At 39.1% G+C, this 144,179-nt stretch overlaps 1 pseudogene; it reads right to left on the bottom strand.

Moving 5' to 3' along the window:
- Positions 1-65,260: 65,260 nt before the first annotated feature.
- On the bottom strand, positions 65,261-125,608 carry LOC124975520 (solute carrier family 22 member 9-like; annotated as a pseudogene).
- Positions 125,609-144,179: the final 18,571 nt, after the last annotated feature.

Below are 144,179 nucleotides of genomic sequence, written 5' to 3'. Positions count from 1 at the left end.
CAACAATATATATTTATACTTCTGACCTATCCTCATGATATAGCTCCTAACACCTGGGCTGTGTTCACATTGCTTAGAAATATTACCTTAGTTCTCCATACCAGTGACTCAATATAGATCAGAATCATCAATTATGTTCATACTGCTACCAATGTTTTGTTCTCAATTGGAAATGTATTCTCACAATTGATAGAATCTTTCTCCATAATTCTAACATTTTCTTCCTGAACCTTCATGAGAATCATCTTTATCACTCATTTTTAGAAACAATATATTCAAGGCAATTTAGGCATTTAATAATCTGCACACCAAAACTCTTCCAGCCTGTACTCATCATGATTCCAAAGGTGCATCTACATTTTAAGGAAGGTTAATACATCACCCCAATTCCTGACACCAAAGTCTGTACTTGAGCCTTGTACAAGCGATAGCAGAAATTGAGACTCTGCATAGGACCAACAGCATTGGATCCCGCTCTTCAAGTCTGAATCAACCACTGCCTGTATGGAAAGTCAAGATGCAAGCAACAGGGACCAGTTCTGGTTTATCAATATAATACTATTTTTTTTAGGAAAGAAAAACTGCCAATTTTTTAATCTCAATGAAAAAGCACAAAACCATAAGTTGGAGCCTTGGAGGTAAAATACAGATTGAAGTGGAAAACTGTCTTTTTCATGATCTCCTACTTTCAAATGACATTTTATATGGAGGTTGTTTTACTGGGATGAACAGAAGATCAAACTCTTCTGTTCAAAGTGTCTTACTTCTGTAAAACAGGAAACCAAAAATTGCTAATCAATAAACAATACAGCAGCAAAAATTCCTGGTAAGCTCTACAGACATAATAATTATACACTCATATTTTACCAATAAAATAAAGGTAGAAAAAAAAGAGAAATAAAGATGGTTAGTAACTAGTGCCAAACCAAAGAGAAGCTCTGGTGCCCTTTCTAATCTCCTGTCCTAAAGTAGTGTTTTCAAAAGATTACTCTGAACTTGTCAGGGTTCCACCACCTCAATTCATCTCTCCCTTCCTTTGGCTCTTCTCACCCACAAGAAATCAAAGTGAGGCACAGTTTTGTCCCTCATCCCTTGGGAAGGAAAGGGGTTGGACCTAGAGAGTGGCAAGAGCTATCAACTTACAATAGCCTGGAAGGGAGATAATGACATAGTTTTTCCTGCTTTTAATGAACATAAAAATGAACAAGATCATTTGGAAGTTGTATTTTAGTAGATGTGCACCTTGACTTCATGAATAAACTCCTTGTGATAATGCAATTTAATCAGAATTTTAAAAAAAAATTTACTTGAATGAAAAATGGAAAAAGAAAACCTTCAAAACTAGAGTACTGCCCTGTTAAGAATGTCTAATATGCATTCGAATTATTGAAAAGCAGGCATTTTTCCCAAAGAGTAATGTCACTATAACATATAAATTACAATCGTTAACACACTTTGAAATGTAAGGATACTGTGCAAACCAGTGGAGAGAAGAAACGCTGGCAAAGACACAGGACAATGATCAGGTACTATGGGAGTAAGACTCTCAGAGATGAAGGACACTGGTTCCAAACTGGAGGTGGATGTCTGGTCAACTGTCTTGGCTCCAAGGGAGAATAAAACTGGCAGAATTCGAGGAGAGGGCACCAATCTAGCCCTCAAAGCAAGTCTCCAATTTTCACTCCCAAGTGGATGTGTTCCCCAGATTTCAACATGGTTTCTTCAGGAGGATTTGCTTTCTGCCATGTAGTAACGATACAGGAAACCTACGAGGATAGTGCCTAGGATGGTAAAATCCAATATGCCCAGCAACTTTTGCATGTATCATTTTTTGAAGGATCCTTGATCCACCTTCAGGTTTAAGGTCACTCGGATGGACGTCACCGATGTAGTACTGCTTTAGCATTTCTCTGGCATCAGAGGAATGGCCTACATGTTCAAAGCTTTCAATTGCATCTGTACCAGCTTGTTCTAGCAGAACTTCTCCACCAGGAAGCTCACTGAGGAAGCAGGTGATATTGTAGACTCGCCGTGGATCACCAGCCATAGCTCCTTCGAGGAGTTTTGCTTCATCACCTCCTCCAACCAATAGAATGTGAGGGAGGTCTGTATAGGAGGGACTGTATAGAGGGAAAAGAGAGGTGGGAGGGGTAGGGAGGAAGCAAAAAAATAACGGAATGAATCAGACATCATTACTCCATGTAAATGTATGATTATGCAAATAGAATGCTATTACTCCATGTACAAACAGAAACAACATGTATCCCATTTGTTTACAATAAAAATAAATTTAAAAAAAAAGATGCAGGGTCTCTGTTCTGATTCCGAGTTCCTTGATCCACTTTGAGTTGAGTTTTGTGCAGCGTGAGAGATAGGGGTTTAATTTCATTCTGTTGCATATGGTTTTCCAGTTTTCCCAGCACCATTTGTTGAAGAGGCTTTCCTTTCTCCATTGCATATCTTTGGCACCTTTGTCTAGTATGAGAAAATTGTATTTATTTGGATTTGTGTCCATGTCCTCTATTCTGTACCATTGATCTACCTGTCTATTTTGGTACCAACAACTTGTCGTTTTTGTTACTATTGCTTTGTAGTAGAGTTGAAGATCTGGTATTGCTATACCCCTGCTTTGCTCTTTCTACTAGGATTACTTTAGCTATTCTGGGTTTCTTATTCTTCCAGATGAATTTCATAATTGCTTGCTCTATTTCTGCAAGGTACATCATTGGGATTTTTATTGGAATTGCATTGAATCTCTATAAGCACTTTTGGTAGTCTGGCCATTTTGACAATATTAATTCTGCCTATTCAAGAACATGGGAGTTTTCTCCATCTTCTAAGGTTTCTTTAATATCTTTCTTTAGTGTTCTGTAGTTCTCAATGTAGAGGTCTTTCACTTCTTTTGTGAGATTGATTCCCAAGTATTTTATTTTTTTCGATGCTATTGTGAATGGGGTAGTTTTCCCAACATCTCTTTCTGAAGATTCATCACTTATGTATAAAAATGCATTGGATTTATGAGCATTGATCTTGTAACCTGCTACTTTACTGAATTCACTTATGAGTTCTAAAAGTTTTCTGGTGGAATTTCCAGGTTCCTCTAAATACATAATCATGTCATCAGCGAACAGGGATAGTTTGAGTTCTTCTTTTCCTAAACATATCCCTTTAATTTCTTTGGTCTGTCTAATTGCTCTGGCTAGAACTTCAAGGACGATGTTGAATAGAAGTGGTAAAAGAGGGCATTCCTCCATTGTTCCAGTTTTTAGGGGAAATGCTTTCAGTTTTTCACCATTTAAAATGATATTGGCCATGGGCTTAGCAGAGAAGACCTTTACAATGTTAAGGAATGTTCCCACTACCCCAAATTTTTCTAGTGTTTTGAGCATGAAGGGATGCTGTATTTTATTGAATGCTTTTTCCGCATCTATCGAAATAATCATGTGATTCTTAACTTTAAGTCTGTTGATATGGCAAATGACATTTATTGATTTCCGGATGTTGAACCAACCTCGCATCCCTGGGATAAAACCCACTTGATCATGGTGCACTGTCTTTTTAATATATTTTTGTATGTGAATTGCTAAAATTTTGTTGAGAATTTTTGCGTCAATGTTCATTAAGGATATTGGTCTGAAGTTTTCTTTCCTCAATGTGCCTCTGTCTGGTTTTGGTATCAGGGTGATATTGTCTTCATAGAATGAGTTTGGGAGGGTTCCCTCCTCTTCTTCAAAGTATTTCATGGAAGACATTGAGGAGTATTGGAATGAGCTCTTCTTTAAAGGTTTTGTAGAACTCGGCTGAGAACCCATCTGGTCCCGGACTTTTCTTTGTTGGTAGGCTTTTGATGACCTCTTCTATTTCATTGCTTGAAATTCATTTATTTAAGTTGTGTATATCCTCCTCGTTCAGTAGGTAATTCATATGTCTCTAGAAGTTTGTTGATGTCTTCAAGATTTTCTGTTTTGTTGTAATATAGATTTTCAAAATATCTTCTTATTATGTTTTGTATTTCACTTGTGTCTGTTGTGATATTTCCTTGTTCATTCTGAATTTTAGTAATTTGAGTTTTCTCCCTCTTTCTCTTTGTTAGTGTGGCTAAGGGTTTATCAATTTTGTTTATTTTTTCAAAGAACCAACTATTCATTTTGTTAATTTTTCCGATTGTTTCTTTTGTTTCAATTTCGTTGATTTCGGCTCTGATTTTAACTATTTCCTGTCTTCTACTACTTTTGGTGTTGGTCTGCTCTTCTTTTTCTAGGGCTTTGAGCTGTAGTGTTAAGTCGTTTATTTGTTGATTTCTACTTCTTTTGTTGAATGCACCCCATGAATAAATCTTCCTCTAAGTGCTGCTTTCATAGTCTCCCAGAGATTTTGATATGATGTGTCTTTGTTCTCATTTACTTCTAAGAATTTTTTTATATCCCTCCTGATGTCTTCTGTTATCCATTCATCATATAATAGTGTATTATTTAATCTCCAGGTATTGGAGAAGTTTCTGTTTTTTATTCTGTCATTATTTCTAATTTCAATCCATTATGATCTGATAGAATGCAAGGTAGTATCTGTATCTTCTTGTATTTGCTAACAGTAGCTTTGTGGCATAAAATATGGTCTATTTTAGAGCAGGATCCATGTGCTGCTGAGAAGAAAGTGTATTCGTTCTTTGTTGGATGGTATATTCTATATATGTCAGTTAAGTCTAAATTGTTGATTGTGTTATTGAGATGTATATTTAATTTATTCAATTTTTGTTTGGAAGATCTATCTAGTGGTGAGAGAGGTGTGTTAAAATCACCTAGTATTATTGTGTCGTGGTCTATTTGATTTCTGGAATGAGAAGGATTTGTTTGACATACATGGATGAGCCAATGTTTGGGGCATAGATATTTATGATTGTTATGTCTTGCTGATTTATGCTTCCCTTAAGCAGTATGTAAAATCCTTCTTTATCCTTTCTGACTAGTTTTTCTTGAAGTCTACATTATCTGAAATGAGGATGGATACTCCAGCTTTTTTGCTGTGTCTATGTGCATGGTATGTTTTTCCCCATCATTTCACCTTTAGTCTATGGGTATCTCTTTCTATGAGATGAGTGTTTTGCAGGCAGCATATTGTTGGATTTTTCTTTTTAATCCAATCTACCATTCTAGGTCTTTTTATTGATTAGTTCAGGCCATTAACTTTCAGGGTTATTATTGTGATGATTTGTATTCCCAGTCATTTGACTCATATTTGTTTTTTGACATGATTTGGTTTCTCCTTTATTTGGCTATTCCTTTAGGCTAGTTCCTTCCGTTGCTGATTTGCATCATTGTTTTTCATCTCTTCCTCATGGAATATTTTGCTGAGAATGTTCTGTAATGCTGGCTTTCTTTTTGTAAATTCCTTTAGCTTTTGTTTATCGTGGAAGGATCTTATTTTGTCATCAAATCTGAAAGGAAGTTTTGCTTGGTACAAGATTCTTGATTGGCATTCATTTTCTTTCAGGGCTTTGTAAATGTTGTTCCAGGCCCTTCTAGTTTTTAGGGTCTGGATTGAAAAATCTGCTGATATTCTTTTTTTTTTTTTTTTTTTTTCCTTTCCTCTTCCCTTCCCTTTCCTTTTTTTTTTTTTCTTTTTATTGTAAACAAATGGGATACATGTTGTTTCTCTATTTGTACATGGCGTAAAGGCATACCATTTGTGCAATCATAAATTTACATAGGGTAATGTTGTTTGATTCATTCTGCCATTTTTTCCCTTCCCCCCCTCCCCTCCCACCCTTCCCCTCCATCTATACAGTCCTTCCTTATTGTTTTCCCCTGAATGTAATTTGTTTCTTTTCTCTTGCAGCCTTTAATATTCTGTCTTTATTTTGTATGTTATGTGTTCTCATTATAATGTGCCTTGGTGTGGGTCTGTTGTATGTTTGTATATTTGGAGTCCTATAAGCCTCTTGTATCTGGTTTTCCTTTTCAATCTTCAGATTTGGGAAATTTTCTGATATTATTTCATTGAATAGATTGTTCATTCCTTTGGTTTGTTTCTCTAAGCCTTCCTCAATCCCAATAATTCTTAAATTTGGCCTTTTCATGATATCCCATAATTCTTGTAGATTCTGTTCATGTTTTCTTACCATCTTCTCTGTTTGGTCAACTTTGTTTTCAAGGTTAAATATTTTTCTTCAATGTCTGAGTTTTTGTCTTCCAGGTGTTCTATCCTATTGGTTATGGTTTCTATGGAGTTTTTAACTTGGTTTATTGTTTCCTTCATTTCAAGGATTTCTGTTTTTTTTTTTTTTCAGTATCTCTAACTCTTTATTGAAGTGATCTCTTTCTTCTCGTATTTGGTCTTTTAACTGTTGATTGGTGCGACCATTTAATGCCTGCATTTGCTCTTTCATCTCCTCCTTCAATGCCTGCATTTGCTCTTTCATCTCCTCCTTTGCTTCTCTGATTGTTTTAATTATGTACATTCTGAACTCCCTTTCTGACGTTTCTTCTGCTGTGCTGTCATAGGGTTTTATTGATACAGTATCTAGGTTTGTTTGGGACATTTTCTTCCCTTGTTTTTCCATATTGGTCAGATATCAGTGGGACTCTGAGATATTGCAGATTTCCTCTATTGGCTTATAGTGTCCCTGTAGATTTCCAGTATATTACCTCCCAGCCTTCAGTAGTCTGAAGACTTGGAGGAACTTGATAATGCAGTGTTTCTGAAGAAAGTTGAACCTAGCTTGCTACTGGTTCCAGGGCTTGCAGCTGGTTCTGTGCGGAAAGGCTCTCACTGGGCTGTCTGCTCTGAGAAGCTGGCCTTTGAAGGAGCCTGCCACCAGAGGCTGCCTGTGGGCCAGAGCTCGTTGCTGGCTCTGGGACTTGGAGCTGGCTCTGTGCAGAAAGGCTCTCACTGGGCGGCCTGCTCTAAGAAGCTGACCGTGGAAGGAGCCCACCGCTGGAGGGAGCCGGACTGCCTGGGGAAGACTCTAGGTTCCCTGCCCTGCTCTGAGAAGGCGTTCCTGTCTGGGCCTGCCACCCGGGCCAAGCTTCACCTGGTGGGGAGACTCACCCCGTGACTCTATGTTAGTCTGAGTCTCTCAATGCCTTCCCTTCTTGAATCCTGTGTTCTGGAGTGACAGGAGTTGCCGTCACCCTCTAGTCCGCCATCTTGGATCGCCCCATGGAAGGAGCCTGCCACTGGAGGGACAGGGCTGCTTGGAGAAGTCTCTGGCTGCCCTGCCCTGGTCCCAGAGGCTGCCTCCAAGTTATTTTGAATGAGGTGTGTGGATTGTGTTTTCGCAAGCAGGGAGCCAGATGATCGCTCGGAATGGTCGGGTGTTCCACATCCTTCCTCCTGAAGTTCAAATTCAAGGGGTTGTCTGGTTGCCACTGTGCTGTCCACTCCTCTGCCTCTTTCTGTTCCTCAGTGCTGGCCTGGTGTAGGTGTGAGTGATGCACCCAGGGTCTGATGCTGTCAACCTTAACAGCAGTGGGAGTAACCAAGACAACCACATAAAGCCCTTTCCAATGTCCCTCCAAGGTTCGGGCTCAGTGTCTCTTTACCCATACCTATGATCGCCCACCGCCCACGGGGACAATCACAATGCATATGCTCTTCTTGATCACAGGAACCAAAAGGAGTTTATTCTGCAAGTCTCAGACTTATATTGAGAACATCAGCCTATCAGAGAGTAGACTACCAGGAATGTCACCCTATCAAGGAACAGTCTTCAGGCAGATACCAGGATTGCCTCATGTACAACAGCCAATCAGAGTTACTTCCTAAAACTTGTATATGAGCGCAGCTATGTCTGTCAAGCTGCCAGGCACCATCTTAGAGATCAGGCCACGGTGTGGCTCTGGGGCCCTCAGAGCCCGCCGCTGACATCTCCCCCTTATTCTTTAAATAAAGAAAAGATGACTTTGGACCATGCCTGTCTTAGGTTGTCCATGGCAAATTACATCCTTACCCATCATTGGAATTCTGACCTCCAGGCGTCAGAACCCTGTCTTAGGTTGGTATGCATTTCCATGGATATTACCTGTCTTTGACTACTAGTCCAGCATGCTTAGCCATACTTGGGGGGATGTGCCTGTCTCAATGGCTGTCAAAGACTGTACTATAGCCCGTCGATAACGTCGGGCATCTTGGCGAGCTCTGATTTGGCTGCGTATAACATAGGGTATCCCTAAGCAGATAATAATCAGAACAGCTACTGTTCCAGCCCACTGTTTTGTCAATCCCAGAGCTTTAGATAACAAAGAGAACATCTGGGATACCGATGCAACTTGAACCCTGGTGGCATTGACTCTGAGTATTTTAGCTCGTAGCTGACTGGTTAAATTATCAAATGTAGATGACCAATTGCCATTAAGGTAGACAGAGAGATTTTTAGATAACATAGCCACAGAGCTAAGGTTATTATAAGCAATAGGGGTGACACACACTGCTCTTAAAGGATAAACACATCCCAGTCCCAAAAGTTCTTGCAAGATATCCACTTGTTCTTGTAGTAAGTCCACTCTTTGATTTACAAGGAGTATGCCTGCCTTAAAATGGTTGTTTAGAGCTTCTTGAGTGTGTAAGGCTGTACCTGTATTTTTGGCCAAGTGATTGACTGCTGTTGCTGTAGGTATGGCAGTTGCTAGTGATGCTGTTGCAGAAACCACTATTGCAGTGACCACAGCTGCTGTGATGCCAAAATCTCTCTTGTCTCTAGATAGTAGTACTGGCAGTTCTGTATCTGTAACAGAGACTGGAACAGGTAGGAAGGTAGGAATATGCATTTGCTTGAGGTGCAATTGAGAAGAGAAGAAGTTAAAAACATAAAAAAGGGGGGGACACACAAACTAGGGTAGGTGGAAAGGTAATATTTCTGGTACACGTAGATTGTGAGTCAGCACCAGTGAACCTAGAACTGTTTGTTCATGTAGAGGAGTTACAAGTACATAGCCGAAATGCCCCTCCTACGAGACTGAAAAAAGATTGTAAGTTAGTATATCCTGAAGCTGCAGTGAAAAGCATCCAATTGTCAAAGGGGTTGACACGTTTCATGCCTAATTGAACATTATTAGTGAAGTTATCATTAGCAGTGAAAGAAGTGAAATTGGGAGTGAAAAAAAAAATCCATTTTGTACAGGAGTTGCTGATCCTGCATGTTGACAACCTGTCCACATAGGAGGTGTACTGTGTTTAGGATTACAAGGAGGGAAGATTCTAGGGATTTTGAAAGTAGTTCCTGTAGCATTATGTCTGCGAGGTACCCATCCTGAAAGTAAAACAGCATCTCCTGTTAAGTTTTTTATGTATTCTTGAAATGTAGAACCATTTTCACCTGGGCAAAAAGAAAGCGTGGCTAAGGGGTGAAAGACTGTCAATAACATGATTGTCAGGAGTGTCTTTGGCGTCTTCATTTTGTTGATCTGAATTACTTGTTGGTAGCATTGCCACTGGTTGAATCAGCCATTCAGGAACCCAGATAGGTGACGTTTTATCCTGTGGAAACACACAACCGAGCCACGGCTCCAGTAAAGCACCAGGTCCGGGCCATTCCATTGTCTAGTAAGAACATCCTTCCATTTTACCATTGCTCTATCATGTTGTTTATGATTGCCATGTCTCTCAGTGGCAGAGCAACCCACATTATCCAGAGTTAAAAAATTTAAAATAAAGAGGCAAAGAGAAAGTTTATCTTTAGGGGACCTGAAGGTCTCCCCTATTCCCCCTTTTTGTTTATAAAAAGTATTTTTGAGGGTGAGATGTGCATGTTCAACAATACCTTGTCCTTGTGGGTTATAAGGTATACCTGTGGTTAGAGTTATTTCAAATTTAGTGAGAAATTGGTTAAAAGAGGTTGAAGTATAAGCAGGGCCGTTGTCCGTTTTAAGTTGTTTAAGGTTACCAAATTCAGGAATGTGAGTAACATCCATTTGCCATAGATGATTAGGTAACAGTCCTTTAGTATTAACTCCTATAGAAGGTGGATGATGGAGGACTGTACACTGGCCACAAGATTTAACAATAGCACGTGCAGTTTCTTTAGTAATGGAAAACTTCAGTTTTAATGTTGTAGAATTAACATGGAATTGTTGATGATAATTTTTTGCTGCCTCAAACGCAGAAAAAATGTGGAGATCCTTAGTTGCTATGTCTGCTACATTATTCCCTAGAGCTAAAGGTCCAGGTAAATTGGTATGAGCTCTGATATGTCCAATAAAGAAAGGATTATAACGATCCCAAATCATTTGTTGTAAAGTCCGTAAAGGATGAAAACTAGTAGAGTTTGAGGCAATAAGCCCTGCGCATTCTAAGTTACTGAGAACTTGAACTACATATAAACTATCTGAGTAGGGAAAAGGAATGTTTGGACTTTATCTAGATAACAAATAGCTCCAGTCCCTATTTTGGATTCATCAGTGAAAATCACAGGAGCCTTAGGAATAGGTTGTTGTCAGGTAACTCTTGGGAATATTACAGAATTATTACTACAAAATTGTATATAAGGATGTTTAGGATACATAACCAAAAGTTGATGCTTATCATAGGGAATAATGATAGTAGTTGGATAAATTCCAAACACTGTGATAGATGATTTAAGTGCCTTTAAGATTCTTTTATATCTATAATTATTGTAGGCCAATCTTTTGGTAAAGCAGTAAGGAGTGGAAGCCCTAACTGAGTTGACCCCATAGATTGCATAGTAGCATTAATAGCTCTTAATTCATGAAGGAGCCTCCATTTTCCTGATTTCTTTTTTATGACAAAAATAGGGGTATTCCAAGGAGAAGTTGAAGGTCTAATATGATTTGCTTCTAATTGTTGTTGTACCAGTTCTTGAGCCACTTTAAGTTTTTCTAATGTCAGGGGCCACTGAGAGACCCACACTGGTGCATTGGATTTCCAAGTTATTTTTACATACTTTTGTTCAGTGGCCCCAAGGAAAAACCCAAGCCTTGGCGACCTTGATTGCCCTTAACACTAATTGGCTGGGTATTTCCCTGGCCATAGCGGCCTATCCCCTTGTCCCATTTATGACCTCGTTTTACCATTAGATTTTGAGCCTTTTGGCTATAATGGCCTTCTGTAGTGAGTACTAAATCAATTTGCATGAGAATATCTCTGCCCCATAAATTAACAGATAAATGGTCTAAGACATAAGGTTGAAATGTTCCCTGTTGGCCCTCATCATTTTTCCATGACAATACAGAACTACTCCTTTGTGGGCTAGTAGCTACACCCAATCCCCTCAGGGTTTGTTCCACTACCTGTAGAGACCATTCTTTTGGCCAATCTTTTAGGGTAATAATGCTAGTATCAGCTCCTGTATCTAGGAGTCCCAAAAATTCTCTATTTTTAATCTTTATTTTAAGCATTGGCCTATTTTTTAAGTCCATGGTAAAACAGGCAAAATCAACCCCAGAAGATCCCAAACCTGCAGTTCCCCTGGTTGCTGTGGTTGATGGAAAATTATTATGAAGGCTGGGAATAATCAAAAGCTGAGCTATGCGGTCCCCAGGATATGGAGATAATTCCTTGAGGAGAATGTGCAAGAACCTTAATTCCTCCTGTAAAATCAGAGTCAATAACTCCAGGGATAACTAAGTCCCCTGAGTGCACTAGAGCTCCTACCTAATAAAATTCCAACAGTATCAGGAGGTAAGGGACCTTTTAGGTCTGTAGGGCAAATCCTTTAAGGGACCTTCCATGCGCATTTGTGACATTTCAGTGTCCATTAGCTACCGCTAAACAAACCAAAAGACAGACCACTTCAACTAATAAAACAAAAGCGAAAGCACACACAAACACTTAGTCTCCATTGCTTCTTCCACAAACTTTAACTCCGTCGCTTATCCCGCGAACTTTAACTCCATCGCTTATCCCGCGAACTTTAACTCCGTCACTTATTCCGCAAACTTAACCTGGCCAGACAGTACTTTACTTACCCTGTATTTACCTGATCAGTTCCTTCTTTGTAAGTCAAGTTCCCAGGTTTTGGCACCACTTATGATCGCCCACTGCCCATGGGGACAATCACAACGTGTACGCTCTTCTTGATCACAGGAACCAAAAGGAGTTTATTCCGCAACTCTCAGACTTATATTGAGAACATCAGCCTATCAGAGAGTAGCCTATCAAGGAACAGTCTTCAGGCAGATACCAGGATCACCTCATGTACAACAGCCAACCAGAGTTACTTCCTAAAACTTGTATATGAGTGTAGCTATGTCTGGCAAGCGGCCAGGTGCCATCTTAGAGATCAGGCCATGGTGCGGCTCTGGGGCCCTCAGAGCCCACCCCTGACACATATCCACTCTCCTGGGACAATGCCATGTTCTGGGCTCGGGGGTCGTGGGCCTCATAAAGTGAGCGTACCAGGGGCCAGATTTCATGCTGCACCTCATATAAAGCCTTCAAACTGGCTAAATAATTTGGAGCCACATCAGTACCTTGGTCAGATAATGTACAGACAACTATGGGGGGTGGAGCTCTGTACAGAATTTCAATCCATGCACATAGGGTGAGTTCTGAGCCCGGAAGATGGCACAAGGCAGGAGGGTCACCCAATCCCCTCCAGTCTCGATGGCCAATTTGGACAAAGTCTCCTTCAAGGTCTGATTCATCCTTTCTACCTGCCCTGAGCTCTGGGGATTGTATTCACAATACAACTTCCAATTGGTCCCACAGCCTGGGCTAGTCCCTGCAGGACTTTGCTGATGAAATCTGGTCTGTTATCCGACCCTAGCATCTCAGGAACCCCGTACCTGGGTATGATCTCTTCAAGTAAGGCCTTGGCTACCATTTGAGCTGTTTCCTTCTTAGTAGGGAAAGCCTCAACCCACACAGAGGTGTCCAGCATTACTAACAAGTATTTGTAGCCATAACTCCCGGGCTTGACTTCAGTGAAATTCACTTCCCAACTCCATCCCGGTGCCCTCCCCCATACCCTGGTACCTGTATGTAATGGTCCCTTCCTACTGGGTTTCATAGCTTAGCACCCAGCAGAGTGGCCCATGATTCACTGGATTTGGCCTGTCTGATGTGGGAAACTGAGGTGGGCCATTTCCAGGAAGGTCAGGAGCTTCCTTTTTCCCAGATGGCTGGCTTGATGCAGGTTGGTGAGGAGAAACCATCCCAATTCTGACGGCAGGATAAGTCGCCCTTTGGGGTTGCGATACCAGCCTTGTGGACCCGGTCCTGCCCTCTGGTGGTGGTGAATCCATTTTAGGTCTTCTGGGGTGTAATCAGGTTTTGGAGGTAGTCACGGGAGCTCAGGCACTGGCAGGGTTAGGGCCATAGTCACAGTAGCTCCGGTTGCCTGTCTAGCCGCTTCATTGGCTCGCCGATTCCCTTCAGCTTCTGGGGTGCGGGCAGACTGGTGACCAGGGACATGAACAACCACTACCTCCCAGGGCTTTTGCACCACTGCCAAAAGCCTCTGGATCTCATTCAAGTTGTGCAACCCTCCCCCTTCGGCAGTAATGAAACCTCGCTCCTGGTAAATGACCCCATGAACATGCACAGTGCCAAAGGCGTAGCGGCTATCAGTATAGACAGTCACCCGCTTCCCTTTGGCCCTTTCAAAGACTTCGGCTAGCATGACCAATTCAGCCCTTTGAGCCAAGGTTTCCAGTGGTAGGGAGGCACTCCAAATAACAGTTCCTTGCTGATCCACTACCGCCGATCCCACCTGGCGCACCCTATTCTGCACAAAGCTGCTTCCATCCATGTACCAGATCAACTTACTGTTGGGGAGAGCAGAGTCCCACAGGTCAGGGCGCACCTGGGACACTTTGGCCATGATCTCTTGGTAGTCATGTAGAGGGGCTTCCAGATTTGAGGTCGGCAGCAGGGTGGCTGGGTTCAAGGAGGCTGGCTCAGAAGAGGTGATCAGAGGGGAGTCTAGCAGGAGCCCCTGGTAGTAAGTCAGTCTGGCATTTGTCATCCACCTACCAGGGGTGTACCTCAAGACCCCATCAATGGTGTGAGGGGTTACTATCTTCAAGTGCTGACCGAAGGTGAGTTTGTCAGCATCCTTTACCATCAAGGCGACTGCTGCTATGATTCTCAAATATGGGGGTCAACCTGCCTCAATGGGGTTCAGCCTTTTGGACAATTAGGCCACGGGGCACTTCCATGGCCCTAAGCGCTGCATCAGGACTCCCTTTGCTATTCCTGTCCTCTCATCTATGAAGAGGTGGAAGGGCTTCAAAAGGTCTGGCAGCACCAATGCCAGGGCCTCTAGGAGGGCAGTCTTAAGCCCCTCGAATGCTTGCTGTTGTTCTGGTCCCCAGACCCAGGGGTTCCTGTCCTTAGTGACCTCATACAAGAATTTAGCCAACTCTACATACCCTAAGATCCACAAGCAGCAAAAGCCAGTGGTTCCCAGAAATTCTCAGACTTCTCGAGCTGAGGTGGGAACCGGGAACCTTAGGATGGTTTCCTTCAAGGCCTCTGTCAACCACCTGGTTCCTTCCTTTAGCTTGTACCCTAGGTAAGTAACAGTCTGCCTGCATCTCTGTGCTTTTTTGCACTGGCCTGATAGCCAAGGTTCCCATGTTCTCCGAGGAGGTCCTCCATTGCCCTTTGGCACTCAGTCTCAGAGGGGGCCACCAGGAGCTGATCATCAACATATTGCAGTAGGGTGACGGAGTTGTGGTTCTGCCGGAAGGTGCCCAAGTCCTCACTCAAAGCTTCATTGAAAAGGGTGGGGGATTCTTGAAGCCCTGTGGAAGTCTGGTCCAAGTAAGCTGCCCAGGGGTTCCCACATCTTCATCTTGCCACTCAAAAGCAAAGATGAGTTGGCTGCTGGGTGCCAGGGCTATGCTAAAAAAAGCATCCTTTAAATCTAGGGTGGTGTATCAAACATGTGTTGGAGGCAGGTGGCTCAGCAGAGTATAGGGGTTGGGGACAGTAGGGTGAATGTCCACAACATTTTCATTCACATTTCTCAGATCCTGAACTGTCCTATAATCTCTTCCTCCTGGCTTTCTGACAGGAAGGAGCAGGGTGTTCCAAGATGAGTGGCAGGGCTGCAATATTCCTGCCCCCTGGAGTCCGCAGATGTGTGGCACAATCCCTCTACATGCCTCGGCAGACATTGGGTACTGCCGAACCCGGACTGCCTGTGCAGTGGTCTTAAGTTGTACTATCCCTGGGGATAGGTGTGGTGCCAGTCCTACTCCCGCCACTTCTGCCCATGCCTGTGGGAAGGTCTCTACCCAATAGCTCATCTCAGGGGCCACTCAGTCTGAAGGGGGCATTCCCTGGGGGAGAACATCCCTGGGGGAAATTCATCTGCAACAGACATAGTCAAAACGTGGAAGGGCTGCCCTTGGCCATCTGTAACTTTAATGCCACCTGGCTCAAAGTGAATATGGGCCTGCACTTTGGTTAGCAGGTCCTGTCCGAAGAGAGGAGCTGGACACTACGGGATAACCAGGAATGAATGGGTTACCTGGTGTCAACCCAGATCTACCCGTCGCTTGCTAGTCCAATGGTAGGCTTTGGATCCAGTGGCTCCTTGAACCAGACTAATCCTCTGGGACAAGGGCCCCATGGGCTTGTTGAGAACCAAATACTGTGCTCCAGTATCCACCATAAGTCCCACTGGCTTCCCCTCCACAAATATGGTTATCCAAGTCTCGGAGAGGGGTTCCGAGCTCCATTCCCCCTAGTGGCTGTCCATTCCTGCCAGGAGGACTTGGGCATCACCACCTGTTTTATCTCCTGGCTTCTCCCGGTTCTGTAATTTGGGTCACTCCTGCCTCAAGCGCCCGTGCTCCTTGCAGTACCAGCACTGTTCGTGATCAACTCCGCCCGGTCTTGCCGAGGGTGGCTAGGACTACTCCTCCCAAAAACTCGTTTCCCATCCCCTCTCACCCCAGCCAACAGTATCTTTGCCATTTCCCTCTGTTGTCTCCTGTTCTCCTTACTCTGGTGCTCTCTATCTTCCTTTCTCATTCTTTCCTCTAATTCCTGGTTCTCTTTCCTAATTCTGTCCTCCCGCTCCTCAGGGGTCTCTGAAGTATTGAACACTCATTCTGCTACCTTCATAAGATCCTGAGTAGCCATTCCTCCTAGTACCTCTTGCTTATAGAGCTTTTTCCTAATATTTGGGGCAGCCTGATTTATAAAAGACATGATTATAGCAGATTGATTCTCCTCTGCCATAGGATCTAAGGGAGTATATTGTCTAAAGGCATCATACAATCGTTCAAGGAATATGGCCAGGCTTTCATTTCCCCCTTGCATTACAGCTATTACCTTAGCCAAATTGGTAGGTTAACAAGCTACTGCTTGGAGACCGGCCATAAGAGCCTGGCAGTAGACTCGGAGACACTCCCTACCTGCAGGCATCTCAAAATCCCACTCAGGTCTGTTCAAGGGAAAGTGATCATCAATCAGGTTCAGTAGGGTGGTTGGTCCCCCAAGGACATTCTTCCTTGCTTCTGTGAGGATTCTCTCATGCTCTTCTGTTGTGAATAGAGTTAGGAGGAGCTGCTGACAGTCATCCCAGGTGGGATTGTGGGTATGCAAAATGGACTCAATTCAGTTAAACAACTGGGGTCCTCAGAAAAGGGGGGGTTCTGGGCCTTCCAGTTATACAAATCATTGGAGGAGAAGGGCCAGTACTGATAGGTGCATTCCCCTCCCTCTCCTCTCCTGCCTAAGGTCCGGAGAGGTAAAATTGGGGCTCCCATTGAAGATGAGGAGGGTTCCTCATCATTGTTCTCCTCCCGGTGTCCACAGACGTAGTTTCCTTGAAGGCCGTACAACCCTAGGTTGGGGTGTTGGCGGGGAAGTGGAAGAATCAGCCCCCTGTGGTAGGACCTGGGGCTGCTGTTCGGTGTAAGGTGGAGGATTTTCCTCCAAATCCAGATCTAAAAGGGATGGGTAGGGACCAGATCCTTCTTGGAGGACTGGTTTCCCTGGTTTCTCAGGGAAAGGGGCAGGAATCTCAGGAGAGGCTGGGAGTGGTGATGGCATCTGGGTAGTCATTGCCAAAGCTTTGACTGGGGCTTTTAGTGACCTGTGGAAAAAAGAACTAAGCCACGATGGGAGGTCTTCCACCAGAGCCTGCCATACTAATATGTAGGAATACCGGTCTGGGTGCTCCTTCAAACCGGGCCTATTGATAACATCCTGGACTCTTTTGATGACTTCCAATGAGAAAGTGCCCTCAGGTGGCCAGCCAACATTGAAGGTTGGCCATTCATGGAGCAGAGTGTTGCAAACTTACCTTTCTTCAAGTGGTCCACTTTCGTACTTTGGTGCGGACCTCAGAGAAATGACTCAGGAGGAAAGTCTTAGGAGTCACCTGAGCCTGTCCCATAGTAAGGAGAAATAGACCAAGCAGACCAAAGAGAACAAGGGAGGCAATACACACAGTAAAACAAATTCTCACAGGACTCTCCAACATCCACCGGCCGGTCAGCCACACCATTCTCACAGGCGCTATGCCCTTCTCATTCACACTACCAGAATCAGACCAAGGATCCTTACCAAACAGCCACCCAATCGGCATCCACTGGAGATGTTGGTGTGACTCCTGATCATTAGGGACATCTCCCATGACTTTTGTTGGTGGAACCTCCAGGGTAACTCGCAACCCTTTCCTTCCACCACATGAGAATTCTCACCCAAACTCTAACCAGGACTTACATCCTACTAGGAGGTGGCCAATCCTCCTTCCATGGCAAATTTCCTTAGAAAACTCGGTACCATGGGCAATTTGACTCTCCTGGGTTGGAGTCAGATGAGTCTATCCTGGGTGAGGCCCCAAATGTTAGGGTCCCGTTCCGACTAATCCCTGGAAAGTCAAAGTGAACACACGGTAATGCAAATCACACAAACGAGGTTTTATTAAAGCAAACTCAAGCCTGGACCACAACCAGCCCCACAGACCGATACAATGGCTGAGGGGAAACCGGCCCCGAGTGGTGATAAAGCGCTCTACTTAAGAGCTTTTTCGAGCATTCATACACATGGACCTGTACATTATTGGTTAAAATTCAGACAGCTAATTATTTGTCCTCTTTTGGTTTTGTCTCTCCACTTTATTTGAATCCTATTGAGTCCTGCCAAAACTGAACGGTCCTGGAGGGAGCAGGGAGGAGGGAAGGTGTGAATTATGAGGGAGAGGGGTCAGGGCTAGTTTCCCCTGTCCTTGATAGATGGGGTCTCTGGACAGCTGCACATTCCTCAGATAGATATCTCTGAACAGCCTTGAAAAGCCCGGGGCCCAGCACATCCCATTTGACCTGTATTGGCCCTTGAAGTCACCTCTGTGGCTGTTGGCATCCTCAGTACTTGCACGCCCTTTTCCTGGGGGCCCGGTTCACAAAATAGCTTGTTTATACAAGAGGACAGCACAGACGGCACCCCGTTCTCAACAGTTATAGCAATGGAAAATAACTAATACCTTTTGGTGACCCAAGGCCCAAATTATACACCATCACGTTTAATAGGCAAGGTACTCTGAAGGGGTATATTTTCCACAAGACTGTAAGAGGACTGACCTTCATTTGGAATGGGAAGGATTACAGAATTCCAAAACACTGAGTTAACATTTTACTATTTAACATTAAAACCCAAATATTATTAATTCACTTGTCATTGAAACCGTATCAGTCAGAAAAGGCTATAAGTTTGATTCTGATTATATCATGGTGAAGAAGGTATATTTAATAGAGAGAACTAACTAATTTTGTTTGAGTGAATTTTGAGTGAAAAAAAGAAAGTTAAGGGTTAAACTCTAATGTTTTATTTGGGCAACTAGATAAATGGGTACAATTAACAAAGATATCAAGAAAATCAAGTAATAATAAATGACAGGGCTTCAAAAGAAAATAAAATTATTGATGATTCTCTTGAAGTGTTCTAGATATCTTTTTTTGTCAAACACACATGTGCACAAAAGTATATGTGTGCACACATTAAAATAATCAATAAGTATACATATTTATGTACCTCCCTCTTACTGAACTTGAGGTGTCTTCATATCTTCCAGAGTTGTCTTTGATTTCTTTATTCAGGTTTCTGTAATGTTCATTTTAGACATCTGTCACCACCTTCGGTAACTTTACTACTATGTATTTTTTTAATGTATTGTGAATGGAATTGTTTTCCTGATTTCTTTTTCAGTGAGTTTGGTATCGGAGTATAGAAAAATTATTTGTCTTGCTGCTTGGTAGAATTTGCTTATCAGATCTAACATCTTCTGTGGAGATTTTAGGATCTTTTAAATAAAGGAGAATATCATCTTCAAATAGGGACAAATCTGAATTCCTACTTTTGTATTTGTATCCATTTTAATTCTTTTTCTTGCCTGATTGCTCTGGTGAATGTTGCCAGTACTGTATTGAATATGAATATGAGAGTGAATACCCTTGTTTCATTTCTGATTTTAGGGAAAATTCTTTCAGTTTTTCCCCATTCATTAAAATATTGGCTGAGGGTTTATCATATATGGCCCTCAGTGATAAATTACATTTATCAATTTGCCTATGTTGAACCAACTGTGCATCAGTGGAATGAAGCCAACTTCTTTTTTTTTTTTTTTCTAATCATACGTTTACATAGGGCAATGATGTTTATTTTTTTCCCTTCCCCCCACCCCTCCCACCCCTCTTTTCCCTCTATACAGCCCTTCTTTCCTTCATTCTTACCGCTCTCCTTATCCCTAACCCTAAACCTAACCCTAAACCTAATACTAACCCCTCCCACCCCCCATTATATGTCCTTATCTGCTTATCAGCGAGATCATTCGTCCTTTAGTTTTTTGAGACTGGCTTATCTCACTTAGCATGATATTCTCCAATTTCGTCCATTTGCCTACAAATGCCATAATTTTATCATTCTTCATTGTGGAGTAATATTCCATTGTATAAATATGCCACAGTTTATTTATTCATCAACTGAAGGGCATCTAGGTTGGTTCCACAATCTGGATATGGTGAATTGAGCAGCAATGAACATTGATGTGGCTGTATCTCTGTAGTATGCTGATTTTAAGCCCTTTGGGTATAGGCCAAGGAGTGGGATAGCTGGGTCAAATGGTGTTTCCATTCCAAGCTTTCTGAGGAATCTCCACACTGCTTTCCAGAGTGGCTGCACTAATTTGCAACCCCACCAGCAATGTATGAGTGTTCCTTTTTCACCACATCCTCGCCAACACCTATTGTTGCTTGTATTCTTGATAATCGCCATTCTAATTGGGGTGAGATGAAATCTTAGGGTAGTTTTGATTTGCATTTCCCTTATTACTAGGGTTGTTGAACATTTCTTCATATATCTGTTGATTACTTGTACATCTTCTGTGAAGTGTCTGTTCATTTCCTTAGACCATTTGTTGATTGGATTATGTGTATTCTTCGTGTAGAGTTTTTTGAGTTCTTTATAGATTCTGGAAATTAGCGCTCTATCTGAGGTATGGTTGGCAAAGATATTCTCCCACTCCGTAGGCTCTCTCTTCACATTCCTGATAGTTTCCTTTGCTGAGAGAAAGCTTTTTAGTTTGAATCTATCCCAGTTGTTGATTCTTGCTTTTATTTCTTGTGCTATGGGAGTCCTGTTAAGGAAGTCTGATCCTAAGCCAACAAGTTGAAGATTTGGACCTACTTTTTCTTCTATAAGATGCAGGGTCTCTGGTCTGATTCCAAGGTCCTTGATCCATTTTGAGTTGACTTTTGTGTAGGGTGAGAGATAGGGGTTTGATTTCATTCTATTGCATATGGTTTTCCAGTTTTCCCAGCACCATTTGTTGAAGAGGCTATCTTTCCTCCATTGCATATTTTTGGAACCTTTGTCTAGTATGAGAAAATTGTATTTATTTGGGTTTGTGTCCATGTCCTCTATTCTGTACCATTGATCTACCTGTCTATTTTGGTACCAATACCATGCTGTTTTTGTTACTATTGCTTTGTAATAGTGTTGAAGATCTGGTATTGCAATACCCCCTGCTTCGCTCTTGCTACTGAGGATTGCTTTAGCTATTCTAGGTTTTTATTCTTGCAGATGAATTTCATAATTGCTTGCTCTAATTCTGCAAGGTACATCATTGGGATTTTAATTGGAATTGCATTGAATCTGTATAGCACTTTAGGTAGTATAGCCATTTTGACAATATTAATTCTGCCTATCCAGGAACATGGGAGATCTTTCCATCTTCTAAGGTTTTCTTTAATTTATTTCTTTAGTGTTCTCTAGTTCTCATTGTAGAGGTCTTTCACCTCTTTTGTGAGATTGATTCCCAAGTATTTTATATTTTTTTGAGGCTATTATGAATGGGGTAGTTTTCCTAATTTCTCTTTCTGAAGATTCATCACTTATGTATAAAAATGCATTGGATTTATGAGCATTGATCTTGTAACCTGCTACTTTACTGAATTCACTTATGAGTTCTAAAAGTTTTCTGGTGGAATTTCCAGGTTCCTCTAAATATATAATCATGTCATCAGCGAACAGGGATAGTTTGAGTTCTTCTTTTGCTATTCGTATCCCTTTAATTTCTTTGGTTTGTCTGATTGCTCTGGCTAGAGTCTCAAGGACGATGTTGAATAGAAGTGGTGAAAGAGGGCATCCCTGCCTTGTTCCAGTTTTTAGGGGGAATGCTTTCAGTTTTTCACCTTTTAGAATGATATTAGCCATGGGCTTAGAGTAGATTGCCTTTATAATGTTAAGGAATGTTCCCACTACCCCAATTTTTTCTAGTGTTTTCAGCATGAAGGGATGCTGTATTTTATCGAATGCTTTTTCTGCATCTATCGAAATAATCATGTGATTCTTAACTTTAAGTCTGTTGATATGGTGAATTACATTTATTGATTTCCGAATGTTGAACCAACCTTGCATCCCTGGGATAAAACCCACTTGATCGTGGTGCACTATCTTTTTAATATATATTTGTATGTGATTTGCTAAAATTTTGTTGAGAATTTTTGCGTCGATGTTCATGAAGGATATTGGTCTGAAATTTTCTTTTCTCGATGTGTCTCTGTCTGGTTTAGGTATCAGGGTGATATTGGCTTCATAGAACGAGTTTGGGAGGGTTCCCTCCTCTTCTATTTCATGGAATAGTTTGAGGAGTGTTGGAATGAGCTCTTCTTTAAAGGTTTTGTAGAACTCGGCTGAGAACCCATCTGGTTCTGGACTTTTCTTTGTTGGTAGGCTTTTAATGACCTCTTCTATTTCATTGCTTGAAATTGGTTTATTTAAGTTGTGTATGTCCTCCTCGTTCAGTTTAGGTAATTCATATGTCTCTAGAAATTTGTTGATGTCTTTGAGGTTTTCTGTTTTGTTGGAGTATAGATTTTCGAAATAGTTTCTAGTTATGTTTTGTATTTCACTCGTGTCTGTTGTGATGTTTCCTTGTTCATTCCGAATTTTAGTAATTTGAGTTTTCTCCCTCTTTCTCTTTGTTAGTGTGGCTAAGGGTTTATCAATTTTATTTATTTTTTCAAAGAACCAACTATTTATTTTGTTAATTTTTCCAATTGTTTCTTTTGTTTCAATTTCGTTGATTTCGGCTCTGATTTTAACTATTTCCTGTCTTCTACTACTTTTGGTATTGGTCTGCTCTTCTTTTTCTAGCGCATTGAGCTGTAGTGTTAAGTCGTTTATTTGATGATTACTACTTCTTTTTTTGAATGCACCCCATGAAATAAATCTTCCTCTAAGTACTGCTTTCATAGTGTCCCAGAGATTTTGATATGATGTGTCTTTGTTCTCATTTACTTCTAAGAATTTTTTTATTTCCCTCCTGATGTCTTCTGTTATCCATTCATCATATAATAGTGTATTATTTAATCTCCAGGTATTGGAGAAGTTTCTGTTTTTTATTCTGTCATTTATTTCTAATTTCAATCCATTATGATCTGATAGAGTACAAGGTAGTATCTCTATCTTCTTGTATTTGCTAACAGTAGCTTTGTGGCATAAAATATGGTCTATTTTAGAGAAGGATCCATGTGCTGCTGAGAAGAAAGTGTATTCGTTCTTTGTTGGATGGTATATTCTATATATGTCCGTTAAGTCTAAATTGTTGATTGTGTTGTTGAGATCTATAGTTTCTTTATTCAATTTTTGTTTGGATGATCTATCCAGTGGTGAGAGAGGTGTGTTAAAATCGCCTAGTATTATTGTGTTGCGGTCTATTTGATTTCTGGAATTGAGAAGGATTTGTTTGACGTACGTGGATGAGCCAATGTTCAGGGCATAGATATTTATGATTGTTAAGTCTTGCTGATTTATGCTTCCCTTAAGCAGCATGTAATGTCCTTCTTTATCCCTTCTGACTAGTTTTGGTTTGAAGTCCACATTATCTGAAATGAGGATGGATACTCCAGCTGTTTTGCTCTGTCCGTGTGCATGGTATGTTTTTCCCCATCCTTTTACCTTTAGTCTATGGGTGTCTCTTTCTATGAGATGAGTCTCTTGCAGGCAGCATATTGTTGGATTTTTCTTTTTATTCCAATCTGCCAGTCTGTGTCTTTTGATTGATGAATTCAGGCCATTGACATTCAGGGTTATTATTGTGATATGATTTGTATTCCCAGTCAATTTACTCATATTTGTTTTTGACATGATTTGGTTTCTCCTTTATTTGGCTATTCCTTTAAGCTAGTTCCTCCTGTTGCTGATTTGCATCGTTGTTTTTCATTTCTTCCTCATGGAATATTTTGCTGAGAATGTTCTGTAATGCTGGCTTTCTTTTTGTAAATTCCTTTATCTTTTGTTTATCATGGATGGACCTTATTTCATTGTCAAATTTGAAGGTAAGTTTTGCTGGGTATAAGATTGTTGGTTGGCATCCATTTTCTTTCAGGGCTTGGTATATGTTGTTCCAGGCCCTTCTAGCTTTTAGGGTCTGGATTGAAAAATCTGCTGATATTCTTATTGGTTTCCCTCTGAATGTAATTTGATTCTCTTCTCTTGCAGCCTTTAAAATTCTGTCTTTATTTTGTATGTTAGGTATTTTCATAATAATGTGCCTTGGTGTGGGTCTGTTGTAGTTTTGTATGTTTGGAGTTCTATAAGCCTCTTGTACTTGGTTTTCCATTTCATTCTTCAGATTTGGGAAATTTTCTGTTATTATTTCATTGAATAGATTGTTCATTCCTTTGGTTTGTTTCTCTAAGCCTTCCTCAATCCCAATAATTCTTAAATTTGGCCTTTTCATGATATCCCATAATTCTTGTAGATTCTGTTCATGATTTCTTACCATCTTTTCTGTTTGGCCAACTTTGCTTTCAAGATTAAATAATTTGTCTTCAATGTCTGACGTTCTGTCTTCCAGGTGTTCTACCCTATTGGTTATGCTTTCTATGGAGTTTTTAACATGGTTTATTGTTTCCTTCATTTCAAGTATTTCAGTTTGTTTTTTTTTTTCAGTATCTCTAACTCTTTATTGAAATGATCTCTTGCTTCCCGTATTTGGTCTTTTAACTGTTGATTGGTGCGATCATTTAATGCCTGCATTTGCTCTTTCATCTCCTCCTTCAATGCCTGCATTTGCTCTTTCATCTCCTCATTAGCTTCTCTGATCATTTTAATTACGTACATTCTGAACTCCCTTTCTGACATTTCTTCTGCTGTGCTGTCATTGGGTTTTATTGATGTAGTATCTCGGTTTGTTTGGGACATTTTCTTCCCTTGTTTTCTCATATTGGTCAGCTGTCAGTGGGACCCTGAGATATTGCAGTTTTCCGCTATTGGCTTACAGTGTCCGGGTAGATATCCAGTGTATCACCTCCCAGCCTTCAGTAGCCTGATGTCTTGGAGGAATCTGATAAAGCAGCGCATCCAAAGAAAACTGCCCCTAGCCCCCTACTGGTTCCACGGTTTGGAACTGGTTCTGTGCGGAAATGCTCTCACTGTGGGCCTGCACTGTGCAGCTGGCCGTGTGGGAGGAGCCCACTGCTGGAGTGTGGAAGGCTACCTTGGGAAGACTCTAGCTGCCCTGCCTGGCTCCGAGAAGCCACCTCTATCTGGGCCTGCCACCCGGGCCGAGCTTTACCCAGTGGGCAGACTCACCCATGGCTCTATTTCAGTCCAAGTCTCTCAATGCCTCCCCTTCTTAACTCCTGGGTTCTGGAGCAACTGGGGGTGCAGTCTCCCTCTAGGCCGCCATCTTGGATCGCCCCGTGAAGAGAGCCTGCAGCCGGAGTAGGCAGAGTCGCCTGAAGAGGTCTCTGGCTGCCCTGCCCTGATCCCAGATGCTGCTTGCAGATCGAAGCTCTCCATTGGTTCGGGGACTTGTGGCTGGTTCTATGTAGAAAACCTCTCACTGGGCGGTCTGGTCTGAGAAGCTAGACTTGAAAGGCACCTCCCACCGCAGGGGTCCAGGCTACTTGGGGAGGTCTCTGGCTGCCCTATCCTGGTCCCTGAAGCTGCTTGTGTGCTGGAGTACGTTGCGCTGCAGTGGCTCCGGGACTCAGAGCTTGTTCTGGTCAGAAAGGCTCTCACTAGCTGGCCAGTTCCATTCCGAGAACCTGGAGAAGCTGGCTGTGTGGGCGGGGCCCACTGCCGGAGTGCGCAGGGCTTCCTGTGGATGACTCTAGCTGCCCTGCCTGGCTCCGATAAGCCACCTCTATCTGGGCCTGCCACCCGGGCCGAGCTTTACCCAGTGGGCAGACTCACCTGTGACTCTATTTCAGTCTGAGTCTCTCAATGCCTCCCCTTCTTAACTCCTGGGTTCTGGAGCGACTGAGGGTACAGTCTCCCTCTAGGCCGCCATCTTGGATCACCTGAAGCCAACTTCTTCATGGTACATGGTGTGTGACACTTTTGATTTGAAGTTGTTTTATTTTCAAGTATTTTTTGAGGATTTTTACATGAATGTTCATCAAGAATACTAGTTTGTAATTTTCTTTCTGACTGTTGTGTCTTTATCATATTTTGGCTTCACATAATGAATTTGGAAGAGTTCCTTCCCTTTCTATTTTATGGACTATTTTGAGTAGCATTGGTACTACTTCTTTAAAAGTCTGTTCAAATTCAGCTGAATGCATCTGGTTTGGGGCTTTTCATTCTTGGGTGACTTTTTCATTACTGACTAATTTCTTTGCCTTTTATTGATCTTGCTAGCATTTTTATATCCAAGGCACAAATATCCAAGCCAACTGCTTCTGAGCAGAAAAAAAGAAAGTAATCAGCATGATCTGTGCTGGGGGAACCACAGGCACCAAGTGATCTTTCAGTTCAGCTTATAGCTATCAGGGACCTGCCCACATGGGAATGCACACATGCAAGCCTCAATTCCTGCCAGAGAGGCAAAAATTGTTCATTTGGAATGCAGTGTCTTCAACCTCCCTTCACATTGCACACTGGACATCCTATTCCATAGAGTTCACAGAAGATTTGGGTCAAACTAATCTCACTGGGTTGAAATGGGCATTTGGGAGCAGGGAGCCCACAGATCAGTGAAAAGAAGAACCCATTAGATCTTGAGATACAGAATGGTAGGGTGTAGGTGGGGTCTTTCAGCCCTGTTCTGCATGGAAGAGAAAAGAGTTAACTGTCAGAGAATGATATTGACTATAAATAAATCAATTACCCATAAGCTTATCTAATCAGTAAACACACAATAGCCCAAACTCTTTTTAAATGAGAGGGGTGTGATGGGTCTGGGCTTACCAGCCCTGGTCTTGAATAACATGGATTCCCCCAGCTCTCTCTTTTATTTATAAAGCACAGGTAAAGGGAGCCAAGACCAGGAGGAGCTTCTTCTGTGATGGAGAGGATAGGGTGGAGTTAAGGAAGCCATTCTCTTAGGGGGACTATTCCAGTAGTAGACAGGGAAGTACCACGTGCTTCCCAGCAGTTTCTAGAAGACAGACATCTGTGTCATATTGCTCGACCTAGTCTGATTCTGCTATATAAGGATGGTTTCCCACTTCAGGGACTTCTTTTTTTTTTTTTTAAATTGGCCTTAATTTTATTCATTAATTTTTTGACTGGATTTATTTTTTTCATTTAAAAAATTTTTGCAGACTGCATTTTGAGTAATTGTACACAAATGGTGTACAACTTTTCATTTATATGGTTGTACATGATGTAGATTCTCACAATTCATGTGATCATACATGTACATAGGGTAATGGTATCTGTCTCATTCCACTATCTTTCTGACCCCTGCCCCTCCCCCTCTCATTTCCATCTACACAATCCAATATTCCTCCATTTTTCTCTTACTCCTCCACCTCCTCACCCCCATTATGTATCATCATGCACTTATCATAGAAAACATTCTGCCTTTGGTTTTTTGGTCCTGGCTTATATCACTTAGCATGATATTCTCCAACTCCATCAATTTAACTTCTAATGACATAATTTTATTATTTTTTATGACTGGATAATATTCCATTGTGTATATATACCACAGGTCTTTACTCATTTATCTATTGAAGGGTATCTTGTTTGGTTCCACAATCTAGCTATTGTGAATTGAGCTGCTATAAACACTGATGTGACTGTGTTACTCTAGTATGCTGATTTTAAGCCCTTTGGGTATAAATGAAGTAGTAGGATAACTGGGTCAAAAAGTGGGTCAATTCCAAGTGTTGTGAGGAGTCTCCATACAGCTTTCCAGAGTGGTTGCACCAATTTGCAACACCAGCAATGTACAAGTGTGCCTTTTCTCCCACATCCACGCCAACACCTATTATTGCTTATGTTCTTGATTATAGCCATTGTAATTGGGGTGAGATGAAATCTTATGGTGGTTTTGATTTGTATTTCTCTAATTACTAGAGATGATGAGCACTTTTTTCATATATTTGTCGATCACATGCATATCTTCTTCTGTGAAGGGTCTGTCCAGTTCCTAAGCTCATTTATTGATTGGATCCTTTGAATTTTTAGTGTAAAGTTTTTTAAAGTTATTCATAAATTTTGGAGATTAGTGCTCTATCTGAAGTGTGTGGGGGTGATTATTTCCTCCCATTCTGTAGGATCTCCTTTCACATTGTTGATTGTTTCCTTTCCTTAGAAACACCTTTTTAGTTTGAATTCATCCCATTTATTGATCCTTGCTTTAATTTCTTGTGCTTTAGAGTCTTGTTAAGGAAGTCTGAACCTAAGTCAACATGATGAAAATTCAGGCCTACTCTTCTATTTGTTGCAGGGTCTCTGGTGTCATTCCTAGGTCCTTGATAACTTTTGGGTTGAGTTTTGTTCAGGGTAAGCAATAGAGGTTGAATTTCATTATACTGCATATGAATTTCCAATTTTTCCAGCAACATTTGTTGATGAAGCTGTCATTTATCAATTGTTTGTTTTTGGCACTTTTGTCTCCTATGAGGTAACTGTAATTATATGGGTTTGTCTTTCTGTATTCTATTATGTACCATTGGTCTATCCATTACTTTGGTGCCAATACCATGCCATTTTTGTTACTATTACTCTGTAGTGTAGTTGAGGGTTTGGTATTGTGATACCTCCTGCTTAATTCTTCCTGCTCAGGATTGCTTTGGCTATTCTGGGTCTCTTATTCTTCCAGATAAATTTCATGATTGCTTTCTCTATTTCCATGAGGTACATCTTTGGGATTTTAATTGGAATTGCATTGAATCTGTATAACATCTTAGAAAGGATGGTCATTTTGACAATATTAATTCTGACTATCCAAGAACATGGGAGATCATTCTATCTTCTAAGATTTTCTTTAATTTCTTCCTTTAGCATTGTGTAGTTTTCATTGTAGAGGTCTTTCACCTTTTTTTAAGACTTATTCCCAAGTATTTTATTTTTTTTTAATGAGCTACTTTGAGTGGAGTGATTTTCCTGATTTCTCTCTCAGAGGATTCATCCCTTATGAATAGAAATGCATTTGATTTATGTTTGTTGATTTGAAATCCTGCTACTTTGCTGAATTCACTTATCCTAGATGTTTTCTGGTGGAGTGTTTTTGATCCTCTCAATATAGAATCATGTTGTCAGCAAAAAGTGACAGCTTGAGTTCTTCTTTTCCTATTCATATCCCTTTAATTTCTTTGGTCTGCCTAATGGCTCTGGCTAGTGTTTCAAGGTTGATGTTGAATAGAAGTGGTGAAAGAGGGCATCCCGGTCTTGCTCCACTTTTTAGTGAGAATTCTTTCAGTTTTTCTCCTGTTAGAATGATGCTGACCATGGACTTTTAGTTTTTTGAGGAACCTCCAGACTGATTTTCATAGTGATTATACTAATTTATATTCATTCCAATAGCATAGAAGTGTTCCTTTTCCCTCACATCCTCACAAGCATTTATTGCTTTTGGTTTTCTTGATGGTAGTCATTCTGATGGGTCTTTGATCCATTTTTAGGTCTTTGATCCATTTTGGGTTGACTTTTGTACAGGGTGAAAAAGGAGATGGTTTTAGTAAGATTTCTCTAGAGAAACAGAATCAATAGGAAGTATGATTATAAAAAGATTAATTGGAGTGGCTTAAATGACCAGAAGTGAATAGTTCACAAAGGCAATCTGTAGGTTGGAGAACTGGAGGAACCAGTAAGTGCATAGACCAAGATGCTGAAACCTCAGAACAAGACCAAAGACTTTAAGATACTCTGTGGAGAATCACTGGAACAGACCACTTTGAAGAGTAAAGAAACAAGAATCTGATATCTTCAGGTGATGGCAGCAGCAATCAAGAACCTTTCTAGAAGAATGGAGCTCCCATCTGCTGCTGCTTCCTTGTTCTTCCAACTTTAATTCCATCAAAGCCACCATCTTATTGCCCACACTTAGGGAGGATCTCCACTTTAGTTTCCTATTCCACATGCCAATCCTAGACACACCCTCACTGACTCACCCAGAAGTCACTTAATCATCAGCATCTCTTGAGCCAATCGAGTTACCAATTCAAATTAAACATTACAGGGACCAATGTTCAGTCTTCTACAGGTGCAAGTCCAATTTTCCCAGTACCATTTGAAAAGAGATGATTTTTTTTTTCTCCAATGTGTGGTTTTTTTTTTTGCTGTTTTTTTTTTTTTTTTTTTTTTTTTTTTTTTTTTTTTTTTAGTTTAGTCTTTTTTTTTTGGTACAGTCTTTTTTTTATCGTAAACAAATGGGATACATGTTGTTTCTCTGTCTGTACATGGCGTAAAGGCATACCATTTGTGTAATCATAAATTTACATAGGGTAATGTTGTTTGATTCATTCTGCCATTTTTTCCCTTCCCCCCACCCCTCCCACCCCTCCCCTCCATCTATACAGTCCTTCCTTCCTCCATTCCTGCCCCCCTCCCTAAACCCAACTCCAACCCCAACACTAACCCTTCCCACCCCCCATTATGTGTCATCATCCACTTATTAGCGATATCATTCTTCCTTTGGTTTTTTGAGATTGGCTTATCTCACTTAGCATGATATTCTCCAGTTTCATCCATTTGCCTGCAAATGCCATAATTTTATACTTCTTTATGGCTGAGTAATATTCCATTGTATATATATACCACAGTTTCTTTATCCATTCATCAGTTGAAGGACATCTAGGTTGGTTCCACAGTCTAGCTATTGTGAACTGAGCAGCTATGTACATTGATGTGGCTGTATCTCTGTAGTATACTGATTTTAAATCCTTTGGGTATAGGCCAAGGAGTGGGATAGCTGGGTCAAATGGTGGTTCCATTCCAAGTTTTCTAAGGAATCTTCACACTGCTTTCCAGAGTGGCTGCACTAATTTGCAGCCCCACCAGCAATGTAAGAGTGTACCTTTCTCCCCACATCCTCTCCAACACCAATTGTGCTTGTATTCTTGATAATTGCCATTCTAATTGGGGTGAGATGAAATCTTAGGGTAGTTTTGATTTGCATTTTCCTTATTACTGGGGATGTTGAACATTTTTTCATATATCTGTTGATTACTTGTACATCTTCTTCTGTGAAGTGTCTGTTCATTTGCTTAGCCCATTTGTTGATTGGATTATTTGTACTCTTGTTGTAGAGTTTTTTGAGTTCTTTATATATTCTGGAAATTAATACTTTATCTGAAGTATGAGTGGCAAAGATATTCTTCCACTCTCTAGGTTCTCTCTTCACATTGCTGATAGTTTTCTTTGCTGAGAGAAAGCTATTTAGCTTGAATGTATCCCAGTTATTGATTTATTTCTTGTTCTATGTGAGTCCTGATAAGGAAGTCTGATCCTAAGCCAACATGTTGAATATTTGAACCCACTTTTTCTTCTATAAGATTCAGGGTCTCTGGTCTGATTCTGAAGTCCTTGATCCATTTTGAGTTGAATTTTGTGCAGGATGAGAGACAGCAGTTTAGTTCCAATCTGTTGCATATGGATTTCCAGTTTTCCCAGCACCATTTGTTGAAGAGGGTATCTTTTCTCCATTGCATATTTTTGGACCCTTTGTCTAGTATGAGAAACTTGTATTTATTTGGGTTTGTGTACATGTCCTCTATTCTGTACCATTGATCTACCTGTCTATTTTGGTACCAGTACCATGCCATTTTGGGTACTATTGCTTTGTAGTATACTATTACTTTGTAGTATTCAACTTTGTTGAAGTTCTGGTATTGCAATACCAACTGTTTCACTCTTCCTGTGAAGGATTGCTTTAGCTATTCTGGGTTTCTTATTCTTCCAGATGAATTTCATGATTGCTTGCTCTATTTCTTTAAGGTACATCATGGAATTTTAATTGGAATTGCATTGAATCTCTATATTACTTTTGGTAGCATGGCCATTTTGACAATATTAATTCTGCCTAACCAAGTACATGGGAGATCTTTCCATCTTCTAAGGTCTTCCTCAATATCTTTCTTCAATGTTTTGTAGTTTTCCTTGTAGAGATCTTTTACCTCTATGGTTTGATTGATTCCCAAGTATTTTATTTTTTTGAGACTATTGCAAATGGAGTTGTTTTTCTATTTTCCCTTTCAGATGTTTCATCACTTGCGTATAAAAATGCTTTAGATTTATGCATGTTGATTTTACAGTCTGCTATTTTGCTGAATTCATTGATGCCATCTAGAATTTTTCTGGTTGAGTTTTTGGATCCTCTAAATTTAGAATCATGTCATCAGCAAATAGTGACAGCTTAAGTTCCTCTTTTCCTATTCCTATCCCTTTAATTTCTTTAGTCTTCTAATTTCTCTGGCTTGAATTTCAAGGACAATGTTGAATAGAAGTGGTGAAAGAGGATATCCCTGTCTTGTTCTCATTTTTAAAGGGAATAGTTTCAGTTTTTCTCCATTAAGATTGATGTTGAAAGGAGGGACTGTATAGAGGGAAAAGAGAAGTGGGAGTGTGGGGTCATCTGGAATTTTATCCAGTGCTTGACAAAGATCCTCTGGAGGATGTTTGCAAAGGCTCATCCTAAAAGGAATTGCCCGATGTTTTGCTCCGGAGCATGGTGTTTTTTCTGCTGTGTTTTTCTGATAATATATTACTCATTTCAGTCTGAATGGATTGCTTAAGGGGATGAGGGGAATACAACAAAAAATCCAGGAAATATTACCTACAAACTGAAAAACAATGGGTCTTTACCACTAACAAAGTCAAAAATAATTTTGCAACCATGCAATGAGTCCCTGACAGCCTCTGGAGAAAATAGATATAGATCTGCCTTTGTCTCCAACAGGCTGGTCAAATTCTAATGACGGTTTTGTTTATGTGTTGTGGTGGGGTAAAAGAATAAGGTTTCACAACATTCCTTCCTTCCTACAAAGAATAGGTCACCCCTATAATAAACGTTGGTGCACAATGCCCTGTTCTGGAAAAAAGAGCTACATAAGCCAATGTAATCTATTCAGTAAAAAAAAAAAAAAAAAAACTTGGCCACGAGAACCACTGTGACCGCTGCCCTCCCTGTAGCCCTTAACTCAGCAATTTATATATTAACCAGATGGACCTAGTAGAGATGGTCACATGAGATTACTTGTCTATCGCTTAAACCACAAGAATAATAAGAATAGTCTTAGGTGACATAGAGTTTAGATATTAAGGAAATAAACATTGTATTAGCTCATTGACGTAGTTAGATATTCGTAAAACAATTGTGATTAGGTAAGGGTAATCTGTAAGGTTGCTGTTTTCTGCCTATGCTTTGGAAACTTCTTTAATTTCATTAACCACAAGACTGCCATTATAGCCTGAAGAAAAATGTATATAAAACCAGCCTTCCCCAGAATAAAGTGGGAGTGATTGCACCAGAACTAGAGTCTGTGTCTTTCATTCTCCATCCATTGCCGATGCTGTCTCCCCGCACCCCGTTTACCTGTGTGGAACCCATGAACTCCTGCTAGGGCTGGAACCTGGCATGGGAGAGGTGGGGGGGAAGGAAAAAAATAACGGATGAATCAAACATCATTACTCTATGTAAATGTATGAATATGCAAATTGTATGCTGTTACTCCATGTACAAACAGAAACAATATGTATCCCATTTATTTATAAAAAAATAAATTTTAAAAAATGTACTCCTAAGGGCTAGGGAGATAACTCACTTGGTAGAGTGCTTGTGTTGCAAACACAAGTCCCTGAGTTCGATCCCCAGTACTGCAAAAATAAAATAAAATAAACATGTAAAAAAAAAAAAGAAAAGAATGATGTTGGCCATGGGCTTAGCATAAATAGCCTTTACAATATTCAGGTATGATCCTACTATCCCTATTTTTTCTAGTGTTTTGAGCATGAAGGGGTGTTGTATTTTGTCGAACGCTTTTTCTGTGTCAATTGAAATACCATATGATTCCTATCCTTAAGTCTATTGACACAATGTATTACATTTATTGATATATGGATGTTAAACCATCCTTGCATTCCAGGGATGAACCCCACTTGATCATGGTGCACGATTTTCTTAATATGATTTGGATACGGTTTGCCAATATTTTGTTAAGGATCTTTGCATCTATATTGATCAAGGATATTGGTCTCAAATTTTCTTTCCTTGATGTGTCTTTGCCTGGTTTGGGTATGAGGGTGATAGTAGCTTCATAGAATGAGTTCAGTAGGGTACCCTCCTTTTCTATTTCCTGAAATACTTTGAGAAATATTGGAATGAGTTCTTCTTTGAAGATCTTGCAGAACTTGGCTGAGAATCCATCTGGTCCTGGGCTTTTCTTGGATGGTAGGTTTTTAATGGCTTCTTCTATTTCATAGCTTGATATTGCTCTGTTTAAATTGTGTATATCCTTCTGGTTTAGCTTGGGTTGAGCATATGTCTCTAGAAATTTGTCAATGTCTTCGGTCATTTCTAATTTTTGGAATACAGATTTTCAAAGTAGCTTCTCATGTTCTGTATCTCAGTGGTGTCTCTCGTGACATTTCCTTTTTCTTTACGAATTTTAGTAATTTGAGTTTTCTCTCTCCTTCTCTTTGTTAGTGTGGCTAAGGATTTGTCTATTTTGGTTACTTTTTCAAAGAACCAACTTTTGGTTTTGTCAATTGTTTGAATTGTTTCTTTTTTTTCCAATTTCATTGATTTCAGCTCTGATTTTAATTATTTCCTGTCTTCTACTACTTTTGCTGTTATTCTGTTCTTCTTTTTCTAGGGCTTTGATCTGTAATGTTAGGTCATTTATTTGTTGACTTTTCATTCTTTTCTTAAACGCGCTCCATGAAATGAATTTTCCTCTTAGTACTGCTTTCATAGTGTCCCAGAGATTTTGATATGTTGCATCGTCATTCTCATTGACCTCTGAGAATTTTTTTTTTTTATCTCCTCCCTGGTGTTTTCTGTTATCCATGTTTCTTTCAATAGCATATTATTTAGTCTCCAGGCGTGGAGTAATTTCTGTTTTTTATCTTGTCATTGATTTCTACTCTTAGTCCATTAAAATCTGATAGAACACAAGGTAGTATCTCTATTTTTTTGCATTTCCTAAGGGCTATTTTTTGGCATAACATATGGTCAATTTTTGAGAAGGTTCCATGTGCTGCTGAGAAGAAAGTGAATTGGAACTTTGATGGATGGAACATCCTATTCATGTCTATTAAGTCTAGGTTATTGATTGTGGTGTTGAGTTCTATGGTTTCTTTGGTTGGAAGATCAATCTAGTGGTGACAGAGGTGTTTTAAAGTCACCCAGAATTATTGTGTTGTGGTCTATTTGATTCTTGAGATTGAGAAAGATTTGTTTGATATGCAGGGATGAACTGTTGTTTGAGGCAAAAATATTAACTATCATTATGTCTTCCTGATTTATGGTTCCCTTAAGCAGTATGAAATGTCCTTCTTTATCCCTTCTGACTAACTTTGGCTTGAAGTCCACTTTATCTGATATAAGGATGGAAATCTCTGCTTTTTTACTGTGTCTGTGGATGTGGTAGGTTTTTCCCCATCCTTTCACATTTAGTCTGTGGATGTCTTTTTTTATGAGATGAGTCTCTTGCAGGCACCATATTGTTGCGTCTTTCTTTTTAAGCCATTTTGTCAGTCTGTGTCTTTTGATTGATGAGTTTAGGCCATTAACGCTTAGTGTTATTATTGAGATATGATTTGTATTCCCAGTCATTTGACTTATTTTTGTTTTTTTAACTTGGCTTGCTTTCACCTTTAAGTGGGTTTTCCTCTAAGGTAGTTCCTCCCTTTGCTGACCTACATTGTTGTTCTGCATTTTCTCCTCATGGAATATTTTGTTGAGAACACTCTGTAGCACAGGCTTTCTATTTGTAAATTCTTTTAACTTTTGTTTATCATGGAAGGATTTTATTTCATCTTCAAATCTGAAGGTTAGTTTTGCTGGGTATAGGATTCTTGGTTGGCAACCATGTTCTTTCAGAGCTTGAAATATGTTGTTCCAGGCCCTTCTAGCTTTTAGAGTCTGGGTTGAGAAGTCTGTTGCTATCCGTATTGGTTTCCTCCTATATGTAATCTGATGATTTTCTCTCGTGGCCTTCAAAATCCTATCTTTATTTTGAATGTTCAGCATTTTCATTATAATGTGCCTTGGTGTGGATCTGTTGTGATTTTGTACATTTGGTGTTCTGTAAGCCTCTTGTATTTGATTTTTCATTTCATTCTTCAGGTTTGGGAAATTTTCTGATATTATTTCATTGAATAGTTTGTTCACTCCTTTGGTTTGTATCTCTGTGCCTTCCTCAATCCCAATAATTCTTAAATTTGGTCTTTTCATGATGTCCCATAGTTCTTGGAGATTCTGTTCATGATTTCTTACCATCTTCTCTGTTTGGGCAACTTTATTTTCAAGACTAACTATTTTGTCTTCATTGTCTGAGGTTCTGTCTTCCAAGTGATCTAGTCTTTTGGTGATACTTTCCATTGAGTTTTTTATTTGGTTTATTGTTTCCTTCATTTCAAGGATTTCCATTTGGTTTATTTTGAGAATCTCTATATCTTTGTTGAAATGATCTTTTGCTTCCTGCAGTTGCTCTTTCAACTTCCTATTGGTATTATCATTCATTTCCAGCATTTTCTGTCTTATTTCATCCTTTGCTTTGCAAATCATCTTGATCATATATAAGCTGACGTCCTTTTCTGACATTTCTTCTACCATACTGTCATTGGATTCTATTAATATAGAATCTAGATTTACTTGGATCATTTTTATCTCTTGTTTTTTCATGTTGTTTATGTATCTTCCCCTCTAGCAGTGCAGATTAGGGGTATTGCAGATTCCCTCCTATAGGCTTATAGTGGCCCTATAGGTTTCCAAAACCTTTTTTTTAAGGGGAGATCAATATTATCAGTGCCCAATTCATACACTATGCAATCCTAGACCAAATAGCCCCTACGAGGACAATAACAAAATTGTCAAAATAAAAAGAATGAGTTCAAATATTATCTTCAAGTAACAAACAGATTTGCAATAAGTTCTGCAATTTCTAATGGAGGACAAAAAGGATGCTGAGGGATGTAGGATGTAGCTGTTAATGGGATAAGAAAAGAATATACAGAAGTTCTAGATAATAGAAAGGGTGAGAGTGTAATCAAAAGAAATTGGATGGTAGCATGCAAAAAAGGGAGAAAGAGACTCTGAGGGAACAGGTAAACAAAAGGAAAAGAGAGCCAAAAAAAGTAAAGAAATAAAAACTTAAAATTGTTCAAAAAGGAGAAGAAAGAAAATCTACACTATCAGTCATATAGTATTCAAATCTCCCAGTCTTCAGCAGCCAGATACATGAGAGGTATCTGACAATGAACTTCAAGTCTCCAGCAGGCATCTCAGGATGGGATTTGTCCCACTAAAGATTGGAGCTATGGCTTCCAAGATTATCGAAGGTAGCTGCTCTGGCTTCCAAATGTGTTGGCAAATGGGGAGTTGCAGTTCAGGGTGTGGGTGTGGTTGGCTGGAGGTTCCGGAGGTGGGGTGTGGTTGGTCAGGAAGGGATTCTTGAGGTTGGGTGCGTTTTGTGTGGTTGTGGGATTCTGGAGACTGGGTGCAATCAGTTGGTCTGGGGTCCCAGTGATAGGATGCAGTAAGTTGGTCTGGGGGTCCTGGTGGCAGGGAGCAGTCCGTTGATGTGAGGGCCCTGGAGGCAGGGAGTGATCGGTTGTGCTGAGGGATCTTGGAGATGGGGCTCAGTCAGTCTGGGAGGGGTCCTATGGGGCCTGACTGTTGTCTCAAAATGGCGTCAACCATATGAACCGTACCTGCAGGTACTGTAACGGTGAACTTCCAGGCAATAACAGGCAGCTGGCACTCCACTGGCAGTCTGCAGTCAGTCTGCTGGCAACTGTTGGATGATTGGGAGGTGAAACTCGGGTGGTGGGTGATCGGTAGGTGAAAGGCAGGTGATGGACAGGCAAGAGGCAGGCAAATGGCGGATGATAGGTTCCTGTCAGTGAGCAATCTGCACTCAAAAAAGGCAATGATATGCTGGCAGACTGCAGGTGATCACAGTAGACAAATGGGGTAAACAGCATGAGGTCGATAAGCAGCAAAAACTGCCTCACCAAGAAATAGATATCCTCTGCTTGAAACCGGAGTTACCAAGTGACAAGGAATGCAGCCTCCCTCTAGTCCACCATCTTGGATCTCCCCCGAGCCTTTTGTTCTTGTTGGAGTTTCCTTCTTTGAATCAGAATCCTCGTCATCCAGGGTCAAATGGAATATGGGAATTGGATTTTGAAATCCTTGATGCCAACTCGTGATAATTGATGGGTCCCACACACCTGGCAGGAATCCAGACAGAACCTGTAGGAGTAGGAACAGCAGCATATCCCAACCACCATGTAATCAAAGGTACAGAGTCCTGCCATATTGGATCTGGTGGAACTCAATATTTGACATAAATCTTTGATAGTGGTTCCTTAGGGGTAAAGTGTTGTAATGGCAGAGGACTAGTGATGTGTATTTTCTTCATCTTGTACATTAAGAGCATTAATTATGAATGAGACCAAATTGAGAGCATAATTAACATGAGCAAGGCTGAATCCCCTTTTTTGTTTTTGTTTTGAAAGACACGTTTTAAGCATGTGATGTGCATGTTTAACTAAGGCCTTTCCAGTAGGATTGTAGGGAATTCAAAGGGTTAGAATTATCAGTTTTGAAATGATGAGTTTACCCATGGTGGTAATGTAAAGAAGCACATGATAGGTAAAGGCTGAGACTGTCTCTGAACAATGTGCATATAAACCGTGAGGCTGTATCTATGGTAATGTGTAAAAAAGAATAGGGATGTAAAAGGAGGTAAATGAGTTACATTAATCTGCCAAAGGACATTGCAACTTAAAACCTCAAAGGTTTACAGTTTCCCAAGTAGGGGAATGAAAGGGAGTGCAATGAGAGAAATTATTAATGATGAAATGGGCCTGTTGAGAAAAATTAGAAAATGTGTTTATTAAAGAGTGAATATTTTGATGAAAAAAGAATTGTGTTATTCCATGGCATATGAAAAGACATGTTAAAGTGATTTTATAGCAGCATCAGCATAATCATTTCCTTAGTGAAGGGTCCAGGAATATTAATGTGGCTATATATGTGAGCAAGAAATATTGGAGTCATACTATTCTGAAAAATAGATTGAAGAGTCATAAATAAGGATAACAAATTAGAGTCCAAATGAAGTGACAAAATTGCAGAGGAAATATGAGGCATCAGTTTGGCTATATACTGAGAATTTGTAATGATGTTTAAGGCAGTGGAAAACATACAAAGAGCCAAAATAATTGCAACTAATTCTTGCTGAGGAGAAGTTTGAGGCAATGTGTAATAATCAGTTCATTTTTTGTCAGTGCATATAGATACCATAATTCTTTGTTTTCCCCCATTAGTATAGACAGTAATCCTGATTGGAAGTGGAATGGGGGAGATTGTAGAAGAAGGAGCATGAGAGAATTGACACAACAAGGAAAGGCATTCTTCTGGAGGTGCATGGAAAGCAATAGGAGTTAAAGAAATCAGTTAAGACAGCTTGATAATCCATAAGTAAGATAAAGCACATGAATATCTGCTCCTGTAAGAGATAAAATACAAATGTGACCATATGAGATCAATTGAGCATACATATCAGATATCAGAATGAGGGGAAACATTTCTTCCTGAGAAATGAGAAGAATATAACCACTCTATTATTTATATACAAGATTTGATTATAAATGGCAAAAACTGCAGCAAAAGCATAAGGCTTTCCTGTAAAGATTATTAGAGATAAAGGAACATTGAGTGTTGGGAGTCTATCATAAGAACTGTAGATAACTTCTCATTTTACACACTGAAGAGTTGCAGTTGGTGCAGGCATTAACTGGAAAAAACTAGTAGGATTCTATTGCTTTTACAGCTGGAAAAAGGCAACAGCATGTCAGAAGTTAAAGAAATACATGGTCAGGCCCGATTTAAATGTCCCAAAAATTTTTGCAAATGAAATAAGAAAAAATTGGGAGGAAGACTCAATTTTGGAACATGAGGAATGGAATAACATTGGAGTATTTTATGTCCTAAATAGCTAATAGTCATTAAATTTTTTCTGTAGCCAGATTGTAATAGAATGTACTGCAATTTAAAGTATCTTCTGTAAATATCAGTCCAGCAATCAAAATATCATCCATATAATGATAAACAAGAATATGTGGGAAAAATTGTCAGAAAGGTTGAAGTGCATTATCTATAAAATGTTGACATAACGTGGGGCTATATAACATACCTTGAGGAAGAACCTCCCACTGGTATCGATCAGCAGTCTCATGATTATTGGAAGCAGGAACTGTGAAGTCATATTTTTCTCAATCATCAGGAAAGAAGGAACAGTTAAAAAAAAAAAAACCTGTCTTTAGGTCTATTACATCTAAGAAAAATCTTGAGGAGTTAGATTAGGGTTAGGAAATTCACACTGAAGTGGACCAATCAGTTGTTCACATTTATTAATTTCTCTTAAATTTTGTAATTATCTCCACTTCCCTAATTTCTTCTTTAAGATAAAAATGAGCATATTCCTTAGACTGGTACAAGGTTCAATCTGTCCAAATTGTAACTGTTCTTGAATGAGGGCCTCTGTGGCTACCACCTTCTTCTTAGATAATGGCCATTGTTCTACCCAGACAGGAGTGCTAGTCTTCCATTTAATCGCAAGGCGGTCAAATCTGAAGAGCCCCCTCAAAAGAAAAGGTGATTCCGACAACTGGAGGCGGGCCAAGATGGCGGACTAGAGGGCGGCTGCATTTCGCGCTGCTCCAGGACGCAGGATTCGAGAGAGGAGATAGTCAGAGATTTGGGACCAACTCAAAGCTGCCGGGTGAGTCTCTCCTGTTGGGGAGGCGTCCCGGATGGGGCGGTAGCCCCGGAACGCAGGGAATTTGTGAGGTGGAGTTGCTCGGCGAGACGCCCCTCCCCCCACTGGAGCGGTAAACACGGACGACTGGGATCATCGTGGAGGAGGCGGCTCAGCATAGCGCTTGGACTCGAGCAGCTGCTGGGGCTCCGGGTGGCTGCCTGGGGAGGAGCTGCGTGGTGAGCTGTTTGGACCCAGAGTGACCGCTTCCGAACACCGGGGGGTTGCCCGGAGGAGGAGGAGAGGCCCGGCGGGTCGCTTGGGTCTAGGAGTGACTGCATCAGAGCCACGGGCGGTTGCCAGGGGAGGAGCTGCGTGGTGAGCTGTTTGAACTCAGAGTGGGCGCTCCTGAGCGCCGGGGGACTGCCCGGAGGAGGAGGAGGAGCACGGCGGGACGCTTGGTCTGGGAATGACTGCATCAGAACCACAGGCGGTTGCCAGAGGAGGAGTTGTGTGGTGAACTGTTTGAACTCAGAGTTAGCGCTCCTGAGTGCCGGGAGGTTGCCCGGAGGAGGAGGAGGAGCGTGGCTTGTTGTTTGACCTGGGAGTGACTGCATCAGAGCTGCGGGCGGTTGCCGAAGGGGGAGCTGCGTGACGAGCTGTTTGAACTCGGAGCAGCTGCTCCAGAACACTGGTGGCCTGCCTGGAGGAGGAGAGCGGTGGGACGCTTAGTCTGTGAGTGACTGCATCAGAACCACAGGCGGTTGCCAGAGGAGGAGGCGAGTGGTGAGCTGATTGGACTAAAAGAAACAGCTCCGGAACACCGGTGGCCTGCCTGGAGAAGGAGCGTGGTGAGTCACCTGGTCTCGGAGCCACCGCTCCTGAACACCCGGGCGGCTACCCCAAGGAGGAGGAACAGGGCGGGTCACTTGGACTTGGAGTGACTGCCTAGGGCTACGGGTGGTTGGTGGGAGGAGGAGACCCAAAGTGAGTTGTTTGAACTCCTAGTGACTGCGTCGGAAACCGGGCGGCTGTCCAGAGGAGGAGGTGTGTGGCGGGTCTCTGTGTCTCGGAGCTATTGTACGGGGCTCCAGGTGGTGGCTCAGGGGAGGGGCTGCATAGCCAGGCGATTGGTGCAGAGCAGGGTCCCAGGAGCTAGGTGGCTGCTTGCTGGAAGAGCCGCACAGAGACACGCCTAGGGGCGGAGCGAAGTTTCCAGGGCGGCGGGCAGACTCTCTGGGAGAGGCAGCCTAAGGAGACTCGCCTGCGAAGGGTGAGGCTCCCAGGCCCAGGACGTAGGTCCGGGCCCCTGGGATCGTTGCAGAAGAAGACAGCCCAGCCCAGGGGGTAGTTGTAGATTGAGGGGAACCTCTAGGAGGGCAACTGACTAGCGAGACGTCCACACCGAGTGACTCTTCCCGGCCAGGGGAGGTTTTCCCACAGGGACAGTAAAGTCAGAGACATAGGCACAAACAGGCCTTGCCTCAGCCCGCAGCCTACTTCCCCGTTGGATGACCATTGGTCAACAAGTGGAGACACCTCTGCCCACTAGCAGGGAATATACGCCACCAGAGGGTCACCACCCTAGAGAGGCAGCTTCTTCGTGGAGCTCTGCATTATCAACCTCCTCCAAGACTTCAGGCTACTGAAGGATAAGAGGGGATATACTAACAATCTTCAGGGACATTATAAGTTGATAGAGGAAATCTGCAATATCTTAATGACCCACTGATCCCTGAACAATATGAGAAAACAAGGGAAGAAAATGCCCCAAACAAATCTAGATGTTACATCAATAAAATCCAACGACAGCATGCCAGAAGAAATGACAGAAAGGGAGTTCAGAATGTACATAATTAAAATGATTAGGGAAGCAAACGATGAGATGAAAGAGCAAATGCAGGCATTGAACGATCGCACCAATCAACAGTTAACAGAGCAAATTCAGGAAGCAAAAGATCATTTCAATAAAGAGTTAGAGATATTGAAAAAAAAACCAAACAGAAATCCTTGAAATGAAGGAAACAATAAACCAAATTAAGAACTCCATAGAAAGCACAACCAATAGGATAGAACAGCTGGAAGACAGAACTTCAGATATTGAAGACAAAATATTTAACCTCGAAAACAAAGTTGAACAAACAGAGAAGATGGTGAGAAATCATGAACAGAATCTCCAAGAACTATGGGATATCATGAAAAGGCCAAATTTGAGAATTATTGGGATTGAGGAAGGCTTAGAGAAACAAACCAAAGGAATGAACAATCTATTTGAAGAAATAATATCAGAAAATTTCCCAAATCTGAAGAATGAAATGGAAAATCAAGTCCAAGAGGCTTATAGGACTCCAAATACACAAAATTACAACAGACCCACACCAAGGCACATTATAATGAAAATACCTAACATACAAAATAAAGACAGAATTTTAAAGGCTGTGAGAGAAAAGAACCAAATTACATTCAGGGGGAAGCCAATACGGATATCAGCAGATTTTTCAATCCAGACCTTAAAAGCTAGAAGGGCCTGGAACAACATTTTTCAAGCTCTGAAAGAAAATGGATGCCAACCAAGAATCTTATACCCAGCAAAACTTACCTTCAAATTTGACGATGAAATAAGATCATTCCATGATAAACAAAAGCTAAAAGAATTTACAAAAAGAAAGCCAGCATTACAGAACATTCTCAGCAAAATATTCCATGAGGAAGAGATAAAAAACAAAGAAGCAAATCAGCAAAGGGAGGAATTATCCTAAAGGAACTGTCAAATAAAGGAGGAACCAAGATGTGTCAAAAATTTTAAATATGAACCAAATGAATGGGAATACAAATCATATCTCAATAATAACCCTGAATGTTAATGGCCTGAATTCATCAATCAAAAGACATAGACTGGCAGATTGGATTAAAAAGAAAGATCCAACAATATGTTGCCTGCAAGAGACTCACCTCATAGAAAGAGATACCCATAGACTAAAGGTGAAAGGATGGGGAAAAACATACCATGCACATGGGCTCAGCAAAAAAGCTGGAGTATCCATCCTCATTTCAGATAAAGTGGACTTCAAGCCAATGTTAGTTAGAAGGGATAAAGAAGGACATTTCATACTGCTTAAGGGAACCATAAATCAGCAAGATATAACAATCATAAACATCTATGCCCCAAACAGTGGCTCATCCATATATGTTAAACAAATCCTTCTCAATTTTAGAAACCAAATAGACCATGACACAATAATACTAGGTGATTTTAACACGCCTCTTTCACCACTGGACAGATCTTCCAAACAAAAATTGAACAAAGAAATCATAGATCTCAATAACACAATCAATAATTTAGACTTAACAGACATTTATAGAATATACCATCCAACCAAGAGCGAATACACTTTCTTCTCAGCAGCACATGGATCCTTCTCTAAAATAGACCATATATTATGCCACAAAGCCAATGTCAGCAAATACAAGAAGATAGAGACACTACCTTGTATTCTATCAGATCATAATGGATTGAAGTTACAAATTAATGAAAGAGTAAAAAACAGAAACTACTCCAACACCTGGAGATTAAACAATATGCTACTATATGATGAATGGATAACAGAAGATATTAGGAAGGAAATTAAAAAATTCTTAGAGGTAAACGAGAACAAAGAAACAACATATCAAAATCTCTGGGACACTATGAAAGCGGTACTTAGAGGAAGATTTATTTCATGGAGCGCATTTAATAAAAGAAGTAAAACTCAAAAAATAAATGACCTAACACTACAGCTCAAAGCCCTAGAAAAAGAAGAACAGACCAACACCAAAAGTAGTAGAAGACAGGAAATAGTTAAACTGAGAGCTGAAATCAACGAAATTGAAACGAAAGAAACAATACAAAAAATTGACAAAATAAATAGTTGGTTCTTCGAAAAAATAAACAAAATTGATAAACCTTTAGCCACACTAACAAAGAGAAGACGAGAGAAAACCCAAATCACTAAAATTCGGAATGAACAAGGAAATATCACAACAGACACGACCGAAATACAAAACATAATTAGAAGCTATTTTGAAAATCTATACTCCAACAAAATAGAAAATTTCGAAGGCATCAACAGGTTTCTAGAGACATATGAATTGCCTAAACTGAACGAGGAGGACATACACAATTTAAATAGCCCAATTTCAAGTAATGAAATAGAAGAAGTCATCAAAAGCCTTCCAACAAAGAAAAGTCCAGGACCAGATGGGTTCTCAGCCGAGTTCTACAAAACTTTTAAAGAAGAACTCATTCCAATACTTCTCAAAGTATTCCAGAAAATAGAAGAGGAGGGAACTCTCCCAAACTCATTCTATGAAGCCAATATTACCCTGATTCCTAAACCAGACAGAGACACATCGAGGAAAGAAAATTTCAGACCAATATCCTTAATGAACATCGACGCAAAAATTCTCAACAAAATTTTAGCAAATCGCATACAAAAACATATTAAAAAGATAGTGCACCATGATCAAGTGGGTTTCATCCCAGGGATGCAAGGTTGGTTCAACATCAGGAAATCAATAAATGTCATTCACCATATCAATAGACTTAAAGTCAAGAATCACATGATTATTTCGATAGATGCAGAAAAAGCATTTGATAAAATACAGCACCCCTTCATGCTCAAAACACTAGAAAAAATAGGGATAGTGGGAACATTCCTTAACATTGTAAAGGCCATCTATGCTAAACCCATGGCTAATATCATTCTTAATGGTGAAAAACTGAAAGCATTCCCTCTAAAAACTGGAACAAGGCAGGGATGCCCTCTTTCACCACTTCTATTCAATATCGTCCTTGAAACTCTAGCCAGAGCAATTAGACAGACCAAAGAAATTAAAGGGATACGAATAGGAAAAGAAGAACTCAAACTATCCCTATTTGCTGATGATATGATTGTATACTTAGAGGAACCAGGAAATTCCACCAGAAAACTTTTAGATCTCATAAGTGAATTCAGTAAAGTAGCGGGATATAAGATCAATGCACATAAATCGAAGGCATTTTTATATATAAGCGATGAATCTTCAGAAAGAGAAATTAGGAAAACTACCCCATTCACAATAGCTTCGAAAAAAATAAAGTATTTGGGAATCAATCTCACAAAAGAGGTGAAAGACCTCTACAATGAGAACTACAGAACACTAAAGAAAGAAATTCAAGAAAACCTTAGAAGATGGAAAGATCTCCCATGTTCTTGGATAGGAAGAATTAATATTGTCAAAATGGCCATACTACCAAAAGTGCTATACAGATTCAATGCAATTCCAATTAAAATCCCAATGATGTACCTTACAGAAATAGAGCAAGCAATTATGAAATTCATCTGGAAGAATAAAAAACCCAGAATAGCTAAAGCAATCCTTGGCAGAAAGAGTGAAGCAGGGGGTATCGCAATACCAGATCTTCAACTCTACTACAAAGCAATAGTAACAAAAACGGCATGGTATTGGTACCAAAATAGAAAGGTGGATCAATGGTACAGAATAGAGGACACGGACACAAACCCAAATAAATACAATTTTCTCATACTAGACAAAGGAGCCAAAAATATGCAATGGAGAAAAGATAGCCTCTTCAACAAATGGTGCTGGGAGAATTGGAAATCCATATGCAACAGAATGAAACTAAACCCATATCTCTCACCATGCACAAAACTAAACTCAAAATGGATTAAGGATCTCGGAATCAGACCAGAGACCTTGCATCTTATAGAAGAAAAAGTAGGTCCAGAGCTTCAACATGTCGGCTTAGGACCAGACTTCCTCAACAGGACTCCCATAGCACAAGAAATAAAAGCAAGAATTAATAACTGGGATAGATTCAAACTAAAAAGCTTTCTCTCAGCAAAGGAAACTATCAGCAATGCGAAGAAAGAGCCTACAGAGTGGGAGAAAATCTTTGCCAATCATACTTCAGATAGAGCGCTAATCTCCAGAATCTATAAAGAACTCAAAAAACTCTACACCAAGAAAGTAAACAATCCAATTGACAAATGGGCTAAGGAAATGAATAGACACTTCACAGAAGAAGATGTACAAGCAATCAACAAACATATGGAAAAATGTTCAACATCTCTAGTAATAAGAGAAATGCAAATCAAAACCACCCTAAGATTCCATCTCACCCCAATTAGAATGGCAATTATCAAGAATACAAGCAACAGCAGGTGTTGGCGAGGATGTGGGGAGAAAGGTACACTCTTACATTGCTGGTGGGGCTGCAAATTAGTGCAGCCACTCTGGAAAGCAGTGTGGAGATTCCTTAGAAAACTTGCAATGGAAACACCATTTGACCCAGCTATCCCACTCCTTGGCCTATACCCAAAGGACTTAAAATCAGCATATTACAGAGATACAGCCACATCAATGTTCATAGCTGCTCAGTTCACAATAGCCAGATTGTGGAACCAACCTAGATGTCCTTCAATTGATGAATGGATAAAGAAAATGTGGTATATATATACAATGGAATATTACTCAGCCATAAAGAATGATAAAATTATGGCATTTGCAGGCAAATGGATGAAACTGGAGAATATCATGCTAAGTGAGATAAGCCAATCTCAAAAAACCAAAGGAAGAATGATATCGCTAATAAGTGGATGATGACACATAATGGGGGTGGGAAGGGTTAGTGTTGGGGTTGGAGTTGGGTTTAGGGAGGGGGGCAGGAATAAAGGAAGGAAGGACTGTATAGATGGAGGGGAAGGGTGGGAGGGGAGGGGGGGAAGGGAAAAAATGGCAGAATGAATCAAACAACATTACCCTATGTAAATTTATGATTACACAAATGGTATGCCTTTACGCCATGTACAAATAGAAAAACAACATGTATCCCATTTGTTTACAATAAAAAGAAAAAAAAAAAAAAAAAAAGAAAAGGTGATTCCACAGACATTTGTAACTTGTGCAAGATGTCTCTGCCCCATATAGGAAAGGGAATTGCCATAATGTAAGGCTGAATATGAGTAATAACTTACCATGAGTTGGAAGGGGTGAAGCATCACAACCATAGAGAGCTTTTAAACACCTTTTTGTTATTGTTTCTTTTGCCTCAAACTGGGGTGGTCCTTTGTAAGGGCAATGCATGAGGCCATATTGAGAGAGGTTTAACTGTAACATCAGCACCAAGGTCCAATAACCCTGAGATTGACTATTCATTTAAACAAGGATTAACTTTGCTTTATTTTTAGTAATAGATAAACATGTCCCAATAATAGTGGAACCGAATCCCTCTTTCATTTAAGGGTTTTTGGCAATAATATAAGAAATCACAATTAATTGAGCTATGGAGGATCCTTTGGGAAGGTTTGAGGGCCTATGAGACCAAACTTGAATGTGTATTACACAACTATAATCAGAGTCAATTACTCCAGGAATTTAAAATTTTCCTTCTTTAGCACTGTGGAAGTAGGGTAAAATTAAACCAAAGGTATCTTTGGGTAGAGGTCATTGAATTTGGGTAGCAATTTTACAAACTTCCCAGGGAGACATATTTGAGCATCCTCAGTAGTAATCAAATCTATCCCTGTGCTCGCTCTAGTAGCATGAAAGGATTTGTGGATGGAGCTTCTGTTTGAATTGGAAACATTTGTGGAGGAGACATCTGCATCTGCAGGTGAAAAGGGTTTCTCCTCCTTTGGCCCTGGGAGGGGACACCCATATTGGGTTTCCCGACATGTCTGCCTTAGATCTTCATTTATTAGCCCAGTGAAATCCTTTGTGACAGATTGGACACCTCTGATTGGGCAATTTTTGTGTCCCTTTTTTAAAATCTTACAATCCTTTTGAAGATGGCCAGGTTTTTTACAATTGTCACAAAGTTTATTCAAGGGTCTTAAAGCAACAGCCAGTAAAGCCACTTTATGAGCTTCAGTTCCAACATTCTGACATGCCTCTATTAAATCAGAAAGTATAGTAACCACTTTATGGTAAATATATTTCATTACTTCTTACAACCTTGGTTGGCATTTTCATAAGTCAATTGGCCAGAATATTGATAGCCTCCAAATTGTCAATTTGTCTTTCAATAACTTTAGTCAATTGAGTAACAAAATTATTGGAAGCTTCCCACAAAGCTTGTCAAATTACAGCAAAGGTATTGGAAGGATCCTAAGTGTCTGGGATCTTCCTCCATGCTTTACAAACTAAGGTTCTAATCTAGGCAATGGCAGCTGCAGGAAAATGAACTTGTTGTAATGTCACTCTTTGCCTCAGGCCAAACAAGTCATCATAATCAATATTAACATTTCCTTGAGTATTGTCCTCAGCTTGAACACAGGCTAAGTCAGAGTATTCTTATGAAAACACTATATTTTGGGCAGGAGAAGTAAGGATTTTCACCAATGCTTTCCAATCACTGGGAACCAAGGCATAACCCATTCCCAGCCCCTTTATCATATTGAGTGAAATTCCTATTAATTTCACTCTTCACATCTGTCCTTCTTAATTCTTTTATCATGGAAAAAGGCAAGTGTTCATATTATGGCTGATTAGCATTGTTTAATCTAAAGGGGCAGACAGTCAAGGTCTGAGTTTCTCCCTCTGCAGCTGCCTGCCTGAGACATTCAGATAAATGAGACTGGACTCAGAGAGGAAAAAAGGAGGGGAAGGAGTATGAACGCAAGGAGAGAGCTGAGAAAAAACTTCAGTCTTAGAGACTACTGGAGAAGTTTGTGGCTCTTTCAAGGCTATTTATGAGATAGCATCTCAACAAAAATACCAAGCAGTAACACAGGTATAGGAGCCCTAGACTTCTCATGCAATTTTTTCCCCTATATCTTCCTGGTCTTTGAGTCTTAAGGACCCACTCTCTGGATACCATGAACAACAAGAATGTATTTCAGACAGCAAAGCAGCAAGATCAGCATTACTTATAGTATGTTTAGCCTAATGAAGCAATAAGAAAGTTCAGTCTGATGATGACATTGAGCATCATACAGGGAATTCTTCATAACTTACCAATGAGATCACTACCAGCCTATGAGAGATGTGCATCAAAGCCTGTTTCAGGCATTAAGCTATCCCTTTCTCCCGTCAACACATCCAGAAGGGTCCCTACTCAGGCATCAGCTGTAAAGGTTAATCAGGGAGAGCTAATTAATAAAGAGGCAAGCACACAGGATGGCAAAGAGCAAGAAATAGTTTCCATGGGAAAGTCAGTTCAGTTTTATTATCTATTCCAGTGTCATATTAATGGACATTAGGTTACACAGTGCAGTTAACTTTGCACGTGTGCAGGTCATAAAACCTGATTTCCTGCCAGATTCCAGTAGTAACAAATGTTATTATTATAAGGTAATATCTCCAGACCTCAAGGACAGAGGAATTGCAGACCATTTCTAAGCCATTCAAACAGAGGGCCTACTGTCCTGAGGAGTTTGCTCAACTCCAAGGACTTTCACTCCTCTGTACATTGACTGGTCTGAAATTCCTACATAGTAGAAGATGGGACATAATTAAAATCAGAGCTGACATTAATGAAATTGAAATAAATAAAAATTGACAATACAAAATGTTGAATCTTTAAAAAGGAAACAGAATTGACAAATCTTTAGCCACAGTAATGAGGAGAGAGAAAATTCAAGTTACTAGAACTCATGATGAAAAGGAAATATCATGACAGACACCAGTGAAATACATAACTTAATTACAATTTACTTTGAAAATCTATACTCCAACAAAAGTGAAAATATCAAAGACATTGACAAATTTTTAGAGGCATTGATCCTTTCAAACTGAACGAGGAGTACATACACAATTTAAATAGATCAATTTCAAGCAGTGAAATTGTAGAAGTCACCAAAATCTACCAACCAAGAAAAGTCCAGGACCAGATGGGTTCTCAGCTAAGATCTACAAGACCTTCAAAGAAAAACTAATACCAATACTCCTCAGAGTTTTCCATGAAATAGAATAGGAGAGAAGACTTCCAAACTTATTCTGTGATGCTAGTATCACTCTGATACCCAAACCACACAAAGACACATCAAGGAAAGAAAACTTTGGACCAATATCCCTGATGAACATAGACACACAAATCTGTAACAAAATTCTAGCAAATCACATAAAAATCATTTTAAAAACATAATGCACCCTGATCAAGTGGAGTTTAACCTAGGGATGCAAGGTTGGTTCAGCATCCAGAAATCAAATACATAATTCATTACATAAATAGGCTTAAGATTCACATGATTATTTCAACAGATGCTGAAAAATAATTTGATAAAATATAGCACCCCTTCATGCTCAAGACACTAGAAAAAAATAGGGATAGTAGGAACATATCTGAACATTGTAAAGGCTATTTCTTCTAAGCTCAAAGTCAACATATTCTAAATGGAGAAAAACTGAAAGCATTCCCTCTAAAAACTGGAACAAGGCAGGGATGTCCACTTTTACTATTTCCATTCAAGATCATCCTTGAAACATTAGCCACTGCAATCAGACAGACCAAAACAATTAAAGCGATAAGAGTAGCAAAAAGCTCAAGATATCACTGTTTGCCAATGACATGGTTTTATATTTAGGGGATTCAAAAAACTTCACCAGAAGACTTCTAGAACTAATAAAATGGATTTGGCACAGTAGCAGGATATAAAATCAGCATACATAAGTCGAATGCATTTTTATTCATAACTGATGAATCATCTGAAAGAGAAATTAGGAAAACCACTCCATTCACAATAACCTCAAAAAAATAAAATAAAATACTTGGTAATAAATCTAACAAAAGAGGTGACAGACCTCTGCAATGAAACCTACACAACACTAAAAAAGAAATTAAAGACAACCTTAAAAGATGGAAAGATCTCCCATGTTCCTGGATAGGCAAAATTAATATTGTCAAAACGGTCATCCTACCAAAGGTGTTATACAGATTCAATGCAATTCCAATTAAAATCCCAAAGACATACCTCATGGAAATAGAGAAAGCAATCACAAAATTCATCTGAATGAATAAGAGAAAGCTATCCTGAGCAGGAAGGAATACCAAAGGCTATCCTGAGCAGGAAGACTGAAGTAGAAGGTATCACAATATCAGACCTTAAGCTATACTACAGAGGAACAATAACAAAAATGGCATGGCATGGCACCAAAATACATAGGTAGAGACCAATGGTACATAATAGAAGACACAGAGTCCAACCCACATAAATTCAGTTAACTCATACTAGACAAAGGTTCCAAAACATACAATGGAGAAAAGATAGCCTCTTAAACAAATGGTACTGGGAAAACTGGAAATCCATATGCAGCAAAATGAAACTAAACCCCTATTTCTCACCCTGCACAAAACTCAACTCAAAATGGATCAAGGACCTAGGTATTAGATCAGAGACCTTGTACCTAGCAGAAGAAAAAGTAGGCCTGAATCTTTATCATGTTGGCTTAGGTCTAGACTTCCTTAACATGACTGCCAAAGAACAAGAAATGAAAACAAGGATCAATGAATGGGATAAATTCAAAATAAAAAGTTTTTTTTCAGCAAAGTAAAAGTCAATAATGTTAAAAGAGAGCCTTCAGAGTGGGATAAAATCTTTTCTACCCAGGCTACAGATAGAACACTAATCTCTAAAATTTATAAGAACTTAAAAAAACCTTACAAAAAAAAAAAACCTTACACCCAAAATACAAAGAACCCTATCAATAAATGGGTTAAGGAACATGGCCATTATTTCACAGAAGAAAATATTCAGGCAATTAACAAATATATGAAAAAGTTTTCAACATTATAGTAATTAGAGAAATGCAAATTAAAATTATCTGAAGATTTAATCTCACTCCAATTTGAATGGCTATTATCAAGAACACCAGCAAAATAGGTGTTGACATGGATGTGGGGGAAGGGGCACACTTGTTCATTGCTGGTGGAGTGGCAAATTGGTGCAACCACTCTGGAAAGAAGTATGGAGATTCCTCACAACACTTGTAATTCACTGACCTTTTGATGCAGTTATCCCTTTCCTATGTTTATACCCAAAGAACGTAAAAGCAGCATATTACAGTAACACAGGCACATCAATGTTTATAGTAGCTAAATTCACAATAGCTAGATTGTTGAATCAATCTAGATGCCCTTCAGTTCATGAATAGTAAAGGAACTTCATACACACAATGAAATATTATTCAACCACAGAGAAGAATAAAATTATGGCATTTGCATGTAAATGGATGGAACTGTAGAATATCATGCTAAGTGAAATAACTCAATCCTAAAAAACCAAAGGTCAAACGTTTTCTCTGAAAAGTGGATGATGATACATAATGGGCATGGGGAGGTAGGGGGGTAAGAGAAGAATGAAGAAATTTTGGACTGTGTAGAGGGAAATAAGAGGGGGAGTGGGTGCGGGTAGGAATGATAGTGAAATGAGACAGACGACATTACCCTATGTACATGTATGATTACACAAACGGTGTGACCCTACATCATGTAACCATAGGAATGAAAATTTCTACCCATTTGTGTGCAATGAATCAAAATGCAGTCTGTAAAAATATAAAAAATAAAAATGTAGCCAATAAAAATTAATGAATAAATATTTAGCCAATTTAAAAAAAAACTCCCAAACATTCTGTATCTCAAAATCTAATGGCCTCTCCTTTTCACTGAGCAGTGGGCTTCCTGCTCCCAAGTGCCAGTTTCAGCCCAGTGAAGTGAGTGTGACGCAAATCTGCTGAGGAATCTATGCAATATAAAGTCCAGTATGCAATGTAAAGGGAGGCTGAAGACACTCCATTTATAATGCAAATTCTTGGCTATCTGGTGGGAATTGAACTAGCATTTGTGCATTCCCATGTGGGCCAGATCTGTGAACACCATACCCCGAACTGATGGCTCACTTGGTTCCTTTGGCTCCCGCAGCACAGATCGTGCTGGTCACTTTCTTCTTTCCTGCTCAGAAGCAGTTAAAGGAGATGCCACTTTGGCTTGGATATTTGTCCCTTGGATATGAAAAGGCTAACAATATCAAAAAATGGCAAAGAAAGGAGTCAGTAATAAAAAAGTCTCCCAAGAAATAAAAGCCCCAAACCAGATGCATTCAGCTGAATTTGAACAGACTTTTAAAGAAGGAGTACCAATGCTCCTCAAAATATTCCATAAGATAGAAAGGAAAGGGACTCTTCCAAATTCCTTATGTGAAGCCAAAATCTGATAAAGACACAACAGTCAGAAAGAAAATTACAGACTAGTATTCTTGATGAACATCCATGTAAAAGTTCTCAAAAAATACTTGCAAATAAAACTAAAATTCAAATCAAAATTATGACACACAATGCATCATGAAAAAGTTGACTTCATTCCACTGATGCATTGTTGGTCCAACACAGGCAAATCAATATGGCACTCAGGGCTATATATGAAAAACTCACAGTCAATATTTTAATGAATGGGGGAAAATCTGAAAGAATTTCCCCTAAAATCAGAAATGAAACAAGGGCATTCACTCTGATATTCATATTCAATACAGTGCTGGCAACATTCCCCAGAGCAATCAGACAAGAAAAAGAAATAAAATGGTTATGAATACAAAAGTAGGAAGTCAAATTTGTCCCTATTGGAAGATGATATTCTCCTTTACTTAAAAGATCCTAAATACTCCACAGAAGATTTGAAATCTGTTGAGCAAATTCTACCCAGCAGCAGGACACAAATGAAGATATTTAAAACCAATAGCTTTTCTATACTCCAACAGCACATCCACTGAAAAAGATATCAGGAAAACAATTCCATTCACAAGGGCTTAAAAAATACAGAGTGGTAAACTTAATCAAGGTGGTGACAGATATCTACAATGAACATTACAGAAACCTGAATGAAGAAATTGAAGACAACTCTGAAAGATGTGAAGATTTCTCAAGTTCATGGATTGGCAGAATTAATGTCAAAATGGCTCATACTGCCAAAAGCCATGAACGGAGTCAATGCAAGGTACATCAAATTACTAATGACATTCTTCAAAGAATTAAAAACATGATCCTAACATTCTTATAGAAGACCTGAATTGCCAAAGCAATCCTGAACATGAATAATGATGCTGAAAGCATCACAACAGCTGCCTTCAAAGTATATAACAAAGCTACGAGAACAAAAACAACATGATACTGGCATAAGAATAGTCATGCAGACCAACAGAATAGAATGGAGGTGCCAGAAATGTTCCCATGCATCTACAACTTTCTAATTCGTACCAAAGTTACCAAAAGCATATGCTGGAGAAATGTATCCTCTTCAACAAATGGTTCTGGGTAAAGTGGAATTCTGCCTGTAGAAGATGAAAACTAGATTCCTGTCTCTTGTCCTGTACAGAAATCAATGCAAAATGGATCAAAGATCTTAAAGGAAACCTGACACTTTGAAACTATTAGAAGAAAATATAGGGAAACTATTTAAGATATTGGTATAGGCATCGAATTCCTGAACAGAGCATAGGAGATAATGGCAAGAATTGACAAATGGGATTACATCACTTTAGAAGCCTTGTCCCCATCAAGGAAAGGAATCAATAGAGTGACGACATAGCCAAGAGAATGGGAGAAAATATTAGCCAGCACTTCATCTAAGAGAGGACTAATATTCAGAATATGTTTGAACTAAAAAATGATAATGCCATCCACCTACTATGTATAATTCATAAAGATCTATTAAAAATAAAATAAAATATAACACTTAAAGAACAAGCAACCCAGTTGATACGTGGGTAAATGAGCTGAACAGACACTTCTCAAAAGAAGAAGTACAAATGATCAATAAACAAGTGAACAAATGCTCAGTATCTTTAGCCATCAGAGAAATTCAGTCAAAACTGCAGTGAGACTGCATCTCACCCAATCAGAATAACTATTATGAAAACTATGGTGACAGCCACATCAATGTTTATAGCAGCTCAGTGAACAATAGTGATACTATGGAACTTACCTAGGTACCCTTCAACAGATGAATGGATAAAGAAAATGTGGTATGTATACACAATGAAATACTACTCAGCCATTAAGAGAAATGAAATTATGGCATTTGCCAGTAAATGGATGGAGCTGGAGATTATCATGCTAAGTGAAGTAAACCAATCTCCCCAAACTAAAGACCAGATGTTCTCTCTGATGTGCAGATGCTAACTCACCAAAAGGGAGGAAAGAGGGAAGAATAGAAGTACTTTGTATCAGAGTAAGGGGAATGAATGGAAGGGAGGGAGAATGGGAATAGGAAAGTTAGTAGAATGAATTGGATATTCCTTTCCTGTGTGCACATATGATTATATGTCCAATGTAATTCTACCTCATGTACAACCAGAAGAATGGGAAGTTATACTCCACAGATGTATAATATATCAAAATATTCTACCATCATGTATAACTAATAAGAACAAATATGGAAAGAAAACTAAAAACAACAAATATTGGTGAGGGTACCACAAAGAGGAACACTTAGACACTGTTGGTGGGAATGTAAATCAGTATAGCGACTATGGAGGTTCCTTCAAAAACTAAAAGTAGAATTACCATATGATCCAGTCATGTCACTCCTGGGTATATCTGAAGGAACTGAAGCCAGCACACAAGAGACACATGCATACCCATGTTATTGTAGTACTACTCAAAATAACAAAGATATGGAATCAGCCTAGATGCTCATCAATAGATGAATGGATAAAAAGTGTATTGTATCCACAAAATGGAGTATTACCCATAATGAAGAACAAAATCATGTCATTTGCAGGGAAATGGATGGTACTGAAAATCATGTTCAGCAAAAGAAGTCAGACTCAGACAATCATCAGATTTTCTCTCATGTGGATCCAAGGAACAGAAGATGGAATGATAGTAGAGGAACTTCTAGGGAATGGGAAGGAAGTCAGGGAGAGGATGTTTAAGGAAGGGTAATGGGGAGTGGGTATGATCAAAGTATGTTATGTGCATGTATGAAAGTAGCACAATGAAACCCATTATTTTTTTTATAAATAGACACTAATAATTATAATAAAATGGAAAGAAACACATTATCACTGACAGTAAATTACTCAGAGTGGTGGGAGGGTGAAGGTGATGGAGCACAGAGGGTTCAGCCAGTGGTAACCTCACCATTTTACTGGATTGATGACTCATTCAGGTAGTATTCATGAGCCTCTTTTCTGTTCTAATAGCAGAAACATGATAGGAATAAGGCAAGGTTTAAAGAAATTATGTTTAGTAAGAGGGAGATACATAAATAATTACACTTTGATATTATTAATGTGTGCACATATATACTTTTGTGTACATATATGGGTGACAAAAATAGATGTCTAGGACACTTCAAGAGACTCATCAATAATTTGATCTTCTTTTGATGGACTGCCATTTATAATTACTCGATTTTCCTGATATTTTATTAGTTGAACCCTCTTAACTAGTTGCCCAAATAAAAACTTAGAGTTGAGCCCTTAACTTTCTTTCATTCACTCAAAATTTAATCAAACAAAATTAGTTAGTTCTACCTATTAAATATATTTTCAACACCATGATAAAATCAGAATCAAGTGTATACCATTAACTGACCTGACATGGTATCAACGATAAATGAATAAATAATATTTGGGTTTTAATGTTGTATAGTAAAATGTTAACTCAGTGGTTTGGGATTCTGAAATCCTTCCCATTCCAAATGAAGGACAGCCCTGTTACAGCCTTATGGAAGATATACCCCTTCAGAGATCTTGCCTATTAAAAGTAATGGTGTATAATTTGGGCCTTGGGTCACCAAAGGGTGTTAGTTATTTTCCATTCCTATAACAAAATGCCTGATACTATATAACTTAAAAGGAAAGGGAGTTTAGTTGGTTCATGGTTTTGGAGGATGAGAATCCAAACTGAATGGTTCCAGCTCTGGTGAGTACCCCTCAGGGAGTGCCTCCTCATGCAGATGTCATCATAGTGAGACCACACACCAGAGGAAGAGGTCACATGGTGGGACAAGAAGGCAAAGAGCAGGGAGGGGTCATCCTTCCCTAAATGTTCGGGGAAAGAAGGTGGTTCTTCATCGGTCACCATATAGTTTATGCCTCATACCCAACACATGCATTTTCTTTATATAGAAAATTCAATTCAGTAGGGAATATCTCCTTTAGGAACAATTTCCATGAGGAATTTGTGGCATGAACTACTGACCTCATTACTGAGGTGGAACTGAAATCTGTATTGTTACTCATCATCATTCTGTGGGACAATCAGTTTGAGAAACTCCTCATAATCCTGGTCTAGGAGACTGTTAGTCAACTTTTTGTTACTCTGATGAAAACACCTGATACAAACAACCTCAAGGAGGAAAAACTAATCTGGGGTCAAAGTTTCCTATTATGGTCATCTGGTTCCAATGCAGAAATCTCATGGAATATGGGCAAGGCTTGGCACATGGAAGCCAGGTGAGAAGAGAGAGAGAGAGAGAGAGAGAGAGAGAGAGAGAGAGAGAGAGAGAGACTGAGTGAGCCAGGGACTAGATAGTGTCCACAAACACATGGCCCCAGTAATCTGCTTCCTCCAGTCATGTCTCACATGTCTACAGTTACCACCCAATAGTCCATTCAAATATTTAATCCCTGAACAGAAAAATAGCCATCAAAATTATCATTTCCATAATATTCTGCCTCTGACCCTTGCTACACTGGGGCCCATACTTTGATTATGTGACCTTTAAGGGACAAATTTCAGAACAAAACATAATAACCCCCAAGGGTACTTCCCCAGTGACCTATTTCCTCTGACTGTGCCACAGGCCTACTGGTTTCAACACTTACAGCAATCCATTAAGCAGTCAGTGAAGATATCAGAGCCCTCATAATCCAACCATTTCTCTAAAGTACCACCTCTGAACATTGCCACTTTGAAGATTCAGCACATGAGCCCTTAGGGGACATTTCAATCCAAACTGATAGGTGTCACACAGGCATGAGTCTATATGGACATTACTGAGAGTTGTCTTTAGATATTTAACTTGTCATTTTAACCTCAGAATTATAGTACCTGCCATGGGGTTTGTGTGTACATCTCAGTTGTAGTAGAAATGTCCCTAGGATTCCAATAGAAAATTAGGGTACAGAGAGGCATGCCCATCATCAACTTTCTCTTTGAGATGATCCACACTCTCCCTTGACTCTCATCTCTCCTTTTTCTTCCAATAAATTTTCTAAGCTTTTATCATATTTTGTTTCTTGCTTAAAATGTTCTCATGAGAGGATACAAGCATAGAAACACAACACAACCCCTCAGATTCCCTGGACCTATGCTAACACAAACCATAACTGAAGCATGCCAGGAGTGGTGGCCTATTCTCTGAGACATCAGAGGTTTCCACTCTGATTTCCTCAATTGTTTTCCTCCTGACAAAAACAATTTTAGAGGAGGAAAATTTCATCAGGGACTCATGATTTCAAAGGTCTTAGTCCACAGATGACTGACTATACTGGTCTGTTCCCAAGATGAGGAAGAACATCATTGGCCAAAGAGTGTTTTGGAATAAAGGGGCTCAGGATATGGCCACCAAGAAGAAGTGCTTACCAGGAAAGCATGAGACCCTGAGTTCATTCCCCAGCACCATAAAGAATAAGACTCAAAGAATAAAAAAGAAAAAAGGGCTCTCCAGAGAAAACATAAATTATAGCACCAAGCTTTAAGAGAACAATTTTACAAAAGAAAAATGGTTAAAATGGGCTACACATGAGGTTATGCAAATCAAACTCAAAACAGCAGATTTCCTCACTTCTCTTAGACTTACATTTAAAATGTGAATTGTGGAGGCCAGCAAGATTTGTAAGGCTTACAGAGAATCCATTAATAAAAAAAGATAAAAAGGACACTTTTAAATCCAAGGTACTTCAGCACTGGCAGCCTATCCTTTCACACTATGATGTTGTTTTCTTACCAAGTTCCTCCCTAAAGCTACTGTACAGGGGTAAAGTGGAAAGATTCAAAATATACAACTTTCTTTCTCCTACAAATTTTTCTGAGAACTTTACAGCCTCTCTTATTCTTTTAACATGTAAACTGACTCTAAACTAAGCTAAAAGTAAACTTTGTTGTGATAAAGATATTCTACATGCTCTTTTACTAAAGCATAGTGCCGTGTAATTTTAAAAAAACTGTTTTTTTAAAATTCTGAATTTTTGAGCTCATGATTTTCTGGTTAATATACATTTGATCTTGCACACCTAAATTAATGTATTTTTTGTATCAGTCTTATTTTACCTAACTATAGAGGGTGTTACACTCTGTCCTTGTTTGGAGGCTAATTTTTCAAGGATTGACTCAAAACTACTTTAAAAAACTTCCTCTTACTAAATCCTGAAAGGGACATGGACAAGGTGGTGTTGGGAATAAATCAGTAGGCATCAATGACAAGGAGCTGGCTACCTGAAACCTTTGATTTCAGTGTCCACCATGACTGCTGGATTTTATACCTGGCATTTCTAACTATATATGCATACCCTTATATTTATGTCTTAATGTAAAGACTGATAGAATCTATTTTAATTTCTAACAGATTACATCTAATAGAGGCTTAAATAAACATCTGTAATATGGCTTCCTACCTGTGGAGGTCCACTTGCAAAGGTGACAATATCCTTTGTTTTAGGTCTGTGTGCACACCTGTGTGCTGTGTAATTTTTGTCTATGTATGTGGTTGTGTCCATATATCATGTACATGGTGTCAAATTTGGTATATAGATAACAGAGTGATCATGAATTAAAAAGGCAAGGATCAGAAGACATAGATTTTGAAGCAAAAACAGAAGAATAGAGGATGAGATTTCCTCCTAAGAAATTTGTAGTTAATGTTGGCAATGAACATTAATTTTTTGACATTTTGTAAATTGACTTATAAATCATTTTTCTATTTAGGACATTTCTAAATGGCATTAATTTATCATACAACTATTTACAAGGTGGATGTGTTTATATTTCTTGATTTTGCACCTTTAAAACAATAAGGTGCATTTGCTCTCTAACTTAAGAGTTGTCATTTACTCGCTTACTTTATTTGGTAATTAATAGTTTTGAAAATATGAAAAAAGAATGAAATGGATCCAAATATCTTTTGGTTGATGTGACTTTAAAAAAAGACAATTCAATTCAAAAACATAAAAGTAAAGGTATCTTTAAAATTACTAACACAAGTTTTTCTAGGTGGTGAGACAACAAAGTGTTAGTTTCTATAAAATGTAATATCCATTGCTTCTAAGATTTTTCTTCAACAGGGAAGAGATGGAGAATACTGTAAACTCCACTTGTTTCATATCTTGGCTTTTACTGTTAATAAAAGTAAATTAGATTTACTATCAGCATCAATGGGATTAATCATAAACGTGTCTATTAAGGAGACATGTAATTAACATACAGTTAAATTGCAAAAACATCAACTACTGAACATAAGATCAAGTACTATTGATATCTTAAATTCCATAAGGTAATATATTTACATTAAATGTGTTTTCATAAGTTGGTATATGAAGTTTGTTATTACTTTGTTCCTGTGTCTCAAATTTACTAAGAGTTAAGATTCCTTCATGTGAAATTTTATATACAAAGAATACAAGAGGTTTTAATTGTTTTAATTAAAGTACTATAAAAATATAAATGTATTTCATCTTTTTAAAATGGAGTGATTTCTCTAAATTCAGAAATTTCATAAGGATTGTTTCAGAATATAAAATTTTATTACAATGAAGTAATTCATCTAAATGCAAAGCTTTCACAAGGATTATATCAGGATGTAAATTTAAAAAGGTACTAAGAAAAAAATGATACAGGGTTCTATGCATGAAAATATATTTTAATATGGAAAGTAGAAGTAAAAAGGAATTTTTTCTGAATGAGAAAGTGATTTTTGTGGTAACATAAAAAGTTTTGAAATGTCTAAGTACATTACAAAATATATGTGAAATTTAAATTTCAAATATTTTGTGTGTAATTAAATGGGTGATATGTATATAGTACACTCAGTTAAAGTTATTTAAGCCTTTTTCATCTTTCAAAAGAACAATTCCTAATCTATGAGACTGAATTGAGCTTTGCACAAGGTCTCTGGCATGGCGCATTGCTTACAGAATCAGGTAAAAGGAAATGGTTCTTTTTGCAGACATCTGTTACATTTCAGATGGGGATAGTCAAACTCCTAGGGCAGTTATACGCAATCTAAAAGGTAGGAAACCATGCTAATTAGAATTCCTGAAGAAAGGTTGGAGAAGAGAGTTAAACTGATCCTTTCTCCATATATCAAATAATAATGTACTGATATAAGCAAACATTTTATCCTCTGTGTGTTAAAGTAATGAGGATCTCTTAAAACATGAATCTCCTCGTATCTAATCAGGATAATGTTTATGTCTGTTAAGTTGTATTATTCAGAAAAACTAGTTTTAAGTAAATTAAAGTTTGTACAACTCTGCTTAAACAACTGTTATTTTAAAATATTACACTACATTACAGAGTCTAAATTTTTCATTAAAAGCTAAACTTGGTTAATAGAAAAAAAATAAATAAACAAATAAGGAAAGGAAAAAAAACATCAGTGTAATTGTGGTGCTGTTACTGGCTTCTGTGCATACTGGATGCATTCATCGCTTCCAAATATACGAGTCTTTAAAGTATAAGTTTTAAGAGAATATTTTACCAAGTTGGTGTTCCTTTAATTAAAGTTTAAAGTAAAGATTTGAGGTTATAAAAAATTACATATCCTGGTTCATAGCTATTATACAAACTCAAGAAGGTTTTATTCTTGTTAACCTCATTTTGCAGTTTCCTTGTAAAATTTATAACTGAAATCTGTTAGTGTCTTACAAAAGTACAACTTCTAATATAACAGCCTAAGTTACTTTGAGGTAATAGGCTATCACCTATAGGACAGACAAGGTGTAAGGCTGACTTGTAGTACTTATAGTGACCCCATTTCATGATCTCATTGCTCAGCATATTATTAGAGATAGAAGTCAGGTCATACAATTGGTGGGAGCTGAGCCTCCTTTATTGTGGTACCCTTTTCGGTTCCACAACAACTTGACTTTGACAATTCTCACCTGCTTGGCAGGTGGATTTTGTCAATTTTCATGGCCAATTAGAATGTACCCATCAAGTCATTTCTTACTCTTTAGCTACTTTTTACAGTGCTGGCCCATCCTCTACCAATTAAAGCTGATAATGTTCCAGCTTATCCCAGGTCTTCCCTTTGAGAGTTTTGTGATGAATATCATGTTGATCACTGAACTGATATTCCTTATTATCTCCACGACCAGGCCATTATAGGATGGGCTCACTTGTCCCTTAAGTTACAATTAAAAAATAAAAAGGGGGAGATAGATTCCCACAACATTGTTTGAATCTTGCTCTCTTTGTTTTAGATTGTTTGACCTGTGACCCTGAGGATCACACTGCTACAGAGTGACACATGTCTCCCACTGCAGTAGGCATGTCAGATTTGGTTTGATGGAGAGACTTACCAACAGGTCATGGAATGAATAAGATTCAGTGGTAATGTGGGGGAGAGGTCATGCTTGTGTCTTTTCAGAAGCTGCAACTCATCCTATCTGGATACGTGAGTGTGCTGTTCATCATCAACATGGAGTATCTCAAACAATAATTCAGACAAATGAAGAACCTTATGCAATAGACTGAGCACTTGGTCAAACATCAGGGAGGTATTAAAGTTCTAGCCGCCATGTTTGTAGCTATGGTGGTTGTACTGGGCTGTCAGGTAAGCAGGGATCATGATGAATCTTCTTGGGCTTATTTTCCAGATCCATCTTTATTTACTCATGTGGACTGGGGAATCTATTCCAGTATTTACAAATTATACACACATGATGGGAGGTTTTCAGATAAACACATTGCCCCTATTCATACAATTGGTTTAATTGTACTGGATAGAGTGGGAGTCTACCTATATGTTGGTTCCACAATGAAAATACTGACTGTTTAAAAGTGACCCCAGAAGAAAAGACGACATATGGGTAAGCCAGGATAGCCAGGACCACTGGCCTCTGTGATTTGAGATTTGTTGTCCCAACAGTTACAAAATGGGACTTCCCAATGACATAACCATGTTTCCCAAAAAGCATCCACCAGTACCTTCTTGCCCTAATCATACCACCAAACTATTAGGTGTCTTTCATAAATAGGTGGACTGTGCCAATATTTTGTGTGTGTGACTTAATGTTTTTGGCAATAGTGGACATTTTCTAAACTGGTCTCATTGATATGACAAGAGGCGCCCACATCAGGAATTATGACTTCTACTCTGACCTTCACTTGTGGTGGCATGCAAAGAGATCTATGGCTATTGATAGTCAATTGTATTTCATCAATTGTACCAGCAACTTCCTAACTGACCATGTCAACAAGAGCTGTAAAGTGGCTCTGTGTTATGGCCTCTGGGCCTGTGTACAAATGTCTTATGTTTTAATTTCTGGAAATATAAAAGAAAATAGAACCAGGGAAAAGTACGACATAACTTGTCAAATTCCCATCTGACTAACTGCATTGCTAGTTGCAATAGAGGATAAGGAGTGTTTGTGTTGCTCCAACCTTCCTCTGTTTTGATCCCAGCTAACATCCATTGTCCTGATATTCTCATGCTGGAGGTCATCTCTCCTTTCTAGGCACCTATTCCCAACTTTGGAATAGGAGTATATACCGTGTGTCTGTTGCACCATTGTATGTTGGAAGTTTAAAACTTTTTAAAATAGGGACTCACAGCTAAGGGTGTGTGCTGAGCCTAAGAGGAGATTATGGACTCAAAGAAATGTTGAACTGTTAAGAGTATGGGGACCTCAGAGATGGACTCAATAATTTTTCTACTGTGGGATGAATGTGAAGTTTTGGGAACTGGGGGCAGAAAGTTAGAATTTGGATCTGAAGTGTCCCCCAGAGAATTATGTGTTATAGGCTTGGTCACCAGCTGGTGGTGTGATTATGAGGTGGTAGAAACTTCAGGAAGTCATATGTAGTTGGAGTGATTTAAGTCACTAAGAGTGTGACTTGAAGGGTTATCGAGACCCTGGTACCTTCCCCTCTCTACTTCTTGTTTTCAGTGAGGTGAGCAGGTTTGTTCCACCATGAACTCCCCACCATAATATTTTCCCTTTCCATAGGACCTAGTGAAACAAGGCCAAGCAACCATTGAAAGAAACTTCTGAATCTGTTTGCCAATATAAATCTCTCCTTGACTTAAGTCATTTACCTCAAAGATTTTGTTGCCAAGCATAAAGCTGACTTATATACTAGTATCAATTATTAGATATGCTTGGAAATATGTTTCAAGTTGTTTCAAGCATATGGGATTCTTCATTGTAATCATCCCATAAAATACTGTTCCTGTCAATTCAGAAAAAAAAAAGGTTTTCAGCTAATTCTGTCCCCCTAACCAAAAACATTGTGGGTATCCAGAACTATGTAAATATTCTGTCATGAATTTTAAGGCATTATAGTATCTGTGAACTTCTTGTGATTCATAAAGAATCTTGTACACAAAAAATTAGTATCACAATTTTAAATGGGATTCAGTCTTCAATTGCACTTATTTATTTAAATATTTTTCTTCTAGTGTCCAAGAGTGATCTTGATATTTCTTTCTTTTTCTTCCTCTTTGATCAGTACTCAATTTCTGTAATTCTCTAGAACTGTGTCACTTTGATGGAGAGATCTTCCTGCTTCACTTCTCTGGAGACTTTCCCCCTAGAACAGATATGGTAAAACCACAATGAAATAAACACAAACATAAAAGGACATAGAGAAACAAGGTATCTCCAGCATTCTTTAGAGCAAGCTGATCCTTCCTCCACCAACCTTGGTAAAAAACAAAAAAACAAAAAACTTGATACCTGCCCAAAGATTTGAGTAATTCATGTAGTAAAAGAAAACAACTCCTGGGAGTATTTGGAAAGCAGCTTTGATCATTTTTACTGTCATCTTTGGGTATCATGTCATTCTCCAAAGGAGTCTGTGAAAGCACCAGAGAAGTACACAAAAGTTTAAAAACCTTCCTCAAACCTTCATCATTATAAAATTCCTTTATTTATCATTGCATTCTGCTCTTTTGTGAACACTTTCATTCTGAGTGTAAACTGAATGGTCTGAATCTCATGGCAACACATGAAGCCTCCTTCCCTTTCATATAATGTCACCTCTGGAAAGGGCCCTCATCCTGTCTTGATTTCCCCTGGGTTCTTGCATGACCAGGGAAAAGCTCCAGCCTATAAGAAGTTACAGTGATTAACATCTCTCAGCCCTCAGTAGGTTACAGGATAGTAGGAAAAGGAGGATGAGATTTGCATTAACATTGGGCTTGGGTGTGAAATATCCTCATAGGTCTGTGTCTCATTGTGATCAGGAAAACAGGGGAGACCAAATTTTGTATCATTTACCATGGAAACTACTGATGCAGGCTGGGTAGACATGGTTTGTATGCTCTGGAGATCTTCAGGGGGACTTCTGAGATTGCTGGTGAAATAATATTGCTTTTACTAAACCAAAGGCACTGAATCCCAGAAAGAGTGTAGGTCTCAGCTTGTCAAAGATACAGTGACTCCAGTGGAATCTGTCTTCCGTCTCAGACCCCTGGCACATATCACCTGTAAAAGACCCTGAGACAGTTCACTCACTCATTTTCTATATCATGGAGGGAATCAGGCAGAGGCTGATTCCTGGTTTCTGGAAGGAGCAAGATGATAAGGCCTGCAAGGATGGAGGAGGTTCCATAGACGACCTGGGGAAAGGGTCCTGCATGTTTCCAGGATCATCAACATGGGTGCCAGGGCTGCTCCCATGTAAGTGCAAACTCCAGTGATTCCTGAACCTTTTGCTCTGGAGCACAAGAAACAAAGAAAAAAAAATGCAAAATTAATCTGGGGATAATGCGCATGGGGTTTTTGTCAGCTTTTTGCATTGATAATGTAAGACAACAAGGGATACACTTAGGTATGTGAAGATTGATGACTTGCTCTTGCTTTTGAAATTTTGTTTGGTTGAATAACAATTATTCTCAAGTTTGCAGATTACTAAGACATATTTTATCATTTAGAAATATTATTACTCATTTATTTTATTTATTATACATTATTATCTGCATTCATACATTATAATTATAACAAATGAGGGGATTTCTTGTGATATATTTGTATATGAACATAATTTGGTCAAGTTCATTGTACAGTTCCTCCCCTCCAATCCCCATTCTCTACTCTAGAGGACTCCCTTCTCTTTTAATGAAAATTCATGCTATTTCTAACTTTCTACCTTCCACATAAATAAAACATTCAATCCTTAAGTTTCTTAGTCTGGCTTATTTCACTCATCATGGTCTTCTACAGTTCCATCCATTCACCTGCAAATGACATAATTTTGGTCTTCTATATGGCTGCATACACTCCAGTGTGTATATGTAACATATTTTCTTTATTCACTCATCTGTTGATGGACACCTGGGCTGGATCCATAACTTGGCTATTGTGACTTGCACAACAGCATCTCTAATTTAGGTGACTCCAAAGAATCCATGAGATGTACATTAGTGGTATATGAGCACACCTAAAATTCTCTGGCAAAAAGCTAATGTTGGGTAAATTCTGGCTATAATTGTTATCATTACCATCATTACTTTTGGTTTCTTCCCTTGATAAGTCATTGAGCTGTGAGGGGATGTTTTAACGGTGACAGGGAACCTAGGAGAATTTGTACTTGATGAAGTTGGGGAGCAGTTCATTTGCAAAGAGAAGAGGAAACAGAGGCAAAAGAAAGTCTCCTCCCAAAGATGTCAAAATTATACGCATGGTCTGCATTTCTGGAAAGAAGAAGACCCAGGAGACAGGAAATATGAGAATTACATCCCAAATTATGAATGGAAAACACCCTTATTGGAGATCTTCACAGTGTAAAAAAATACTGTGGACAAACTGCATAGAGGCAAAATTTGTGGCTGAGAGATTGGACTTACCTGCGCAGTTTAATTGATGGTGAATAAAAGGTTCTGAATAATTGTATTCATTCTCCTTGACTCTCTAAGATTTTTCAAGGAAGGAGAAAAATGCTGAATGCAGGAGGACTTCTCTTTCTTTTTCTGTCCAGTGTCTCCTCTACACTTCCTGTGGAAGGTGTGACTGTCATGTGGAAATTAGTGATGGGTATGAGACTTACCCTTGCACTCAAAGAATTTCAAAAAATGGTCCGTGCACAGTACTGGCATGAGTTAAAGATTGTAGAATAGCGTCACAAAAGGACAGGAATTACATAATAATGAATAATCTGGAATGTATCCTGATCTAGAGCAATGTTTCCAGACTCAAGAATAAGAACTTCTGAAATGGAAAATATGTCAGACTTTGGAAACCACTGAAGGAACCTTTCATAGTCAGTTTTCTAATAAATTCAAAGAAAATCTCATGAGAGCTTTAAGCCTTGGTGTGGGCTTTGTTGCAGGGTAAGAAACTGACATTACTGTTCACTTTCAAGTGCAGTGGATATAGCCAGGGTTATTGGTGCACACATGTAATCCCAGTATCTCAGGAGGTTAAGGCAGGAGGACCAAGAGTTCATATCTAGACTCAGCAACTTTGAGAAGCCCTAAGGAATTAGCAAGACCTGGTTCAAAAGTGAAACAAGTGTGTATGTGACTCAGTTGTAAAGTGTCACTGGGTTAAGTCCATGGAACCAAGGAGATATATAGAGAGGAATGCAGTCCACCAAAGTGGGATTTTGCAGAACACATTACAACACAAGGAGCTGAGTAAATCATGGTGATTGATATGTTGTTACTGCTATACATCTCTTCTCTACTGGACCACAAGGGGTTGTTTCCTGAAGTCAAGATGACCCCCAAAAGCAGGGTTGTTTTTCTGGTGACCTGAGATGAGACCTATGTGGGGACACACAGAGTTTAGGAATAAATTGTCAATGAAGGTGAAGTAATATGTCAGAACCAGGCTCAGGAAGTGACAGTACAGTGTGGGTGTATTAGCTCATAATTATGAGTCCAGACCTACATTTTTGCAAGGATATATCCTTGTCCAATAAGCAAATGATCTATTCTGACCTAGAGAAATCCAAGCCTCAGAGGCCCCAATTTCCAGGAACTTCTTGGCCACAGTGAAGACAATCACATCTCTCAACCAACTTTACTGACCTTTTACTGTTTTCCTACCAATTCAATGGCAGAATGCCCTAAATGCTCAACAGGTTTCAGGGAACATTTTGAACCCAATTCTTTGGATTGGATTCCTATATGTTCATCTGGAAAAATCCTCAGGAAAGTGGGGAAGATAGTTCCTTTTTTACACTGTGCTATTTCCTCACCTTCAGGCACAAATATGATGACCAGAAAATAGCCCATCATGGACATGAAAAAGAATGGATGTATTCCATGGCCCTTGTGATTCAGTGTCCAAATAGAAACATAATTTGTTGGGATGTTGACTGCACCAAGGAGAATCTGAACCAGGAAAACATTGGTTCCCAGGTGCTGCAGGTGCAGTAAAAGGCCAAAAGTGGGCAGCATTATTGCAAATCTGCAGTAAACAAACAGGAAAGACACATGTCATGAGGGTTAATTCTTAAAGCTTTTAGATGATGGTAATAGTGAATCAGTCTTGATGAGTCATTTGTTGGTGTTAAAATATACAGAGATATCTCTTTTTTTGGAATATTTGCTTACAGGTGATTATAATTATATTAAAACAAATGTACAATGATGGAGACCATCAGCAGTGTTTAGTTTGGGGAGTTGTGAGGCATATTGTGGAAATGCAGGATGGGTCTTCAGAATTTTCAAGTTTTTTCTGCTCTTGAAACTCACTCTTTCATTATACCTCCATAAAACAAAAGCAACAATGATGAAACGCACAGAAAAATAGTGTACAGGATTGAAGTGATCAGCACAATTCTCCAGTGTGAAACTGGCAATGTGATATGATAAACAGAACTTCTCACTGTGCAATGGTCCTGTGCCAGTCTTTCCATCACCCTTTGACTACCCCCAGCCACAGAAATGCTCTCTATATCCTCCTCACTTTTTGTCTCCAAAGCTGTGGTCACCACATATTGTACACATTGAAATAAGAAGTACACTACTTCTCCAGTACTTTCCTAGGCATGGTGTGAAGCCTACCTCACCAAGGACAGAAGACAGATCTATTTAATCAAGTCACACAGAGAAGTTTTCTTCTGTGCTGCCTGCAACTCATTCTTCATGGTGGATCTCACAGCCTTCAATAATAACAGAGACAACATCTTGTTCAGTTTTCAGAAAAAGAAGGGTATTGTGGAAGCACTGGGCACACACAGAGTGTTTGGTCAATGAATATGCTATCTGGTGGAAAATAAAGACATTGGAAAAAATGGCCAGCATAGAAGTGGTGTGATAGGTGAACTTGGAAGTTCTAGGAACCTCAGGACAATTGTGAAATGAAGATACATTAAGCAGGAACTGGAGAGGACTGTATATCATTGAACAGTGCATGTATGTTGGAGATTTATATGAGGAAGGAAACCAAAAGATGAGTTAGTAAGATTACAATTCAAAACCCCATTCATACCAGACGGCTATAGAAGTGTTGGTGATGGAATTTTTTTCTCAACTAGTTACCAATTGTAGGAATACAGATTTCTGGTCTCAGGAAGAAAACTTATTTCCTGGCATTTTATTTTTTATTTTTTATTTTATTTTTTGTGTCATCCAAGTTTGTAGTATACCTTGCATGCTATCTCCATGGAAGAGGAACCTGGAATTAACTTGAGTTTGGAATCAGGAGGATCTTGCTTTAATTTGATTTAAACTCAGGCTTGGTTTTATACTGAAGTGCTACATTGACCTTGCCACTTACCACTTGTATACCTTGGGCAAGGTGACTGATATTGCTATAACCAGGACCATGAGAAGTAGTAAATCCAACCAAATAATCATGTGTTTCTCCCAAACATTTTCTATGCCATTTACTAGGTCATAAATGTTCATGTCAAACAACTTCTAGCAGAACACTTCTACTTATTAATTCATTAGTTGTGGGCTGGCAGGGAGCCAAAGGGCATGCTTGGTATGCCTGGAGAAAAACAGGAAGCTCTCACAATTGGCTACATGTAAGCTTGAGCTGGTGATTGCTTGACCATTAACAGGATTGGGTGGACATATCTGATCAAAATTGCTTATGCATGAGACTGCTTAGATATAGAGGGTGTTATCCAAACTAAAAAAACAGCTCCTTCATGACAATCTGAGGTGTACATGTCTTTATGTCCCTCTGGATGGCGACATTTGGTGGCCCATATGGGGAATGGTGTGCACTCATGTAAGAAATAAAGGAGAAAATTTTTCACTAGCACAGTCAACTAGCAGTCAACCAGCAGGTTTCCCTATTTGAGGAAACAGTGGCCTTAAGGTACTAACAGAAGGCTCCCCTAGTGAGGGAACTTAACAGAAAGCTGTCCCAAGAGACAGCAAAGGACATCCTGTAGTAAATGAATGTGTGTAAGTTGTTAGTTGTGTTAATATTTTTGTTATTTTTTCTTGTTTGGTTTCTGTTTAAATTTCATGGATTCCCATGGAAGGCTCTCTTAACGCCTCTCCCTCTTGGTACTTTGCCTATATGGACATTAGTTTGTTTCTGTCTGACTTCCAGGGAACCCAAATTTCAAGAATAGCTAAGAGAAGGGGAAGAGATATTAGAAACTGTAAAAGAAGAACAATCAAGTCAAGCTTCTGAAAGAGAAAGTAGATGTTCAGACTCAGAACAGGGATATGACTCTGAAGAACAGGAACTATCTGAGACAGAGCTAGAAAAGAAGTTCTCTCAGTGGCATTTAGCCCCTACTGTGCCGCACCCTCCAGCATATAATCCAGGTCACCACTCTTTTCCAAGTTGTAGGGGTGCATGCACTTGGTGCACAGGGGTGTCCCCCAGACAGTGGGCTGATGTAGAATCTCAATCAGTGCTCCCAATATTCCCGGTATTTGAAGATCAAAACAATCAGAGATATCATCAAATATTAGATATAAAATTAGTGAAACAGTTAAAAGAGGCAGTTATGTCCTATGGAGTACAAGCTGCATTTACCATTTCTTTATTAGAGAATGTTGCAAGTCAAAATCTTACTCTAACTGATTGGGGTAATTTAGCAAAAGCATGTTTATCTGGGGGACAATATCTTATGTGGAAGGTGGCCAACCAGGAGTTATGTTCTGATACTGCCCGATGTGATGCAGTTGTGGGCAATTCTCAATGGAATCTAGACATGCTGACAGGCCAAGGACCATATGAAAGGCAAGGTAATCAGATTAATTTCCACCCTGGTGTGTATCAACAAATTAGTGCTGCTGCCACTAAAGCTTGGAAAACGCTTTCAGGTGCTGGCGATCTTCAGGGACAGTTATCTAAGGTTATTCAGGGCAACAATGAACACTATGCCGATTTTGTAGACAGATTGATTCAAACACAAGGACGTATATTTGGAGATGTAGACCAGGCTATGCCTTTAGTCAAACAACTTGCATATGAGCAAGCAAATAAATGGTGTAAAGAAGCAATAAGAGCTTGGAAAAACAAAGACCTTGGAGCCTATTTAAAGACTTGTAGGGATATTAATGAGACTTTTATTCAAGGTCTGGTGATAACTTCAGCACTTGCACAGGTTCTTAGAGGCAATGCCAACTCCTGCGCAGGCCAACAGTGTTATCGGTGTAAACAATATGGATGCATAAAAAAGGACTGCCCCCAGGGTCCTGTGCCAAAATTATGTCCCAATGTAAAAAAGGGAAACACTGGGCAAGTGATTTTAAATCAACTAGAGACAAAGTTGGTAACCCTTTACCTCCAAAAAATGGGAATCAGGGCCCCTGGCCTTGGGGCCCACAAATATATGTGGCTATCCAGTCCATACCTCAGACCCATTACCCCTTGACTCCCCAACTAGACAAACAAGAGGAAGCACAGTATTGGACCTCTGTGCCTCTGCCAGAGCAGCATTAACTCCAGAGATGGGAGTACAACCAATACCAACTTCGATTGTCGGCCCATTACCTAAAGGAACAGTGGGACTAATTCTGGGAAGGAGTTCTTCTGCTTTAAAAGGATTAAATATTGTCCCTGGAGTTATAGACCCTGATTTTACAGGAGAAATAAAAATCCTTGCTTATTCACCAAGAGGTGTTGCAATAATAGCTCAGGGTGATAGCATAGCACAATTGTTGGTCTTACCCAGCTGCCATGATCAATATCCATAAAAGAATATTATTAGGGGAAATAAAGGATTAGGTTCTACTGGCCAAAATATGGTCATGTTAACATTGGATTTAAAAGATAGACCTATGACAAAGTTAGTGATAGAAGGCAAAAGTTTTGAGGGCTTATTAGATACTGGGGCTGACAAAAGTATTATCAAAATTACAGAATGGCCCAAAGCCTGGCTGTTTCAACAGGCAGATCAGACTTTAAGGGGATTGGCTATAGCTTCCAATCCTAACAAAAGCACAGCCATATTAAAATGGAAGGATGAAGAAGGTCATAGTTGTACTGTCCAACCTTACATCCTTGAACATCTCCCGGTAAACTTGTGGGGGAGAGATATCATGGAACAGATGGATTTACATCTCATATCCGAGATCCCATACAGTAATCTAAAAACTAATCAAATGATGGGAACCCAAGGACACATATGGGGAAAAGGTCTTGGGAAAAATAGTCAAGGACCTACTTCACCCATTTTAGTTACTCTAAAACAAGATAGAAAGGGTTTGGATTTTTATTAGGGGCCACTGAAGCAATTAAAATAACATGGAAATCTGATAAACCTGTCTGGGTCCCTCAGTGGCCCCTCTCAAAAGACAAATTAGCAGCAGCCCAACAATTGGTTAAAGAACAACTAGAGGCTGGACACATCAAACCATCCACCTCTCCTTTCAACACACCAATATTCATAATAAAAAAGAAATTAGGAAAATGGAGGCTATTACATGACCTAAGAGCAGTAAATTCTATAATGGAGCCCATGGGACCTATTCAGTTAGGATTACCTACTTTATCAACTATTCCAGATAATTGGCCCTCCATTGTAATTGACATAAAAGATTGCTTCTTTTCCATTCCATTACATCCCTCGGACACCAAAAGGTTCACATTTCCTGTGCCCTCACTTAATAACAGTTTTCCTAATAAAAGATATGAATGGATAGTTCTCCCACAAGGCATGGCCAATAGCCCCACTGTATGTCAAATATATGTAAACAAGGCCATTGAATCCATATGCCTAGCAAACTCTCAACTTTTAATCTATCATTATATGGATGATATTTTGTTAGCTCATAAAGAAAAAAACTGTCTTGGAAAATTATTGTAGTTCCTTAATAAAGTCACTAAAAAGGTGGGGCTTACATATTGCCATTCATTGATAAGGCACAAATGACAGACACCAAAAACTTCCTTGGATCTATCATAAATGCAACTATGGTTAAACCCACAAAAATTAGTATTTGAGTAGACCAACTTAAGACTTTGAATGACTTTCAAAAGCTATTAGGTGACATTAACTGGATTAGACCTTACCTTCACTTACTCACCTCAAGTTTAGGCCCCCTGTTTGACATTCTTAAAGGTGATTCTGATCCCCTTTCTAAGCGGGTGCTTACCCCTAAGCTTGAACAGCTCTCAAGCTTGTTGAAACACCTATGGAAAAGGTTCATCTTGATCGTATTGACCTAGTTAAGCTTTTATCATTCATTGCCTTGGCCACAAATAAGTTACCCACAGGAGTGTTTTGGCAAAAGGGTCCTATTCTATGGGTTCACATGAATTATGCCCCTAACAAGGTCTTATCCTTGTTTACTGAATCTGTGGCAGAATTAATCCTTAGGGCATTAAGAGTATCCCTTTCCACCTTTGGGTCACATCCCTTGTCAATAACTACTCCTTATGCTACTGATCAGATACAATATCTTATTAATAATTCAAATGCATGGGCTATAGTCTTCACTAGTACTTCTGCTGTGTTTGACAATCATTTGCCATCTGTTCCTCTTCTCCAATTTTGGAGTCAACATCCTATAATTTTCCCCAAAATCACCCGAAAAGAACCTATTATAGGAGCTACCCTTATATTTACTGATGGATCAAAAAATGGTATGGGTGCTATTACCGTAAATAGTGTTACAGAAACATTGCTGTTTAATACTCTATCTGCACAACAAACAGAACTATTAGTAGCTATAGAAGTATTCAGAACCCACCATGAGCCCTTTAACCTATTCTCTGATAGCAAATACGTTGTTAATGCTATTCAAAATTTAGAATTAAGTGGTCTGCTCTCCCTCACTTCCACCATCACTAAGTATTTACAATCTTTACAAAAACTTATTTGGGATAGAAAAAGTCCTTTTTTTATTGGGCATGTTTGGGTTCATACTGGCCTTCCAGGTCCTCTAAGTTTACATGGCCCCCAGAGACCCACATATCTTTGATGCACTTGAAAATGCAAAAAAATTTCATTCCAAATTTCACATAAATGCTTCTAATCTACATTTATGCTATCAGATTACTAAGGCAACAGCTCAGGACATAGTCGAGTCTTGTGCTAAATGTGCTACACTTATTCCTAACCCCTTGTTAGGAGTAAATCCAAAAGGGCCTCAGCCCAATCATATTTGGCAAATGGATGTAACTCATTATTCAGAATTTGGAAAACTACAATTTATCCATGTGTCAATAGATACCTTTTCAGGATTTATTATGGCCTCTGCTCACATTGTAGAAAAAACCAAAGATGTAATAACACACTGTTTACAGTCTTTCTCCATCCTAGGGGTCCCCAAACAAATTAAAACAGATAATGGTCCTGGATATACGTCCCAGGCCTTTAAACAATTTTGTTCCACCTTTGGGTATTCAACATGTCACAGGAATTCCCTTATAATCCTACTTGACAAAGCATTGTTGAGCGTGCCCATTTAACACTTAAAAACATGCTTTATAAACAAAAAGGGGGAATAGGGGAATCATATAGATACCCAGAAGACAAATTATCTGTTGCCTTGTTCATTTTAAATTTTTTAAATTTCAATTCTGAGGGCCGATCGGCTGCTGACTGTCATTCAGAGCCTAATAAAAAACATCTACCTCAAGTGCTCTGGAAGGACATTCTATCAGGACAATGGAAAGGCCTGGATCTGGTATTAATCTGGACCCGAGGATCCGTTTGTGTTTTCCCACAGGACGCACAATCGCCAATTTGTGTGCCTGAAAGATTGGTCAAGGCTTCCTCAATATAAAATCAAGAACAACAAGAAGATGTGGAAATTCCTCCAACTGCTGTTGTTGATGATCCCTTACCATGTTAATGGAGGAGCCATGCGTTACCAATGGGGGATAGTAAAGGCATGGCCTTGCCCTTTGCCCCTTACTAACTCTTCCAATCTATATCCTCCTATTCTTACCACTAATTCCACATTAGGGTTACCTACTGTACCCTTTTCTCCTGACTTAGCACCCTTCCCAAATGGCTCCTATGACTTAGCAGGTTATGTGGGAACCTCCCCCCAAGTTTGGCTATGCTAGACCGGTAGTCAGAGATGGGTAAGATTCGTGAAGAGCTCATACCAACCTAAAACAGGGAATGAAGATATAAGCTTCATTTTCCAATGACGGGTAAGGATGTTGCTCTGTCATGGACAACCTAAGACAGGCAAGGTCTTTTTATAAACAAACAGGGGGAGATGTGGGCTGGCAGGGAGCTAAAGGGCATGCTTGGTATGCCTGGAGAAAAACAGGAAGCTGTTACAATTGGCTACATGTATATTTGAGCTCATGATTGCTTGACCTTTAACAGGATTGGGTGGACATATCTGATCGAAATTGTTTATGCATGAGACTGCTTATATATTGAGGGGGAGACTGTTCTTTGGGGGTTGTTGTTGTTGTTGTTGGGATCTGAATAAAGAAAAAGCTCCTTCATGGCAATCTGAGGTGTACGTGTCTTTATGTCCTGCTGGACGGCGACAAAGGACAGTAGCATGAAACAGATACTATTACCTCATGTGTATATATGACCACCTGACGGATGTGATCCTATAATCTGTTCAATCAGAAAAATAAGAAATTATACTCCATTTATCTATGATATATCAAAATGCAAAAATGCATTGAATTGTCATGTAAAATTCATTAGAACAAATAAAAACTTTTAAAAATGAAAACACACAGAAAACTGGAAATAAAATGGAACTTCTGAAAATTATGAAGGAAAACTACAAGACCTCTATTTAGTTAATGTCATACTTCAGAGGAAAGCCACAGTATATTCACCGAGGATCATCAAGAGAATCAGAATGTCAGCTCTCACAAGTTTCACTTAGCTTTGAACTGTAGATCGTAGCTACTGTTGAGAAAAGAGCCAAAGGAGAAGATGTAAAAACTACAAGTTAACCTGCCCTTATCAGCAGATGATGTAATCATGTTATAGAAAATTTTAGGGATCTAAAAAAAAAATCTAGAAATACTGTTTGTATACTGCAGGACTTTTTCAACTAATCTCTCAGCACATTACTCTCTTCTCCTTTGAAGACTCCCATAGGTCATATGTGGATGAAATGCTTGGTGCTCTGAGATTACCTTGCAAGTTGTGACTGTTTTCAATCTAGTTTTATTTTAATTTATCGTTTAGCTCCTCAAGCTTGATAATTCCTAGTAGTCTTTATTCATGAATTTATTCTTCATTTATTAAGTAATACTTCATTTATGATTTTATCAGAAAGGCAGTTCATGAAGTCAGTATGTAAGTAAATTGAAATTCTATTAACAGTATATATTATTCTAATGCAAGGAAAAAATTGGACAAAAATACAGACAACGGATGCCTGGGATTCCTAAGAAATGGCTCTAGTCACAGAAGTGCTGGTTTATATGCTATAACATGTCATTGTTAAAAACATTTTATTTTGAAGATTGCAACCTTATTTATTATACATGCAAAGAAACTGCCCTCAGTCAAATTTCATTTGTGAGATTAAAAGCATAAGAAGCGTATAACCTCAGGATATGATATAGATCTAATAAGATACATGAAAGAGTGACTATTGAAATGTCAAGTATACTCTTCATATTCAATAACTGTTTATTTCTAATTCGTTAAAAAAAGAAATTCTACATAGCAGTGATTAGTACAAGGCAATTAAAGTTACAAAAGACTATGTCATAGCTTCAAAGAGAAAGTAATTGACAATAAAAAATGAGGGCAATGGTTTCCTCAACCTCATACTTAAAGACTTGTATACTTGGAAGTTTTGAAAGCATCCAGTACACAATGAAGCCAGTAACAACACCACAATTACACTGATGTTTTTATATTAATCACATTTAACTTTTAAGAACCTTTTTGACTCTGTAACGTAGTGTAATATTTTAAAATAACAGTTGTTGCTTAACCAGAGTTGTACAAACCCCAATTTATTTAACTACTTTCTCTAAATAACAAAACTTAACAGACATAAGAAATTATCCTGATAAATAAAGGCAAATTATTATTCTAAGAAGTCCTATAACTAACCCACAGAGGATCAAACTTTGGTTTATAGCAGTACATTAAGAGTTGACTTATGTCTTCGGAAAGGGTCAGTTCCCCTCTCCTATCCCAACTTTTCTCCAGGAAAACTAATTAATTGAGGGTCCCTACCTTTTGAATTGTAAATAACTGCCCTCAGAGTCTGTCTAGTCCCTCTTGAAATGTAACAGATGTTTGCAAAAAGAATTGGCATTTTTTTAACCTGTTTCCATAAACAATGCTCCATGCCAGAGATTCTGTACAGGCTCAATTGAGACTCACAGATTAGGAATTTTCCTGTTCAAAGAGGAAAAAGCCTTAAATAGTTTGAACTGATCATACTAATTATATATAACCAATTTAGTTACACACAAAATTTTTCAAAATTAACTTTCACTGAAAATTTTGTATCTTACTTGTTTTACACCTTTTTACTTTCCCACACAAAAGACTTTCTCATTCAGAGTCATTATTTTTTTTCTTGTGCCCTCCATATTAAAATATATTTCCATGCCTAAAATCTTTTTACCTCTTTATTAGCTGTTAGTCCCTTTATATATATACATTTGAAGTAATCCCTATGAAATTTTTGCATTTAAATAAATTACTTCTTTTTAATAAGAAATTTACATTCTGAAACAATACCCATAAAATTTCTGAATAGACAAATCACTGCATTTTAATATGGTGAAATACTTTTGTATTTCCATAGCACTTGAATTAAAACTGATTAAAACTTTTTGTACTCTTTGTACATAAAATTACATCTGTTAGAATCTTAAATCTTAGTATATTTGTTTTTAGTGAGGACACAGAAATGAAGTAATCTCAAACTTTTTCACGTACAAATTCATGAAAACCTGCTTTTCACTTAACTATATTATCTTATGGATTTTCAGAACTTAAGATTATTTGATTTTATATTTTAAAGTTGATGTTTTAGTAATTTATCCTTGTGAATTAATCAGATATCTCCTAAACACATTTTTTATTAATCCCATTGATGTTGATGATTGATGTTGATGCTAAATCTAACTTACTCGTATTTAACTATAAAAACAAAGATATCAAACTAGTGTAGTTAATCGTTTGCTCCATCTCTTCCTTGTTGAAGAAAAATTCTACAAGCAATGGACATTATGTTGTATACATTTTACAGAAACCAACACATGCTCTGCTGTTTGACCATCTAGAAAAACGTGTGCATTGGTAATTTTAAAGGCACCTTTATATTTTAAATCAAACCACCTTTTTTATGTCAATGAACCAAAAGATATTTGGATCCATTTCTAATTTAAATTTTTAATTTATGAGCACTCATTTATCTATATGCCATTTTGATACCATGTATAGGATATATGAACATAAACACATTTGTAGACAAATAATACAGTACACAGGTTATCATACATACATAAAACAAGCAGGAAACAAGCATCTTATACCTTTTTGTAAGTGTAACTCCACAGGTAGGAGGGAATTTTGCAAATGTTACAAATAACCCTAAACTTTACAACTACAGAACATTAAAGAAAGAAATTAAAGAAAACTTTAGAAGATGGAAAGTAGTCTTATGTTCTCAGATAGGCAGAAATAATATTGGCAAAATGACCATACTACTAAATGTGTTATACAGATTCAATACAATTCCATTTAGAATCCCAATGATGTACCTCATAGAAATAGAGGATGCAAACATGAAATTCAATCAGAAGAATAAGAGACCCAGAATAGCCAAAGCAAACCTTAGTAGGAAGACCAAAGTACGTGGTATCACAATACTAGACCTTCAACTATACTACAGAGCAATAATAATAAAAATGGCATGATACTAGCACCAAAATAGACAGGTAGACCAATGTAAGAGAATAGAGGACACAGAGACAAACCCACATAAATACAGTTTTCTCATACTAGACAAAGGTGCTGAAAACATGCAATGGAGAAAAATTACCTGTTCAACAAATGGTGCTGAGAAAACTGAAATCCATATGCAGCAAAAATGAAAGTAAACCCCTATCTCTCACCCTGCACAAAACTCAATTCAAAGTGGATCAAGGACCAAGGAATTAGACCAGAGACCCTGCAAAAAATAGAAGAAAATGTTGGCCCAAATGTTCATCATATCAACTTAGGTCAAGAGTTCCTTAACAGGACTCCCAAAGCACAAGAAAAAAAAGAAGGAATCAAAAAATGGAATATATTCAAACTGAAAAGCCTTTTCTCAGCAAAGGAAATAATCAACACTGTGAAGAATACAAACAAACCAATCAATACATGAGCTAAGGAAATGATCAGACATTTCACAGAAGATTTACAAGCAATCAACAGATATATGGGAAAATGTTCAACATCTGTGGTAATCAGAGAAATACAAATCAAAACTACCTTGAGATTTAATCTCACCCCAATTAGAATCACTATTATCAAGAATAGAAGAAACAATACGTGATTTTGATAATGTGGGGGAAAAGTTACACTCATACATTGCTCATGGAGTTGAAAATTGGTGCAGTCACTCTGGAAAGCAGTATGCAGATTCCTTAGAAAACATGGATCGGAACCACCATTTAACTAAGCTATCCCACTCCTTGGCCTCTATCCAAAGGACTTAAAATCTGCATGCTACAGTGATGCAGTCACATCAATGTTTATATTAGCCCAATTCACAATAGCTAGATTGTGGAACCAACCTAGATGCCCTTCAATAGGTGAATGGATAAAGCAACTGTGGAATATATACACAATGCAATATTATTCATCCATAAAGAAGAATAAAATTGGGGCATTTGCAGGTAATTGAATGGAGTTGGAGAATATCATGCTAAGTGAGATAAACCAATCCCAAAATCCAAGTTTCTGTCCAGGAACTCCTGCCTGCTGCTTAGTGATATATTTCTAATTTGAAAGTGAACCTAAAGTCTTGATCATATAAAGAAGTATTCCCACAAGACCTTGAGAATTTTGCATGATCTAAGGAATTTAGAGTAACACAGAAATGATTAAAAGGTGAGGTTTTGTAGCATATTCTTGCTCACCTAGTAGTCAATACCTAGTGTCTAAATGAAATAACTTACATTTGGGCTACGCACACAATACTTATGGACTGAGTACTGTTGGAATGCAAGATATTTCCCACAATTTTGAGTTTTGTTCACCATTAAGTTTTTCTCAGGGACTGTATTGCAAAAGAATTCTTCTTTGGAATTCCAACTAGTGCTGTAAATTAAAGCAACATTTATTTTTAGTCAACATGGATATACTTATCTCCAATGTGAAGTTTTTTTATGGAATTATAAAACCTATATTTAACAAGCAGTACAAATATGTATAGAACAAGTAGTTTTGTAATTGTTATATCCTTGTATAATAGTAGTTTCCTGCTGCAGCTGAACATGTTGTCCCAATAATTGTTTATCGTGATATAATATTCTTCATCTGTGCTTTGTGATAAACAAAAGAACCAGTGCTCTTGGGTTTTGCTCCAGTGCTCTGGAGCAAAACGACTCTAGTGGACAAGGCTGAACTAAACTCTTCTTGATTTTTCTGAAAATGAGAAGGATGCATTCTTGTCATGATAAAAGACACACACACACACACACAGAACTTTAATCAATTCTATAACTGACTCAATGGACTACATGTCTAGTCTTCACATAATTACTATTCCTCATCAGACAACACCTCAAATTCCAGAGAGATGCCAAAGGGTTATAGACTTAAAAGACCATGAAGACATGTGATGCATTCTCTACTATGGAATGACAGGTTTTATGGACTGCCAATAAACTCATATTTTGATGTACAACAATTGGTGCCATCTGTTTCATCTTCTAATGGATAATTAAGCAAGTCTTTAGGAAGTAGAAGCAGGATAAGTCAACTGTACACATGATGGATAATTCTCTAGGATTCCCCCTTGTCTCTCATTTCACATTTCTGTGCCTTTTGAATTCTTGGAAGGCACATCACAGGAAAAATTAAAAGTCTTCAAGATTGGTCAAATATATTTCAAAAGCTAAAGGATCTGGGATAACTAGAGGGCATGTGGAAGAGACAACAGAAGAGTTTGTAGAAAGTTAAGGGAAGGGCGAGGATGGCGGAGTCTCTGTGTGTTCTCAGTGAACCAGGATCAAGTATTCACACTGGCAGAAGTAGAGGCACTATAGCAGTGTGGGTGCAAAGGGAGCCAAGCAGACAGACTGAAACTCAGGTAAGCATCCTGGAATCTCTGACCAGAGAACTGATACCCAGTGCAACCCTGCCTTGTTTCCACCTCATCCCTTGTAACAGCATGTGCTCCTGAAGTCGAGATGTCTCTTGGATACAGCTTGTGGAAATAATCTCTTGAAATAACTGAACCACAATTTTTCACCAATCTGGAGGGAATGAGGAGTTCAAAATAAAATTTCATTGCTGGTAAAGAAATAAAGGTGTGATGTCACACAGCTGCACACATAGACAATATCTGTTATATCTGTTATTATTCCCCATTGTTGATTTGCACTCCTCATGTACCACAAATGGTTGTTCAATTAATGAAACATTTTTAAATTTTATCCACAATGTTTCAGAAGCTTTATAGCATGTATTCTTTTATAATTCCAACATTAATTAATGAGTTTCCATTTTACTGCCCTCTCAGCAAACTTCAGAATCAAGCCATTAAGAATCCTTGGTCTTTAGGAAGAAGCAACAGGATTTTATCCTTCCCCATGAATGAGTAGATTTCCACCACATGTGAAATGACCCTCCTTTGTATGATCTGCAGTTCTAACAGCTTTTTGATGGAGTCATTAGCATTTTCTCTCTATAAGCAGGGTAGCTGAATTCCTTTTACCTAATGTATGCCTTCTATTTCTTTCTCTCTCCTGATCACTCTGAGTACTTCCAGTGCTATGAAGAATAGAAGTGGTGGAATGGCATCCCTGTCTTATTCTCTGTTGGGGGCCATCTTGGACACGATGGTGCCTGGCAGTGAGCCAATGGGCACTGGTTGCAAAATAAGGAAGTACCTAAAAAATCTAGTTTGCTGTTACTAGTTCCTTGGAGACTTATGACCTGTTAACGCCAGGCTCAGGAATGGCTATCTAATATTGTGCCAAGCGTGGACAGCTCATGATTTATATAGTGTTATGCTGGCATTCCTCTGCATGCTCTCCTGTGTGAGAGAAAGCTTTGCTATAATTGGCTGGTAAGCTAGGAGCCTGGAGAAGGAGAGAGGGAGGGAGATGAAGAAGGAAGATAGTGAGAGAACAAAGGAGACAGGGAAACAGGGAGTGTTGGGGGCTATGCTGTGCAGATGGTGCCGGGTTGGCACCTGGCAGCCAGCCAGATGCTGCTTTGATCACATCGGCGATGAGGAGGTTGATTAACATAAGCACACCCAGGTGATTTGTCATTGGCTGTATCCAATTAAGTCCACGCACACAACACATGCACATGTGTTCCTGAGTGCTCCTGATCATGCTTACTCATTTTGATCTTTACCATGCTTGGGCAGCTAGCTCCTCGCCTAATCTTTGCATAATTGGCATCACCCTACCCTTCACCTCCTGGAGGGGATATAAGTTGGCTCTCCTCCATTGCCGGAGTTCAAAGTTCGAGGCCCCAGGTTTGAGGTTGGAGGTTCCGGGTTCGAGGCTCCAGTCCCTGGGTTTCCTGAATCTACAATAAACCATTCCAAATTCAGAAGCCTTGCTATTCACTTGTCTCCCGCACCAAATTGACTCTGCTGGATGGCGTCAAGTGGTGGCCTGTACGGGGAATTCTGAGTTTGTCTCCCCTCCCTGAGAATTCAAATGGTGAGTATCGAGGTAAGCTGCATCCCCTGTTTCTAAGGCAGTGAGATGCTCAAGATAGCTGGCCAGGTAGTGAAGTGCAAAAGTGCATGCATTTTGTGTAGTTTGTGTGTATGTCAAATTCAAAAGTCTTGCTCTAAGTAGCGAGGTAAGCTTAGGCCCTATCTCTCTGAGGCAGTTAGGTGCTCAGGATAGCTGGTCAGGAAAGCTGAGCCCCTGTCTCTCTCTGCGGCAGTTAGGTGCTCAGGTAAGCTGAGACCCTGTCTCTAGGGCAGTTAATCCCTGTCCCTAGGGCAGTTAGGTACTCAGGTAAGCTGAGACCCTGTCTCTAGGGCAGTTAACCCCTGTCCCTAGGGCAGTTAGGTACTCAGGCAAACTGAGGCCCTGTCTTTCTAAGGCAGTTAGGCACTCAGGATAGCTGGCCAGGTGATGAAATATAAAGGAGCTCCGGAGTGCGTGTATTTAGTGTTGTTTGTGTGTTTGTACTACTGTTAGTGTGGTCTTTGTTTGTCCTGTATCAAATTTATTTATTAGTAAAAGATGGGTTCAGAAATATCACAAAATCAGTCTGAAGGGATAATTCAAAAAGGAGGCATGGGAAATATATTACAAGAAGGAGAAGAAGTTCTAGAAGAGATTGAGGAGGAAGGAGATACTGGGGAGGAACTAGAAGATAGGCGAGTTAATGTTGCAGAGCTGCTAAAAGGCAGGAAAGACCATGACATAACTACCCCCTCAGCTCCCCCTTATGATAAAAGATGGGAGGAACAGACATTTTGTGGGCACTCTTGTCAGCCTTGTGGTGGTTGAGTCCCAAGTGATACCGTGGATCGCTGGGACCCTGTGAAAGGCCCATTAAGATTGTCCTGCCCAGTCTTGGCAGATGGCCAGGGACAGGGATTTAATCAGGCCCTCGAAATTTAAAACAGTAAAACATCTTAAAGAGGCAGTCACTGCTTATGGGACCCAAGTTCCATTTACTGTGAGTATGGTGGAATCCATGGCAACACTTAATCTGACTCCTAGTGATTGGGTGAGTATGCTTCAAGCAGTTTTGCATGGTGGACAATATTTAATGTGGAAAGTAACCAATCAAGAGCTCTGTGCAAAGACGACTCGTAGAAATGCAGCCACAGGCTTCCATCAACAAAACCTGGATATGTTGCTGGGACAAGGACCATACGCTGAACAACAGCAACAAATTATGTATGATCCAGCAGTCTAGCTTCAGATAGCTGCCACCATTGTTAGAGCATGGAAAACGTTACAAGGTCATGGGGACTTGCAAGGGCAATTATCCCAGGTTATACAGGGCTCAAATGAACCATATGCAGAATTTGCTGTTACAAACAGCAGGCAGAGTGTTTGGGGATTCAGAACAAGCAATGCCTTTAATAAAACAATTAGCCTAGGAACAAGCTAACAAATGGTACAGGGAAGCAATTAGGCCATGGAAAAATAAGGATCTCAATACCTATTTAAAAATATGCAGAGATATAAATGAGTCAGCTATACAGGGTCAAGTACTGGCAACTGCTGTCACTCAAGGAGTAGCTCAAGCTATGAGGGCCAAACCCAAAAGCTGTTTTTAATGTGGACAGCCAGGACATTTTAAAAGGGACTGTCCCAACCCAAGTCATAGTACATACAAAAAATACCCGGAGTATGTCCAAAATGTAAAAAATGAAAACATTGGGCAAGTGAATGTAAATTTGTAATTGAAATTAAAGGAAAACCACTTCCAAAAAACAAGATGAGGGGCCCTCGGGCTCGGGCCCCACAAATATATGGACCCCTGAAGGAAGGACACCAGCGGCGGATCCCATCAGAATGATCCCTCGAACCCATTATCCATTAATTCCCTCATCAGACATACAACAGGAAGTGCAGGATTGGACCTCTGTGCTGCTGCCAGAGTAGTACTAACTCCAGAAATGGGGGTTCAATTAACACCTATGGGTATCTATGGACCTCTTAAATTGGGGACAGTAGGTTTACTATTAGGGTGCAGTTCTGCTGCCCTAAGAGGACTCCATATAACACCAGGAGTAATTGATCCAGATTATGAGGGGGAGATAAAAATAATGGTCAGTTCCCCAAAGATACAGTATAGCACAAATACTGATGATACCCAGTGAACATGACAAATATTTAGTAAAAAAGAATAAAAGAAAGATATCAGGGTTTGGATTCATGGGGGAACCTATGACCATGCTTGCCTTAGATCTAAACACTTGCCTCATGTATACTATAAGAATAAATGACAAGGAATTTAGTGGGTTATTAGACACTGGAGCTGATCTTAGTATCATAACATTGACCCAATGGCCAAAAGATTGGCCTCTTCAAAAGGCTGACCAGACCTTACGAGGTTTGGGGGTTGCCTCAAACCAACCCTGGAGTTCACAGTTGTTGAAATGGACAGATACAGAAGGAAATTACGGTACTTTCCAACCCTATGTCTTAAGAGATTTACCTGGTAATTTATGGGGGAGAGACATATTAAGACAATTACAGATCAAGTTGACTAATGAACATATGCATATTAACCCGATAGCTTGTAATATCATGGTGAACCAGGGCTACATACCTGGAAGGGGACTGGGAGCACATTCACAGGGAATAACTGAACCCATTCAAGTTATGAGAAGAAGTAATAAAGAGGGACTGGGTTTTCAGAGGGGCCACTGAGCCAATAAAAATTACATGGAAATCACAAAAGGCTGTTTGGATACCTCAGTGGCCTCTCAATGCTCAAAAGTTACAAGCAGCCCTGGAGTTAGTAAGACAACAACTGGCCTTAGGCCATCTCCAACCTTCTATGTCTACTTTCAATACACCTATCTTTATAATTAAAAAGAAATCAGGAAAGTGGCGACTCCTCCAAGATGTTAGAGCAATTAATAGTCAAATGGTAATAATGGGAACAGCTCAATCCGGCCTCCCTCATTTGTCTGCTATTCCAAAGGATTGGAGAATTATAGTTTTAGACATAAAAGATTGCTTCTTCTATACCACTTCATAAGGAAGATACCTGTAGATTTGCTTTTACTGTACCAGCTACTAACCCTGAAGGACCTGATCAAAGATATGAATGGACAGTATTGCCACAAGGCATGGCCAATAGCCCCACTATGTGTCAGGTCTATATAGACAAAGCTTTACAGCCTATTAGAAAATTTGTTAAAGACCTAAAGATCTATCATTATATGGATGATGTCTTACTAAATAAGAATCAGAAGTATGGGCTACCACTATATGTAATTATAATCCAAATTTTAATAACCACTACCCCGGGGACCCAATGATCTAAATGATCATCAGACACCCATTCATATTTCCTAAGGCCACCAGAAAAGATCCCATACCAAATGTTATAACTTGCTTTTCTGATGGGTCCAGTAATGGAACAGCTGCTATAGTCACGCCAACACAGACATTTACTTTTAATTATCCTTCACAGTCTGCCCAGAAGATAGAGCTCCTAGCCATTTGTCAAATTTTCCAAATGTTCCCAAATCAGCCATTGAATCTGTTCTCTGACAGCAAATATATAGTCAATGCTCTAAATATTATAGAAATTATACCAAAAATATCCTCGGTGTATACCATTCATCCCTCATTATCTACAATTCAAAAGTTAATTTGGGACCGTAAGGAACCATTTTTTGTTGGACATATTAGGGCTCATACCGGGTTACCAGGACCTCTCAGTATGGGTAACACTTTAGCAGACTTAGCTACTAGAGATGCATGTATTTTTTCCACGTTCTTAGAAGCAGAAAATTTTCATAAAAAATTCCATGTTAACACTAACACTCTTCAAAAACATTTTAGATTAACTAAGGAACAAGCTAGAACTATTGCCAAAAATTGTCAACATTGTGTCACTTATCTTCCAGTACCTCAAAATGGTGTTAACCCTAGAGGATTACAAGTCAACCATATATGGCAAATGGATGTTACTCATATCCCAGAATTTGGAAAGATTAGATACATCTATGTGTCCATAGATACTTATTCAGGATTTATTATGGCCTCCTTACAGTCAGGTGAAAAAACAAAAGATATCTTAAATCACTGCCTATATACCTTTTCTATTCTGGGCATTCCAAAAACAATAAAAACAGACAATGGTCCAGGCTATACATCCTTAACCTTTAAACAGTTTTGTTCTACATTTAGTATATATCATGTCACAGGTATTCCTTATTACCCCCAGGGACAAGGAATTATAGAAAGAGCTCATCTAACTATTAAGACCTTATTAATAAAAAAAAAAAGGAGGAATAGGGGAGTCATATCCACCTAAGAACACATTATCCATAGCTCTTTTTACCTTAAATTTTTTGAATCTGGATGGATCAGGATAATCAGCAGCGGATCGACATGCTGCAGTTGACACTGACATAAAACTACAAGCTTTATGGAAAGATGTTGTAACAAGAGAATGGAAAGGACCTTCCTTGTCTTGATTTGGGGAAGGGGGCATGTGTGTGTATTTCCACAGGAAGAAAAGACGCCAATTTGGATTCCAGAAAGGTTAGTCCAAGCAGTTAAGATGGTTCGTCAAGATGCAGCCGAGTCTTCTGGTATCCTGCTGCTACTGATGATGGTGGTGAATTTCGTCCAGGGTGAACAGTTCTGGACAGTAGTCAGCGTATTGCCTTGACTGGTTCCAGTCTCTCAAGGTAGTGCGTCTTTCCTCAGTTCTTTTCCACTAATGAATCTACTGGGCAAGTTACCCTTAGGTACACACCACCATTGGACTCCAAGTTTACCCTGAATTTATTGCTAGAGAATGCATTATGCCTCACCTTTGGCAGTGGCACACCTTGGGTACAGTTGATTGATCGTACTTTGGCAGATATTACCTTAAATAAAGAAAACAACTCTAATACAGATGTCACCGGTTACATGCCCAAAGCTATTAATAATATCCATTTGGTCCTTATGCGGGCCTAAGGCATGTATGGATATAAGCCCCCTGACTTTTTTAAAAGGAGGGTCTATAAGTAAAGGAAAGTGCACTATCAAAAGGTTAATGGAGTTAATACTGAAATATCTAGAGAGAGTGAAATAATTACTTTTTCATATACTCCTGTGTGCCTAACTCTCTTTCCTTTTTGTGACTTCTAATGAGAACTTTTCTAGACAGTTATTTTTGCAGATCACACAACAATGGGCAGATGGATTCGATGAGCTGGTAACAAGGCTTCAACGGCAGATCCTCACCATGAATGCCACTAAGGTGGAGGTCAAATCGGAAGGGCTTATCATGGGAGCATTAGATAAACTATCACAATTTGGCACCAAATTTGGGGGACTCTTAAGTCCCACACTAATAAGCTTGGGTATGCTTGTGTTGATTCTATTCTACATCTACAAACACCTTAAAGCCAGTCAACAGGCTCATAATGTGATCATAAAATAGGCCATGGCTGCCCTTGAAGCAGAACAATCTCCCAGTATATGGCTTAGTATGCTGGATTGGTAGTCAAAGATGGGTAACCATGGGAAAACACTGTACCAACCTAAGACAGAAGGGCCAACCCTGCTTTGGTGTCCTTTGATGACCGGTAAGGACAGGATGTTGACTCCCGGGACCAAAGACAGGCATGATCCCTGCCAGCTTCATTTTTATTTCATATAAGGAGAGAGGAGATGCCATGGGGATGGTGCTGGGATGGCGCCTGGCAGCCATCCAGAGGTTGCTTTGATCACATCTGCAGTAAGGAGGTTGATTAACATAAGCACACCCAGGTGATTTGTCATTGGCCGTATCCAATTAAGTCCATGCACACAATGCGTGCACAGGTGTTCCCGAGTGCTCCTGATTGTGCCTGCTATTTTGACCTTTACCATGATTGGGCAGCTAGCTCCTCGCCTAATCTTTGCATAATTGGCATCAGCCCTACCCTTCACCTCCTGGAGGGGATATAGGCCAGTTCTCCTCCAGCGCCGGAGTTCAAAGTTCAAGGCCCCAGGTTTGAGGTTGGAGGTTCCAGGTTCGAAGTTCCAATCCCCGGGTTTCCTGAAATTACAATAAACCATTCCAAATTCAGAAGCCTCGCTATTCCTTTGTCTCCTGTGCCATATTGACTCCGCTGGATGGCATCAAGGGAGGATGAAATAAATCTATTCAAACTAAAGATTAGAGGTGTCTCCTTTCTCTGCACCGGTTCCACTGAACGGAACAGTTCTCAACATTACCGAGAAAGCTGTCTGGTCCCCCGACATCCATCACTGCAATGTTAGTTGTGGGTTTATCACATTCGGTTTTTGTTGTGTTGAGGTATGAACCTTACATACCTAATTGGTTGAGAGTTTTTCTGATGACAGGATGTTGAAAACATTGTGCAGCTTTTCTGTGTCAATCATACATACATCAGTGACATAATTTGAAGAATAAAAAGTAGTTATCAGTGTCCTATCTCTATGACCATGTTCACAAACATCTTCCCAAAGTTCAGTTGAGTTGTTTTATTACTCTACTGGTTCTTTAATGTCAGCTCTCTCAACTTCCACATACATTTTGCCTTGGGTCTGTGCCTTTGTTCTCCTTTCCATATCTTTCTTCCTTCCTTGAACTTCCTTCGTGAGCATGGTCCATGATTCCCTGTGACAAATCCATTGACAGATAGAAGCCAGAAACTTTTGCAGCTCCTATCTTCAGAAAGATCACTCACCTTCACCAGGACAGTGGGCTTGATAAAACCCCTGAGCAGTCAGTAAAGTGCATCCAAAGGCCAGAAACAACCTCAGTGTAGGTATGGATGCTCTGAATGCATTTTGAGAGTTGTAGTGTCTGAAATGTGTCATTGATGTTAGAGTAGAACGAGCCAGGTTTAAACACTCTGGAATATGCTTCCTTGCAGTTGAGTGCAGTCCACATGACTTCACAAATGCAAGGTCAGTGGTGCTCTGGTAAATGTTTAACTTCAACATTCCAAGGTTTCAAAAAAATTCTAGAGTTCAGAATTGTTGCAATTATTAATTTCTGTGGTTTGGTAAATTCCACCAGAGTCTATTTAAAGCTAACCTTGAATTGAAAATCAAAACTACTTTAAGATTTCATCTCAATACAATCACAATGAAAATTATCAAGAATACAACCAACAATAAGTGTTGGCCAATATGTGGGGGAAAAGGTTCATTCATACATTGTTGGTGGGAACACAAATTGATGCAACCACTCTGGAAGGCAGTAGAGAGATTCCTTAAAAATCTTGGCATGGAATGACAATTTGACCCAGCTATCCAACTGCTTGGATTATACCCGCAGACTTAAAATCAGAATCCCACAGTAACACAGCCACATCAATGTTTACAGAAGTTCAATTCACAATAGCTAGGTTGTGGAACCAACCTAGATACCTTTTAACAGGTGAATGGGTAAAGTAACTGTGGTATATATACACAATGGAATATTATTCAGTTATAAAGAAGAATAAAGTTATGGCATGTGCAAGTAAATTGATGAAGTTGGAGAATACAAGATACTTTATGAATCACAAGATGTTCAAAGGAAGTACAATATTTTGAAATACATGACAGAATACTTCTATAGTTGTAGGTACATAAAATGTTTCTAGTTAAGGAGATAGAATTAGATTTAATTTTTTTTCATTCTGAAGTGATAGGAAGAGTATTATGGGAAAATTACAATGAAGAAACACACACTCTTGAAACATAATTCCAAATATGTCTAAAAATTAATACTAGTATGTGAGTCAGCTTTCTGTCTTGACAAGAAAATACTTGAGGTAAATGACTTAAATCAAGGAGAGACGTATATTGGCAAACAGATTCGAAAGTTTCTTTCCATGGTTGCTTGGCCCTGTTACCCTTGGGCCTAGGGAAAGGGGAAATATTTTGGTGGGGAGTCCATGATGCAACAAACCGGCTCACCTCATGGAAGACAAGAAGCAGAGAGGGGAAGGTACCAGGGTCTAGATATCCCTTTTACTCACATTCCCAATGATTTAGTCCCTCCAACTAGGTAAAACCTCCTGAAGCTTCAAGCACCTCCCAATGGCACCACCAGCTGTAATTCTTTGTGGGAATGCTTCAGATCCAAACTCTAACATTCTGGCTCCAGTCCCCAAAAGTTTATGTCCATCCCACATTGCAAAATGTATCGAGTTTATCTCTGAAATTCTCCATATTCTGAACAGTTCTAGCATATCTCCAAGTCCAAAATCTCCTCCAAGACTCAGGGCACACTTTTCACTGTGAGCCCCTATATAAAAAAGTGTTATACTTCTAGCACGCAATGGTTCAAGAGATGCATGATGCACACTCCCATTCCAAAGGAGAGAATAGGTGCCTAGAAAGGACAGATGGACCCAAGATTCATCAGGGAATAGATTAAATCCTTTAATTTCCTGTCCCATATCTCAGACACACAGTGTGTTGAAAGTTCAAAAGGTTGGATTAGACCCACCCTTATGACGTGGCTGCCTGAAGCCCAAAGGCCACTCTCATGGGCTGGATCAGGTCATTGACTGCAGCTTCCCATGGCAGGTGTGCTGCACTTCTGGACACTCACTTTGAATCTCCACAGCAGCTTCACCTTCACTCTCACAGTTTCAAATGGCATTGTGTTAAGGGAAGTTTTCAGGGCCCACAACCCTGCCACCCATTGCCTGGCCTCCAAGGCCTTCCTGTGAAAGCTCAGTGGAACCCTCCATGAACCACAACTCTTGCATTCTGCAAGCCTGCAAAACTAGCATCAACTGGAGAATCCCACATTCTGCTGCTACTGGGAGTTGCACCTGAATTGACTTGACCCGTGGCTGCAGCAGTGTCTGACTGCCTGGACAGCTGAATATCCAGAAACAAATATCAGGAAAACAATTCCCTTGGTGGTCCTGCTGAGGACATCATTTGACATGGAATGAACCAGAAATAGGAAAATGAATGCCAAATAATCTCACTTATATGTGCCATCTAAGAACATTGATCTCACAGAAAAAGAAATTATAATGACAGTGTCCAGACACTGAGATGACTGGTGGTGGGGAGGAAGAAGTGGATGAGATGTTGGTCAAAGTTCCCATAACTATTTTAGGGTCAATGACAAAATATTGTACTCTTTTAAATATGTGAAATGGATGTTATTTACTCTGTTTGCAAAAATATTTTAGGTATTAAATCTATTAATTGACTAGATTTAAACATCCCAGACTGTATATGTACTTCAAAATATCAGGTTGTAAAAATAAAAACACACATGCTATCCATCAATTTAAATAGTAAACAAATATAAGGAATAAAACCCTGTGGATGGAGATGTCTGCATTGAATTTGAGGAGTAAAACTTTAAAAATCATGGCTCTTTGCCTCATCTGAATAAATATCCGTTTCTAGCCTTTTCAGCAACAGCATATTACCTCTTTGGATACCAATTAAGATTATGTAAACCTATGTCTTCCCTGTCTCATAAGCACCTCCCATCCTGCTCACCTCCATGGTTAGGGTGTCTACAGAAGTCTATATTCTATTCACCATGCAGTTTTTTAAAGTTTCTGCAAGCCCTCCTCAGGTTTGATGTTGATAATCAACCACTGAGCTGACTCTGACATCCACCTGATCAAAGATGATGGAAGTGTTGTCAACTCTCACATGGTATTTTTCATATCGCCTTCATTCTCCTTCAGTTGAATACATACCACTTACTCAGTTAAGTGAAGAAAAATACTGTAATGTTGCCAGGTATTATAATTGGGCAAACAGGAAATGATGCCTACAGGTGTACACCTGCAAGCTGGGAATGCAGACATGGAGCCCTATCAGCTCCCCTCTTGGTTGGATACACATTGACTATGGTGCTCAGATCACTAGACCACAAAGTACACCTAGCTGTTCAGATAGTTCTTCTTTTTTCTGACAGGATGGAGTTTCTCAGACTCACACTGCACCCAACAGGAACATTCCCATCCTTCCTTATACTCGAGGCTGACACCAAGCCCTCTTGCTCATTAGCCAACAATGACCAAACTGAGAAAGATATTAAGAAGTAATGAACAGAATTTCAAGAATTAAGGAATAACATGAAGAGAGGAAATTTTAAAATTATTGGGACTGAGGAAGGCATAGAGGTAAAATAAAAGGATTGAACAACCTGTTCAATGAAATAATATCCGAAAATTTCCCCAACCTGAAGAATGAAATGGAATCAAACGTGAGAGGCTTACAGAACACCAAATGCACAAAATTACAACTGATCCACATCAAGGCACATTATAATGAAAATACTTAACATATTAAATAAAGAGGATTGTAAAGGCTGTGAGAGAAAAGTGTCAGATTACATTTAAGGGAAAACCCATACAGATATCAGCAGATTTCTCAGTCAAACCATAAAAGTAGAAGGGCACGGAACGACATATTTCAGGCTCTGAAATAACATGAATGCCAACCAAGAATCTTATACTTAGTGAAATTAATCTTCAGATTTGATGACAAAGTAAAATTCTTCCATGATAAACAAAAGTGTAAAGAATTTTACACTTCAGAACTTTCTCACTTCAGAAAATGTTCAGAATGTGCACTTCAGAACATTCTCAGCAAAATATCCCATGAGGAGGAAGTGAAAACCAGTGATGCAAGTCACCAAAGGGTTGAACTACCCTAAAGGAAAAGTCAAAGAAGTAACCAAGTAAACTTAAAAGACAAAATAAACCCAAATGACCAGTAATACAAATAATATCTCAATAATAACTCTGAATGTTAATGACCTAAACTCATTAATCAAAAGACATAGACTGGCAATTGGATTAAAAAGAAAGACCCAACAATATGCCACCTCAAAGGCACTCAGCTCATAGACAAAGTCATTCACAGACCAAAGGAGAAAGGATGGGAAAAACATACCAGGCATACAGACTCAGTAAAAATGCACGGTCTCCATCCTCATATCAGATAAAGTGGACTTCAAGCATAAGCTAGTCAGAAGGGATTAAGAAGGGCATTTCATACTGCTTAAGGGCACCATAAACTAGAAAGACATAACAATTATAAATACTTATGCCCCAAACAATGGTGCACCCATTGACATCAAACAAATCCTTCTCAATTCTAGGAAACAAATAGACAACAACACAATAATACTTGGTGATTTTAATATGCCACTCTCACCATTGGATAGGTCTTCCAAACAAAAACTGAATGAAGAAACTTTATAGTTAAAAGATACAATCAATTATTTAGACTTAATGAGCATATATAGGGTATTCCATCCATCATTGAGTGAATACACTTTCTTTCCAGCAGCTCATAGATCCTTCTCTAACATAGCCCATATGTTATGCCACAAAGCAGCCCTTCATACATGGAAAAACTTAGAGATACTACCTTGTATTCTATCAGATCATAATGGAATGAAATTAGAAAGCAATGATAAAATAAAAAAACAGAAATAACTCTGACACCTGGAGATGAAAAAATATGCTATACAATGATGCAATGATAACAGAAGACATCAGGGAAGAGATAAAATAATTCTGAAAGGTAAATGAGAACAATGATACAACATATCAAATTCCCTGGGAAACTATGAAAGTAGTACTAAGAGGAACATTCATTGCATTGAACTTATACATTAAAAGAATAAAAAGTCACCAACTAAACTACCTAAAATCCCATCACAAATCCCAGGAAGAATTGGAACAGATTATCACCAAAAGTAGTAGTGTAAAGGTTAACTGGGGTCCAGCTATAAAGGTTAAGGGGAGAGCTAGTAAAATGGCAAACACACAAAATGGTGAAGAGCAAGAAGTGGATTCTGTGTGAAAGCCAGTTCAGTTTTACTATCTATTCCAGGGTCATATCAGTTATATTAGTTTACATAGTGCAGTTCAATTTGTGCATGTGCAGATCATATAACTTGATTGCCTCTCAGAGTCTACTAGAACCAAATGTTATTATAATAATGTAATGTCTCCAGGCATCAAAGACAGGAGTTGCAGAGCATTTCTAAGCCATTCAAAAAGGCCTACTGTTCTGAGAAGTTTGCTTGACTCAAAGGACTTTCACACCTCTGTACGTTGACTGGCCTGAAATCCCTACAGTTCCCCTTTTTTTGTTTTGTATGACCTTTTGAATAGACATGCCATCTTCTTCTAAAGGAAGGTGGAGGAATAAAGCAAGGAAAACATGGGCAAAAACAAGCACAGCATAATGTGGCAAGTATCAGTAAACATCATCAAATGAAAAGCTGTTTGTTCCATATAAAACTTAGTAGCCCTGTGGTTAATGAACCTAACAAATTCCAACATTCATCATTTTGTTGTACCTTATTTACAATATCTTTCAGATGATCCAATTTCTTTTGTAGGAGGTTACTATTATCTGTTAATTTAAAACAACACCTATAATTAAATTTCTGTCATCCTTTATGATTCAACAACAGCAAATAATCCATAGTATCAAACATAGATTGATTATGTTGTTAAACTCTTTATATCCCCCAAGTAACTAGATGATCAGAAGACTGGGGGGGGGGGTCCCTTGAGCCTTTTGTTGTTGTTGGAGGTTCCTTCTTTGAATCAGGGTCCTCTTCATCCAGGGTCAAATGGAATTTGGGAATTGGATTTTGAAATTCTTGTTACCAACTTGTGATGGTTGATGGGTCCCACATACTTGGCAGGAATCCAGACAGGACCTGTAAGAGTAGGACCAGCAGCATATACCAACCACCATGTTATCAAAGGTACAGGGTCCTGCCATATTGGATCTGGTGGAACTCAGTATTTGACATAAATCTTTGATAGTGGTTCCTTAGGGGTAAATTGTCTCCATGGCAGAGGACCAGTGATGTGCACTATCTTCATATTGTACATTAAGATCATTAATTAAAATGAGACCAAATTGAGAGCATAATTAACATGAGCAAGACTAAATCCCCCTTTTTGTTTCTGTTTTAAAAGACACGTTTTAAGCATGTGATGTGCATGTTTAACTAAGGCCTGTCCAGTAGGATTGTGGGGAATCCCAAGGGTTAGAATTATATTTCATTGATTACAAAACTGAGCAAAGGCACTATGAGTATAAGCAGGGGAATTTTTAGTTTTGAAATGATGAGGTTTACCCATGGTGGCAATGTAAAGGAACACATGAGAGGTACAAGTTGAGACCTTCTCCGAACAATGTGCTCTGGCTCATATAAGCCCTGAGGCTGTATCTCTGGTAATGTGTAAAAAAGAATAGGGATGGAAAGGAGGTAAATGAGTTACATTCATCTGCCAAAGGACCTTGGAATTTAAACCTCAAAGGTTTACAGTTTCCCAAGTAGGGGAATGAAAGGGAGTGCAATGAGAGCAATTATTAATGATGAAATGGGCCTGTTGAGAAAAATAAAAAATGTGTTTATTAAAGAATGAATATTTTGATGAAAAAAATGTTTTATTCCATGGCATATGAAAAGAGAGGTTAAAGTGATTTCATAGCATCATCAGCATGAGCATTTCCTTAGTGAAGGGTCCAGGAATCTTAGTGTGGCTATGTATGTGAGCAAGAAATATTGGAGTCTTACTATTCTGTAAAAGAGATTGAAGAGTCATAAATAAGGATAACAAATTAGAGTCCAAATGAGGTGAAAAAATTGCAGAGGAAATATGAGGCATCAGTTTGGCTATATGCTGAGAATCTAATGATGTTTAAGGCAGCGGGAATTATACAAAGAGCCAAAATAATTGCAACTAACTCTTCTTGCTGAGGAGAAGTTTGAGACAATGTGTAATAAACTGTTCATATTTTATCAGGGTATATAGATACCATAATTATTTGTTTTCCTTCATCAGTATAGACAGTAATCCTGATAAGAAGTGGAATGGAAGAGATTGTAGAAGAAGAAGCATGAGAGACGTGACACAACAAGTAAAGGCATTCATCTGGAGATACATGGAAAGCAATAGGAGCTAAAAAAATCAGTAAAGACAGCTTGATAATATGAAGAAAATTGTAAATACGGCAAATGTAAAGTCTTGCCATAAGTAAGATAAAGTACAATGAATATCTGTTCCTGTAAGAGATAAAATACAATTGTGACCATCTGAGATCAATTGCCCACACATACCAGCATAAAGGGAAGGATTTCTTCCTGAGAAACAAGAAGAATATAACCACTCTATTATGTATATACAAGTTTTGATAATAAATGGCAAAAACTGCAGCAAAAGTATAAGGTTTTCCTGTAAAGATTATTAGAGATAAAGGAACATTGAGTGTTGTGAGTCTATCATAAAAACTGTAGATAACTTCTCATTTACACACTGAATAGCTGCAGTTGGTGCAGGCATTAACTGGAAAAAAAAACTGGTGGGATTATGTTGCTTTTACAGCTGGAAAAAGGCAACAGCATATCAGAAGTTAAAGAAATACATGGTCAGGCCCAATTTAAAGGTCCTAAAAATTTTTGCAAATGAAATAAGAAAAAGTTGGGATGAAGACTCAATTTTGGAACATGAGGAATGGAATAACATTGGAGTATTTTATGTCCTAAATAGCTAATAGGGAGTTGTCATTAATTTTTTTCTGTGGCCAGATTTAATAGAATGTGCTGCAATTTAAAGTATCTTCTGTAAATATCAGTCCAGCAATCAAAATATCATCCATATAATGATAAACAAGAATATGTGGGAAAAATTATCAGAAAGGTTGAAATGCATTATCTATAAATTTTGACATAATGTGGGGCTATGTAACATACCTTGAGGAAGAACTTCCAACTGATATCTAGCAGCAATCTCATGATGATTGAAAGCAGGAACTGAAGGCAAATTTTCTCGATCATCAGGAAAGAAAGAAGAGTTTAAAAATAAAAAGACCTTTAGTTCTATTACATCTAAGGAAAAATCTTGAGGAGTTAGATTAGGCTTAGGAAATTCACATTGAAGTGGACCAATCAGTTGTACACATTTATTAATTTCTCTTAAACTTTTTAATTATCTGCACTTCCCTAATTTCTTCTGTAGGATAAAAATGAGCAGATTCCATAGACTGGTAGAAGGTTCAATTTGTCCAAATTGTAACTGTTCTTGAATGAGGGTCTCTGTGGCTACCACCTTCTTCTTAGACAATGGCCATTGTTCTACCCAGACAGGAGGGCTAATCTTCCATTTAATTGCAAGGCAGTCAAATCCACAGAGGCCCCTACAAAAAGAGGTTATTCCACAGACATTTATAACATGTGCAAGATTTCTCTGCCCCATATAGGAAAGGGAATTGCCATAATGTAAGGCTGAATATGAGTAATAACTTGCTGTGGGTTGGAAGGGGTGAAGCATCACAACCATAGAGAGCTTTTAAACATCTTTTTGTTATCGCTTCCTTTGCCCCAAACTGGGGTGGTTCTTTGTAAGGGTCATGCATGAGGCCACACTGAGAGAGGCTTAACTGTGACATCAGCACCAATGTCCAATAACCCTGAGATTGACTATTCTTTTAAACAAGGATTAACTTTGCTTTATTTTTAGTAATAGATAAACATGTCCCAATAATAGTGGAACCGAATCCCTCTTTGATTTAAGGGTTTTTGGCAGTAATATAAGAAATCACAATTAGTTGAGCTATGCAGGATCCTTAGGGAAGGTTTGAGGGCCTATGAGACCAAACTTGAATGTGTATTACACAAGTATAATCAGAAACATTTGTGGAGGAGACAATCTGCATCTGCAGGTGAAAAGGGTTCCTCCTCCTTTTGCCCTGGGAGGGAACACCCATAATTGGGTTTCCCGACATGTCTGCATTAGATCTTCATTTATTAGCCCAGTGAAATCCTTTGTGACAGATTGGACACCTCTGATTGGGCAATTTTTGTGTCCCTTTTTTAAAATCTTACAATCCTTTTGAAGATGGCCAGGTTTTTTACAATTGTAACAAAGTTTATTCAAGGGTTTTAAAGCAACAGCCAGTAAAGCCACTATATGAGTTTCAGTTCCAACATTCTGACATGCCTCTTTTAAATCAGAAAGTATAGTAACCACTTTATGATAAATAGATTTCATTACTTCTTACAATCTTGGTTGGCATTTTTATAAATCAATTAATTGTTTGGACAGAATATTGGGGGCCTCCAAATTGTCTACTTGTCTTTCAATAACTTTAGTCAATCAGGTAAAAAAATTATTGAAAGGCTCCCCCAAAGCTTGTCAAATTACAGAAAAGGCTTTGGAAGGATCCTGAGTGTCTGGAATCTTCCTCCACGCTTTACAAACTAAGGTTCTAATCTGGGCAATGGCAGCTGCAGGCAAATGAACTTGTTGTAATTTCACTCTTTGCCCCAGGCCAAACAAGTCATCATAATCAATATTAACATTTCCTTGAGCATTGTTCTCACCTTGAACAAAGGCTAAATCAGAGTATTCTAAAACAACACTGTATTTTGGGCAGGAGAAGTAACGATGTTCACCAATGCTTTCCAATGGGAGTAGGGAGAAGATTTTTAAGAAAGGGTAATGGGATGTGGTATGATCAAAGTATGTTGTGGGCATGTATGAAAGTAACACAATGAAACCCATTATTTTCATTGAATAGACACTAATAATTATAATAAAATGGAAAGAAATTGACTTTTAAAACCACACCACACATTACCACTGACAGTAAATTACTCAGAGTGGTGGGAGGATAAAGGTGATGGAGCACAGAGGGTTCAGCCAGTGGTAACCTCACCATTTTACTGGATTGATGATTCATTCAGGTAGTGTTCATGAGCATCTTTTCTGTTCTAATAGCAGAAATATGGTAAGAATAAGGCAAGTTTTAAGGAAATTATGTTCGATATGAGGAAGGTACATAAATAATTACACTTTGATATTATTAATGTGTGCACACATATACTTTTGTAAACATATGTGCATGACAAAAATAGATATCTAGGACACTTCAAGAAAATCATCAAGATTTTATATTCTTTTGATGGCCTGTCCTTTATTATTACTTGATTTTCTTGATATCTTTATTAATTGAACCCATTTACCTAGTTGCCCACATAAAAACTTAGAGCTGAGCCCTTAACTTTCTTTTATTCACTAAAATTTACTCAAACAAAATTAGTTAGTTCCACCTATTAAATATATCTTCATTGCCATGATAAAATAAGAATCAAACTTATAACATTTTCTGACTTGATATGGTTTTAATGATAAATGAATAAATAATATTTGGGTTTTAATGTTGTATAGTAAAATGTTAACTCAGTGGTTTGGGATTCTGAAATCCTTCCCCTTCCAAATGAAGGACCCCCTCTTACAGTCTTCTGGAAAATATACCCCTTCAGAGTGTCTTACCTATTAAAAGTGATGGTGTATAATTTGGGCTTTGGGTCACAAAAGGGTATTAGTTATTTTCCATTGTTATATCAAAATGCCTGAGGCTATATAAGCTATAAAAGGGGTTTATTTGGTTCATGGTTTTGGAGAATGAGAATCCAAACCGAATGGTTCCAGCTCTGGTGAGTATCCCTCACGGAGTGCCTCTTCATGCAGATGTCATCATAGTGAGACCACACACCAGAGGAAGAGGTCACATGGTGGGACAAGTAGGCAAAGAGCAGGGATGGGCCATCCTTCCCTAGAAGTGCGGGGAATGAAGGTGGTTCTTCTTCGGTCTCCATATAGTTTATGCCTCATACCAAACACATGCATTTTCTTTGTATAGAAACTTCAATTCAGTAGGGAATGTCTCCTTTAGGAACAATTTCCATGAGGAATTTGTAGCATGAACTACTGACCTCAGTACTGAGGTGAAACTGAAGTCTGTAATGGTTACTCATCATCAATCTCTGCTACAATCAGTTTGAGAAACTCCTCATCATCCTGGTCTAGGAGACACTGTTAGTCAACTTTTTGTTACTCTGATGAAAATACCTGATACAAACAAACTCAAAGAGGAAAACTAATCTGGGGTCAAAGTTTCCTACTATGGTCATCTGGTTCCAATGCAGAAATCTCATGGAATATGGGGAAGGCTTGGCACATGGAAGCCATGAGAGAGAGGGAGAAAGAGAGAGAGAGAGAGAGAGAGAGAGAGAGAGAGAGAGAGAGAGAGAGAGAGAGAGAGATTGAATGAGCCAGGGACTAGACAGTGTCCCCAAACACATGCCCCCAGTGATCTACTTCCTCCAGTCATGTCCCACATGTCTACAGTTACCACCCAATAATCCATTCAAATATTTAATACATGAACAAAAAAATAGTGATCATAATTACCATTTCCAAAATGTCCTCCCTCTGATCCCTGCTACACTGGGGACCATACTTTGAACATGTGGACTTCAAGGGATACATTTCAGATCCAAACTATAATAACCCCCAAGGGTACTTCCCCAGTGACCTGTTCCTCTGACCGTGCCACTGGCCTACAGGTTTCAACACTTACAGCAAATCATTAAGCAGTCAGTGAAGATATCAGAGCCCTCATGATCCAACCATTTCTCTGAAGCACCACCTCTGAACTTTGCCACTTTGACGATCAAGACTTCAGCACATGAGCCCTTAGGGGACATTTTAATACAAACCAAAAAGTGTCAGATAGGCATGAGTCTATCTGGACATTACTGAAAATTGTCTTTAGATATTTAACTTGTCATATTAATCTCAGAATAATAGTACCTGCCATGGGTTTTGTGTGTACCTCTCAGTTCTAGTAGAAATGTCCCTAGGATTACAATATAAAACTAGGGAACAGAGGGGCACATCATCAGCTTTCTCTTTGAGATGATCCACACTCTCCCTTGACTCTCATCTCTCCTTTTTCTTCCAATAAATTTTCTAAGCTTTTATCATATTTTGTTTCTTGCTTGAAATGTTCTCATGAGAGGATACAAGCAATGAAACACAACACAACCCCTCAGATTCCCTGGACCTATGCTAACACAAACCATAACTGAAGCATGCCAGGAGTGGTGGCCTATTCTCTGAGACATCAGAGGTTTCCACTCTGATTTCCTCAATATTTTTCCTCCTGACAATAACAATTTTAGAGGAGGAAAATTTCATCAGGAACTCATGATTTCAAAGGTCTTAGTCCACAGACCATTGACTATATTGGTCTGTTCCCAAGACGAGGAAGAACATCATTGGCCAAAGAGTGTGTTGGAATAAAGGGGCTCAGGATATGGCCACCAAGAAGAAGTGCTTACCAGGAAAGCATGAGACCCTGAGTTCATTCCCCAGACCACAAAGAATAAGACTCAAAGAATAAAAACAAAAAAGGGACTCTCCAGAGAAAACAAACTATAGCACCAAGCTTTAAGAGAACAATTTTAAAAAAGGAAAATGGTTAAAATGCACTCTGCATGAGTTTATGCAAATCAAATTCAAAACAGCAGATTTCCTCACTTCTCTTAGACTTACATTTAAAATGTGAATTGTGGGGCTGGGGATATAGCTCAGTTGGTAGAGTGCTCACCTTGCAAGCGCAAGGCCCTGGGTTCAATCCCCAGCACCTCAAAAAAAAAAAAAAGTGAATTGTGGAGGCCTCCAAGATTTGCAAGGCTTACATAGAATCCATTAAGACAAAAGGATAAAAGGACCACTTTTAAATCCAAGGTGCTTCGGCATTGGTAGCCTATCCTTTCACACTACCGTGTTATTTTCTTACCAAGTTCCTCCCTAATACTACTGCACAGGGGTAAAAGTGGAAAGATTCAAAATGTACAACTTTCTTTTTCCTACAAATTTTTCTGAGAACTTTACAGGCTCTCTCATTCTTTTAACATGTAAACTGACTCTAAACTAAGCTAAAAGTAAACTTTGTTGTGATAAAGTTATTCTACATGCCCTTTTTCTAAAGCATTACTGCCATGTAATTAAAAAAAAAAAAAAACTGGTTTTTTAAAATTCTGAATTTTTGAGCTCATGATTTCCTGGTAAATTTACATTTGTTCTTGCACACCTAAATTAATGTATTTTTTGTATCAGTCTTATTTTACCTAACTATAGAGGGTGTTGTATTCTGTCCTTGTTTGGAGGCTAATTTTTCAAGGATTGACTCAGAACTACATTAAAAATCTTCCTCTTACTAAATCCTGAAAGGGACATGGACATAGTGGTGTTGGGAATAAATCAATAGGCATCAATGACAAGGAGCTGGCTACCTGAAACCTTTGATTTCAGTGTCCACCATGACTGCTGGATTTTACACCTGGCATTTCTAACTGTGTATGAATACCCTTATGTTTATGTCATAGTGTAAAAGACTGATAGAATCTATTTTAATTTCTAACAGATTACATCTAATAGAGGCTTAAATAAACATCTGTAATATGGCTTCCTACCTGTGGAGGTCCACTTGCAAAGGTGACAAGATCCTTTGTTTTATGTCTGTGTGCACACCTGTGCACTGTGTAATTTTGTGTATGTATGTGGTTGTGCCCATATGTCATGTACATGGTGTCAAATTTGGCATATAGATAACTGACTGATCATGAATTAAAAAGGCAAGGAGCAGAAGACATAGATTTTGAAGCAAAAACAAAAGAATAGAGGATGGGTTTTCCTCCTTAGTAATTTATAGTTAATGTTGACAATAAACATTAATTTTTTGACATTTTGTAAATTGATTTATAAATCATTATTCTATTAAGAATGTTTCTAAATGGCATTAAGTTACTCTACAACTATTTACAAGGTGGATTTGTCTATACCTCTTGATTTTCCACCTTTAAAACAATAAAGTGCATTTACTCTCTAACTTAAGAGTTGTCATTTACTCACTTACTTTATTTGGTAATTAATAGTTTTGAAAATATGAAAAAAGAATGAAATGGATCCAAATATCTTTTGGTTCATGTGACTTCAAAAGAAGATGATTCAAATTCAAAAACATAGAAGTAAAGATACCTTTAAAATTACTAACACAAGTTTTTCTAGGTGGTGAGACAACAAAGTGTTGGTTTCAATAAAATGTAATATGCATTGCTTCTAGGATTTTTCTTCAACAGGGAAGAGATGGAGAATACTATAAACTCCACTTGTTTCATATCTTGGCTTTTACTGTTAAAAAGACTAAATTAGATTTACTATCAACATCTTGGGATTAATCATAAATGTGTCTATTAAGGAGACATCTGGTTAATATACAGTTAAATTGTAAAAACATCAACTACTGAACATAAGATCAAGTATTCTTGATTTCCTAAATTCCATAATGTAACATATTTACATTAAATGTGTTTTCATAAGTTGGTATATGAAAAAGTTTGAGATTACTTTGTTTCTGTGTCTCTCTTAAAAACAAAGTTACTAAGAGTTAAGATTCCTTCACGTGAAATTTTATGTACAAAGAGTACAAGAGGTTTTAATTGTTTTAATTAAAGTACTATAAAAATATAAAAGTATTTCATCATTTTAAAATGGAGTGATTTCTCTAAATTCAGAAATTTCATAAGGATTGTTTCAGAATGTAAATTTTTATTAAAATAAAGTAATTTGTTTAAATGCAAAGTTTTCACAAGGATTATATCAGAATGTAAATTTTAAAAAGTACTAAGAGAAAAAATGATAAAGGGGTTTTATGCATGGAAATATATTTTAATATGAATAGTAGAAGGAAAAATAATTTTTTTCTGAATGAGAAAGTGATTTTTGTGGTAATATAAAAAGTTGTGAAATGTCTAAGTAAGTTACAAAATATATGTGAAATTTAAATTTCAAATAGCTTGTGTGTAACTAAATGGGTTGTATGTATGTAGTATAACCAGTTAAAGTTATTTAAGCCTTTTTTCTCTTTCAAAAGAACAATTCCTAATCTATGAGACTGAATTGAGCTTTGCACAGGGTCTCTGCATGGAGCATTGTTTACAGAATCAGGTAAAAGGAAATGACTCTTTTGCAGACATCTGTTACATTTCAGGTGGGGATAGTCAAACTCCTAGGGCAGTTATACACCATCTAAAAGGTAGGAAACCATGCTAATTAGAATTCCTGAAGAAAGTTTTGGAGAGGAGAGTTAAACTGATCCTTTCCCCAAATAGCAAATAATAATGTACTGATATAAGCAAACATTTTATCCTGTATGTGTTAAGGTAATGAGGAGCTCTTAAAACATGAATCTCCTTGTATCTAATCAGGATAAAGTTTATGTTCATTAAACTTTATTATTCAGAGAAACTAGTCTTTAATAAATTAAGGTTTATACAACACTACTTACACAACTGTTATTTAAAATATTACACTAAATTACAGAGTCTAAATTTTTCATTAAAAGCTAAACTTGGTGAATAGAAAATGAATAAATACACCAATAAGGAAAGAACAAAAAGTGTAATTGTGGTACTGATACTGGCTTCTGTGCATAATGGGTGCATTCATAGCTTCCAATTATATGAGTCTTTAAAGTATAAGTTTTAAGAGAATATTTTACCAAGTTAGTGTTCCTCTAATTAAAGTTTAAAGTAAAGATTTGGAATTATGAAAAACTATGTATCCTGGTTCATAGCTATTATACAAACTCAAGAAGATTTTATTCTTGTTAATCTCATTTTGCAGTTTCTTTGTAAAATTTATAACTGAAGCTGGGAGAATTGGAAATCCATATGCAACAGAATGAAACAAAACCCGTATCTCTCACCATGCACGAAACTAAACTCAAAATGGATTAAGGACCTCAGAATCAGACCAGAGACCTTGCATCTTATAGAAGAAAAAGTAGGTCCAGAGCTTCAACATGTCGGCTTAGGACCAGACTTCCTCAACAGGACTCCCACAGCACAAGAAATAAAAGCAAGAATCAATAACTGGGATAGATTCAAACTAAAAAGCTTTCTCTCAGCAAAGGAAACTATCAGAAATGCAAAGAAAGAGACTACAGAGTGGGAGAAAATCTTTGCCAATCATACTTCAGATAGAGCACAATCTCCAAAATCAATAAAGAACTCAAAAAAGTCTACACCAAGAATGCAAATAATCCAATTGACAAATGGGCTAAGGAAATGAATAGACGCTTCACAGAAGAAGATCTACAAGCAATCAACAAACATATGGAAAAATGTTCAACATCTCTAGTAATAAGAGAAATGCAAATCAAAACCACCTTAAGATTCCATCTCACCCCAATTAGAATGGCGATTATCAAGAATACAAGCAACAACAGGTGTTGGCGAGAATGTGGGGTGAAAGGTACACTCATACATTGTTGGTGGGGCTGGAAATTAGTGCAGCCACTTTGGAAAGCAGTGTTGGAGACTCCTTAGAAAACTTGGAAGGGAACCACCATTTGACCCAGCTATCCCACTCCTTGGACTATACCCAAAGGACTTAAAATCAGCATATTACAGAGATACAACCACATCAATGTTCATAGTTGCTCAGTTCACAATAGCCAGATTGTGGAACCAACCTAGATGTCCTTCAATTGATGAGTGGATAAAGAAACTGTGGTGTATATATACAATGAAATATTACTCAGCCATAAAGAATGATAAAATTATGGCATTTGCAGGCAAATGGATGAAATTGGAGAATATCATGCTAAGTGAGATAAGCCAATCTCAAAAAACCAAATGACGAATGATATCACTAATAAGTGGATGATGACACATAATGGGGGGTGGGAGGGGTTAGTGTTAGGGTTAGAGTTAGGGTTAGGGAGGGTGGCAAGAATGGAGGAAGGAAGGACTGTATAGAGGGAAAAGAGGGGTGGGAGGGGTGGGGGGGAAGGGAAAAAATAACAGAATGAATAGACAACATTACCCTATGTAAATTTATGATTACACAAATGGTATGCCTTTACGCCATGTACAAACAGAGAAACAACATGTATCCCATTTGTTTACAATAAAAAAATTTATAACTGTTATAACTAAAATCTGTTAGTACCTTACAAAAGTACAACTTCTAATGTAACAGCCAAGTTACTTTGAGGTAATAGGCTATCACCTATATGAAAGATAAGGTGTAAGCCTGACTTGTAGTACTTATACTGACCCCATTTCATGATCTCATTGCTCAGCATATTATTAGAGATAGAAGTCAAGTAATACAATTGGTGCGAGCTGAGCCCCCTTCAATGTGGCACCCCTTTCAGTTCCACAACAACCTGACTTTCACAATTCTCACATGCTTGGCAGGTGGATTTTGCCAATTTTCATGGCCAATTGGAATGTACTCATCAAGTCATTTCTCACTATTTAGCTACTTTTTACAGTGCTGGGCCATCCTCTTTAAACTAAAGCTGATAATGTTCCAGCTTATCCCAGGTCTTCTCTTTGAGAGTTTTGTGATGAATATCATGTTGATCACTGAACTGATGTTCCTTATTATCACCAAGACCAGGACATTATACAATGGGCTCACTTATCCTTTAAGTTACAATTAAAAAGTAAAAAGGGGGAGATAGAATCCCACAACATTGTTTAAATCCTGCTCTCTTTGTTTTAAATTGTTTGAATTTTGACCCTAAGGATTGCACTGCTACAAAGTGACACATGTCTCCCACCACAGTAGGCATGTCAGGATTAGTTTGAAAGAGAGATTTACAAATAGGCCATGGAATGGACCAGATCCAGTGGTAATGTGGGGTAGAGGCCATGCCTGTGTCTTTTCCGAAGCTGCAACTCATCCTATCTGGATACCTGAGTGTGCTGTTCATCATCACCAGGGAGGATCTAAACCATACTTCAGACAAATGAAGAACCTCATGCAATAGGCTGTGCACATGGTCAAACAGCAGGGAGGTATTAAAGTTCTAGCCACCATGTTTGTGCCTACGCTGGTTTTACTGGGTTGTTAGGTAAGCAGGGATCATGGTGAAACTTCTTGAGCTTATTTCCCATATCCACCTTTAGTGCACCCATGTAGGCTGGGGAATCCATTCTAGTATTTACTAATAATACACACATGATGGGAGGTTTTCAGATAAACATTTTTCCCCTATTCAAACAATTGGTTTTAATTGTACTGGATATAGTGGGAGCCTACATATATGTTGGTTCCACAATGAAAATACTGGCTGTATATAAGTGACCCCAAAAGAAAAGACAACATATGGGTAAACCAGGATAGCCGGTATCACTGGCCTCTGGGATTTGAGATTTTTTTGTCCAGAGAGTTAAAAATGGGACTCCCCAATGACATAACCATGCTTCCCACAGAGCATCCACGAATACCTTATTGCCCTAATCATTCTACCAAAATATTGGGTGTCTTTCTTAAATAGGTGGGCTATGCCAATATTTTGTGTGAGTGACTTAATGTTTTGGCAATAGTGGACGTATTCTAGGTTGGTCTCATAGATTTGACAAGAGGCACCCACATCAGAATTATGACTTCTGCAGGATTTGTTAGTAATACTCTGACCTTCACTTGTGGTGGCATGCAAAGAGATCTATAGCATTTGATAGCCAATTGTATTTCATCAATTGTACCGGCAATTTCCTAACTGACCATGTCAACGAGAGCTGTAAAGTGGCTCTGTGTTATGGTCTGCAGGCGTGTGTACAATTGTCTTATGTTTTAATTTCTGAAAATATAAAATTAAATAGAACCAGGGAAAAGTACCACATAACTTGTCAAATTCCCATCTGACTAATTGCATTGCTAGTTGCAATAGAGGACAAGGAGTGCTTGTGTTGCTCCAACCTTCCTCTGTTTTGATGCCAGCTAACATTCATAGTCCTGATGCAGGAGGCTCCATAGATGACCCAGGGAAGGGGTGCTGCATATGTCTCCAGGATCGTCAAAAGAGGTGCCACGGCTGCCCCCACGTAATTGCAAACTCCAATGATTCCTAAACCTGTTGCTCTGGAGCACAAAAAAAACAAACAAAAAAATGCAAAATTAATCCGGGGATAATGCACATGGGGTTTTTGTCAGCTTTTTGCATTGATTATTAGAGACAACAAGGGGTACACTTAGGCATGTGAAGATTGATGACTTGCTCAAATTTTGTTTGGTTGGATAACAATTACTAACAAGTTCACAGATTACTAAGACATGTTTTATCATTTAAAAATATTGTTGCTCCTTTATTTTATTTATTATGCATTATTTTCTGCATTGGTGCATTATAATTATACCAAATGAGGGGATTTGTTGTGATATATTTCTATATGAACATAGTTTGTTCAAGTTCATTGTACAGTTCCTCCCCTCCAATCCCCATTCTCTACTCCAGAGGACTCCCTTCTCTTTTAATGAAAATTCATGCTATTTCTAACTTTCTAGCCTCCAAATAGATAAAACAATCAACCTTTGAGTTTCTGAGTCTGGCTTATTTCATTCAGCATGGTCTTCTACAATTCCATTGATTCACCTGCAAATGACATAATTTTGGTCTTCTATATGGCTGCATACACTCCATTGTGTATATGTAGCATATTTTCTTTATTCACTCATCTGTTGATGGACACCTGGGCTGGATCCATAACTTGGCTATTGTGACTTGCACAATAGCATCTCTAATTTAGGTGACTCCAAAGAATCCATGAGATGCACATTAGTGGTACATGAGCACACCTAAAATTCTCTGGCAAAAAGCTAATGTTGGGTAAATTCTGACTATAATTGTTATCATTACCATCATTACTTTTGGTTTCTTCCTTTCATAAGTCATTGAGCTGGGAAGGGATGTTATAACCCTGACAGGGAACCTAGGAAAATTTGTACCAGATGACGGTGGGGAGCAGTTCATTTGACAAAGAAAGAGAAGAGGAAACAGAGGCAAAAGAAAGTCCTCCTCCCAAAGTTGTCAAAATTATACGCATGGTCTGCATTTCTGGAAAGAAGAAGACCCAGGAGACAGGAAATATGAGAATTACAACCCAAATTATGAATGGAAAACACCCTTATTGGAGATCTTCACAGTGTAAAAATATACTCTGGAAAAACTGCATAGAGGCAAAATGTGTGACTGAGAGATGGGACTTTTCTGCACAGTTTAATTGAAGGTGAATAAAAGGTTCTGAATAATTGTATTCATTCTCCTTGACTCTCTAAGATTTTTCAAGGAAGGAGAAAAGATGCTGAATGCAGGAGGACTTCTCTTTCTTTTTCTGTCCAGTGTCTCCTCTACACTTCCTGTGGAAAGTGTGACTGTCATGTGGAAATTAGTGATGGGTATCAGACTCACCCTGGCACTCAAAGAATTTCAAAAAATGGTCCGTGCACAGTATTGGTATGGGGTAAAGATTGTGGAAGAGAGTCACAAAAGGACAGGAATTACATATTAATGAACAAGCTAGAAAGTATCCTGATCTAGAGCACTGTTTCAAAACTCAAGATTAAAACTTCTAGAATGTAAAATATATCAGACATTGGAAACCACTGAAGGAACTTTTCATAGAGTCAGTTTTCTACTCAATTAAAAGAAAATCTCATGAGAGCTTTAAGCCTTGGATTGGGCTTTCTTCCAGGGTAAGAAATTAACATGACTGTTCACTTTCAAGAGGATTGCAGCATATAGCCAGGGGTAATGGTGCATGCCTGTAATCCCAGCATCTCAGGAGTTAAGGCAGGAGAACCAAGAGTTCAAATCTAGACTCAGCAACTTTGAGAAGCCCTAAGGAATTAGCAAGACCCAGTCCAAAAGTGAAGCAACTGGGTATGTGACTCAGTTGTAAGGTGTCACTGGGTTAAGTCCATGGAACCAAAGAGATATAGAGATAAGAATGCAGCCCACCAATGTGGGATTGTGTAAAACACATTACAACACAAGGAGCTGAGCAAATCGTGGAATTGATATGTTGTCACTGCTATATGCCTCTTCTCTACTTGACCACCAGGGATTGTTTCCTTATGTCGAGATGACTCCCAAAACTAGGGTTGCTTTTCAGGTGACTTAAGATGAGACTCATGTGGGGACACATAGAGTTTAGGATAAATTGTCACTGAAGGTTGAGTAGTAAGTCAGAGCCAGGTACAGGAATTTGCAGACAGTGTGCATGTATTAGCTCATAATGATGAGTCTAGACTTACATGTTTGCAAGGAAATGCCATTCTCCAATGAGGAAATGATGTATTTTGACGTAGACAAATCCAAGCCTCAGAGGCCCCAATTTCCATGTACTTCTTGACCATAATAAAGACAACCCATCTCTCAGCCAACTTTACTGACCTTTGGCTGTTTTCCTACCAATTCAATGGCAGAATATCCTAAATGCTCAATAGGTTTCAGGGAACATTTTGAACCCAATTCTTTGGATTCCTATGTGTTCATCTGGAAAAATCCTTAGGAAAGTGGGGAAGATATTTCCTTTTTTACACTGTGCTATTTCCTCACCTTCAGGCGGAAATATGATGACCAGAAAATAGATTCCCATGATGGACGTGAAAAAGAATAGACTTATTCGACGGTCCTTGTGATTCAGTGTCCAAATAGAAACATAATTGGTTGGGTTGCTGACTGAAGCAAGGAGAATCTGAACCAGGAAAACATTGGTTCCCAGGTGCTGCAGGTGCAGGAAAAGGCCAAAAGTGGGCAGCATTATTGCAAATCTGCAGGAAACAAACAGGAAAGACACATGTCATGAGTGTTAATCCTTACATGATGGTAATAGTGAGTCAGTCTTGATGAGTCATTTATTGGTGTTAAAATATACAGAGATATCTCTTTTTTTGGAATATTTGCTTACCGGTGATTATTTTACAATTTTATTAAAACAAATGTAGACCATCAACAATGTTTAGTTTGGGGAGATGTGAGGCATATTGTGGAAATACAGGATAGATCTTTAGCATTTTCAAGTTTTTTCTGCTCTTGCAACTCATTCTTTCATTATACCTCCATTACAACAAAAGCAAACAATGATGAAAAGCTGAGAAAAATACTGTACAGGATTGAAGTGTGCAGCACAATTCTCCACTATGAACCTAGCAGTGTGATATGATGAATAGAACTTCTCACTGTGCAATGATTCTGTGCCAGTCTTTCCATCACCCTTTGACTACCCACAGCCATAAAAATGGTCTCTATATACTCCTCACCTTCTGTCTCCAAAGCTGTAATCACTGCATATTGTACACATTGAAATAAGAAATTCACTCCTTCTCCACTATTTTCCTAGGCATGGTGTGAAGCCTACCTCACCAAGGACAGAAGACAGATTCATTTAATCAGGTTGGTTGTGTGAAACAAGTCACACAGAGAAGTTTTTTTCTGTGCTGCCTGCAGCTCCTCCTTCATGGTGGATCTCACAGCCATCAATAGTAACAGAGACCACATCTTGTTCAGTTTTAAGAAAAGGAAGGGTATTGTGGAAGCACTGGGCACACACATTGTTTGGTCAATGACTATACTATCTAGTGGAAAATACAGACATTGAAAACATGGCAGGCATAGAAGGGGTGTGATAAGTGAACTTGGAAGTTCTAGGAACCTCAGGACAATTGTGAAATGAGGATATATTAAGCAGGAACTGGAGAGGACTGTCTATCATTGAACAGAGTGTGTATGTTAGAGATATATATGAGGAAGGAAACCAAAAGATGAGTTAGTAAGATTACAATTCAAAGTCCCATTCACACCAGAGGGCTATAGAAGTACTCGCAGTAGAATTTTTTTCTCAACCATTTACCAATAGTAGGAATAGAGATTTCCTGTCTCCGGAAGAAAATTTATTTCCTCACAATTTATTTTTTATATTTATTTTAGTTTTTGAATCTTCTTAGATTGGAGAATACCTTGCATGTTATGTCTCCATGAAAGAGAAACCGGGAATTAACTTCAGTTTGGAAACAGGGGGATCTTGCTTTAATTTGATTTAAACTCAGACTTGGTTTTATACTGAAGTACTACATTGGCCTTGCCAATTACCAGTTGTATACCCTGGGCAAGGTGACTGATATTGCTATAACTCCATTTCCTTGTCATTGAAAGAAGAAGAAGAAATGAAAGAACCAGGACCATGAGAAGTAGGAAATCCAACAAATTAATCATGTGTGTCTCCCAAACATTTTCTAGGCCATTTACTAGGTGATAAACATGCATGTCGAACTACTTCTAGCAGAACACTTCTACTTATTAATTCATTATTTATTCAAAATACTAACTCCATTTCTTGCCTTCTCCACAAATGCAATAATACTGTAATGGTCACTTCTAAAACTTCCATACAAAGGGAATTCTGAAAATGGGACTTCCTCCCATGAATGAGGAATTCTACACCATCAGGAATGGACTTACATTTACTAGCCCTAACTTCAGCAGCAGAATACAGGATTTATGCTTGTGTTAGAGAGGCAATCATGGGGAGGTTCTCCGCATCCCAAACATAAACCCATGATCACTGACCATTTTTACTGTGGTATTATAAGAATTGGCTTCAAGAAGACCTTAAATCCATGTCAGATGAAGGCTGCCATGCCTGAGTGTGGCCTTCAAGTCCTTCCAATATCAGAGCAAAACATCAGGGCATGATGACTTAATTTGGTACCAGATACTCACTTTTGATGAGCTAACAGAAATGAGTGGAGCTTCCAGAGATATTTAGGTGGGCAATGCTAGCTGTCATTGGGACCTTTCCAAGTGTGTTATTCCTGGTAACCCTTACATGGGGAGGAAGTGGCACATATTCAAGTGGGGTTTGCTGGTTCTTCTTGTTTTACAAAAGCATCTTTCTCTGTAACTGCTATTCTATGCCAATGATCACACCATGCTTTGAATAAAAGCCTAAAGCAGTCTAAGCTCTTCAGTCTTGCCCACAAAGGTGTCCCAGGTATAGTCAGCTCCTACAGGTTTTCAGAGCTCTTTGTTAAATTTTTAAATGATTTATGAGTCTGTTGATACCATCATGTTAAGTGTAAATAGAATCTGGTGGAGTTTAACAAACCACAGAAAGTAATGATTCCCACAATTCTGGAGTCGAGGATTTTTCCAAATCTTTGAATGTTGGAGTTAAACATTTACCAGGACATCACCTACCTTGCCCTTCTGAAGTCATTTGACTGGACTCAACTGCAAAGAAACATACCCTGAATGTTTAAATATGGCTAGTTCTACCCTAACTTTGAAGAAGTATTCCCACCTGGAAATTCACTTTGCTCCCTTACTTGACTAGTCAGGGGCTTTATAAAGTCCACTGACCTGGTGAGGGTGGGTGATCATTTTGAAGACAGAAGCTGTAAACATTACTGTCTTCTATCTATCAAACTATTGTCATGGGAAGTCATGGAACATACTCACAAAGAAATTACAAGTAAGAAAGGAAGATAGGGGAAGGAGGGCAAAAGGCACAGACCCATGCATTTGCAAGCCAAGAAAGGTGACATTCAGGAGCCCGTAGAGGAATAAAACAAATCAACTGAGCTTTGGGAAGATGTTTGTGAACATGATATAGACAGAGGACACTGATAACTATTTTTTACTTCTCAAACTATTTCATTGATGTGTGTTTACCTAGAAAAGCTTTCCTTGGTTCTCAACATCCTGCCATCAGAAAAACTCTCAACTAATTAGCAGTGCAAGGCTCAACCTCAACACAACAAAAACCGAATGTGATAACCTACAGCTAACATTGCAGTGATGGGTGTCGGGGGACTAGATAGATTTCTGGGTGATGTCTAGAACAAGACAGGGATGCCGCTCCACCACTTCTATGTTTCATAGCTCTGGAAGATCTCAAAGTAACCAGGAGAGAGAAAGAAGTAAAAGCATAAAAGAAAATAAGCTACCCTACCTGTAGTTTACAAAGAGAAAATTCTAATGACTCTGTCAAAAATTGTTATAACTCCTGATAGAGGAGGGTCTATCTACATGAGGTGGACTACTATTCATTCATGGGAAAGGATGAAATCCTGGTGCTTGTGACAACAGCATGGCCCTGGAGGACATTATTTGATGTGAAATAATTCAGAAACAGGAAGATGAATGCCACATAATCACACTTATATGTGGCATCTATGAAACTTGGTCTGATAGAAGAAGAAACTATAATGATGGTTACCAGAGACTGTGGTTGTTCGTGGTGGGGAGGAAGAAAACGATGAGATATTGGTCAAAGTTCCAAGAACTATTGTAGGATCAATGACACTATATTGTAGTCTTTTAAAAATGTAAATTATATGTTATTTGTTCTCTCTGCAAAATTATGTTAAGTAATGTGTCTATTAATTGGATAGATTTAATCATTCAATCCTGTACATGTACTTGAAAACATCACATTGTAAAGATAAAAATATACAATGTTATCTGTCAATTTAAATAATAATCAAATATAAAGAATAAAATCCTGAGGCAGGAGATATATGCATTAAGTTTGAAGAGCAAAAGGAAGAATAAATTGGGGATCCTTGGCTCCTCTGAATAAAATGTCTGTTTCCATGCTTTTCAGTGACAGCATATTGCCTCTTTGGAAACCATTTAATAGCATGTCAGGCTATGTTTTCTCCATCTCATTATCACCTCCCATCCTGCTCACCTCCATGGTTAGGGTGTCTGCAGAAGTCTCCATTCCATTCACCTGTGCAGCTTTTTTAAGTTTCTGTAAGCCCTCCTCAAGTTTGTTGTTGATAATCAGCCACCGAGTTGACTCTGACACACACCTGATCAAAGGTGATGGAAGTGTAGTCAACTCTCACTTGATATTTTCCATATTGCCTTCATTCTACTTCAATTGAATACCTACCACTTACTCAGTTAAGTCGAGAAACATACTCTCATGTTGCCTGGTACCATAACTGGGCCAATGGGAAATGATACCTACATGCAGTACACCTGCACAGTTGGGAAAGCAGACATAGACCCCTATCTGCTCCCCTCTTGATTGGATGAACATTGACTCTGGAGCTCAGAGCACTGAGGAATGAGGGACACTGTGTTCTTCAGACCTTCTCCAAGTTCCTTGTAAGGGCATGAGAAACACTTACTTATAAAGTGTTCTTTTCCTAAAATAAGCACCCCAAAATAGTTTTGCTTATGCAAGGTCCCATGCAGGCTGGAAGCACTCCTGCTCCTGCCATTGTGATGGAATCTGGATACACAAGAAGCTCAGTCTGCCTGGACATTCTCATCTATGTAATGGGAACAGTAACATCACCCAGGTTGCAGATTTGTTATGAAGATGATTGACATCATGGATGAGTGCACCAAAGGGCACACCCTTTAGTCTGCCTGAACTCATCTCACTGTATTCATCTGTAATCGTCTCTCTGGGAGTCATTTCTCACCAAATAGACCTTCTCCCTGACTAGCATCTTGGGATGAGGAACATCAAACCTGTCTTAAGATTTTCTAAAGAGAGAAAAGGAAGAAGATCCAAAAAAGAAATGATGTAAGGTGTCCAGTGTGCCTGCACCTTTCAACTGGATAAAGAGAGCTGCTCCTTCATTAAAGAGCTATGGAGTTATGCATATATGATTTTGGCAGGATGAACCCAACTACTAGTCTTAAGTGTAATGCTCTAATAATGAATGGCTTTTCAAAAACAAAGAAGCAAAATTTGGTTAAGATATTAAATTTCTTCTTTCCTAAATCCTTTATCAATTACATGGATAAAAATCCCTCAAATCTCTGGGCATTTTATTTTACAAGGCTATACACACAAATACATGGCATGATGGAGGCTGTCTAATCTTCAATTACTTTCCTCTGTGATGGAAAATGTTTTTTGAAAAAATTCTATTTCTAAACTGACAAATAAAATTTCCTAGCAAGGACAAACTGGATGTTCTAGAATATTCATGTGATAATATATTTCTCTTCTGTTATTAGGGTTAATTCCTTTAGAAAATAAAATCAGAGAATTCATAGTTAATTTGCTTTATAAATTGTCTCTTAGAAATTATTTGTTTTTTGTCAAGGGATATGAATATAATGGGTTATCTTATATTTTGTCTAGTTTACTAAATATAACACTAGGTTTAATAGAAATTTTACATAAACAGAATACTTATTTATAATTATATATCTTGCAATTATTGAGATATACTTTTATGAAAGTATTTACTAGTTGCTGTATTTGAAATATTATTTGGGCAACTGGATTGAACAAAAGTTGGCAAAACAAGGTAGCAGCTGCAGATGCAAGCTCAAATGACCTTGAATGGGTGTTTTGATGGTTCTGCAATCACCCAAGGATATAAGAATCTAACTCCTTCCCTCTATCAAATTCGACTCTCACCAATGACTCTCCAGGGAGTTTCCAGACCTTCATTCTGAACTGGGGCTACATGATTGACCCCTCTTGTTCTGAGGCTCCAGCTTCTTGGGCTCAGCATTTCCTGCTTTCTGCAGCTCTTCAGCTGGCAGACAGCCTTTGTGATACTATCCAGCTTCAGGTCCTACAACCCTGACTGATGCACTGTGGTTCACTCTAAGACTCACCAGAGACAGGGTGAGACAACAGTGCAAAACAATCAGCAGGCTGGTCCTCCTCACCACACTGAAGGCAACCAAGTTCTGCAGATGCCCTCCTGGGTCCAGATGTCCAGGCTTAAGCCAGGATTGGCTCCAACCATAACAGAAGCCACTCTAACCTACAGTTGTAAACTGGTGAAGATCTAAAACCATTGTTTCACAAACAACCCAGAGAGGCTGATCCAGCCTCTTGGATTAATGTTGATGCACAGGGCTTTAGAAATCCTTTCATCCCTGTAGTAACATTGCTGTCACTTCCTCTTGTTATTCTTACCACCTTTGTATATTCTTGCTTTTCTCTGCCAGGATGGAGCTTCTCATAATCACACTGTGCCCAACTGAAACCTCTCCATGCTTCCTTATACTCCAGATTGACACCAAGTCCCTCACCTATTAGCCAAATTGATGACCCAAGTTGACAGCATAACCACAACCACTCTTGCTGGGTTTGCTCCTGGTGGGATGGAGGAGGTTTTCATGTTTCCTCCCACACCTTACTCACTCATGCTTCTTAGTTCTATGTGTTGGTCTTTCTGTTTTTAGTCTTCTTTTTGTTTTGTTTCTTCCTATCTATAGACTATCCTCCTCCAGAAGATAGCTTCAGAATAATTTTCTCCCATACCCACCACTCACTGTACCCTTAGGCCAGTTGGGCATCCATTTCCAGGGTTTGGGAAAATCCTATATATAGAAAAGAGTCAAGGCCCAAAGTTAGACAGGGACATCATTCAATCCAGCAGGAAAAAGATTCAAAAGACTGAACTTCTGCCCTCATCACCCCTGTAGGAATATCAGGGCAATGCCTCTCAGTGGAGAATTAGGCAGGAACAAATAGGGACCGTGATTCAGAAGGCAAGATCCTCCTCCATTGGCACAAACTATGTGAACCTAAAGACCTCCCATTAATTCCCCAACCTTGCATTATCAAAAGAGCTAACGTCCCTGAAGTATCAACAGCAAGATCCTATTTTTCAAAAGATTGCCCAGCCATCCCAAGAAACATGCACAGAGATCCATGTTTGACCTAGAGTAACCAAATCAGGGAAAACCTCTGTTTAAAATCCCATACATATTACTTGTGTCTCATGTGTCTAATGCAAAACCCAAAAATGAACTTTTGGCACATGTGCAATAAGATTATGGGCAAGATAGAAAATCTGTCAATCATCTCTGGTTGGCATAAGCCACTCCTATGAAAAAACCTGTCAAAAGCAAATAACTCAAGAAGGATTATTAGCCCAGACCCCCTCAGATTCCAGGATAGAAGCCTATGTTCTGTCTTCGTTGCACCCTCTAAGCATATATTCCTCCAATAAACTGTCCTATCTGTTGAAGAAAGATTATTCAGTGTCCTCAATTTTATCTGACAGTCCTACTTACTCTACTTCTTAATCACACACAGACACCTGTTCTCAGAGCATGTCCTCAGGTGTAGAAGTAAGACAAAATGAATGTTTCTGTCCTGATGTTACCCACAATCCCATCCCTTGATCCTATAAGGGAAAGAGGAAATTTGGTTCATATCTTGAGGAAAAAAAATAGGAAGAAAATAGGTACAGACACAACCAGCTGGAGAGTATGCCAGTTTCAAATACTATAAGCTAGGCTTGCCAACGTGATCTGTCCAACACTACCAAAGAAGACCGCCATTGTTGTTCCTGTACCTTGGTATTTTGGAGTTGTCCATTCTACAACTGAAAGAAAACATCACTGAGTGTTTACTTCAAGCAAAGGTAGAATACCAAGGTCAAAGTCAAAGTTTAATGTCCAAGAGTCAGTGCCAACTTACTGAGAAGAACAGTATTTGTCAGGATGGTTGTGGTGGACATGCCAGCCAGGAGGCATAGTGAGCATTAAACCAGGAAGGTGGGAACCAAGGTGGCACAAGTTTCCATGACAGCCAGCTGGAATAGACTCCATGTCAAAAGTAACCTCCTCCCAAACCTATAAAAAAGGTAAAGATGGGATTTTGGAAATATAACAATTGGTGAAACTTGGGACAAAGCAGGCACTTCACACCTATAAAAAATCCACAAAGGATCAGCAGCAGATATTCTCAAAAGCAAATCTCCCTCTCTTTTAATAGGTACTGTGGGACCAAAATTTCTTAAATTTGTTACCAGTAGTTTGACATGAAATCAAGCTTTACAAGACATGCTGCATTTAGAGATATTAACACACCATAAATATCTCTTGCACTAAGTCATACACAAAGTATTATGAGGAGTCAATGCTGTGTGTAAAGTATTTGAATCAGCCCTTGGGACTACATTTACACAGACTATGGCTAACATGACATAATAGGAACATCTGTGAAGCAGTATATCCAAGTTGCTGATGGGTTGGACAAGAATTTCTATCTGCTGAGTTTGACTTTGTTGGCCTTGGAAAACAAAACAAATATGTAAAAATAAAAGATGTGTTTTCTCACAGGAAAAAGCTGTATAAAGTTGACTGGTTCCTTAGGTTTTGGATGGCAAGTATTCGGTGTTAATCTGGTTGTTCATTCTCAAAAAAAAGGCTCATGAGCACAGTTATGGATCCCCAAAGTGGAGCACTATATATCAAATAGAAATGTGAAGTATAAGTACAAAGAGAAATGTGTATGTATCCCCAAAACATAGAGGCTAAGTACACAAAAAGGAGAAAGAGCACTTTTAAATTATATGTACATTAAGATGCATTAATCCAATGGTTTTGTTTTGTAAAGTATGAATTCACGGATACATAGGTTACATGGTAGAAATACTCTTATTGAGGGGAGGACGTTAGGATGCTTCCATGTGTTATGAAGAAAAATCACCCAATATTCTATTGACAATCCCCTGTATGTGAGACAAAAATTTTACTCTGAGATAAAAATTTTATTATAATGCGTCATAGTGAAGGTCTTTGAGTTCACCTACTTAGACTTTATCAAGACAATTGGTTTTGTGTATTGTGACATTTCTTCAAATATTTCTCAGTCCACTACTCTCTCTCTTCTTCTCTGAGACTCCCATAGTTCTGTGGGTGCACTGCATGGTACTCCTGAAGTCTCTTTGCATGCTAGTCACTTTCCTCAATCTAGTGTTATTTATAATTTAATTTCTTGTGGCTCCTCACATTTGATAATTCCTACTTTTCTTTATTCAAGTTTGCAGACCGATTCTTAGTCATTTATTGTACTTTTCACCTGCAGATTTCTTTCTTTCCTATATTATTATTCCCATCTCATTATTGATAGTCTCACTTATCATACATTGTTTTATTTACTTTATTTATCTCCTTTTCCTTTATCTCTTTTTTTGAGAATATGTAATCCACTTATTTGAGTGATTTTCTAGGAATTCTGATGCCTTAGATTCCTTATGAATCATTTCTATGAGTTTTTCCCACTGGAGTAAAATATTGCCCCTCCTCCTACATAAAGAACACATGCTTGTGTTCCTGTACCATGTGAAGTTGCGCCAAAAAGAAGCCATCTAAGCAGCAGACAGCAAGACCCTACTAGTGGCCCATTCAACTGGTGTCTGAACCTTGGAGTTTCCCTTTTGCAGGTCTGTGAGAAACATGATATTACTACATTTAAATTACCCAGTCTCAGGTATTTTGTTAGACCTGCAGAATAGAATAAGACATGTATTCTCCCATGAAGATTAGGTATCAAATTCAAAATCATTCAGAGAAAAGCATTCAGAAGAAATGTAAATCAAAACTACTCTAAGATTTCATCTCAATGCAATCAGAATGGCAATTATCAAGAATACAATCAACAATAAATATTGGTGAGGATGTGGGGGAAAAGGTACTCTCATACATAGTTTATAGGACTGCAAATAGGGGCAACCATTATGGAAAGCAGCATGGATATTCCTCAGAAAACATGGAATGGAGCCACCATTTACCCATCTATCCCACTCCTTGGTTTATACTCAAAGGACTTAAAGTCAGCATTACACAGTGATGCAGCCACATCAATGTTTATAGCCACTCAACTCACAATAGGTAAATGATGCAACCAACATATGTGTCCTTCAATAGATGAATGGATAAAGAAAATGTGGTATATATATGATGGAATATCACTCAGCTTTAAAGAAGAAAGAAATTGTTCTATTTGCTGGTAAATAGATGGAGTTCAAGAATATCATGCTAAGCAAAATAAGCCAAGCCCCAAAAAAAGGCCGAATGTGTACTTTGATATGTAGATGCTAATTCACAATGGGGGGACACTAGGAAGAAAAGAGTTACTTTATATTAGGTAGAGAGGAGTAAAGGGAGAGGAAAAGATTTGGGACTAAGAAGGACAGTAGCATGAAACAGATAGTATTACCTCATGTATATATATGACCACATGACCAATGAGATCCTATGATGTGTTCAATCAGAAAAATAAGAATTACACTCCATTTATCTATGATATATCAAAATGCAAAAATGCATTGAATTGTCATGTATAATTCATTAGAACAAATAAAAACTTTTTAAAAACAAAAGCACTCAGAAAACTGGAAATAAAATGGAACTTCTGAAAATTATGAAGGAAAACTACCAGACCTCTATTTAGTTAATGTCACACTCCAGAGGAAAGCCACCATACATTCACTGAAGATCATCAAGAGAATCAGAATGTCAGCTCTCACAGGTTTCATTTAGCTTTGAACTGTAGATCCTGGCTACTGTAGAAAAAAGAGTCAAAGGAGAAGATGTAAAAACTACAAGTTAACCTGTCCTTAATGGCAGATGATGTAATCATATTATCGAAAATTTTAGGGATCTGAAAACACTTCTAGAAATACTATTTGTATATTGCAATACTTTTTCAACTAATCTCTCAGTACATTGCTCTCTTCTCCTTTGAAGAATCCCATAGGTCATATGTGGGTGAAATGCTTAGTGCTCTGAAATTACCTTGCAAGGTGTGACAGTTTTCAGTGTAGCTTTATTTTATTTTGTCTTTTAGCTCCTCAAACTTGATAATTCCTAGTAGCCTTTATTCATGAATTTATTCTTCATTTATGAGTACTACTTCATTTATGAGTTTATCAGAAAGGCAGTTCATGAAGTCAGTATATAAGTAAATTGAAATTCTATTAACAGTATGTATTACCCTAAGGCAAGAAAAAAAATTAAACAAAAATACAGACAAAGGATGCCTGGGATTCTTAAGAAATGGCTCTCGTCACAGAAGTGCTTGCTTATATGCAATAACATGTCACTGTTGAAAACATTTTATTTTGAAGATTGCAACTTTATTTATTATACATGCAAAGAAACTGCCCTAAGCCAAATTTCATTGTGAGATTAAAAGCCTAACATACCTATAGCCTCAGGATATGATAAAGATCTAATAAGATACATGAAAGAGTGATTATTGAAATGCCAAGTATATTCTTCATATTCAATAACTGTTTATTTCTAATTCCTTAAAAAAAAGAAATACTACATAGCAGTGATTAGTACAAGGCAATAAAAGTTAAAAAAAGACTATGTCATAGCTCAAAAAGAAAGTAATTAACAATAAAAAATGAGGGCATTGGTTTCCTGTCATTTCAAAAGAGATATTCAAAGGTATAGGATCAAGATTCTCATACCACAAATTGTGACACCAGTTGTCATTAGCTTAAATACCCTACATGATTGAAAAAAGTCATCTTTTTAAAAAGCTGCTCAGGCAAAAGCAAAATTGAAGGTGACTAGCATGTCCTCCCCAACACCACAAATGACATGTTGCTATGGAATCTACAGGGTGAATAGGATGCTCCACCCATCCCATATTGGCCCCTTAGCCATGATGACCATTCCCTGGCACCAGAAGCATTCGCTGCAGTATCCATGAGGGACTAAGCACAACTCCCATGGGCAACATTGACAATGTTCTTCTCCCTACCAGCATACTCAAGCGGCCTGGATCCAGTGTGGTGTCACATCTTCCTTTGTGTCCCCATTGTTAAATCATTGTGATCTTTCAAAATCCATGTTGTGGCACCTTCTTTCTGATACTCTACTAAAACACCTCCACATTCTTATGATGTTCTGCACACAGGACTCAAATGTTAAAAAGTAGCACTCATCACACTGAATAAAATTTTGCATTTGTGTTTGCAGATCCCTGGGAATAATGTGCCCCCAGGGCAGTATAATTTTCAACAATTTTTTTTCATATGCATAAATGACTCCTAAGATGATGACAGTACCCATGGGTAGAGAGAACTAGAAACCAGAGATGCTCACCTGTCTGACAAATAGCCACATATAATCAACATTCCAGACATGAAGAAGAATTTACCCACTGAATTCAGTGACTGAGATTCACACACCAGGTCCCACTGGAAGACAAGGAAACCAGCATAACAAAAACACCTTCAATAACTGCAGTTTTCAATTAATCAGGCCCCTGTCCTCTTCTACAGCTCCCCTCCTCAAAAATACTTAAATTATAACATCCACTCCTCAGCTTAAAATATTTTACCTAGGGAGACTTCATTACAACTGTGGGTTACATTAATGATCACATTTAACCCATAATGTGAAGTTCTCAAATTTGGCCACCTACCATGACCATTCAAGGACCTTGAAGAATTTACTGAACCCTGAACATTGGTGCATGCTTTCTCATAGGATTACTCTAGGAGTTCAGTCTGGGTATTCAGGTTTTGATCAACATGCAGACAAATCTAATTGGTAATCAAGGTTGGGTATTACTGACTTAGCCTAAAATTTTTCAAGACACATGATTTACTTGCTTAAACTGTGATATTCACAAGAATAAAAGCACCATGACACTCAGTTCATATTTATGATTTATGATTACACTAAGATTGTGTCCCATATTGCATAAAGAATCAATAGGTTCTGGAAAAGAGAAGATCCAGCACACACGTGGCAATTAAAGGCTCAAAGCATGTTAATTATTTTCATTGTTTCTACACACCCAGGTCAAACACTCATGAGAGGAAAATGAAACCTATTACCTCAGTCACCGTGGTGGAGAGAAGGAGCTTTGGTCATATACCCAGCCATCCATGCAGGGCTCCGTGTCTGGCTCACTCATGTTTGAGAAGGTCCCATTCTGTTGAAGGAACTGCCATTGTGGGTGGATGAAGCACTGGCACTTCTCTGGCCTCAGGTTTGAGTCTAGTGGGATGGAGATCCTCAGGAGGGTGTCCTGGCTGAGGGTCCCAGTGGCATTGTCAGAGACTGTGTCATTGTCAAGAATGTGGACCCAGCAGCGATGACCAAGGATGACAGCAGTGAAGTTCTCCAACATAATATGAGGGGCCACTATGGCATGGCAGAGAAGAAGAAAAACCTCTGAATTATCTGGAACCTCCCCATACCACCAACTTGATCCAGGAGGTCCTGAAAAGCCATGGTGGCTGAATGACTCTCCCTGACTGAAGGCAAAGTGGTTGTACCTAGATAAATTCAAAGAAAAAGTGTTCTATTGTCTTTCCCTGTGACACAGCAAGGGGTGTTGATCCTGACCTCACTTTCTCCTTAATGGTCCCCTCTTCAGCTCTGTGGCAAGTCCATGCAGCTACTATCCCCTAGTCTTTATCAGGTTATTTAGGTGATTGTTTGATTGAAATCACAGAGGGAGATATTTGCTTAGCTGGTCTCTTCCATTAAGTCTGTTATTGATCTACTTTGTGAAAATTCTCATTGTGGGCTATGAACTTGGGTCATCTTTGGACATTGATCTTCAAATATTCTGTAAACTAAACAGAGGAACTCTGATACCTGCTCTGCAATTTTTTTACAGAACATGTTGTTTGCAATACACATTTAAGTGTTTCAGTTTTCTGTGAGAGAAGTAATTTTTGATTTGATTAGTACCAAATCAAATCACAGAGGTCATGAAAATATCCCAAAAAAATTAGTGCAAGTGAGGTGCCATAGGTTGGGTACAGGATGTCTGCATATTAGTTTCATATGTCAGGCAATGGAGGAATTGTCATGGTGCTATGATTAGCTTATGAGAGCTCTGCCTCATTAGATGGTTAATTCACTTGAAGGATTAATAATATGAGTGGGCAATTGGGTGATAACGTAGGTGAGTAGGGCCTGGATGAAAGAAGTAGATCACTGGGGACATTCTGTTTCAAATAAAAGTTATGAGAACTGACATTCATGTACTCTGAACTTTATGGAAAGCATTCAACAGCCAGCCTTTTCTACAGTGATTTCCTCTATTTATGTTTCTGTCATTAAGGGAGATACAATTCCATAGGGATTTAAATGCCCTTTAAGGAAATTTTCAGCCTTAATTACTTTAAGTATTTCTTTTATTCCTTTCTTTTTCCCTCCTCTCATTTGGCACTCCCATTATGTGTATAAAAACCTTTTAAAGTAGCTAGATTTTGGAATCTGATCCATATTTCACCCCACATTCTTACCGTGTCTAGATTTCAGAGGTTTCTGCTGAAACACCATCAGGATCACTGATTCTCTCCTCAGTCTAATGTTGAGCCTATCAAGATCGACATCACTCCTGTTACAGCAAGTTTGGTTTCAAGCATTCCCTTGTGACCCTTTTCAGAGTTCTGGTCTCCCTCCTTGAATTTTCCTGCAGCTCTGTCCTGTTGTCCATGTTTTCCATGAGTCCCTTTAGTAAATTAATCCTAGGTATTTGAAATTTCTGAACAAAATTACTCCCCTGAGTCTGTGTCTAATAATTGCTTTGATTCCAACTTTTCTTGCCTTTCAGCAAGACTTGCAATTTTGTTAAAAGCTACTCAGGTGTATTGGGAAATCAGAAAGAAAATGATGTGATGAGGTTTCACATGTATATGATGAGGAGATAGGCTGTGATTACTTTTTCTGTAGCTGTAGCTCCAGAGGCTTCACTCTCTTCTAGCACACCTGCCTTTTACTCTATCTTATCTCTCTAGAAATCCATAGAAACTCCTTATTGAAAATGGTCTGTGTCCTGCAGTTCTCTCTGTCAAAATCCACCATTTTTATCCCATGTCGCAGTGTCCTGGAAATAGACTTTATTCCATAATATTATTTCTATGCATGTGTTATTTGTTTTAAGATGGCCAGATTCCTCAGTGTGATCTTCAGAAGAGTTGGTCTATTTTACCTTCCCTGTATGTTTGACAGAAATTCTGGGCGTAGTAATGGCTGGCAAATTTCTCTCTCCCAGATCAGATAAAATATTAGAACAGTAGTTTCTCTTGAAATCTGATGTTCCTCACAGAGAATAAAAACAAGAATAAATGCTCTGACTCTTGACATATTTCAAAATAGTTATTTTGCCCATAAAACCTGTAGAAAGGTAGACTGAATATTTCTTAATCTACACAGCAAGGACATGATTGGTTTCCAAGAACATCTCTTGCATCAGGATACTGGGGACAGGGAGGTTTGAATAGCAATGACCCTCATAGCATACATTTAAAAATTTTTTTATTCATTTATTCTCACTCTGTTTTCCTTTTATTTACTTGTTTCCTCAGAATATCTTTCTCTCTTTTCTCTTGCTAACAACTAACTTCTTTTGATCTTGCTCTCACACTTCCCATGATCTACTACCTTTATATGCTCACTTATTATCCCATTAACCATTATTTTCTACACCCCTCCCCATCCAATTTGTCCACCATTAGAATTTGTAGATCTCATTGCAATTCTATATTGTACATGATCTATCTGCTTATTACAATACTGTTAATGTCTTCTTAGGTGCTATCTGGTATAGGGTTGCTTATACTTTGGATTGGGGACTGCTAATATTGCTGTCCCCCTTAAAGGAGAGGTATTGGAAAACTGCAGGGTTACAATAAACCTACGTGGGGGAAAATTACAATATCTCAGATCCTCACTGCTAGAGGGGAAGATACAGGAATAACATGAAAAAAAAAAAATAAACAGGGGAAGAAAATGTCCCAAACAAACCAAGATGCTATTTAAAAGAATTCAATGACAGCATGGCAGTAGAAATGTCAGAATAGGAGTTTAGAATATACATAATTAAAATGATCCATGAAATAAAGAATGAACATAAGAGAGAAAATACAGGGAGTCTTTCTCTCCAATAAAGAGTTAAAAGAGCAAATGCAGGAAATTAAAAGTCATTTCAATAAAAAGATATAGATTTTGAAAAAAAAAAACAAAAGGAAATACTTGAAGGAAAAAATAAACCAAATTAAAAACTCAATAGACAGCACACCAACACAATAGATCAACTGGAAGACAGACAAAATTCAAAATTCAGACAGAATTCAGACAAATGAAGACAAAATATTTAATCATGAAAATAAGTTTACCAAACAGAGACGATGGTAAGAAATCATGAACAGAATCTACAAGAATTACAGGATATCATGAAGACCAAATTTAAGAATTATTTGGATTAAGGAACACACAGAGATACAAACCAACAGAATGAACAACCTATTCAATGAAATAATATCAGGAAGAAAACCAAACCTGAAGAATAATATGGAAAATCAAATACAAGAGTCTACAGAACACCAAATGCACAAAATTACAACAGATTCTCACCAAGGCACATTATAATGAAAATGCCTAACATACAAAATAAAGATAGGACTTTAAAGGCTGTGAGAGAACATCGTAAGATTACATGTAAGGGGAAAGAAATATAGATATCAGCAGATTTCTCAGCCCAGAACTTAAAAGATATGAGGGCATGTAACAATATATTTCAAGCTGTGAAACAACATGGATGCCAACCAAGAATATTTATCTAGCATAATTAGCCTTCAGATTTGATGACAAAGTAAAATCCTTCCATGATAAACAAAAGTTAAAAGAGTTTACAAATAGAAAGCTTGCACTACAGAACATTCTCAACAAAATATTCCATGATGAGGAAGTGAAAACCAACAATGCAAGTCACCAAAGGGTGGAAATATCCTAAAAGAAAAGTCAATCAAAGAGAAACCAAGTCAAGTTAAAAACCAAAAATAAGCGAAAATGACTGGGAATATAAATCATATCTCAATAATAACTCTGAATGTTAATGGCCTAAACTCATTAATCAAAAACATAGACTGACAGATTGGATTACAAAAAAGACCCGCCAATATGCTGCTTCCAAGATACTGTTCTATAGGAAAAGACATTCATAGATTAAAGGTGAAAGAATGGAAAAAAAACATACCATCCACATGGACTCAATAAAAAAGCAGGGTTCTCCATCCTCATATCAGATAAAGAGGACTTCAAGGCTAAGACAGTCAGAAGTGATAAAGAAGGGTATTTCATCCTGCTTAAGGGAACCATAAATCATCAAGACAAAACAATTTTACATATTTATGCCCCAAACAATGCAGTATCCATGTACATCAAACAAATCCTTCTCAAATCCAGAGAACAAATAGACAACAACACAACAATACTGGGTGACTTTAACACATGACTCTCACCACTGAATAGATCCTCCAAACAAAAACTGAACAAAGAAACTATAGAATTAAACAATACAATCAGTGATTAATCTTAACAAATATATAGAGAGTACTTCATCCATCATTGAGTGAATACACTTTCATCTCAGCGGGTCATGGATCTTTCTCTGAAATAGGCCATATGTTATGCCACAAAATAGTCATTAGTAAATACAAAAAAAATAGAGATACTATCTGGTATTCTATCAGATCACAATGGAATGAAATTAGAAATCAGTGAGAAAATAAAAAACAGAAACTACTCCTACACCTGGATACTAAATAATATGCTGTTGAATGATGCAATGATAAGAGAAGACAACATGGAGGAGATAACAAAAATTCTTAGAGTTGAATGAGAACAACTATACAACATATCAAAACTCTGGAATACTATGAAAGCAGGGCTAAGAGGAAAGTTCATTGCATGGAACTCAATCAAGAAAAGAATAAAAAGTCAACAACTAAATGACCTCACATTACATATTAATGTCCTAGAAAAAGAAGAAGAGATCAACACAAAAAAAGTAGTAGAAGACAGGAAATAAGTAAAATCAAGCTGAAATCAATGAAATGGAAAAAAAATTTAAAAACTAACAAAACAAAAAGTTGGTTCTTAGAAAAAGTAAATAAAATTGATAAACCCTTAGCCACACTGATGAAGAGGAGAGAGAAAACTGAAACTACTAGAACTCTTGATGAACAAGAAAAATTATAACAGACACCACTGTAATGCATCATATAATTAGAAGCTACATTGAAAATCTATACTCCAACAAAATAGAAAACATCAAAGACATTGACAAAGTTCTAGAGACACATAGTCCTCCCAAACTGAAGCAGGAGGACATACACAATTTAAACAGATCAATTTCAAGCAGTGAAATAGAAGAAGCCATTAAAGTCTACCAACCAAGAAAAGCCCTGGACCAGATGAATTCTTAGTCAAGTTCTAAAGGCTTTCAAAGAAGAATTAATACCAACACTCCTCATACTATTCCATGAAATAGAAAAGGAGGGAACCCATCCAAACTCAGTCTATGAAGCTAGTATCACTCTGATACCAACACCAGAAAAGGAATCACCAAGGAAAGGAATATTTTAGACCCTCATGAACATAGATGAAAAAATTCTTAACAAAATTCTGGCAAATTGCATACAAAATATTTAAAACATAGTGCACCCTGATCAAGTGGAGTTTATCCCAGGAATGCAAGGTTGATCCAACATCTGAAAATCAATAAATGTAATTCATCACATCAATACACTTAAAGATAAGAAACATATGCTTATTTCAATAGATACTGAGAAAACATTTATAAAATACAACACTCCTTCATGCTCAAAACACTAGAAAAATAGGGATCTTAGGAAAATGTCTGAACATTGTAGAGCTATCTATGCTAAGCCCATGGTCAGCATCATACTAACAGGAGAAACACTGAAAGAATTCTCACTAAAAAGTGGAGCAAGACCGGGATGCCCTCTTTCACCACTTCTATTCAACATCAACCTTGAAACACTAACCAGAACCATCAGGCAGACCAAAGAAATAAAGGAATATGAATAGGAAAAGAAGAACTCAAGCTGTAACTATTTGCTGACAACATGATTCTATATTGAAAGGATCAAAAAAACTCCACCAGAAAACATCTAGGATAAGTGAATTCAGCAAAGTAGCAGGATTTCAAATCAACAAACATAAATCAAATGCATTTCTATTCATAAGTGATGAATCCTCTGGGAGAGAAATCAGGAAAACCACTCCATTCAAAATAGCCTCATTAAAAAAAAATACTTGGGAATAAGTCTTAAAAAAAGGTGAAAGACCTCTACAGTGAAAATTATACAATGCTAAAGAAAGAAATTAAAGAAAACCTTAGAAGATGGAACAATCTCCCATGTTCTTGGATAGTCAGAATTAATATTGTCAAAATGACCATCCTTCCAAAGATGTTATACAGATTCAATACAATTCCAATTAAAATCCCAATGATGTACCTCATGGAAATAGAGAAAGCAATCAAGAAATTTATCTGGACGAATAGGAGACCCAGAATAGCCAAAGCAATCCTGAGCAGGAAGAATTAAGCTATATAAGGATGGTTTCCCACTTCAGGGACTTCTTTTTTTTTTTTTAATTGGCCTCAATTTTTTTCATTAATTTTTTGACTGGATTATTTTTTTCATTTTAAAAATTTTTGCAGACTGCATTTTGAGTAATTGTACAAAAATGGGGTACAACTTTTTATTTATATGGTTGTACATGATGTAGATTCTCACAACTCATGTAATCACACATGTACATAGGATAATGGTATCTGTCTCATTCTACTATCTTTCTGACCCCTGCCCTCCCCTTCTCATTTCCATCTACACAATCCAATATTCCTCCATTTTTCTCTTACTCCTCCACCCCCTCACTCCCATTATGTATCATCATGCACTTATCATAGAAAACATTCTGCCTTTGGTTTCTTGGGTCTGGCTTATATCACTTAGCATGATATTCTCCAACTCCATCAATTTAACTTCTAATGCCATAATTTTATTATATTTTTATGACTGGATAATATTCCATTGTGTATATATACCACAGATCTTTACTCATTTATCTATTGAAGGGTATCTTGGTTGGTTCCACAATCTAGCTATTGTGAATTGAGCTGCTATAAACACTGATGTCACAATACAAAACCCTCAACTACACTACAGAGCAATAGTAACAAAAATGGAATGGTATTGGCAACAAAGTAATGGATAGACCAAAGGTACATAATAGAATACAGAAAGACAAACCCACATAATCACAGTTACCTCATAGGAGACAAAGGTGCCAAAAACAAACAATTGATAAATGACAGCTTCTTCAACAAATGTTGCTGGAAAATTGGATATTCATATGCAGTATAATGAAATTCAAACTCTATTGCTTACCCTGAACAAAACTCAACCCAAAAGGAATCAAGGACCTAGGAATGACACCAGAGACCCTGCAACAAATAGAAGAGTAGGCCTGAATCTTCATCATGATGGCTTAGGTTCAGACTTCCTTAACAAGACTCTAAAGCACAAGAAATTAAAGCAGGGATCAATAAATGGTATGAATTCAAACTAAAAAGGTGTTTCTAAGCAAAGGAAACAATCAACAATGTGAAAGGAGATCCTACAGAATGGGAGGAAATTATCACCCCCACACACTTCAGATAGAGCACTAATCTCCAAAATTTATGAATAACTTTAAAAAACTTTACACTAAAAATTCAAAGAACACAATCAATAAATGGGCTTAGGAACTGGACAGAACATTCACAGAAGATATACATGTGATCAACAAAAATATGAAAAAAGTGCTCATTATTTCTAGTAATTAGAGAAATACAAATCAAAACCACCATAAGATTTCATCTCACCCCAATTACAATGGCTATAATCAAGAACACACGCAATAATAGGTGTTGCCATGGATGTGGAGGAAGAGGCACACTTGTACATTGCTGGTGGTGTTGCAAATTGGTGCAACCACTATGGAAAGCAGTATGGAGATTCCTCACAACACTTGGAATGGACCCACTTTTTGACCCAGTTATCCTACTTCTTCATTTATACCCAAAGGACTTAAAATCAGCATACTAGAGTAACACAACCACATCAGTGTTTATAGCAGCTCAATTCACAATAGCTAGATTGTGGAACCAACCAAGATACCCTTCAATAGATAAATGAGTAAAGACCTGTGGTATATATACATAATGGAATACTATCCAGTCATAAGAAATAATAAAATTATGGCATTAGAAGTTAAATTGATGGAGTTCGAGAATATCATGCTAAGTGATATAAGCCAGACCCAAGAAACCAAAGGCAGAATGTTTTCTATGATAAGTGCATGATGATACATAATGGGAGTGAGGGGGTGGAGGAGTAAGAGGAAAATGGAGGAATATTGGATTGTGTAGATGGAAATGAGAAGGGGAGGGCAGGGGTCAGAAAGATAGTAGAATGAGACAGATACCATTACCCTATGTACATGTATGATTACATGAATTGTGAGAATCTACATCATGTACAACCATAAAAATGAAAATTTGTACCCCATTTTTGTACAATTACTCAAAATGCAGTCTGCAAAAATTTTAAAATGAAAAAAATAATCCAGTCAAAAATTAATGAAAAAAATTGAGGCCAATTTAAAAAAAAAAGAAGTCCCTGAATTGGGAAACCATCCTTATATAGCAGAATCAGACTAGGTCGAGCAATGTGACACAGATGTCTGTCTTCTAGAAACTGCTGGGAAGAACGTGGTACTTCCCTGTCTACTACTGGAATAGTCCCCCTAAGAGAATGGCTTCCTTAACTCCACCCTATCCTCTCCATCACAGAAGAAGCTCCTCCTGGTCTTGGCTCCATTTACCTGTGCTTTATAAATAAAAGAGAGAGCTGGGGGAATCCATGTTATTCAAGACCAGGGCTGGTAAGCCCAGACCCATCACACCCCTCTCATTTAAAAAGAGTTTGGGCTATTGTGTGTTTACTGATTAGATAAGCTTATGGGTAATTGATTTATTTATAGTCAATATCATTCTCTGACAGTTAACTCTTTTCTCTTCCATGCAGAACAGGGCTGAAAGACCCCACCTACACCCTACCATTCTGTATCTCAAGATCTAATGGGTTCTTCTTTTCACTGATCTGTGGGCTCCCTGCTCCCAAATGCCCATTTCAACCCAGTGAGATTAGTTTGACCCAAATCTTCTGTGAACTCTATGGAATAGGATGTCCAGTGTGCAATGTGAAGAGAGGTTGAAGACACTCCATTCCAAATGAACAATTTTTGCCTCTCTGGCAGGAATCGAGACTTGCATATGTGCATTCCCATGTGGGGAGGTCTCTGATAGCCATAACCTGAACTGAAGGATAACGTGGTGCCTGTGGTTCCCCCAGCACAGATCATGCTGATCACTTTCTTTTTTTCTACTTAGAAGCAGTTGGCTTGGATATTTGTGCCTTGGATATAAAAATGATAGCAAGATCAATAAAAGGCAAAGAAATTAGTCAGTAATGAAAAAGTCACCCAAGAATGAAAAGCCCCAAACCAGATGCATTCAGCTGAGTTTGAACAGACTTTTAAAGAAGTAGTACCAATGCTCCTCAAAATAGTCCATAAAACAGAAAGGGAAGGAACACTTCCAAATTCATTATGTGAAGCCAAATTCTGATAAAGACATAACAGTCAGAAAGAAAATTACAAACTAGTATTCTTGATGAACATCCATGTAAAAATCCTCAAAAAATACTTGAAAATAAAACTCAAGTTCAAATCAAAAGTATCACACACCACGCATCATGAAGAAGTTGACTTCATTCCACTGATGCACAGTTGGTTCAACATAGGCAAATCAATAAATGTAATTTATCACTAAGGGCCATATGTAATAAACCCTCAGCCAATACTTTAATGAATGGGGGAAAAAACTGAAAGAATTTCCCCTAAAATCAGAAATGAAACAAGGGCATTCACTCTATTATTCATATTCAATATAGTACTGACAACATTCACCAGAGCAATCAGACAAGAAACAGAAATAAAATGGATACAAATACAAAAGTAGGAATTCAGATTTGTCCCTATTTGAAGATGATATTCTCCTTTATTTAAAAGATCCTAAAATCTCCACAGAAGATGTTAGATCTGATAAGCAAATTCTACCAAGCAGCAGGACCAATAATTTTTCTATACTCCAATACCAAACCCACTGAAAAAGAAATCAGGAAAAGAATTCTATTCACAATACATTAAAAAAATACATAGTAGTAAACTTACCCAAGGTGGTGACAGATGTCTACAATGAACATTACAGAAACCTGAATAAAGAAATCAAAGACAACTCTGGAAGATGTGAAGACCTCTCAAGTTCAGTAAGATGGAGGTACATAAATAAGTATACTTTGATTATTTTAATGTGTGCACACATATACTTTTGTGCACATGTGTGTTTGACAAAAAAAAATCTAGAAGACTTCAAGAGAATCATTAGTAATTTTATTTTCTTTTGAAGCCCTGTCATTTATTATTACTTGATTTTCTTGATATCTGTTAATTGTACCCATTTATCTAGTTGCCCAAATAAAACATTAGAGTTTAACCCTTAACTTTCTTTTATTCACTCAAAATTCACTCAAACAAAATTAGTTCTCTCTATTAAATATATCTTCTTCACCATGATATAATCAGAATCAAACTTATAGCATTTTCTGACTGATATGGTTTCAATGACAAGTGAATTAATAATATTTGGGTTTTAATGTTGAATAGTTAAATGTTAACTCAGTGGTTTGGAATTCTGTAATCCTTCCCATTCCAAATGAAGGTCAGTCCTCTTACAGTCTTGTGGAAAATATACCCCTTCAGAGTATCTTAAAAGTCTATTAAAAGAGATGGTGTATAATTTGGGCCTTGGGTCACCAAAGTGTATTAGTTATTTTCCATTGCTATAATTGTTGAGAACGGGGTGCCATCTGTGCAGTCCTCTTGTATAAACAAGCTATTTCATGAACTGGGACCTCAGGAAAAAGGCGTGCAAGCACTGAGGATGCCGGCAGTCACAGTGGTGCCTTCGAGGGCCAATACAGATCAAATGGGATGTGCTGGGACCCGGCTTATCAAGGCTGTTCAGAGATATCTATCTGAGGAATGTGCAGCTGTCCAGAGACCCCATCTATCAAGGACAGGGGAAACTAGCCCTGACCCCTCTCCCTCATAATTCACTTCTTCCCTCCTCTCTGCTCCCTCCAGGATCATTCAGTTTTGGCAGGACCCCGTAAGATTCAAATAAATTGGAGGGAAAAACCAAAAGAGGACAAATAAATAGCTGTCTGAATTTTAACCAATAATGTACAGGTCCTTGTGTATGAGTGCTGGAAAAAGCTCTTAGGTAGAGTGCTTTCTCACCACTCGGGGCCGCTTCCCCTCCAGCCATTGTATCGGTCTGAGGGGCTGGTTGCGGTCCAGATTCGAGCTTGCTTTAATAAAACCTCGGTTGTGTGATTTGCATTACTGTGTGTTCACTTTGACTCTCCAGGGATTAGTCGGAACGGGAACCTAACATTTGGGGGCTCACCCAGGATAGACTCGTCTGACTCCAGCCCTGGAGAGTCAAAAGGCCCATGGTACCAAGGTTTCTAAGGAAATTTGCCATGCAAGGAGGATTGGCCACCTCCTGGTAGGATGTAAGTCTTGGTTAGAGTTTGGGTGAGAATTCTTGTTTGGTGGAAGGAAAGGGTTGTGAGTTACCCTGGAGGTTCCACTGATGAAAGTCGTGGAAGACATCCCCAATGATCAGGAGTCATGCCAACATTCCCGAGGATGCTGGTTGGATGGCTGTTTGGTAAGGATCCTTGGTCTGATTCTGGTAGTGTGAATGAGAAGGGCATTGCGCCTGTGAGAGTGGTGTGGTTGACCGGCCAGTGGATGTTGGAGAGTCCTGTGAGAATTTGTTTTACTGTGTGTATTGCCTCCCTTGTTCTCTTTGGTCAGCTTGGTCTGTTTATCCTTACTATGGGACAGGCTCAGGTGACTCCTAAGACTTTCCTCCTGAGTCATTTCTCTGAGTTCCGCGCCAAAGTACGAAACTTTGTTGTGGACCACTTGTAGAAAGGTAAGTTTGCAACACTCTGCTCCATGAATGGCCAACCTTCAATGTTGGCTGGCCACCTGAGGGCACTTTCTCATTGGAAGTCATCAAAAGAGTCCAGGATGTTATCAATAGGCCCGGTTTGAAGGGGCACCCAGACCGGTATTCCCACATATTAGTATGGCAGGCTCTGGTGGAAGACCCCCCATCATGGCTCAGTCCTTTTCTCCACAGGCCGCTAAAAGCCCCAGTCAAAGCTTTGGCAATGACTACCCAGATGCCATCACCACTCCCAGCCTCTCCTGAGACTCCTGCCCCTTCCCCTGAGAAACCTGGGAAACCAGTCCTCCAAGAAGGGTCTTGTCCCTACCCATCCCTTTTAGATCTGGATTTGGAGGAAAATCCTCCACCTTACACCGAACAGCAGCCCCAGGTCCTACCACAGGGGGCTGATTCTTCCACTTTCCCGCCAACACCCTGACCTAGGGTTGTAGGGCCTTCGAGAGGACTACGTCCTTGGAGACACCAGGAGGAGAACAATGATGAGGAACCCTCCTCATCTTCAGTGGGAACCCCAATTTTACCTGTCTGGACCTTAGGCAGGAGAGGAGAGGGTTGGGAATGCACCTATCAGTACTGGCCCTTCTCCTCCAGTGATTTGTATAACTGGAAGGCCCAGAACCCCCCCTTTTCTGAGGACTCCAGGAGTTTAACTGAATTGAGTCCATTTTGCATACCCACAGTCCCACCTGGGATGACTGTCAGCAGCTCCTCAGAACTCTATTCACAACAGAAGAGCATGAGAGAATCCTCACAGAAGCAAGGAAGAACGTCCTTGGCGACGATGTGGGACCAACCACCCTACCGAACCTGATTGATGATCACTTTCCCTTGAACAGACCTGAGTGGGATTTTGGGACGCCTGCAGGTAGGGAGTGTCTCCGAGTCTACCGCCAGACCCTTATGGCTGGTCTCCAAGCAGTAACTTGCTGCCCTACCAATTTGGCTAAGGTAAAAGCTGTAATGCAGGGGGAAAATGAAAGCCTGGCTGTTTTCCTTGAATGATTGTATGATGCCTTTAGACAATATACTCCCTTAGATCCTATGGCAGAGGAGAATCAATCCGCTGTAATCACGTCTTTTATAAATCAGGCTGCCCTGAATATTAGGAAAAAGCTCTATAAGCAAGAGGGACTAGGAGGAATGACTATTCAGGATCTTATGAAGGTAGCAGAATGAGTGTTCAATACTTCAGAGACCCCTGAGGAGCGGGAAGACAGAATTAGGAAAGAGAACCAGGAATTACAGGAAAGAATGAGGAAGGAAGATAGAGAGCACCAGAGTAAGGAGAACAGGAGACAACAGAGGGAAATGGCAAAGATACTGTTGGCTGGGGTAAGAGGGGATGGGAAACAAGGTTTCAGGAGGAGTGATCCTAGCTGCCTTCGGCCGGACTGGGTGGAGCTGATCGGGAACAGTGCTGGTACAGCAAGGAGCATGGGCTCTGGAGGCAGGAGTGTCCCAAATTACGGAACCAGGAGAAGCCAGGAGATAAAACGGGTGGTGATACCCAAGTACTCCTGGCAGGAACGGACAGCCACTAGGGGGAACGGGGCTCGGAACCCCTTCCTGAGTCTTAGGTAACCATATTTGTGGAGGGGAAGCCAGTGGGACTTATGGTGGATACTGAAGCACAGTATTTGATAATCAACAAGCCCATGCGGCCCTTGTCCCAGAGGATTAGTCTTGTTCAAAGAGCCACTGGATCCAAAGCCTATCATTGGACTAGCAAGCGACGGGTAGATCTGGGTTGACACCAGGTAACCCATTCTTTCCTGGTTACCCCCGAGTATCTGGCTCCTCTCTTGGGACACGACCTAACCAAAGTGCAGGCCCATATTCACTTTGAGCCAGGTGGCATTAAGGTTACAGATGGCCAAGGGCAGCCCCTCCACGTTTTGACCATGTCTGTTGCAGATGAATTTCCCCCAGGGATGTTCTCCCCCAGGGAATGCCCCCTTCAGACTGAGTGGCCCCTGAGATGAGCTATTGGGTAGAGACCTTCCCACAGGCGTGGGAAGAAGTGGTGGGAGTAGGGCTGGCAGCACACCTATCCCCAGGGATAGTACAACTTAAGACCACTGCACAGCCAGTCCGGGTCCGGCAGTACCCAATGTCTGCTGAGGCGCATAGAGGGATTGTGCCACACATCTGCTGACCTCAGGGGGCAGGAATATTGCGGCCCTGCCACTCAGTTTGGAACACCCTGCTCCTTCCTGTCAGAAAACCAGAAGGAAGAGATAATAGGCCAGTTCAGGAACTGAGAAAGGTGAATGAAAATGTTGTGGACATTCACCCTACTGTCCCCAACCCCTATACCCTGCTGAGCCACCTGCCTCTGACACGTTTGATACACCACCCTAGATTTAAAGGATGCTTTTTTTTAGCATAGCCCTGGCACCCAGCAGCCAACTCATCTTTGCTTTTGAGTGGCAAGATGAAGATGTGGGAACCCCTGGGCAGCTTACTTGGACCAGACTTCGGCAGGGCTTCAAGAATCCCTCACCCTTTTCAAAGAAGCTTTGAGTGAGGACTTGGGCACCTTCTGGCAGAACCACAGTTCCGTCACCCTACTGCAATATGTTGATGATCTGCTCCTGGCGGCCTCCTCTGAGACTTAGTGCTGAAGGACAATGGAGGACCTCCTCCGAGAACTTGGGAGGCTTGTCTATCGGGCCAGTGCGAGGAAAGCGCAGATATGCAGGCAGACTGTTACTTACCTAGGGTACAAGCTAAAGGGAGGAACTACGTGGTTGACAGAGGCCATGAAGGAAACCATCCAAAGGCTCCCAGTCCCCACCTCAGCTCGAGAAGTCTGAGAATTTCTGGGAACCACTGGCTATTGCTGCTTGTGGATCTTAGGGTATGTAGAGTTGGCTAAATTCTTGTATGAGGTCACTAAGGACAGGAACCCCTGGGTCTGGGGACCAGAACAACAGCAAGCATTCGAGGGGCTTAAGACCACCCTCCTGGAGGCCCCGGCTGGCGCTGCCAGACCCTTTGAAGCCCTTCCACCTCTTCGTAGATGAGAGGAGGGGAATAGCAAAGGGAGTGCTGATGCAGTGCTTAGGGCCATGGAAGTGCTCCATAGCCTACTTGTCCAAAAGGCCAGAAACCATTGTGGCAGGTTGGCTCCCATGTTTGAGTATCATAGCAGCAGTTGCCTTGATGGTAAAGGATGCTGACAAGCTCACCTTCAGTCAGCACTTGAAGATGGTAACCCCTCATGCCATTGTCGGGGTCTTGAGGTACCCCCCTGGTAGGTAGGTGTCAAATGCCAGACTGACTTACTACCAGGGGTTCCTGCTAGACTCCCCTCGGATCACCTTCTCTGAGCCAGCCTCCTTGAACGCAGTCACCCTCCTGCCAACCCCAAATCTGGAAGCCCCTCTACATGACTGCCAAGAGATCATGGCCGAAGTGACCCAGGTGCGCCCTGACCTGCAGGACTCTGTTCTCCCCAACAGCAAGTAGCTCTGTGCAGAACTGGTGGGGGGCAGGAGTGGCCGTAGTGGATCAACAAGGAACCGTTATTTGGAGTGCCTCCCTACCACCAGGAACCTTGACTCAAAGGGCTGAGTTGGTCACACTAGCTGAAGCCCTTGAAAGGGCCGAAGGGAAGCAGGTGACTATCTATACTGATAGCCAATATGCCTTTGGCACTGTGCATGGGGCTATTTACCAGGAGCGACGTTTCATTACCGCTAAATGGAGAGGGCTGCACAACGTGAATGAGATACAGAGGTTGTTGTCAATGGTGCAAAAGCCCCAGGCGGTAGCGGTCGTTCACATCCCTGGTCACCAGTCTGCCTGCACCCCAGAAGATGAAGGGAATCCGCAAGCCGACTAAGTGACTAGAGAGGCAGCCAGAGCTATTGCGACTCTGGCCCTAACCCTGCCAGTGCCTGAGCTCCCGTGACTACCGCCGAAACCAGATTACACCTCAGAAGACCTAAAATGGATTCACCACCACCAGAGTGCAGGACCAGGTCCACAAGGCTGGTATCGCGAACCTGAAGGGCGACTTATCCTGCCGTCAGAATTGGGAAAGTTTCTCCTCACCAACCTGCATCAAGCCAGCCATCTGGGAAAAAGGAAGCTCCTGACCCTCCTGGAATGGCCCACCTCAGTTTCCCTCATCAGACAGCCCAGATCCGGCAAATCGTGGGCCAGTGTTCCAGGTGCCAGGCTATGAAACCCAGTAGGAAGGGACCCTTACATACAGGTACCAGGGTATGGGGGAGGGCACCGGGACGGAGCTGGGAAGTGGATTTCACTGAAGTCAAGTCCAGAGGTATGGCTACAAATACTTGTTAGTAATGGTGGACACCTTCTGTGGGTGGGTTGAGGCTTTCCCCACTAAGAAGGAAACAGCTCAAAAGGTAGCCAAGGCCTTACTCAAAGAGATGATACCCAGGTACAGGGTTCCTGAGATGTTAGGGTTGGATCATGGGCCGGCTTTCATCAGCAAAGTCCTGCAGGGACTAGCCCAGGCTGTGGGGACCAATTGGAAGTTGCATTGTGAATACAATCCCCAGAGCTCAGGGCAGGTAGAAAGGATGAATCAGACCTTGAAGGAGACTTTGTCCAAATTGGCCATCGAGACTGGAGGGGACTGGATGACCCTCCTGTCTCATGCCATCTTCCAGTCTCAGAACTCACCCTATGTGCATGGATTGAAATTCTGTACAGAGCTCCACTCCCCATAGTTGTCTGTACATTATCTGACCAAGGTACTGATATGACTCCAAATATTTAGTCAGTTTGAAGGCTTCATATGAGCTGTAGCATGAAATCTGGCCCCTGGTATTCTCACTTCATGAGGCCCATGACTCCCCGAGCCCAGAACATGGCATTGTCCCAGGAGACTGGGTATGGGTAAAGAGACACCAAGCCCGCACATTGGAGGGACATTGGAAAGGGCCTTATGTGGTTGTCTTGGTTCCTCCTACTGCTGTTAAGGTTGACAACATCGGACCCTGGGTACATCACTCATACCTACGCCAGGCCAGCACTGAGGAACAGAAAGAGGCAGAGGAGGGGACAGCGCAGCGGCACCCAGACAACCCGTTGGAGTTGAGTTTCCAGAGGAAGGATGTGGAACACCAACTGTTCCGAGCGATTGTCTGGGTCCCGCTTGCGTAAAAGACAATCCACTCACCTCATTCAAAATAACGTGGAGGCAGCCTCTGGGACCAGGGCAGGGCAGCCAGAGACTTCTCCAAGAAGCCCTGCTCTCTCCGGCGGCAGGCTCCTTCCATGGGGCGATCAAAGATGGATGGCGGACTAGAGAGTGACTGCATCTCCTGTCACTCCAGAACACAGGATTCAAGAAGGGGAGGCATTGAGAGACTTGGACTAACATAGAGTCACGGGGTGAGTCTCCCCCACCGGGTGAAGTTTGGCCCAGGTGGAAGGCCCAGACAGGGGTGGCTTCTCAGAGCAGGGCAGGGAACCTAGAGTCTTCCCCAAGCAGCTCTGCTCCCTCCAGCAGCGGGCTACTTCCACGGCCAGCTTCTCGGAGCAGGCCGCCCAGTGAGAGCCTTTCTGCACAAAGCCAACTCTAAGTCCCAGAACCAGCGGCAAGCTCCAGTCTGCAGGCAGCCTCTGGCGGCGGGCTCCTTCCAAGGCCAGCTTCTCAGAGCAAACAGCCCAGTGAGAGCCTTTCTGCACAGAGCCAGCTCCAAGCCCTGGAACCAGGAGCGGGCTAGGGGTAGCTTTCTTTGGAAACACTGCATTATCAAGTTACTCCAAGTCTTCAGACTACTGAAGGCTGGGAGGTGATATACTGGAAATCTACAGGGACACTATAAGCCAATAGAGGAAATCTGCAATATCTCAGAGTCCCACTGATATCTGACCAATATGAGAAAACAAGGAAGAAAATGTCCCAAACAAACCTAGATACTATATCAATAAAACCCTATGACAGCACAGCAGAAGAAATATCAGAAAGGGATTTCAGAATTTACATAATTAAAACAATCAGGGAAGCAAATGAGGAAATGAAAGAGCAAATGCAGGCATTGAAGGAGGAGATGAAAGAGCAAATGCAGGCATTAAATGATCGCACCAATCAACATTTAAAAGAGCAAATACGGTAAGCAAGAGATCATTTCAATAAAGAGAGATACTGAAAAGAAACAAAGAGAAATCCTTGAAATGAAGTAAGAATAAACCAAGTTAAAAACTCCACAGAAAGCACAACCAATAGGATAGAACACCTGAAAGACAGAACCTCAGACAGTGAAGACAAAATATTTAACCTTGAAAAAAAAGTTGAACAAACAGAGAAGATAAGAAGATAAGAAATCATGAACAGAATCTATGAGAATTGTGGGATATCATGAAAAGGCCAAATTTAAGAAATATTGGGATTGAGGAAGGCTTACAGAAACAAACCAAAGGAATGAACAATCTATTCAATGAAATAATATCAGAAAATTTCCCAAATCTGAAGAATGAAATGGAAAACCAAGTACAAGAGGCCTATAGGACTCCAAATATACAAAATTACAACAGACCCACACCAAGGCACATTATTATGAAAGTACCTAACATACAAAATAAAGACATAATTTTAAAGGCCGCGAGAGAAAAGAATCAAATTACAATCAGGGGAAACCAATAAGAATATCAGCAGATTTTTCAATCCAGACCCTAAAAGCTAGAAGGGCCTGTAACAACATTTACCAAGCCCTGAAAGACAATGGATGCCAACCAAGAATCCTATACCCAGCAAACTTACTTTCAGATTTGACGACACAATAAGATCCTTCCATGATAAACAAAAGCTAAAGAAATTTACAAAAAGAAAGCCAGCATTACAGA

Source organism: Sciurus carolinensis, unplaced genomic scaffold, assembly GCF_902686445.1.
Source record: "Sciurus carolinensis unplaced genomic scaffold, mSciCar1.2, whole genome shotgun sequence".
In the NCBI taxonomy this organism is placed as follows: Eukaryota; Metazoa; Chordata; class Mammalia; order Rodentia; family Sciuridae; genus Sciurus; species Sciurus carolinensis.
This window is presented reverse-complemented; position numbering and strand designations above follow the sequence as displayed.